The 144,179-nt window shown below is 37.5% G+C and overlaps 1 pseudogene; it reads left to right on the top strand.

Moving 5' to 3' along the window:
* Window positions 1–63,628: 63,628 nt before the first annotated feature.
* Window positions 63,629–137,114, top strand: LOC132231829 (small ribosomal subunit protein eS25-like; annotated as a pseudogene).
* Window positions 137,115–144,179: the final 7,065 nt, after the last annotated feature.

The raw sequence follows: 144,179 nt of genomic DNA, 5'->3' as shown, positions 1-144,179 counted from the left end.
CATCACTTGCTATATTCAAGCAATGCTGAATGGCTCTCCATCTGCGGATACAATAGCGTGTCTAAGGCTATATAGCATTCCCATGAACCACCAAGGGGACTTGAAATGCATTGTGATATCTGGGTCCTACCTGAACCTGAAATGCTGCTTTTCTAATAAGCTCCCAGATAACTAATGCTAATGCTGCTGAGTCAGGGATCACATCTTATAAGTACCGCGCTAACTGATTGCACCACTAGAGCTCCGAGGGATCACATCTTGCACCAAGGATCTAGTGAAATGAAACACATTCTTAGTTTTTCAAATGTTCAAATTCAATCACTTATTTTCAAGTTATAGATATAAATTACTTAAAGTTAGGGTTCAAAACAACCACTTAAATTTTAATTTTTTTATTTTACATAATTTTTATTTGATAGCTTACCACTAAATCTAATTTGAATTAATATCACCTTTACTTCTCCAAGTATTGCCAAAATATGTCCTCATTTGATAGTTTACCATAGTAAAATGAATTTAGGTGAAATAAATATTTTAGGTATTAAGTTAATATTTTAAAAGAACCACAAGATATTTTCACTTTTACCAAGCATACTATACAATTACTTTCATAATAGCACAGATAACAAAGATATATTGAGTGCCAAGTATGAGCTGGGCACTCTCCCACGAAGGTTTTTATATGGATCTCACTCCTGTATTTTACAGATACAGCCCAAGTGGCACAGAAAAGTTTACAAGGTCTTTAAGTCCTGGAGCCAAAATGTGTTTCAGAGCCTGACACTGCTGTAAACACTTTTCTCACTGATTCTTATGGCGAACATTCATAAGAGAAATGAAGCAATAGCACATAAATAAAAATTCTGTATGTGGGAGAAACGTCTGTGCGTTTCACTCTAATAACCTGGCTCATCTCTACACATGTCCCATTTGTGTCAACGCTAATAAAAATGCAAGACGCTGGCCTTCCCAGTTACAGTGGGTAACCTTTGATAAATGTCATGTAAAGTCTCTGATAAAAAGGCAGGAGAGGGAAAGAGAGAAGGGAAGAGGAAGGAGAGAGGGCAGCTCCAGGCCTTCGCTCCAGGTTACAGAGCAGAGGATGGGTGAGCAAGCTCAACCTCTGTCCCGCGGGCGCTGCGCTTGGTGAAGCCATTAGAGCGGCAGCCCCTGGCAAGGAGCTCTCCTGGCCTCCAGGCCACCGTAAAACAGCACAGCCTTTTTCCACAAGAAGAAAAGGCCAGTGTCTGTGGTGCAAGCACTTTACCACATGCTGCTTTTGGTAGAGAAAGCAGGGCAGGAGAGGGGAAAAAAAAAAAAAGCCAGAGTCATAGAGTTTTCCTGACTTCCTTCTAAAGCGAACACTTGCCCCACTTTGAATAGCCCCTAAGAAATTACAGATTGAAATGACATATGTATTTAGTTAACAGAAAAAAAGAACAATTGAAAAATTATAGGGACCCCCAAAGTGATGATAATAGTGACAGCTGACTAGCATGGAAACTGTTTTCATGAGAAATTTTCTAGCAGATGCTGAAAGAAACCATGATGAATAGAGGGAGTAACTGGACCAGAGAAAATTATATATATATAACATTTATCATTTATGATAATTTACTTGACTTTGTGCCTATGAATTTCTCGCACAAGCTCACTCAGGTGGGTATCAGTTTATTGGAAGATTATGTGTTTACTCCTAGGATTTGATGTGTTCCCTATTGCGGCCTGGAGCCGCAGCCAAACATAGTCCACAGGATAGGAGAGGGCAGCCTTCTGGGGCCAGAACGGCACTGCAGGGACCATATATTCCACACGCAGCTGCAACCTACCTACCTTTTGTAAACGAACTACCTTTAATCAAGAATGATCTAGAACAGAAACCTCTGGGGGTGTGATGAGTAGATGAAAGCTCAATTCACTCAAACTCTGAATACAATTGTTCAAAATATATTTAACCTTTAAATCTTATGGAATACAGTTTAGCTTTTCTTCAGTGATTCAACAGGGTTTCAAAACCATCTTTTTTAGCCTTACAAAGCTGGATTATTATTGTACATATTATAGAACAATCACGTCTATAATATGTTGAAAATCTAGATACATGGATGTTTACCTTTTGGTTTTGGGGGTCATTTCAAGAATATCATATCTTGGGAATATATATATAAATATATACACACATGCACATGCACACACACAAATATATGGTCAGTTATATTTGCAAATCCAAATATCACTGGGGTATGACATGGTGAGTTTTGCACAGAGTTCTGGAAATACTTTTTTTCTCTTTAGCAAGTTCACAAACGTCCTTGTATCCTCTTCACTCCGGGTTTATCCAGAGGTGACTGGAAGCAGATCAAGCGAGATTGCAGACCAAGCAGCAGCTGTCACCGCCAGCAGCCTTTGAGGAAGTGACTCTGATCAGAGCCGGGCTCAGCACTGGAAGCAGCCTGCACAAAGTCACTTCTCAAGGGTACCCCCTTCTGGTAGGGTAGTCACTACGCAGTACATATTTACTCCACTCTTGCTTGTGCAAGGAAGCAGGTATGTCCAACAAAATGGCAGCTTTCCGAAATGCAATCTGAGGATTTAGGAGACAGCTCCTGCCTGGGCTCGGGCTAATTTTAACCACTGGTCTTACCAGGTGAATGAGTGGGTTAAATTTTATGAGGTGTCAAGAAGTTTCTCCCTGAGCCCACAGTATTAGATGGAACCAAGTAAGATTGGTAATATCCAATCATTTTTGCCCTAGAAGTGGCCATTACATATAGTTTAACCTAACATAACTGTTTTAAACGTTGTATAATTTTTTCCCCCAAATTAAGTGGATTAAAGATTGATTTAGTAATTTTTGCTCCTTTTATTAATACAAATACCAGCTTGCCCAAAACCTTTCTCACTGGGGGTGGATTCATTTAATCAGAATCCTTTTCCCTCCTGTGCCAGTGGTTCCACTTTACTGAGAGAATAGGATTCGCTCATGCTTTTTCTTTCTGGAGAATGAAAACTTGAGGAATGGAAGCCTTTCCACGAGAGAATAATAGGGAATTTTGAGTAGACGAAGGGCAGATTCTGCATAGAAAGCTCCAGATGGGAGGGCAGACTGTATGAACGAAGCAGTAGAGCTCCTTATGACACACTTCCCAGGGAGGCTGCGGACTGCTGGGGATGAGCACAGATTCTGGGCCCAGATTTCCTGGGAGAGAGCATCAGCTCCACCATTTACCAATATAAGACCTTGAGTGAGCTTCCCAACACCTCTGTATCTCTCAGGCCTCCTGTATAAAACAGGGCAATCGTGAGGGATTAGCAAATTATTATCAGTGAAGCACCTAGACTAGAACCTGGCATGTAAGATGTGCTATCCAGCGGTTCTCAACCTGTGGGTCGCGACCCTTTCACAGGGGTCACCTAAGACCATCCTGCATATCAGATATTTACATTATGATTCATAACAGTAGCAACATTACAGTTATGAAGTAGCCACGAAAATAATTTTATGGTTGGGTCACAACATGAGGAACTGTATTTAAAGGGCCAGAAGGTTGAGAACCACTGTAGCTATACCAATGTTACCTACCACCATATCCCTGATCTCCATGCAATGACTCAACAGAATTGCCTATAACTCAGGCCACCATAAAAATCTCCATTCCACTGTGTAATATGTAGGTCCGTTCAAGAGCAGAAATACATTCCAGAACACTGAACATGAGAAATCAGTGGAGAAATTGTTTTTACCCCCCAGAGAAATGTGTCACTGACACCTCTAGGCTGCTAGGATGTCTTGAGGAGCAAATTGAACATGGAGATTTCTTAGAAAATCAGCCCCAGTTATGACTTCTAAGTATAGAAATAGATGAGTATTCTTTTTTAAGTACCTTTTCAATAGAAATGTGTTTTGCATCTATTGAGCAGGCTGTACTGTGTTCTACTAGCATATTACCCCCCAAAGGGGCATCTGTTATGCTTACAAATCTATCTGTCATATAGAACTAAAACATCCAAATCGTTGTTACCCATGTAAGCAATCAAAGGCCACATTTGAGTGCCTCAGTTCATCTCTTTTTGTACCTAATGAATGTAAAAAAAAAATAGTTTTGAAACAAAGCAAAACAAACACATGAATCAGCACAATGTTTCCCAGATTCTTGCGTTATTGCTTTGCCTACCTTCTGTTCTGACATTCTCTCAGCCCTTTCTTTGGGCATCCTGGCTACTGCTTTTGGCTGTCCCAGCTCTTCAAATACTGAAGCTTTGAATACTATATTGTATTTCTAGAAATTGTTATACATTACTGCCTGTCCATGGACAAGGAAAGGGACCCCCATTATTCCCACAGCTCTTATTAGTGCAGTAGTCTTATTCTCTTCTTTTTTAGGTTTCAGTTCACTGGACTTTGGAAATGTACTGAGACATCTAAGAAAATCTAGTACTCTAATTCGGTTGTCAATGTGTATCTACCACAAGTGAAATATAAACCCCAGTTTCATTTCAAGTGGATTCTATTTATAGAGAAAGGATTGTTAGGAGCAACAGATCTCTTCATACTGACTACCCTGAATCCTCTGTACACTGACAGATTAGATTGCAGGGAGAAAAATCACATGAGTTTCATCTCATGCAGAACAACAAGCCAAGTTCTAGGACAGAAGAAAACAAAACTAGACCTTAATCTTGCTTGATGAGTATCTTATTTTTTTAAAAAAAAAAACGAACACCTGGAACAAATTTATCTCTTGGAGTTGTCTGATAGAACTTCCCAAACAAATCAACTTAGTTCATCATTAAGAGGAAAAAATATGGCATTATTATTTGATGGTCAAAATAACTCTTCTGTAGTCTAATACTTCTATGTGTCAAAGCAGTGTTGTGTTTTTATGAGTTTGGTTTCTAGGCTTTTTGAAAGTACACATTCTAGGGCTTTGTAAACAGTCACATTTTCAGAAAGGGTAATCATTTTTGCTTTTTTGCTATATATCCAAACACATAAAATTATTATGTATTTCTGTGGTAAGAACACCTTAATGTTTGACCAAGGGACTCTTAAAAACCCTGGATTTTGTTTTAATAAATTGATTTTTACTCAACCTACTTTTCCTTGAGTCTTTGGCATGACAACATTCCTTTCGAATTACTTAGCCCAGCTGTGTGGTGGGTGAAGCAAAGGGCAGCGTTACCTAATAGGAAAAATCCATCGTACATACACTAAGGTGTTAGCCCTCTCAAAATTCCTAATTCAGGAAAATAAAGCGAATGAAAATAACTTGTCCAAAGGAAGAAAACTTGACTTACACTTGTGCCACAATGCAGCTTTCGAGAACCCTGTATGGGAGGTATCAGGGTGTGCTAGAAAGAGTTCTACATGCGGTGTTAGGAGCCCTGGGTTCTAATCTTGGCTGTTCAACTTTAGCCAAGTCATTTTGACCTTAATGGACCCCAGTTTCCCATCTATAAAATGAGGAGTGTAATATTTGTCTTTCTCACTTTACAGAGTTATTGTGAGGATAAAATGGAAAAACAGATGTGAAGGTTCCCCAGAGAAATATATAAAATAGTTCAGATATATTAATACTGATTCTCCTTGACCCTTATTAGGTTCAAAAGTTCTTCAGACCCCATCTTATTTTTCTTAAGAGGGAGAACTTATTTATTCAAAGATTATAAATCCTTTAAGTTAATTATTTGGTCTTAGGTATTACTAGTATACATAAAATGTAACACAATGTCTGAGATAACAGTAAAACCAAAACACTAGTTATATTTTAACACAATTTCAGACGAAATTTCTCACTTTCTCTTTCTCAGCTTCAAGCTTACTCACTGTTTTGAATCTTTGTAAGAGTATATACACTTGAATGTTTTATTGCACATAATTTTAGCCACACACCCAAATGCACACGTCGGTCTCCATCTCCACTCACTCTTTTTCCTCTTTAAATGCCTATATTTGTCATTTTTCCCCACTTTAATTTTTTCTCTTCCATAATTTCTGTAAGCTCTACCATCCATCCTAATCCTTTACTAAAATTGTTTGATGTTCTATCACTTGTTTAAATAATTGCTTGTTTGTCCATTTCACACACCAAAAAAAAAAAAGACTCATAAAATATACCTCCCTAAACTCCTGTATAAATTATGTAGATGGTTTTAAATTGGGGAAAAAAAACAGTATGTTAGTGGTTAGAATTATATACACATTATAATTTAATTAAAATATAACTCTCCAGACCTGGCCTGCATGGCTCAGTAGTTGAGGATCAACCTATGAACCAGGAAGTCACAGGTTGATTCCTGGTCAGGGCAAAGTTTGATTCCTGATCTATCCCCAGTATGGAGCATGCAGAAGGCAGCCAATCAATGATTCCCTCTCATCATTGATGTTTCTATCTCTTTCCCTCTCCCTTCCTCTCTGAAATCAATTAATATTAATTAATTAATATAAATTAATATGTATGTTAATGTCAATTAATATGTATACATTAATTAATGTCAATTAATTAATATATGTCTCCAATATTACTTGGTTAATTTGTCTGCGACATCCTGGCCTGATGTTTACACAAGCTTCAGAAAGAATTAAGTCAGCCAACAAGCTGCTATCTAAGACAGTTATCATCAGGCTGGTTAGCATCCAAAGGTCTGTATGGAGAATTTTACAGAGAATGGTATGATCTCAAAAGGGGTGGGGTGGTATCATTTGCTCTTCTATGGCTGTTTTCTATGCCACATGACATATATAAATACACACACCATATATATATATAAATATATATATATCACTTCAGAGTCCTCTAATTTTTCTTGCTAGAATAGAAATAATGTCAAGACTGCAACATACCTTAATTATACAAAAACATTATTTTATTCTAAATTCAGAAATTGTATAATGGTCTTGGCACTGAATATGATGTCGCTGTTTTACTAAGGGTATGTTGTAAATTTCCAATCACATCTGAAGTAAACACTTCAGAAAAATGATCCTGAAAAACTTCTCTAAACACATGCACACACACCTTTTAGGTGATTTCAATAAAAACATTTCATAAAATATATTTGAATATAGACTAGGATGTGGAAACATAAACAGCAACACAAAAGGAATCTGAGTTTATGCTGCTCACCGAACATCACTTCTCATTAAGAGGTGCAGTAGTTAGGGCTGTAAAAATGTTACAGTATATAAAAGAAAGGCAATATGTGCAAAAACATTTTAATATAAAGTGAAAGTTTTGATGTCCTATAAGCATTAAATAGAATGGGTTAAGTACTTAGAAACAACTTTTTTTTCCATGTCAGTGTGAGTTCCAGTTGTGTATTCAGTATTCCATATCCTAGTCCATATTCAAATATATTTTATGAAATGTTTTTGTTGTGAATATAATAAGAGTACCTACTTAGTAAGGTAGCTATAAGAATGTTATGGGATATTATACACTGTTTAGAAAAGTTCCAAGAATAAAATCAGTTCTCAATAAATGTTAGCTGACATTATTGATAATTTTACTTCCCATTGAACCTAGTACAATGCACATAGAAAACAATACATAAATAGTTCCTGAAAAACTCATTAATTATCAAATCTATGCTATGACTATTGCAGGAATAATCTATTTCTTAGAAAGTTTCTCAAAAGAATGGATTGCCTCAAAAATATAAAGGCATAGTTAGATGATAGATAGATAGTAGAAAGATAGATAATATACAGGTGATAGGTAAATAAATGATAGATGGTAGGTGATGATAGATGATAGATGGATGGATAGATAGATAGATAGATAGATAGATAGATAGATAGATGATAGATAGATGATAGATAGATGATAGATATAGATGATAGATGATAGATAGATAGATGATAGATAGATAGATAGATAGATAGATAGATAGATAGATAGATAGATAGATAGACAATGTGTGTGTGTTGTTCATGAGAAAAGATCTGGATTAGACTACTGATAAAAATATAATGGAAAAAGGTAGAAAGAAACATCTGAATCTTACAACTCAGGTAACATGCAGCCAGTCTTTTATGACATTGTATCTGATATAGTGTTTCTTATTAGTGTTTCTTGAGAACATCCTTATATGTTCTCAAGCATCCTGTCTTCCCTTTGGAGAGGTGTAGACGAATTTGCCAGACATCATCTATCAGCACTGAGTCCAGTTCTAATCTTTCTGTGCTCTTCTCAGGACCAGAGGGCCTTTGACACTGGAAACTGTATTTCCAAGACCCCCTTGCAAAATGGAAGTTGACTGGAGTTGGCCTGTGGGAGACACTCGCAATAAATTAGAAGTAGGACGAGGAAGGCATGACGATGCTTCCAGCTCGAGCAGGTGCAGCAGTTGGAACTGTGGGTGCCAGAATCATCAGAGGTTCCAGCAACAGCAGCTGGGCGGGCTCCTGCCCAGCAGCAATGGTGGTGTTACCAGCAGCTTCGGTAGCACTGGCTTTCACTCAGTGGTCAGGAGAGGTTAATGGCCTCTGTCCAGGGAGGGAAGCACCTTCCTTATCTCTGCAGAAAACTCCTTCTACCCTTCTCTCTTTCAGTCTTTCTAACACTTTTCTAAACAATTCCATACAAAAAATACCTTACCATTTCAACTCTCCAGAATGGTAGCAGTTAATCTAATCAGATGATGATTCCTTAATTATATAGCCAGCTGTAGGACAGTGTAGAGCTTGGCTTTCAGCTGTGTGTCTTTGGGAAAAAAAGGAATTAAAAAAAAACAACAACTTTTGAGTATGAATAGAGTTTTAAACCCTAGTGGAAAACTAATCAATTTACCTTTTCAAAGAAAAGCTTTTCATTTTCCTTTTAACTATATTTTATGTGGTATTAAGATAGAAATATTCAATGACAAGTTTTACTTTTATCAACTGAATACAGTACAATGTGATCAACATTTAAGTGTTTCCTTTAAAAAAACTTTCTTTTGTTAGTTTAAATGTCAACACCTTTTCTCTCCCTGGCCATCTCTAAAAGTGAGTAACCACATTTCCCTCTTCCATGGCCCCATTCAACTTATTGGTTTTCTTTTTCTTGTACATCATTCATCTTTTTTTCTTCTCTGATTTGCAAACTCTTTTCAATTTACTTCTAACCTGGAAATATACTTCATGAACCCACTTCCAGTCAAAATTCCAATGTTTCTCACTTCTTCAGTTACTGCCAAAATGCAAGAAAGGGAAAGCTACCCTCCTAACCTTACAATTGCATATCCTATTTCCTATTATTTCTTAATTCCTTCCACAATGTTTCTCAAAGAACAGGCTGCAGACGTCCTGCATGAACTCACTACTGGACCAGGATTGCTGAGAGTGGAGCCTCAAGGCCTCCACGTGGTGTTCATGATGACTGCATCAGGAAAAATGTTAACTATAGATTCTGCTCCAACCCTCTGACCCACATTGCCCTCCACAGACCATTACTCATCAAACCCTCTGGCAGATTCTCAGACTCCATCCTTATCTGCTCTGCGATGTATCATCCCAGCTCCCATCTCATCCCGCTAGATTTTTGACAATCATTTCTCCTTTTCAAATGATGCATTTGGTCATAAATATCTAGGAATTCTGCCCTTGATATTCCTGTTTCCACATATTCTTAATGATCCCTCTTGCTGTTACTTCAATGGCCATCCCATATCGAGGATTCTATATTGCGCTTGTGGGTGTCTAGTTGTGTCCATAGTTCTAACTTCAAATTTTATATTCCCAGCATTCTAGTTGATTGCCTACTGGAGGACACACAAGTTAGTTTTTCAACAAATATTAGTGGAACCTCTGCAACCTCAAACCCAAGAAGCCCTCAAGCAAATATGCCCCCTATCCCAACCAGAAAAGTCATGCTTCTTTTACTTCATTTACCTTTTTTCAATTCAAATTGTTTTTCTCTTGATTTACCTTTGTCAATTCCTAGAACTACTGATACTGTTGCAATTAACTCAGTTATGAATGACTGGAAAGGAACAAAAGGAAAGGCCAAATATTATAGCGTGCCCAGTAAGGTCAGGGTGACATAGCGAAGGTACTTGTCTGTCAGTCACAACTGGGAGCAGGTCATTGGCCAGAGTAGGCATGGCTACTGCAAGCCCAGGAAGGGTTGAGATACTTAAAAAACTCCTAAACAAAGAAGTTTGCTCTCTTGCTCTTTTGGAACTCTTGTTGCAAGGGGTGTACTCTCTCGGCTCCCCTATGGCCATGTGGACCCCACACATAATGGACTAATGGACAGCCACTAGCCTAATGCTACCTGACCCAGTTCCACCAGGGAAAAAAAAACGTTGGACATTGACTTTGCTTATAACTCTACTGAATCCCCAACTGCATATTTTCTAGGGCTGGATTAAAGGAAATGGTACTTTAGAAACCCAAGAATATAATTCCATGCAAATAAAAATGACTAATCCTCCCATGTGAGTCTCAGAAAGTTCTTTTTCTCTAGATATCATAAGGACTCAGTACATCCAGTGGGGGAAGGGATACCCCACTCCCACCAGCTACTAAGAAAGATCATCCACGCATTTCTCCAGTAACACTATCACCTTCCTAGTTGCTTAGTTTTGAAAACCAAGGATCATCCAGTAGTATGCTGGTAGACGTTTAACAACCATATCCCCATAAAGATGTCCTAATTTATAATGTGGTTATGTAGACCATGGTTAATTAAACCAACAATTTGATATTGCTAAATAGGAAGTTGGGGACAGATGTACAAAATCAGTTCATGAAAGTCAATACAAACTGTCCCCAGGATACCAGTGGAATCACCTCTTTTCTTCCCCTGTTTATATCCCATATTCAATCACCTCTTTTTCCCCTTATTTACAACCCATATTTAATCACTCACCAAAATCCATAAATTTTCCCTTTGGATTATGTCTAGAACTATAATACCATTTCTGTACTCATCATCATGGTTTCTATATAAACAGCATGATCTCTTTACCAGATTATACAGTAGTACTTTATACTGCCTTGGTTAGCTCTTATTGGCTCTCTGGATGTCATGATGTCTATGTTTTGCAAGAACAGATGTGATCACATCATACCATGTTTCAAAACTTTAATCACTTTAATTAGCAAACAAAATCAACTCAGCCTGGGGCAGCTCTAATTATATTGGATATAATAATGACATCAAAGAACAGACTGGACCCAGGATAAAAACAAGGATGTTTTCATTTAAAAAAAAATAAAGAACTTAATATCTTGTAATGTCTTATTTTCCTTTTAGAAATGTATTACGTTGGCAAGAAATTGTAGTTGGTTCTTTGTATCTTTTCACCTTCTCATATATCTATCTCACATTCTATTCTTATTGCTGCTAACAGTCAGTCTAAAATCACTGTGCTACCTTCTAACTTGCCTTTATCATCTTCTTCCCTTCAATTTACCTCTATCCTATGACCACAGATGCTGTAGATAATAGCCTCCAGGCCTTTTTAGTTTTGAGCAACTAGTACCTCTGTCATTGCATGAGTCACAGTTCATACAGGGAAGGGTTTTTTGTTGTTGTTTTGTTTTGTTTTGTTTTTTTACCCATTTCATAGAAGAGAGAAGAGAATTTGGGGAAGTGATTTGTGCAAGGTCACAAAAGTAGTAGGTGGAAAACCATTCCAATCCTTCCCCATCAAAAATACCTTCAGTAATAACCCACACCGTGTTCAGTCATCTAAAAAGTCTATCAAAAAGTTTTCAACATAAAGCCTCAGTATTCCCCTTCACATGTTTTAGATTCAACCCATGTAAACAGCTCACAATATGTCTTCATTCATGCACATCGTCAGCTCTGATTTCCTTCGTATGTCCACCTAGAGGAATTTCTGCACTTTTAAAATGAACACAGAACTGCCTTCTTTATGAAATGTCCCTGATTCCTTCAGTAAATACTCCTCGCTCCTTTTTCTGAATTCTTACTCATCTGTTTTAATCTCTGCCACAAAGCTTTGCCTGATTTCACTTTGTATTGTAATTCTTGTGTATAATATATCTCCTTGTCAAGGTTGTGGGTCCTTAAAGTAGAGTCTCATGTAGAGAGTATTAGTTTTCTATGCTGCATAACAAATTACCCCCAAACTTAGCAGCTTCAAACAATTCCCATTTACTATCTCACAGTTTCCATGGGTCAAGAATCCAAGCATGGCTTACTTGGGGTCTCTGCTCATGGTCTCACAGATTGCAGTCAAGTGTCAGTTGGGGTTGAGGTCTTATCTGAGGCTCTGTACATTCTTTGAAGCTTACATGGTCATTGGAAGAATTTATTTCTTGTGATTATAGGACTGAAAGCACCCAGCTTCTAGACATCTCCTATCATTCCCTACCATGGCCCAGTCCTCAATTCCTGCTTCTTAAAAAAATTATAGGAAAGAGTCTCTGACTTATCTTGTTTCTAAAAGCTGTATCTTCTTTTAATAGACTCAACTGATTATGTCTGGGCCACTAATAGTAATAACCCTTTTCCTAAACATGCAGTCAAATGATTAGGGACCTTAATTACACATGCAACATTGCTTCACCTTTGCCATATAATTTACATAATCACAAGAATTATATCTCATTATTTTAGTCTGATTCTAATGGTTAAAAGAAAATTAAAGGTCCTATCTATGTTCAACAAAAGGGGATTACACAAATGTGTGGGTCACTAAGGGTCATGTGAAAATTATATCTACCCACAAAAGCCTACTTTGCTTGACACCTTACTAACAAATGATTTTGAATTATTGAATAATAATAGTTAAATTTATAAAGTGACCTTTGTAATGATATTTCTCCTTTGCAACACATTAAGACATCTCATATGTGGCAAATAATACCTTTTATTAGTTGAATATATTTTTAAAATTAAGTAAACAATTATCTTTACGAGCTTAGATAGATTCTATCACTCAAGTACTATACTTTTAAATAAATGAAAGGACAACTAAAAATATTTTAAAGCAAAGCTAATGCTTAAGAAATGCTCTATCTGAGTCTGATGTGGGATCACTCTATTTCATCTTCCAGCTTGCATTGAACAGATGGGAGCAGTAAAACTGACCTCACCCTGTCCTTTTTTTTCTATTAAAGAAGCTAACATTTCCAAGAAATACTATTTCTAGTCAATTTTTTTGATCCATGTGGATCTCATTCAAAAATGACTTCTTCTAATTTTATGCTGTAAGGAAAATCACTTGACTTAGAGAAGTTGACATGTTTTCAAATGGTAGGCTTTGAGTCACAAGCACGCTAAGCCAACGGAGCAACCAAGAGCAGAGGTAGGTGCCTCTACAGGTAAAATGCTGACATTTAAAACATTGTGAAATATTTGAGATGAAGTCTACTTTGGCTTGGATTTTTTAAGAGACCCAAACTAGTCCACCTAATACTTTTGGTTGTTATTCCAATTAATTCTGTATAGGTTTGTGAAAGTTACGGCTGTCTAATGTAGACCCCTTCAGATCTTCTAATACTATAAATTGTGTCCTGGCATTTCATTTTTAACCAGATTTGGAGCTTTAAGTGGCTGAAAGTGACCAGAAGTGGCTTTATGTCAGATGGTATCCAAGTTAGACAAAGCACAGCAAATTTCCCAAAACTAAAAGTAAAAAAAGACTCTTAAATTTGTGAATCAATACAGAATAAACTTCTATAGCAGCATTATAGACTGAATTATGTAGAAGTAATAGTTTATACAAAGGTTTTCAGTCTGTATCTCTATTTTGAGGAATTAAAGGTATTGCTGTCAAGCGTAGGCTAAAGTTCAATAATTGTACTACATACATTTCTTGTAGAAGATCTAAGAAGACTTGGGCTCAGAGACTCATTTATTTATGAGGCTTTCAGGTCAGTCTGGCCACTGATGTTAATTGTGTGAGCAGACTGCTTGAATCTCCATATTCAGAAATCTGAGACATAGCAACACTTAAGACATGAGTAACTTCTGAAAATAACATGTGTTGACAAGTACTGGACCTCAAGTATTTAAAGAAAATGTTTACTAACCATTTCCCATATACTTGAAACATTTTTCTGAAATGTTCTTTTATCATTCTTCGGGAATGAAATAAAATAAATCATGGGAAATCTTTTTCATTTTATTTAACCACCCCCCCAAAAAATAAATCCAGCCAATGCCCCCCCCCAAAAAAAAATCCAGCCAGTGCCTTTAATGAAGATTATGTTGGACATAAATTTATAAATAGCTTGAGGGTAATGAGGATGCTCTATAACTCTGTAAACCTCTCATTTCCTAAGCACTGTTAGTCATTTGCACTCTACCCCAATTATATCCATCTCCCTGCATCTTGGCACATGGCTTTGCTGTGCCTAGGTGGAGACATGTGACTTGGTCTTGTCACTGAACTTTGAGCACAAGTGATGCTCAGCCATTCAGGATTTTAAAGTTACTTATTATGTCAGCATGACTCAAACCAACCTGGTTGGCAACTTAAAGATTATTGTTAATAATTCTAATAATGGTGGTGTCTTGAAGAAACATCAATATAAAGCATCCACTTTTTTAACAGATGAAAGAATAAGGAAAAATTAGAAAAAGTAACCCAATTGCAGAAAACATGAATTATAAAACTACTGAGAGTATTTAGGTTAGAGATGAGAACCTGAACTAAGGCAGAGAAAGTAAAAACTTTTGAATGTGCAAAATTTTTAAAAATTTATCTCTATTGTTGAGAGTATTACAGATGTTCCCTTTTAATCCCCATCGTCCCCCTCCATATGACTATAATTTTTTGTCATTATCTATCAATTCTCAGATGTATTTGCCAAAGATACTGACTATTTCATTGCCACTTTTATCTACAATAAATGTTTGACCTCTAATAATTAAATCTTAGTAGAGCTGAATAGATATGTTATAGCACTTAATACAAAGCAGAAAACCTGACAATAAAATGAAGGGAATAAAAAGAAATAAAAACTTGGAAAGTGATCTTGGAACACCCTTAAGTACACACTGAAATTGAGCGCAGCTCTGATAAAATGAACAGCTGCATTGGCCGTGAATTTTGACTACTGGAAGCTAAGACCAAGCATTCAACTCAACTTGGATGACCCACATCATCTATTTATGTAGACAATATTAAAATGTTTACAAATATTATTTCTTATATTTTAAACTGAGAAATATATTCTTTATAAAATTAAATTTATAGCATATATTTTCCCAAATCTACTGAGATAAAAATGTGAAAATAATAACTAAAAAATGTTCTGAAGAATGATTAGAAATCAGATCAGCAAAAAAATAAATAAGATATCCTATTTATGAATAAAAAAGACAATAAAAGTATCAAATATTTATTATGCACTTACAATGTCTTGTGCAGTATGTAATAACACTTGGGCCATAGAAATTAAATGAGACTGCAAGATTCACATTTTCAGAAGCAGCTTCATCATTTCATAATTTGACATTATTTAACATGGAACATATGCAGTTTTTGTAAATATTTGCAAACTTATGAGTTGCAAATATTTGCAAACTATATGAGTTACAAATTTAATCTCATTCAAAAACTATGTTTTTACCTGAAAGAATGCTCAAAAATATTCCTTACATTTAAAAACACTCCTGCTAAATGAAAAAAGGCATAATATTTTTTCATGTTCAAAATAAATCTATAGTTTTATAGATCATACTTGCAATAAATATACATGAAGTAAACATAGTCTTATCATTCACAGCTATTCTGTTTAAGTTGTATATTATTTTACAACTAGAGGCCCGATGCACAAAATTCGTGCAAGAATAGGCCTTCCTTCCCCCAGCTGCCGGCACCAGCTTCCCTCTTGCACGGGGGACCTGGGCTTCCTTCACAGCCCCGGCTTTGTCTGGAAGGACATCTGGTCTAATTAGCATATTATGCTTTTATTATTATAGATAGAAAGGCATTATTGCACACTCACTTTATAAATGTATGATTGTCTTGGTTATTCACTGGCAATTTTTTAAACAGGGAATATAAAGCCTAAGTAAAAGCTGGATTTTATCTACTCATCTTTATTGTTGAGGGTTTTACAGATGTCCCCTATTTTCCCCCATTGCCTTTCTCCACCCACTTTCCTCCCCACCCAGGCCTTCTGTGTAAAAGTAGGATTTAAAAAATATGAGAATACTACAAGATTATTTTATTTCAATATAACATTTGATCTGGAATTTTGGAGGTGAATCAACTCCCTCTAATGAAGTAATTTCTAAAAATATTTTTTAAGTCTGTATATTACACTTTTTTTTTCAACAGTTATTGAATTTTTTTTGTTGAAATTTTGTTGCCTTGGCATGAATGTAGAGATAGCTTGCACATAAGAACACAGGATATCTATACCTATGAAAAATATTTTAAAGTATATTTGCTAACCCAAAGTTAAAGAAGAGCATATTAATAATAGTGGAACATATATTACTGAAAATATAATTTTGGTTTGTTGTTTAAATTCATATTATGCTCAAGTATTTATTTAGTAGCAATACCACTAGTCTGAAATACTTTTACAGAAAAAGATAAGTAGTCTGATATGTGTAATATTTTAGACAATAGAAATATTTGTTAATGTTTGTCCATAGCTGAGTTTGTTGAATTCAATTTTATTTACTACCATTATCTACCCAGTGACAACTAATATTATAAATACAAAATAAAACATAACCAATTAATCCTATTATTTATAACACATTCCATTAATGACTATAATGTATTAAGACTTATGCTAACAGGTGGTAATACAGGCTGAATGAGACATAAGTTCTCCTCTGATGACATGTATTAGACATATAAAGAAATCTTTGTAGAAGTAAAGCCATGGTTGTAACATTATATTAGTGATGCAAATCCTCACAGTAGATCTCTATTAAAGCTACAAGAAGATGCCTGGCCAGTGTAGCTCAGTGTTTGAGCATCGACCCAGGAACCAAGAGGCTGCAGGATTTGATTCTAGGTCAGGGCATGTGCCCTGGTTGCAGGCTTGATCCTATAGGGAGGGGGGGGCATGTAGAATGCAGCTGATCAATCATGTTTCTCTCATTAATGTTTCTATCTCTCTTTCCTTCTCCTTTCCTCTCTCTCTAAAAAAATCTATAAAAGCTTTTTTTTAAGCTACAAGAAGACTAATGGTTTGATAACAGTGAACTTCCACTTTTCAAGCAAAGTTACTAGTGTTTCTATTTCTCTAGGCAAAACATTACAGGATGGCATAAAACTATATAATATTATTAACTTGGATTCCCTTGAACCTGTAGAGAAAGGATGTCAAACTCAAAGGCTAGCACGGGCCAAATAAACAAGGTTTAAGTTTTTATGTGGGCCACAAAAAAACAAAAGCTTCAATTTTCGTAGAAAAGTAGGTTTATTTGCTAGAGACATGCTGAATACAAAGGGCTAAAATAAATGAGTAATTGTTAACATAAAATAATAGAATATCTTAATAAAAATTAATATTTTTTCTTGAGCATTAACTTACCAGACACTGAATAACTGCACAAATTAATAAGCGTAACACAAATAAAACTATTATTCTTGTTCTCTGAAAGCCAAATATTTCCTGTTGAGCACACCAAACAAGTCAGTACAAGACTACTAACATGGCAATCAGCTGCTAAAATATTCACTGCCAGTATTAGTGGAGAGAAATGGTACGCCTGCACATAAGAAAAATGAATGCAACATGCTTATAGTAATCAGTCATTAGCGAATGTTGTAGTTTGTTATGAATAATTATGAATAACAGGATAGTGTAAAAATTAAGTTATGAAATTTTTATTAAAACATTTCTTACAGACCATTATATTGGCTGGGCCACAAAAATATTTGTTGTGGGCCACATGCGGCCCCGGGGCTAGGAGTTTGACATGCTTGCTGTAGAAGGAACATAGCAAGGGTGTCTTATTTAGGTATTCATAGACGTAGAAAGGATGGGAGAAAAGCCAATGAGGAGTGAATTACTGAGTTTGTAACTACTACTGGCATCAACCCTGGGATCAACCCTGGGATCCTCTGAGGAACTCTAGAACATAACAGCATTGTTCTTCTGAAGAATAGAAAGGATGGGCTTTTATTTCCTGACTTTTGGCCCCACGTTGAATTGTGTTCCTGGAGGCTCTAATTTTCTAGCACTTCCTGGCTGTGTGTGTATACAGACTACACAGCCTTTCTGAGTTTCCAAAGAAGCTTTAAGACAGAGAAGCTGGGAAAGTCTCCATGACAACCACCTGAGGTAAGAATTTGGAAAATTTCATGAAACAAACAACTTAGCTTTCCTGAAACTGGTGAGTGGGTCAAGCGAATGTGACCCCAGGTATCAGGAGAGGTCTGCTAGTATAATCTAGGTCAGTGATGGCGAACCTTTTGAGCTCGGCGTGTCAGCATTTTGAAAAACTCTGGTGCTGTGTCACATATAGAAATTTTTTGATATTTGCAACCATAGTAAAACAAAGACTTATATTTTTGATATTTATTTTATATATTTAAATGCCATTTAACAAAGAAAAATCAACCAAAAAAATGAGTTCGCGTATCACCTCTGACATGCGTGTCATAGGTTCGCCATCACTGAATTCTAGGTTAATGCTTGCATTCATGTGGTCATCCATAGTCATTATGCTTTGACTACAGACAAAAAAATGCATTGCTTTCTGAAATAAAGTTTTTTCTAAACTACTTATTTAAAAATAAACTAAGTTTTTTAACATTATCTACTTCATGTTGTATTTTTATCATGTATAACCCATATTGTATAGTGAAGCAAAAATTCACTTAATAAAGGATTATTATTCCAGTGATAAATAATTTTCTCAACTTGATAAAATTAAGCATACCTAACCTTGTGTTCTAGGAATGCATTACAGAGAATGAGGTAAGGGGAAATGTAATGTTAAAAATATATACCATTAAATATACATTAACATTTTTGGACATGTAAAAATGTGTCCCCATAAATAAAATAGCTGTTTTAAAATATAAGGAGGGAAACCTTACCTTATTAGAGTGGAGGAAAAGTCAGAGAAAGATGAATGCTCCCTGTGCTTAAGTCAGGTTTAAGGGAATTTTAAGTATTAAAGAAACTCAGAACAGAAATTTGAATTAATCCACTATTAGCTTGTGCCAATCTCCCCAGGAAAGTACTGACCTGCCTAGGAAGTGAGGAAGGAAGATTCCTAGAAATCAAGAACTTATGCCTTTATAGATACCATCCCTAAAATTAAACTAAATTCATTATAAAATCAGTCATATTAGCAATCAATTATCTCTTCAGTGTTTCCAATTTGATTTAAAACTTCTTGACAAATGTAAAATATCCACTATGTTATTAAATCCATGTGCTTGAATGGTGAAGACCACACTGAAATGTAAATGAGATACAAATAAAGTATAATTGGTTACCTAGATCCACCTTCTCCAGATGTGAAAAAGTAAAAAGAGCCTAAAGAATCTTAAAATACGATAAAAAAGAAAGATTCAGAAAGAAGAGGTTAAAATAAAACTTAACATTAAGTCTTCCATGTTTGAATAAGTTGACTCTAGAGCAGCCGTGGGCAAACTATGGCCCGCGGGCCGGATCCGGCCCATTTGAAATGAATAAAACTAAAAAAAAAAAAAAGACCTTACCCTTTTATGTAATGATGTTTACTTTGAATTTATATTAGTTCACACAAACATTCCATCCATGCTTTTGTTCCGGCCCTCCGGTCCAGTTTAAGAACCCATTGTGGCCCTCGAGTCAAAAAGTTTGCCCACCCCTGCTAGAGTCATTGATTATCTGGGGAGTCTTTCTTGAAGACAGAATAAGGCAACTTCTGATTCCATTTTGAAGGTAGTTTGAAAGATAATAAAGAGGACAAACATTGGAGAGAAGAGATTACCAAGATCTTACATTAGCATAGTTTAGACCAAAACCATTTTCCTCAACAGTATTCTGCCTTCAGTTTAACTAGTAATAATAGACATTTTTATAGGTGTATAGTTTTCCCATCCCTCCACCTCTCACTCCATATAACTACTAACTTCTCTATCAGTTAAATAAAACAATAGATTTATCTCTAATATTAATAATTTAATTTTTATACTACCTTCATTTCTTACATGGTTTTATATGGGGTTGATATACCTGTAAATTACTGTAAAGTTAGGATTCTTTTTCTCATTTTTTTGAATCATGTATAATGAGTGAGCAATAGAGAGGGGCTGGAGCCAAAATTTTATTAATCCTAAAACAGGTGTTTTTTTTATCCTTTTAATGCCACAATGATATAAGGTTCAATGGTGTTTTTTACTTTCCCCTGTCCTTTTCACCCCAAATACATTATTTGAAAGAACTATTTTTTCTTTTCTAATAAGGGGTTATTTACAATGTCAACACCTGTGTATTTATGCTAGAGGCTAAATCAGAACTCAGGGTTAACTTGGAGCACTTCCTGTCACCTCAGTGTTGGTGTGCCTTTCTTGAAGACAAAATAAGGCAACTTCTGATTCCAACTCCATATACCAGGTAGCAACTAGTAATTTATTTCTGTGTCCCAAGCCCCAGAGGGAGGTTGGAGAACAGTTGAGCTGTTGTTGCTGACATCAGTGGTTTGGGCAATTATAGTGTAAGAGAGAGAAATGGTCACAAGTTGAAAACACAAGCCAATTTACTCTTTTAAATACAGTCACGATAAAATAATTCACCTAATAATAATAAAAGTGGGCATAAATTTAAAATTGTTTTTATAGTTTGATCTTGATATTGGCATTTTATAAAGGAATATTTTCTACATAATCCACTAAAGTGTTTTCTTTTGAAACATACTGAAAGTATTTTGTTAGTTAAACTATATGTTTCTCCAACAAAGTAAATTGGCTTCTGCTTAAAAATGGAAATTGGTGACTACTTTGTATTGGTGAAGACATCGTTTCAGTGTATAAAATCTAATTTATAAGACTAAATTGAATAATTAGATAAAAATTTGACATTAAAAGAATAAATACAATTATTGAAAATTTGTTTTCTCATTAAGTTTAAAATAATATTTAAAAGTTAAAACCAAATATGGTTTTACTTAACTATATAAGCTTAATCTTACCCTAGAATCTGGTAAATTCTAATGAAATATAAAAGTCATGTCTTGTTCTGTTGAGTTAGCCTTGAGCTCACAGCAGTGCTTTGCATAAGTTGTTGGAAGTAGGCACTATTTTTTTCTAACTCTGAGGTTACTTTTTAGCCCAACTAACTAAATTTAGTGTACAAACCTGTATTTAACTTTTAATACCTAAATATACAGCAGAGTTTTCAGTTAACTAACACTAAATATTAACTTCTCAAACTGGCCTTAATATCATAGTTTGAAGCAAGAGAGAATAAAACAAGATTGACTTAAGATCTTTTAAACAGTATGAAATAATATTCTTAATTGAGCACCTGGATTTTTTTTTAATATATTTTTATTCATTTCAGAGCAGAAGGGAGACAGAGAGAGAGAATCATTGATCAGCTGCCTCCTGCACGCCCCATTCTGGGGACCAAGCCAGCAACCTGGGCATATGCCCTGACTAGGAATCAAACCAAGACCTCTTGGTTCATGGGTCAATGCTCAACCACTGATCCACGCTGGCCAGGCTGAGCACCTGGGTTTTGAAAGTTCCTTAATACTATGTTCTATATTTAACTGAAAAACTTTAGCCTGACTGACATGGCTCAGTTGTTGAGTGTCGATCTGTGAATAAGGAGGTCATGGTTCGGTTCCCTGTCTGGGCACAAGCCTGGGGTTGTGAGCTCCATCCCCAGTGTGGTGCATGCAGGAGGCAGACAATCAATGATTCTCTCTCATCATTGATGTTTCTATCTCTCTCCTTCTCTCTTCCTCTCTGAAATCATAAAAATATATTTTTTAAAAAACAACTTTATCTTAATTGATATAAATATGTAAAATTCAAATAAAACTAATGAATAAAATATTATAATTTAATGACTTAATTAATAGTTTAAAATAATTTTATTTAACTTAAATACTAGGTTTAGGAAAGTCTGCTCTAGAAACAAAGGAAAACATAAGATACTTTTTTATTTATTCCAATGGTACAATAAATTGAATAGATAATTTTCTATTTAACAATGGACTTATGGAAGGCCAACAGGGATCTGCTGGAGGCAAAGACCAACAGTAGTTAGCATAATTATGGGAGAAGTCAGCTGGAAGGCTAATGGACTTTGATGTTCAGCAGGGCTGAAAATCAGCATAATATTGCCCTGTTATTGGCAGAATGACTGAAGGCAATTCCCTAACCTGATAAACCTTTTATTATTTACCATACTTTACCATTGATATGCCTGTTTGCATTCCTAAAGGGCAAATGTATATTCAAGTAAATAAAAACTGATGGGTCTGGGGTTTCACAGAGCCTCTCCGATAGAGAGAAAGGCTTCCACCTGGCCCCCCATGCCTTCTAAATACATATTTCTTGTCAAGTGTATTCATTTGTGCACAGCCCCTTTTCCAGATCCTGAACCCTAGTGGCATTCACAGGGCTCCACTAAGTAAAGTTGACTTATTTCAAATAAACTAATCTTACATGGATATAATCTATACAGTCATGCTTTGTGAACTTTCATTATAAGCAAGGAGGATCCCTGGAAGGGGTCCTTCACACAGGTTTGTGTCTTTCTACAATGCCAGGTTTATTAAGGGAGACCTCCCCAATAAGTGAATAGAGTCACAGGCAGGTTAAGCACAGAGAGGTAGAGCTAGCGAGCATCCAGCACAAAGTTTTGGTCACTGGAGTGTCCACAGGTGGAGAGTGGGCATCGGTCTCAAGCCAGGCATGGGTCCCATGGAGTGGAAGTTGGCAGGGCTGCAAGCATGACCTCTGGTACAGCCATTCTCAAGGGTTGGATGGTTGGAGCTCTGAGTTTTTATAGCCCACCATGAGTGGAGGTCCCATTCCTATGGGTGTGCAGATGAAGTCCTTATCCAAGGGTCCAGTCTTGTGGACTGTAAAGGGTCCCATTACATTCCATTACCTCAGTCTTGACATAGCACTTGACATAACTGTCATGGCTGACAGTGATTCCATATTGGATTGTCAAAGGGGTCCAAAAAGTCCACCCTGCCCTTGCTCTATACTTTGTACTGATACTGGAATAAAATAGTACATTATAAACTACCTCTCCAATGAAAAAGCCTGAAGAACATGCCTGAAGCAATGACAGAAACCAGATTATCTCTGAACCATCTGAGATGGTAGCAAGTTCCAGATTGCTGCCTCTTGTGGTGTTGTGAGGTTAGGGTGTGGATAGGCTATTATATCTCATTATGGATAGTGAGACTTATTGCTTGGTCTGTACATTATAAAACACATCAGAATACAAATTAGAAGGTGAGAAGAACCATACTTTTAAGTGATATATGTGTCATTTGGTAAACTAAATTAAATGATGAATCAACTATTGAAGAAAAAAATTGCATGAAATATTTATATCTTGAAAACTTGGGATTCTACCTACTGATATATTTCTAAGATTTATCTGTCCAAACACTACATTTGTTGTGGCTACTGTATCTCCTTGTCTTTTCCCATTATTTTTTATCTTGTTTTTATCTGAGTCTTGGATTTTCAGAAGCTTTATTATTAACCTACTGATCATCATTTCTGCTCTCATAAAAACATCTGAGGTTTTCATGGGTAGTAACTGAATAAATACTTACTGAAAACTTACTGTATATCAAGCCCAGTTTAAAGGTGATTCACAATGGACAAAATAGACGAGTGAAGAATGAACAGGGGCCTTTGGTAACATAGAAGCTCCAGATTTCCCTGTGATGAGGGAAAACATTTCTTGAGAAATGACAGCCTTCCAAGAGGCATTAAGACTTTCTTTTTTGTACCCCCTTCTTCTTCTCTACCTATATTTTAAAATTAAAATAATGGCCAAGGGTAGCAGAGATTGAAACTTGGCTTCATAAAAATGTAGCATTTGAAGAGAAACTTTTATAGAGCCTTTATTAAAACGAAGTGGGTGAGCACGGCCTGAATAGTTCTCCTTAGAAATTAATAGACAGATATGCTTCTGTACCTTGGTAGCAGATGTCTCCACTTAAACTGATGTGACATGACTTGTACTTCCAGTTACTGCAGTGAGGGAGTCTCCATCTTTTAAAGAGACTTCTATATTGGCACCTTCATACTAACCTGGCATGGCTCCTCTAAATGTCCTTGGCTCAGAGATGTTTTACAATAAACTTCTAAGCCAACACAGGCAGAATCTTGGCTTTCATGGGACCTGCCTCTGCCCACTTCAGGATATGTGTTATAATAAGCAGACACACTGTTTGTTCTTTATTAATAATTTAACATACTTTTTCATGTTAACTAAACCTCAGGTTCTTAATTCAACTTTTTTGTGGAGTAAACACTAGCTTGTTTAAACATTTTTTAAAAATATCTGAGAAGTTGCCTTGTCTTTAAAAGCATAAGTGGCGGGGGGTGGGGGGGGAACGAGAGAAAAAAAGCTATGTAAAAATGACTAAAATTAAGGCATTGAAGCTAAGTAGCCTAGATTTTTGGTAATTCTCTGTCTGTAATTTTGGGAGGAAAATCTCCCTCTACTCACAGCCTATTATTAAATGATAATTTTTATTTATTTATTTTAGTGTTTAAGGTATTACAAATAGTAGTACATATGTCTCCTTTTTCCCCCCTATTGACCTCCCCCCTGGCCTCCCTGACCTGGTACTTGCCCTCACCCCCGCCCCAGTGTCTTGCATCCATTGGTTATGCTTATATGCATGCATACAAGTCCTTCAGTTGATCTCTTACCCCTGCCCCAAACTCTCCCCTGCCTTCTCACTGTAGTTTGACGGTCTGTTCAATGCTGCTCTGCCTCTGTATCTATTTTTGTTCATCAGTTTATAATGGTCTTTATTATCCACAAATCAGTGAGATCATGTGGTATTTATCTTTCACTGACTGGCTTATTTCACTTAGCATAATGCTCTCCAGGTCCATCCATGCTGTTTCAAATGGTCCATGCTGTTTCAAATGGTAAGAATTCCTTCTTTTTTATAGCAGCATAGTATTCCATTGTGTAGATGTACCACAGTATTTTTTAATCTACTCATCTGCTGATGGGCATTTAGGCTGTTTCCAAATCTTAGCTATGGTAAATTGTGCTGCAATGAACTTAGGGGTGCATAAATCCTTTCTGATTGGTGTTTCTGTTTTCTTGGGATATATTCCTAGAAGTGGGATCACTGGGTCAAATGGAAGTTCCATTTTTAATTTTTTGAGGAAACACCATACTGTTTTCCACAGTGGCTGCACCAGTCTGCATTCCCACCAGCAATGCACGAGGGTTCCTTTTTCTCTGCATCCTCTCCAGCACTTGTCGTTTGTTAATATGTTGATGATAGCCATTCTGACAGGTGTGAGATGGTATCTCATTGTTGTTTTGATTTGTATCTCTCAGATGATTAGTGACTTTGAGCATGTTTTCATATATCTCTTGACTTTCTGAATGTCCTCTTTTGAAAAGTGTCTATTTAGGGCCTTTGCCAATTTTTTGATTGGATTTTTTATCTTCCTTTTGCTAAGTTGTATGAGTTCCCTGTAAATGTTGGAGATTAGGCCTTTATCAGAGATAACATTGGCAAACATGTTCTCCCATGGAGTGGGCTTTCTTGTTGTTTTGTTGATGGTTTCTTTGCTGTGCAGAAGCTTTTTATTTTTATGTAGTCCCTTTGTTTATTTTCTCTTTAGTTTCCATTGCCCTAGGAGCTGTATTGGTAAAGATATTGCTACAACAAATGTCTGCTATTTTGCTGCCTATGGCTTCTTCTAAGAATTTTATGGTTTTCCATCTTACGTTTAAGTCCTTTATCCATTTTGAGTTTATTTTTGTGTATGGTATAAGTTTGTGATCTAGTTTCATTTTTTTGCAAGTAACCATCCAGGTTTCCCAACACGATTAAATGATAATTTTAGGTGGGGTATTCCTTGAGATTTTTCCTTAGTCATGGTAGCAGTCAAAATGTTAAAGGCTGCCCTAACTGGTTTGTCTCAGTGGATAGAGCATCGGCCTGTGGACTGAAGGGTCCCAGGTTTGATTCTGGTCAAGGGCATGTACCTTGGTTGTGGGCACATCCCCAGTAGGAGGCGTGTAGGAGGCAGCTGATCGATGTTTCTCTCTCATCAATGTTTCTAACTCTCTATTCCTCTCCCTTCCTCTCTGTAAATAAAATATATTTTTAAAATAAAAAAAATGTTAAATGCTAAGTGACTAAACATACAGCATTTCCTTGCCACTTTTTAATTTCTCTATACCTGCTTAATCTCATTTTACCTTTTATACCAACAAGAAAACATCAGCCGGATCAGACAATAAGTAATCACTCAGTTAACATAGCCAAGGTTCTACTTCAGCATTTTTCTAGGGTGGGCTCTATTATTATTGAAATAAGCCTTTAAAAATATCTCCAGTGTCCTACTTGTTAAATCCATTGACTTTTTTTCGCTTTTCTTAAACTGTTTCTTTTTATATTTTTTATTATAGGAGACATACAATATTATATTAGTAGACACACAATATTATATTAGTTTCAGGTTTACATAGTGATTAGAAATTAATATAACTTACAAAGTGATCACCTTAATAACTCTAGTACCTATCTGACACCATACATAGTTATTGCAATATTTTGACCATATTCCCTATGCTGTATTTTACATTCCCATGACTGTTTTTATAACTGGCAATTTGTACATCTTAATCCTTTCCCCTTTTTCTTTTTTTTTAAAATATATTTTATTGATTTTTTTACAGAGAGGAAGGGAGAGAGATAGAGAGTCAGAAACATCGATGAGAGAGAAACATCGATCAGCTGCCTTCTGCACATCTCCCACTGGGGATGTGCCCGCAACCCAGGTACATGCCCTTGACCGGAATCGAACCTGGCACCCTTCAGTCCGCAAGCCGACGTTCCATCCACCGAGCCAAACCGGTTTCGGCAACCTTTCCCCTTTTTCAATCATCCCCCCAAACCCACTTCCATCTGGCAACCATTCAAAATGTTTTCTGAATCTCTAAGTCTGCTTCTATCTTGAGCTGTTTTGTGGGATACAAGTACTCTTCCTTCCTAAAAATCTAGTTTTTTACCTCCTTAAATTTTTCAAACTTTATTCTGCACCAACTTCTTTACACTGCAGTAATTTCTACATGTGTCTCAATGCCCTCCTTCAGTTCCCTATATTTAATAGGAATATCGTTATCATAGCTACCATTAAGGAGCCAACTATTGAGGTAGACCGTTTAAATAAATTAAAATTGCTCTCTGACATTTTGCTGCTATATATATGCTGTTAAGCATTTCATTCTATTTCTTTAAAAAGAAATTGGTTTTATTCTGAGGTGCAGTTAGGGTATCACTCTATTTCTTTAAAAAAGAAATGGGTTACAAATCAACAAATGACAAGTGCTGGCAAGGATGTGGAGAAAAGGGAACCCTCGTGCACTGCTGGTGGGAATGCAGACTGGTGCAGCCACTGTGGAAGACAGTATGGAGTTTCCTCAAAAAACTAAAAATGGAACTGCCATTTGACCCAGGGATCCCACTTCTAGGAATATATCCCAAGAAATCAGAAACACCAAGCAGGAAGGATATATGCACCACTATTTTCATAGCATCACAATTTACAATAGCTATGATCTGGAAACAGCCCAAGTACCCACCAGTAGATAAGTGGATTAAAAAGCTGTGGTACATTTATGCCATGGAATACTACATAGCTGTAAAAAGAAGGCTCTCTTACCCTTTGAAACAGCATGGACAGACCTGGAGAGTACTATGTTAAGCAAAATAAGCCAGTCAGAGAAAGATAAGTGCTACATGATCTCACTCATATATGGAATCTAATGAACAAAATAAACTGATGAACAAAATAGATCCAGAGACATAGAAGTGTGGAAAAGACTAAGGAATCTCAGAGGGAAGATGGAGGTGGTAAGTGGGTGGGGAGAAATTAACTGGGGAATTTATATGCATATATGCATAGCCCATGGACACAGACAATAGAGTGGTGAAGGCCTGGGGAGGTGCGGGGAGGGGGGTGTCAATGGGAAAAAAATATAGGGGACATCTGTAATGTTTTCAATAATAAAATAAATAAATAAAAAAGAAATGGGTTTTGTTCTGAAATGAGGTTAAGGCACTTGGAGGGGGGGGGGCAGGTGTTGAATAATTGTGTGGCTTGCATGCAAGCTTGCTTATGGTGGGTTCAGAGCAGTCTTGACTCTAGAGCTAATTTGGCCCACTATGGAGGTGTGATTCATTTGAGAACTCCGCCTGATACTCAGTGTATTACATGTCTTTCCCTCTGGCTGAGGCCAGTGTGAACCCTTCCCAGGCGTGTATGAGCTCCAGGAATTCTTTTGGCCTGCTGCTTGCGGTGGTTGTTTTCCTCTCTCATGCAGTTTTTACTTCGTGTAGGCACAGAACAGTGTTCACCCAAAGACTCCAGGAACTCTCTCTGTGTACCTCCCCAGTTCTCTCTTTGTGGAGGCCCCTTCTCTGTTCATCTGTCCTATGAATTCTGGCTACCTCGGCCTCCCTAGACTTTGGTATCTAACTCTTACATTCAGCAAATCATGCTGCCTTCTTTTGGACTTCCCCTGCCTGTGCAGCAGGCTGGAAACTGCTTTAAGTGAGTAAGCTGGCACCTTGAACACACTTTGTTGATTCCCTTTTCTAATAGATCACAGCCTTTGGCTGCTTGTTGTTGAATGCATGAAAACAATTGGTTCATATGCTTTTTCTGAATTCCTGCATGTTTACAAAGGGAGGATAATTCTGGTAGTACCAGTACTTCATGGGCAACAGCAGAAGTCTCAGAGACTAGTTTTTTTCTGCCTATATGTTAATTGTGTTATTTCCTTATTCTTCAAATCTATTAACTGGATCAAGGCCAGTCTTGGTGTTGATCCTTATCTATATCTTTATCTTACCTTTTCTTATTTTGAGAATAGAATGCATACCAAAATCCTGGATGGGTTTATTTCTCATTGTTCCTCTTACAATAGAGCCAGGTATTAGCTAAAGGACACTCTGGTGTTGTCTAGCAATTTGTATCGCCCTTCATCTAGGTTTCTGCTGTGGAGTATTGTCTCACTAACGTTCCTCCTACCTAAGCACTGGGCAAAAGCCTCCCGTTAGCAGTCAGCTTTCCAAAGGTAGCAGTGTGACTTCAATGTTGTTTCCTGGTGCCACAGATCTCAGCATTATCACCAGGGTGTTAATGTTTTTTTTCTCTTCCTTTTACTCCTCTTCACTTCTGCTTGGAGGCCGGGATACACAAAATAAAAACGGAACATCAGCCTGAATTCTCCTTCAAATTCCTTCCATTTCATGGTTAGACAGCACTGAGTTACTCTACAGTAACTTTACCATGATCAAAACATCTTATAAGATCTTATCCTTTTAATAAAAAGTCATAAGCAAATGCAAAAAAAAATCAACTTGAAAAAGGGAAAGCAAAAAAAAAATTAGTAGACATAGACAAAATAGATGCTGAACATGTGTCTCATTCATATATTTTCCTATAAAGTATTTAGCACATGATATTTTTTATCACAAATTGTAAACACCTCAAGGGACATTTCTCAAGAAGTGAAATAATCTGCATCTGAGTGCATTTAACATGAAGATTCCCAGGTCATGTTCCATAGCAATTGAATCCGACTCTCAGATATACCTGAAAATCTGCTCTTTAAACAAAAAGATACAGGTGACATCTGCCCACTAAAATTTTTAAATGAGTCATTTAAATTGTGGGACACAATCTTTTTGGGAATCTTTATTTGCTATCATGTGCAATCTTTATAAAGATTCTAGATAAATGTTTAAAGATGGCAAAGTTGAGACCTTGACAAAAGATGTTTCCCAAATGAAGCTGTTGTGTTTGTTTTTGTTTGTTTGTTTATGAAATGGGAAGTGTAGTTGAGTCTACATATCAAGAGAATGAGGATCAAAACTCTTCTTAAATTTGTAAGGAAGGAAACTTTCTTAATCCATACTCTTTTTAACAAGGAATTGGCCGTGGTCTTCTTGTTAGTAATACTGTTAATAAGTTGATCAATGACTCAAAAAATCTTTGTTAAGAAATTACTATTATCTTAGCAACATAGAGGTAATACAAAAGGAGAGATGTTGTAAAAGTCATGAAACTTGACCCAGGAGATCATAAATAAGTTGAGAAAACAAGAGAAGAGCGGAAAGATTACCACAGAGTAGACGATACCTGCATAGTATTAATGTTAAATGATGCTGCCCTTCAGAAGCTATGGAATAAGGAAAATTTAGAGTAAAGTCAGGTTTCAAGAAGTCACTGGGCTAAGATCAGGACTTAAAAGTAGGGAAATATGATTTACAGATTTCAGAAAAAACACCAAAATAGTCTCTATACCACAACTTTGGGGAAAATATCAAATGTAAAATTATATCTGTGTCAGAAGAATCTATTTTGTTGTCATCTAACTCCTTCTAACATAACATGGGATTTTATAGAATACTATACTTCAATAGCACTTCATCAAAATTTCATTTTCAGTAAATCCAATTTTCTCATGCTTATAAAAGTTGCCCACAGTACTGAGAAAATGAGAAACTGGCTTCAAGATGATACTTGGTCTTCCTCCCACTTATTTTTAAAACTTGATCTCTTTTCAGAGAATAACTTTTACTGTCGTATTATGACAACAGCTTGTGGAGTATCATCAATTCGACCTTAGTTACATCCTTTTTTATTACAAGACAATGAATCTCACAATGTTGCTGAATTTTTAAGCTTAGTTTAAATTTGAGAGGCTTGCTATGTAAAATAAGTATGATAGTAATAGGACCTACAGAATTTGTCAATTAGAGGTTAATGCAGCTGATAGATTTAATTACAGCAGAGCATGACACAAAGCATGTGCGCAGTGGCCATCGCTAATGTTACTTTATTTTTCATGATGGGACAACAAATAGTTACATCGCATGCTTAATTTAAATAAGGAACATTAATATTAATAGAAATTGGGCAAATATCTTTATTGGAGAAGCCTATTAAGAATAAGTCTCAGTCTAATTGTTTCTTAACAACTTGAGGCACATGAATGTTCACATATTAAAGTATATTATTACAAAGTCAAGAAGAGAATGCTATCACAATACCTAGAACACTAGTAAAAATCAGTGATTAAATATATTCTACAGCCCTAACCGGTTTGGCTCAGTGGATAGAGCGTCGGCCTGTGGAATGAAGGGTCCCAGGTTCGATTCCAGTCAAGGGCATGTACCTTGGTTGCAGGCACATCCCCAGTAGGGGGTGTACAGGAGGCAGCCGATCAGTGTTTCTCTCTCATCGATGTTTCTAACTCTCTATTCCTCTTCCTTCCTCTCTGTAAAAAAGCAATAAAATATATATTTAAAAATAAATAAATAAATAAATAAATGTATTCTAAAAATTAACACATAATTTGCAATCAGGCTGTTTTACTGAATGCTTTATTATTGCTTAATTGCCAAAAAAAGGACAAATAAAGAAAACAACATACATCTATTGTAAAAAACAAAACAAAACAAAAAAACACTAGGGCTGTTCACCTATGTTTAGAAGCTTGCTCTACTGACTAGGATGTAGGATTAAAACCAGTAGCCTTCTGCTGCTATAATGTACTACTGGTTTTAATCCCTAAAGGCTGGTACCACTGGGCTACTCTACATGTTCCTGTAGAGAAACCCCTTAGGTGACAGTTCTATTTTACCCACTATGGAATTCTTACATATCAATTAATTTGCATCTGCCATGTGGATGGATTATGGAGACAAGGCAGAACCCAATGGTTAAGAGTGAGCCTTCAGTAGCCCAACCATCTGGGTTCATCTGGCGGCATCATTTACTGCCTGTGAGAGGTCAGGCCATTTATTTACCTTTCTGAGATTTCATGTGTAAGGGTCAGAAGGGTAAATTATAAACTCTCCATTATGATAGCTGGGCTTAATAATTATTAGTTTTTTTCCAATATTTTATCATCACCATCATTATCATTAATTACTCTAAGCACCCTTCCTGGACAAAGCAATATGAGCTATACTGACACTTGAATAATCTGACACTTGAATAATCAAAAGATTTTGCTTTTATCTCTCTTTGCCCATATTGTCTTTATTATTTAGTCCAATTTTTTCCCTTTAATCAGCGGTTTCGTTGCTGGATGGGGGCTCTGCTGGACTGGTCAAGGCTCATACCACAGGCAGTGGATTTTACCCAGATGGCTTCAGTTTTTTTTTTTTCCTTCTTCAAATAAATCACATTCATGGCTGAGGTTGATATGAGGGCTTCTGTCCATTGGCAAATGGCTTTGTAGCCACAGGCCTCTTATTAAAGCTTGAGTGAAAATGTTGATTGCTAGTGTCTGTGGCCAAATTTTGTTCATGCCTGCCCACTAGGTTTGTTTGGATACCAGGAAATTATGGACTGTATGATTTGAATTAGGATAAGATATTAAATCTTAGGAGCCATTCTTCAGCAAAGACTGTCTATAAAAGATTATTGGAAAGCACTCCCTTGACCAAGTCAGTGAAATTAGCTTAGTCATGAGAATTCCAAGTGAGTTTTCTGACCTTGAGATGTAGACACAGGGCCAAGAAATATCATCAGAGGATAGCTGCTGGTCTTTATTTTAATGAGAGGGTTTTAGTGCTAACTTAATCAGAAAACTCAACCCCATCATTTCAAGTCTTTAAGTATTCTAGATGCTGGTCTTAGAAAATGGAAAACGTTCCCTCAGTATTATTATCAGAAGCATGTTGTGTTATACAATTTTCCCAGTTCACATACTTAATACCTTTTCTTTCTTTCTTTTACTGTTTGTTTATTTGTTTGTTTGTTTGTTTTCAAAAACATGTTCTTTAGTTGGTTATAGCGGGTCATAGCACTGAATGGTGTTGGATGCCCAGAGTTCCATTTTGACATAGTTTTCACTGCAACGTGCATATGCTGGCTCTGTTCCATTCATCTGCACCTCCTCTCCTAGAGCCATGGTTTTCTCTGTGTCCATTCACACTGCTGACTTTTGCTATTGTTATCACCTAGCAAAGTAACCGCTGTCACCTTGGAAATTAATTGCAAGGTCAAAGTGCTTTAATACACAAAAGACACAGAATGTACTCCCATGTAGTTCCACGCATTAGAAAAAAAAAATGGGTGCCATCATCAATTACCCAGCTGTTAACATTGCAATGACAATGGGCAAGGTATCAAAGCAGGTGTGTGCTCTGGCACAGCAATAGCAGATGCTGAGACAGGGCCCAGTGTTCCTTTTCAGCCTGTATGCCCTTCACTTGCCTTCTAGGTCAACTGTCAGCCTTTCCTTAGCTAAAGAGTAATGTTTTATTCAGCCACTGAAAGAATTTTTCCCATGAGACTAAATACCTATCAACTGTTATCATCTCTTATCAGGAATTGTACTACAAAGAACTTCAGATTAACTTTGTTTGAGGCAATGGGGAGTCATAATTTAAATACTTATGGTTTTATTTATCTTGTGTGTTAAATTTTAGCAAGACCTAGATGACCATCTTCCTTCCTAGTTACGCCTTGCCAGTGTAAATTTTCTCTTTTTAAGTCTCGCCTACCAACTGCAATTATGTGTGACAGAGGATGGATTTTTATTATTATTATTATTGATTTCAGAGAGGAAGGAAGAGAGAGATAGAAGCATCAATAATGAGAGAATCATTGATCGGTTGCTTCTTGCACACTCCACACTGGGGATTGAGCCCGCAACCCAGGCATGTGCCCTGACTGGGAATCTAACTGTGACCTCCTGGTTCATAGGTCACTGAGCCATTTCGGCCTAGCAGAGGATGGATTGTTTTTGCATGTCTGGTTCCCAAATTGTGTCTCAACCTGGAACAAAATGGCTTTAGTAACATCCTCATTATCTCTCCTATATGAAGAACTGTATAGGTGTGTTCAAAGACAGGGCCTCCCAGATTGTGAGTGAACCATGCATGCTACTTGCCGGCAGACACATAAGAGAGATTCTCCTAGGTCAGTGATGGCGAACCTATGACACGCGTGTCAGAGGTGACACGCGAACTCATTTTTTTGGTTGATTTTTCTTTGTTAAATGGCATTTAAGTATATAAAATAAATATCAACAATATAAGTCTTTGTTTTACTATGGTTGCAAATATCAAAAAATTTCTATATGTGACACGGTACCAGAGTTAAGTTAGGGTTTTTCAAAATGCTGACACGCCGAGCTCAAAAGGTTTGCCATCACTGTCCTAGGTCCATCCCACCTATTAATGCTCCTTGTTTAGGATTAAACAACTAGCAACTATTTGCTCCTGATTTAACTGTCCTGTTTCTTTCCTGCTGGGATCCAGACTGAAAAAGAGCTTTCATTTATTGGTTTATTCCTGCTTAAGTGGGACATTATTGCACATTGGTCAACTATCTCTTTTTTTTCCCCCTTTATTTTTATTGAGATATAATTCACATACCTTGAAGTTCACATTTTGAAAGTATACAATTCAGTATTTTTAGTATATTCACAAGGTTGTGCAATCATCACCTCTTTCTAACTCCAGGATATTTTTATCACCCCCAAAAGAAACCCAGGACTCACTAGCAGTCACTTGCCATCCACCCTTCCCTCAGCCCCTAGAAATCACTAATCTACTTACTATAGATTTGCCTCTTCTGGACATTTCACATGATGGGGTGTGGCAATATGTAACCTTTGTGTCTGGTTTCTTTCACATGCCATAATGTTTTCATGGTTCATTCATGTCATACCATGTATTAGTACATTCCTTTTTATTACCAAACTAGAAGCCCAGTGCACAAAAGTCATGCGCAGGTACGGTCCCTAGGCCTGGCCTGTGATCAGGGCCATCTTCTCCGGCTGCCCACAGTCGCACTGCCCCCCGCCGCCACCCATCTTAAATGGCAGCAGGAATCTCATAGAGTACACATTCCAAGAGAGCAAGGAAGAAGCATGTCGCATTCTATTGTCCCAGTGCCAACCCTGATTCATTGTGGGTGAGGACTACACAGAAACGCGAACATCGGATAGCATCATTCATTTGGGGCCTCCATCAGATACTGGCTATCATAAGCCCATGCAATAATGATGAACACATGGGTCTAGAGCCAGGTTAGCATTTGACTTATCTAGAGTCTAGGTTTGTCCAACTTACTGGATGACTTTGGAAAAGTTACTTATCTTTTGGCCTTAGTTTTTATACCTTTTGAAAATCTTGCAATTGCTTCCTTTCAAGGTTGTGTCATTTTTGCCTAAGAAAACCAACAGCACTGAACTCTATAAATTTTAAAGGGTTATCTCATTTTTTATTAAGTTTGGCATAGGATATTAGCTTCCACTCTTTGAAAGCCAACCCTTTCTTCACTGATAGTTTCTTTATCCTCATAAAAAATAAATCATCCCATCCACCCCTTTACTCCATGATTATGTGCAAGCAAGAGACAACTATTCAATTCACACTTTTTAAAAAAAATATATTTTATTGATTTTTTACAGAGAGGAAGGGAGAGAGATAGAGAGTTAGAAACATCGATGAGAGAGAAACATCGACCAGCTGCCCCCTGCACATCTCCCACTGGGGATATGCCCGCAACCCAGGTACATGCCCTTGACCGGAATCGAACCTGGGATCCACTGAGCCAAACCGGTTTCGGCTATTCAATTCACACTTTTAAGTAGCCATCTCTGACTAACCATCCTCCTAGTCTCTATATCAATTATGTATCAAATCTATTCAAAAATAAGGGCCTACAAACATTGCATCATAGACTCACCACATTTATCTAAAATCATCTTCTCAGAATTTATTTGTTCAGCTTTTGGGCATATTAGTAGTGTTAAAAGTAAGGTTGAATCCCAGTAACCTGAGTAGGAGAATTTGTTAAGCAGCTAGCACAATCACAGGAGTTGGGTTTAACTCAATTATTTAGTTGTCATCACTGCTCACTGTCACTTAAGGAAAAATAAGAACCGGAGGGAATAGAAAATAGGACAGTATGGGATACATTTTTTTTGAGGAACAAAAGCAGAAAAATTGAGAATTGAAATGCATATATGGAAAGATATAATTTAAAGATAGTATTTCAATATAATAAAATTCCATATAAAAGGGACTTATATCCTGAACCAATCTTTATGGCCAAATTTAACCTTAGATTTTCTTTCACGCATTGCACTAAAAGATATTTGAATCATAGTTCTTCCTTGAAAACAAATACTGACAAGAATGATTGGTAGAGGGGTAAATCACAGGTAGGAACCCAAAGAGCATAATTTTCAGGGAAATGTTCTCTAGCAATAAAATGGGATGTAGCTTTGTCTTTGGTAAGAGAAGCACTGACAGACTAACCACTCTCAAAGGGAGAAAAAAATAGGATGTGGTTTTACATGTAGGCATGCTGATAAACTTGGTAGTAGGAGCATCTTGTGATTTATTTAATTTTCTCAATTAAATAAGAAGGCAGGCCATTCACTCACTAAGAGAGGAAAGGGAAGAAGTATTGGAGGTTGAAGAAGAGGGGAGAGTAGAACTGTAATGGATATATATGCCAAATAAAACCAGAAAATAAATGTTAGGGATTAGTATAGATGGTGGAAAAGAAAGGGTTTTGCTTTTCTCAGCTCTGGAATTACATGCTACCCTGGCCTAGAGCTGCTAACAGCCATCTTTCCAAACATGTGGAAAAGTGTGACTGAAAATACAGCCAGCACTGAAAAAAGCAGCCCAGATATGAAATAGGAGATATTAAATTCTCACGTAACCTTTTGAGGACATGGAAGCAGCCAGCCTTGAACACAGAACTCCCCTGAGATTTCCCATTATATGAGTGAACGAATTCCTTTTCTGATTAAGTTTGCTTGGGGTTTTCAGGGGATATTTGTTTGTTTGTTTGCTTGCTTGCCACTTCCAATCAAAAGAGTATTTAATACATCAGATAACTGACTAGTATATTAGGTTTTAAAGGATCAATTATTTTAATGACCAGAAAAGATGATCTGGCAACTTGGTTATCAGGATGGGTTTTGGAGCCAGAAAATGGAATTTGAATCCTGTCTGTTCCACTTATTGATATGTGTTACATTTGGATTTATTTAAACTCTCTGAACTTCACATCTTCATCTGAAAATTAAATGTAATGAGGATAAGATCTACTGTGTATTAAATCCCAAGCATTATACCAATGTTTCATACGTGTTGTCTTAACCAAGTCTACTTCTCCTAAGGCAGGTATTATTATCTTGGTTTTACACATGAGGAGGGTGAGACTTTGTGAGGTTAACAATCAGCCTGATGTTCCACAACTAGCTAGGTAGTATTGAACACCTGGTTGTATTACCTCAAACTTAGAGTGACCATACGTCTCAGTTCACTTGGGTCTATGTAGTCTGTGCATTCCAGCTGGTCAGCACACTCTTTCACCTGCAAAAAGTCTTAGTTTGGACAATAAGTGATATGGTCACTGTTGCAGGTTAGGTTTCTCCAGAAGCAGCGTCTGAAGTCAGAGGTTCATTTGCAGGAAGATTTGGGTGGAATGCTGTCTGGATCTCTACCAGAGGGAGAAGCAAAGGAATCAGGACTGGGCAGAGGAAGGAAGAAGAGCCTTAGCCAAACCCTCAGTGAGCTCTGAGCTGGGATGGCCCTTTGAAGTGTGAAATGACAACAAATTAAAATTTACAAAAAAAAAAAAAAATTTAGGAATTTGTTTAACTTGAGAAATTTCCAAGAGTAGCCCAGCATAGTGTCCTATTATGTAAATTGTCACAAAGAGCTGAAAGCTGATAGGGTCACATGAGCAAGAAGAATATAGGTATGGGTAAGCTAAGGGAACCATATTAAGAATGGTGATGGAGGGAGTATGGATGAATGGGAGAGATGAATGGCTATAAAATGTCCTTTAGAAATTCACTGATTCGTATCCTCAAAAGCTTTGACACCCTTAATCCCTTTAAAAACAAAGAGAGAACAATGATTTCCCCCTAACTCAACTTGTTTAAGAACCAAGTCCACAATTGGGGTAGACAGGGAGAAGATCTGTCTGGAAACATTGATCCTACCCTGTCTCCATTCTCTCTGTGATATTTGTGAACTCTATTCCTAAAATTGTGTGGGAATAGCCAGGACCTTGAACTGAGCATATTAGTAGTGAAAGGTAGAGTTCCTATCAAGTTAATTTCACACAATCACAAATGACTCCACCCCATCCCTCCAGAGATTGGGCCTTTAAAGCAATACATACCCAGAGCTGGGTATTTAAATTTCTCAAGCAAAATTTTATAAAACATACCTTAGTTAAATATATTAATTAGAAAATTAACTACATTGACAGAGTAGCATTTTAGGCTGTTTTGCTAACTGCCTTTATGGAGCAGCACCTTAGGCAATAAGCCAACTGTTAGTTGGCTCTCCCTTGCTCTAGGGTGGCTGGCTCCTTCAAACGTCTCTTGCACTTTTCTTATGCTGACCAAGATCATCAGATTCGTTTTTAGAATTTAGGTAACTCTTACAAGTTTGCAAGACTTCATTGAAGTTAATTCATATGCTATATGAGTAAGTTTGAGATAAATTTAATGTTCAATTAGCAAATAATTTGAATGATATTTCAATTTTTATTACTTTAATTCTTGCATTAGTTTAGTTTAATCCTTGACTCTCCAAATGTTTCAAGGGTTGCCTTGGATAAAAGGTATACTTTGTGAAACACAGATGAGTTTTCAAAAGGAAAGTAAAATAAAATATCCTTCCTTAAATAGAATTATATTAGCTCTGATTGATGTGAAAAAGATACGGTACTTTCAAAATTACCTAAAAAGTAAACAAAAGTGGATTTTCCTCTCAGGATACCTTTTCATGGTCTCAGTCCCCGGGAGAGGATGTAGCAGGTTATTATTAAACTCTGTGAACCCTTGACCCTGGTTCATATGGAGACAGTGAGTACAGATCCAGATTATTAAAGAAATATTGACATAGACATCATCTGTCTTTAATAGTGAGAAATAAAAAGGTTTTTCTTTACTCTGAGGAGATATTATTAGAGCTGAATGTTACCATGTTCTCTCGGCAAAAAGTTCTGTTTCACACTCCAAGGGAGTGTATGTTTCACTCTCTAATTTTTTCACATAAATGCATGATATGGAGGCGATTTGCAATGTTATAAAGAGCAATAAAAAACAAGCAAAATATGGACTGTTAAGTATTTTTCCTATAAAATGAAGAATGAGAAAAATTCCTATTAGACTAACTCCCAACAATTTATTTAATTATTATATGGAAGTGCCATTTATTGTTGTAAAGGGGAGAAATTTGTAAACTAGGTTATTTTTCTATTACAAGTTGTTCAATCATTTATCATACCTGCAAATAATTTATTTCACTACAAATCACATGGGCTGAAATACAGACTACATTTACTATCAATCTTTATTTGAGGAAGTTGAATTTTGTGCTGCTGTAAAATAATAGTAGCTAAATATTATTTAAGAATGTTTATTCCTTATTTACTGCTGTGCTGTTATGCCTAAATATATTTTAAATTTCATAAGAATTCATGAATGTGTTAATTTTGCTGTAATTCAGCTTAATAGTGAGAATAAAAAAATCATTCTTTCTGTCAAAGAGCAGTTTAGACAACTGCCATTTTGGACTGCGTTACTTGGCAGCCGCCACATTGGCCGCATGGCTTGTAGCGCCCCTGGGGTCACCATCTTGAAACGGCAAAGGCCAACCCCTCCCTTTGAATTAGCCAATCATGAAAGACTGTGTACCTGAGCTCCAATCAAGAGCAAAGGACAGGTCCTGTCATCAGGGATTATAAACCCGAGCAGACCACCTGCTTGAGGTGCGAACCCTTCTATGTGGAAGTAAAGACATTCGCCTTGCTGCCTGGCTCCGAGTATGTTTTGTGTTCTATCAGGACCCCTGACTTGGGGGGCTCGCCTTATTTCTAACAGAAGGGAAGGGGAGGGGAGGGGAGGGGAGGGGAGGGGAGGGGAGGGGAGGGAAGGGCTACTGAACAGAAAGAGTTTGTCCACCAGGTGCTAGCACAGCCAAACACTAAACACTGAAAATTGCGGTAGAGATATTTGGCTATATTTTGGAAATTTGGCTATAAATCAGCAATTTTCAACCATTGTTCCGTGTCACACTGGTGCACTGCCAGAAATTTTAAAAACATGCAATACCTGACTATTTAGTCAGGGCACTGACCTCTTTTCCCAGATTGCCAAATTAAAAAATGACAACAGCCAACACAACAATAGCCCTCCAGTGGGACTGAATCAAAATTATACCTTTTTTGGTCAGATCAGCAAAAAAATATAGCATATTTTTTGGCGTGCTACAGAATTTTAGTAATAATTTATGTGTGTCATGAGATAAGAAAAGGTTGAAAATCTCTGTTATAGATGAATGGCATCACCCGGGAGAACAGGATTAATGCTCAAAAGCCCAAACTTCCCAATGACATGTAGAATATAGATTACTTGGGACAAAATCACAAGAAACCATTCGTTAGGGTTGCAGGTTCCTGCTGTGAGCTGTTTGGTCAAAGGTGAGGTCATTTCTTCAGTTCTTAAGGACAATTTTGAGGTCTGTTCCATTGTTTCTCTGTCTGGTTTCTTGGAAAAGTGGTCATGGGGTCATTTCAGCTTAGGGCTCAGGAAATGAGACATAATTTAGGCCATGATGTTATCTTTAGCCTGCCAGATGATCCACCTTGTGATCATGAGTTGGCTCCAGGATACTGTCTTCTGCTGCCTCAGGGGTCACTAATTATGGGTGGAAAGACCAGGTCTCTGTGAGTATAGACCAGTGGTTCTCAACCTTCCTAATACCGCGACCCTTTAATACAGCTCCTCATGTTGTGGTGACCCCCAACCATAAAATTATTTTCCCTGCTACTTCATAACTGTAATTTTGCTACTGTTATGAATCGTAATGTAAATATCTGATATGCAGGATGTATTTTCATTGTTACAAATTGAACATAATTAAAGCATAGTGATTAATCACAAAAACAATATGTAATTATATATGTGTTTTCCGATGGTCTTAGGTGACCCCTGTGAAAGGGTCCTTTGATCCCCCAAAGGGGTCATGACCCACAGGTTGAGAACTGCTGGTATATATAGAGAGAAAGAGATGATTTCTAGCTAGGATTTAAAGCTAAATTGAATCAAAGTCATAAGGACCCTAGGTTTCAATACTAAACCTAGATTTAACACTTGACTTATTTGCTGTTTCAGCCTCTCTCAGAAAGTTATCAATCAGTTTGGAATTTTCTGGTCAACAGCAATGAGCTACTCTGTCATTTGGGCCTTCTGCATCCCACCCCCATAAAGACAAGAGGCAGTATCCTTGCTGTTGAATTTAGTTCTTTAAAAAAAAAAACAGTTAAGATATAAAAACCTTTTTAAACAATATGCAAACTGTTAAACAGTGTCATAGAAAAAAGTATGTCATTCCAAGTCTTTTTTTAGCCAAAAACAACCCAAATTGAGACTGTGCCATGCTAACCAATTGTTAGTTTCAAACATTTGCACCTGAAAAGATACTGCTTGCATAGAAAGATAAAAGGTAATGAAAATGTAGCTATGCAAATCACACTCTCAAGATAGAGTCTTTTTTGTTGTGGATTTGCCAGCGTATCCATTTCCTTTGCCAACAAACCTTCATTAGCATTAGGTAATCAAATTTACATTTGCCACAAAGGAGAGAAATGCTTTTGATTGCTTAACAGTACAAAGGTTCTGGTCTGTAATGGAACAGAATTCTAATTAGATTCCAATAAAGGGCATTATTAGAGTTTGTTCATAAAGGTTTTAAATGAAGAAAAAAAAAGAAATAGAGAATGAACTGCTATTGTGTCTTGCTTACATGGTAGTTATAGATTGTTTTTATAATTATGAATGTCTATTTCTCAGCACTTTATATAACTTATTTGACCATCTCTTAGGCTAAAATGACCATAAAAAAATATGAGCCCTCATTATTTTAATAGTTAGGTCTATATGTAAAAAAATAAGGCTAAAACTTTTATAATAATGTATTTTCTTGCTTATATTATATATTACAGTATATACTTCAATATAGATTTCTGGAGTCAAATATTTCTTAGAGAAAATAATTTTGTCCTAATTGTAAGGACAGAAATACTAATAAAAAAGACACTGTCATCTAATTGCTAGAAAATACTACAATCACACCTGCTGATAGGGATTGCTACCGGAGGAGAACACAAGTCAGATTCCTCCATTAGTCATGAGAGTGGGTTCTTGGGGACACTGCTGAGCTAATATGTTCAGAAGACCCCACGGGAGAATGAGAGGTGGTAGAAGACTTTATTGGCATGGAGTTACTTTCCTTAGTTTCCAATACCCCATTTCCCTTGAGCCAGTTCTGAAAGAAGGGCAGCTGTGGGCTCAGCAAAGCCAAAAGGAGGGCCAGTGTCAAGACTTTCCATCTCAAGTTGCAGCTGTGTCTAGTTCAGGTTCATTAAAGTCCATTAATCCATTGTGTGAGTCCATATGGCACAGGGGGAGTGTACCCCCTTAGTACAGGAGAGCCAGAAACCCGGCACACCACAAAGAGGAGGCAGGGGAGGCTCCTTTATTCAGAAGTTTAAATATTCAGGTTTTGCTCATCTGCAATGACTATGCCTTTTCTGGCCACTGACTCCTCCCAGGTGTGACTGACAGACAAGTAGGCACCTTCCCACAATACTCCGACCTTACTGGGCATGCATCTAAACTGCCTCTGTCCAGTCCCTTCCCCCACCGATCAGCAGGGAACAGAGCTGGAGAGTGTTAAATTAACGAAACTATGTAAATGGCAAGCCCTTATTATCTAGTCTTCCCTTGACTCCTTTCCTGTTAAATAATAACCAGATTATTACAATATTGGCTTTTTAATGAAACAAGATTCCTAATATACTGCATAGTTTTGTATTTTCATTAGTTCTTTTATTTGTATTACTCTTTAAATTAATTTTCTCTTTCTCCTAGGTATTCACCTGGTATCTAGTGAGTAATAAGAATAAATACAAACCTGAGGCAATAATGGAATCTGGGAAACTACATAAATGCTGGCATGACTTCATTTCATATAAAGGTTAATCACTTGATATGATTAAGTAAACCACCTCGAAGCAGAAAAACATTATTTATTGGAAAGTCAAATGTAAAATGTTATTACAAAACAGTAAATGTAATCCCAGTTAGTTTCAATGTACTAAGCTCTAAAAGATTTTCTTCTTTGAAAAACAAAACAAAACAAATCATTTTAGATATGTTACAGAAATCAAATCTCCAATCACTGGTGACTTCACAAGGTGAAGGTAAATAAAGAGTAGAGTTACTCCCTTTTCTATATATATGTTTCAATAACTAAATAATATTACCATTTTTATTTGGTGAGGGAGGTAAAAAAAAAGCATAAAATGCAAATTCAACAAAATACCGATAAATTAAACTTGCAAAAAAAATACAAAAGCATTATTGACTGATATTTGTTAAATAGTTTAATATAAAGTATTATTCTACTTGTCTTGTTTTATGATTTTCCAAGGAGATAAGTGATTATTTCTTTTTTTCCTAATTAAAAATCATTTTTATATCAGAACATTGGATAATTTTCTGCTTGTATGTCCCATAATTTTACTTACTTCAATTTTAATTTGATAGAGAGACTAAAATATGACCCTTACAGCAAACTGTTACCGATAACCCGATTTTTTTTAGTTCACCTGCCTGTGGGCACTGGTCCAAAGAAATGCATAAACAGGAGTTTGCAATATAGAAAGAAAAAATACTTTAATATTGAATTGGCCAATATGGAGATGGGAAGCTTATACCCTAAAGACTTGACTCCTTTATGGCTTGTAGACTACAGATTATATGGGACAAAACCACAAGACACCTCGGGGTAAAGGTTTAAGGTTGTTCTGGGAACTGACTGGTCAGAGGTGAGGTAAGGGTAATAAATCATTTTTTCAGGTCTTGAAATAGTTCTGAGGTCATTTCCCAGGTCCCTTTGTTGCCGATAGAAATGGGGTCCTTGTGGAGTTACAAGAAAAGCATTTCGGGGACCACACATGGGAAAATGAGGTATGGTAGTAAGGTTTATTGAAGCCGGAGCAAACACAAAAGACTGTCCTGGGATCAGCTCTGTTCTGCTATGCAAGCAGTCTAGCCGCGTCTTTATCAAACCCAAAAGTAGGGCCAGGGTCCAGTAATTCCATGGCATTGGTCTAGTCCTTTTTAAAACTTAGTCCAGTTTTGCTCCGTCTCTATTTTTAGTTTAATACCTGTCCCAGCTGTGCTGCCTTGCTGTATCCAGGCTCCAGCTTGGAATCTGCGCTTAGAGTTGCACTTGGGGCCCATGTTGCTGCTAGACCCACATGGCTGCTACACAGAGAGAACACACAAGCACATGGATGAACACAAGCACATGGGTGAGCACCTGTTATCAAGTGAGAGAGAGAGGGGGAGAGCTTGCCTTTGTTAACCTTGGATTATATTATCTGGGGTTTGGCAAGGACCAGGTGTCCTTTCAAACTAACCAATCAATTTCCAATCCTTCACAGGTTTGTGCTGGGCACTCCCTCTAACCAATATGTTTCCTAGATCTTCCGGGCTTCTCTGTCCCTGACCCAGATCAGTCCTTTTCCCAAGCTAGACACTCTCCTCTCATGGTCACCATCTTAGCTCCTCCTGCGCATGCCTCAAAGTAGAAGGATCTCGCCCTGCACTGTCTTGGCTTCTATTGTGCATGCACTCAGTAGAAGAATTTCCCCTTTATTGTTTCATCTTTCCCTTGGTAATTCTGGATTATGACCAGAAATGATCCTTCCCGCCCTCTTTGGGGGTTAGGTCCCAAGGTTGGAGAATGGAACAGTCCTCTGGAGAGCCTATGAATGCTGAAAGTTTCTAGTGAAGCAGGCTTATTGTTCCATTCAGCTCCCTCGTTTATCAGACTTCATAATGTCCAATTCCCTTTGCTCCCTTCCTTTATTAATATCTAGCTACCTGTGCTAATACCTTTATCTGGTCTCATGGGAAAGAAGCCAGTGGGTCTTTGCACCTTAGGGCTCTGAAGCTGAAACAACTTAGGTCAAAGATGTTATCTTTAGCCTGCTGGAGGTCTGGACCTTGTGACCATTAGTCAAGCCAGGTTGCTGATTATCCAGGGGAAAGGCTGAGCATTCCAGTCCCGACTCTTCCATCTTAATTGTTAATTGACATTCATGAAGAGACTTGCTTTCCTATCTGTGGCCTTGTATTCTTTCCAATTACCTTTTCCCTTCTAGAGTCATCTGTTAGAGTTTTCTGAATGCTCATCTGGAATGAAAACTTCAGTTAAGCTTGGTATCTCAGCTTTGATTTCTAAAAGGTCAGTGTCTATGCCTACAGTGGTTTCTGTTCTCCAGGATGTAGGGTCATTTCGATCTCCTGTTCATTCCATCTCTCCCTAGTTTCAGGACAGGTAATCAAACAAGTTTATAAGGAACAACGTAGGCACTGAGTCTGCTTTGTTTAAAGCTATTACCCCATTCCTATAAAAAGAAGAAAAAAAAGACCTCATTTGAGTGTAACTTGGTTTTTGGTACAGTCTTCACAGGAAGTTAATTCAATTGAGAAATCTGCATGCAAATGTGCTTTCTGGTTACTGTCTTGGCTACTCACACAGGTTTTTTTTTTTTTAATAACTTTCCATTTTTACAGGGCTGCGCAAGGGTTCAATAAATGGAAACCACAGCTTCTTTGTTAGTTGTAAAGGCTTTGGAAATCTTAGTGGAGGTTATAATTGACTCACTCATAAACAACACACTGAGAAAAAGGAAGTTGAGCAGTCATCTACAGCTGTAAAAGGAGCACAGACAGTCTCTGTTTTTTCAATCTTTGACCTGTTGGACAATTTTATCATGTTCATCATCAATTATCATCATTCTCAACAAAACCATAAGTTTATTTCATTTCACAAAATAAAACTGATAGCAATTGAATCCTTTGAACCCTTGATTTTAGATTACATTGATCTGACTCTGAAGCTTATACATAATAGCATGCATTAATATTGACATATGTTAATATTAATATGAAACAGGCTTCACAATTAACAGAACTAGGGCCCAGAATTGCATTTGCAAGAAACCAAGACAATCTTACTTGGTGACTTTACCTTATATAGTTATTGGCTTCAAATCTGAACCATTCCCATAAACGCTGCCTGGTTTTGTTTCTTCAAGATAAAACAAAACATTTGCTTTACAAACATAGTAATCAGGTTACAAAAAACTCCTCAAATCAAACATATACAATGTAATTGTACTGCAATAGCTGTTTGTACAGGCATTTTGACTGAAACCACCAAATAGAAAAAAAAGTATTATTGTATGAACTTTCTATATTAAATAATTTAATTACAACAACCATCTAGTTGGCTCCATAATCTGGCATAATAACTAAGGGAATAAATTGCTATTCAGACATTTCTTTTAGTGGCTTCAGTAACATAGATATGATGAGCATAAAGAAACTTAGATTGCTACTTCAAACTTAAAAAAAAATCGTCTAAACACCAAATCCTTCATTTGGCTGTTGCTTTGTTAGTAGGTTGCTTTTTAGTGTGGCAAATGATTAATGTTTTATCCCTAAATGAAGAATCCCAATTACAACAAAATATAAACTCCAGGTATGAACTCTGGGAAGCATCTTTTCAATGCCAATCTTGTTTATTTTTGGAAAGCCTTACAAATTCTTTACTATTTGTGATGGGAGAGGTTTAAGTGATTTGAGAATAGTGAACCACAGTAAATAAAATGCACTTCTGTAAATAGTGCACCTTTGCTTTTTGATGTTTCTGAAGTTTATAAAGAAAAATGTAAAACTAATATCTTTTCATCTACAGATATGCTCATAATTATGTGATGTTACATTAAATTAGCTTATGTTTATATAAATCACTTATATGCCAGGTACTTTACACATACCTGTTTCTTAGTTAGTTGATGTTTTATTCTTTTTATAAAAAATATATTTTATTGATTTTTTACAGAGAGGAAGGGAGAGGGATAGAGAGTTAGAAACATCGATCAGCTGCCTCCTGCACACTCCCTACTGGGTATGTGCCCGCAACCAAGATACATGCCCTTGACCGGAATCAAACCTGGGGCCTTTGAGTCTGCAGGCTGACGCTCTATCCACTGAGCCAAACCGGTTAGGTTGATGTTTTATTCTTAAGAATAATGACTAAAGCCCGACTGGCACGGATCAGTGGTTGAGATTCGACCTATGCACCAGGAGGTCACTGTTCAATTCCTGGTCAGAGCACATGCCCTGGTTGCAGGCTTGATCCCCAGTGTGGGGCATGCAGGAGGCAGACAATCAATGATTCTCTCTCATCATTGATGTTTCTATCTCTCTCTTCCTCTCTGAATCCATAAAAATATATTTAAAACAACTACAACAAAAATGACTAGGGTCCCTGTTTAACCCATGAGTAAGTTAAAGTTGAGGAATCTAAGGGAGTAGCCCCAAGTCAAAAAGTAGTAGAATCAGACATAAATGAGTCAGACTACAAAGCTCATGCCCTTTCTCCTAGACTAGGGTATGTATTAAGTATCTTTTAAAAGTCTAAATTGCTTAAATGTAGGCATAAGAGTCCAAGTATATAAAATTTTAGTTCCACATATTTGAAAACCAATTAGTGCATTTCCACAACTGAGAGCATAATGGTAAAAGTGAAACTTGATATTTTCAGTTTCCTTTATAAGTTCAAACCTGAACTGATTTTTTAAACATTCCAAATTTACCAGCATGTTGTACACTCGGCAATTATGTTTTGGTACAGTGCCTTTTACCTGCAATCTCTATTTTTCTGAGAGACATTTTTGTAAAAGGAAGCAGGTTTTAATGAGTAAGCTACACAGAAGTTTTTATCTCACACATAACAATGAATATCACTGTTCTTATAATTTGCACTTCTCAATCATAAGACATCCCTTTGTGGTTGTCATAATTGGTCTAATGAATTTCTAAAAATAAATGAAAGACTAATTTGATCTGGTGCCCATGAACAATCCCCTCATTCACATCGAAATCACTGACCTGATTTGAAGCCTAATCATGCCAAAATGAAGTCATGCTTTTCGGTTAAGTCTGTGGCCTCAGTGAATGCTTTTGAATGGCCTGTTCTTTGGGTTTGAAGTGGGGATTTCCAGTAACAAAGAAATGCGATTTGATCTCATAACCTTAGACACCACAGACTTACTTTAAATGATAGAAACTTCAGATAGGAAGGAAGTCTGAGTCATCATCCAGTAAGTGTTTTTCACCTAGAGGAAGAACTTACTACTCACCTTAGATTTGAACAGTTTGGGGATGTGGCAGGATACTCTACAAGTGGCAGAGTTCAGATTCAAATAATTTCTCCAGCTGGGCAAAGATCAACACATCTTAATATCTAACACACCTTATCACAGAATTATTCATTCAAATAATCCAGGGAAATGTTCCCTTCCATTGAAATTTTCTCTATTGAAAATTATTAAAGACATTCAAAAGAAGGACAATTATATTGTGTTACAACACTAATCTCTGGTTAAGTTGACTGTGTGTGTGCGTGTGTGTGTGTACTTGTGTGTATAAAGAATATGTATGTGCTTGTAATGCATAATAAAATAATAAAGTTATAAGAGAGTTTTACCCACAATCATTTGTATTTTCCTTTTTACCTCAGTGGCTGATGAAAGTAAAAAAAAAATGTCTTTAATACCACATTTTATCTTTGGGTATCAACATATTCACATTGGTTATCATATTGCTTATGAATACTAGTTGTCTAATGTAAAAGATGAGGATTCATTGAATATTTTCACTTAGAATAAAGCTTTCTTATACTAAACAGAATTGTGTCAATCATTTCCTCTAGTGACTTATCCTCATCAGAAATCTGTCAGCACTTCTCAAATCAGATTCCAAAACATGGCATTCTATATTGCAGTCACCCATCAAAAACTCTAAGAAGGGATAAAATGTTAAGGCTGGGAGAGAGAGAGGGCATAATAACAATAAAACGCTTAAACACATTTTTCTTGGCAGTTGTGGAAATAGGAAAATTCCACATGCTTATCTTTATTAATTAAAACATCTCTGATGACAGAATTATAAGAAAATACTATAAACAATTGAAAGCTAAAAATTAGATAACCTAGATCAGTGGTCAGCAACCTCACTAGTCAACAGAGCCAAATATCAACAGTACTTCTTCAAAATAGACTTGCCCAGGCCGAAAACTGACTTCTGCGCATGGGCCACGAAGTTTCAATCACACTGTACATGCGCCTGCACGTGGTATTTTGTGGAAGAGCCACACTCAAGGGGCCAAAGAGCCGCATGTGGCTCGCAAGCCGCAGTTTGCCGACCACAGACCTAGATGAAGTGAACAAATACTTAGCAACACATTGATTATCTAATGTAACTCAAAAAAAAGAAAGAAAGAAAGAAAGAAAGAAAGAAAGAAAGAAAGAAAGAAAGAAAGAAAGAAAGAAAGAAAGAAAATTTCAACCTACCTATAACAACTAAAGAGACAACTAATCATCAAAAACTTACAACAAAGAAAAGCCCAGGTTCAGATGGCCTCTCTGGAGAATTCTACCAAACATTTAAAAAGGAATGAACACCATTTCTTCTCAAATTCTTCTGAAAGAGAAGGAAAGTTACTATATGAGGTCAGTATTACCCTGATACTAAAGCTAAATAGCAACACCATAAGAAAAGTAAATTACAGACCAATATTCCTTGTGAATATAGATACAAAAAATGAAATTAATAAAGCAATTACATTTATAGCCCCATATAAAATAACAAAATATCAAGGAATAAATTTAGCCAAGGAGGTGAAAGAATTTTATACTAAAAACTACAAAACATTGCTGAAAGATGTTAAAGAAGACTTAAATAAATGACAAGGTTGGAAGTTTTAATAATGATATGATTCACTCAAAATGAATAAAATATAGATTCCAGAATTAACAATGGAATAATATGGATAGTCCATAAAAAGCCCTTATATATCTGTACAATAAATTTTCAACAAAGATTCCAAATATACTCAATGAGAAAAATTAGTCACTTCAACAAAATGGTGCTAGGACAACTGGATTTTCACATGCAAAAGAATGAAGCTGAATCCCTGACTCACAGCATATAAAAATAATTCAAAATGGGCCAATGACTTAAATATAAGATCAAAACCACAAAATATAAGGGTCAGTTTTCTTGATCTTTGATTTGGCATCAGATTATTTGATATGATGTCAAAAGCATGAAAAAAAAAAAGAAATAATACACAATTGGACTTCATCAACATTAAAATTTTAGTGCATTGAAGGATATTATCCAGAAAGTGAAAAACCAACTTAGAGAATAGGAGAAATATTTTCAAATAATAGATCTAATAGGGGTTTAATATTCAGAATCTATACAGGGTACCTACAAAGTAACAACAAAAAGACAAACCAATTTAAAAATTGGTAGGGTGTAGTTAGGTATGCATATGATAGATACCACATTTTTATAAATTTATCTACAGTTTTGATAGCAAATTAAACACAATCAGAGGATTAACAGCAAGATTTAAAACAAAATCTATTTTATGGCAAGGTAATACTTAACACTTAAAAATATTAGAAGAACACAAGAAGTTACAAAATAAAAATCAAAACTCTACCTTTCTCCCCTAGGCAACTAGGGATTCAACCAGCATAACCAGCTTTCTGTGTAGGTTTGCCTGTGTGTACACTTTTAGATACTTTTGTAGAACTCCTACACATGTAAAAGAATTTTTAGCCCTAGCCGATTTGGCTCAGCGAATAAGAGCGTTGGCCTGTGACTGAAGGGTACCTGGTTCTATTCTGGTTCATCAGTTGCAGGCTCCTCCCCTGCCTAGGCCCTGGACAGGGCTCCTGCAATAGGCAACCAATTGATGTGTTTCTCTCTCATCAATGTTTCTCTCTGTCTTTCTCTCTCTCTTCCTCTCTCTCTAAAATCAATGGAAAAATACCCTCAGGTCAGGATTTAAAAAAAATAATAAAATAAATAAATAAGTGAATTTTTAATACAAATACTTTCACTTAGCATACAATGCTCTGAAACTTGTTTCCTATCATCTACCTCCCATCAACTGAACACTGTATATTAGCAAAACTTACAACTGAACACTGTATATTAGCAATACTACATAATATTATAGTATTCTGCAATTTCATTATTATTTTATACTACATAAATTTTTTTAAAGGTATATTTTTTTAATATTTTATTGATTTTTTTTTTTTTTATAGAGAAGAAGGGAGAAGGATAGAGTTAGAAAAATCGATGAGAGAGATTGATCAGCTGCCTCCTGCACTCCCCCTACTGGGGATGTGCCCGCAACCAAAGTACATGCCCTCGACTGGAATCGAACCTGGGACCCTTCAGTCTGCAGACAGACAGATGCTCTATCCACTGAGCAAAACCGGTCCGGCTATATAAAATTTTGATTTTCATTGTATATAATAACATTTGTTAACAAAATATCCTATGGTGAATTTTTAGGTTTCCAAACAAGGCATTAATGTTTTTATCTTTTTAAAACATTAATCTTAGAAGATTTATCTCTTTATCTCGATTTACTTATAATAATGTTAGTAGAAAAAGTATGGGTATAATATATTAATAGTCTTCTCCAAATCTACTTCCCAAATACAGCAATACAGCATCATGCTACCTACTGCATTAAAAATGTCATTGGAATACCTTGATTCTGTATTTTGTGTTTTATTTATTTCTTTTGAAATTTTTATTGTAATTTGCTCTTTGTCTCTTTGCATAAATAAGTTTGATTTTCCAGACTATCCTTTCCATTTTACTTACTTTCACTGAAATATTTAAACACTCTCCAAAAAGTGTCTGGGAATTTTCATTTGCTACAATTATTTATTATGGCTATATTCTCCTGTTTTCTTTCTTTATTTATTTTGCAATCGCTGAACTCTCAATTAAACCTTTTCATTCCCTATAATTATACCTTTTTTCTCATTAAAACACATTCCTTAATTTTGATCAAAAATGTTATGCCTAAAGTGGCTTCTGTTGAAAATCAAAAGCCTCCAAGAGTAAAACAAATAAAAATAAGCACACTGTTCACCATTTATAGCTCTGATGGAAGGGAAAGGTCAGAGGAAATGGAAAACATGAAACCGGCACACTTCGAGGCTGAAATTTGTATAATGATTGTGTCAGGTTTCTCGTTCCATTTATAAGTGGAAAGTATGTTTTAGTCCCACACAATACTAAGTAGAAGCTGAAAACAAAGTACAGATGTGCCCAGGAACAAATACACACTTGTGTTTAATTTACTTGTATATACTCTCTAGTGTTCTTGGTTGCTCCATAGTCTTAAGCTCAGTTTAATATTTTATAACAGCAATTATGGATTTTCAAATGCACTGGCTGAGTTAATCCTAATGTGTTAACAGTAATTTCAAGGAAATCTCTTTGGATAACCAATCCAAAGTATTTACAATGTGTGAAAGACTAGTTAGGTAGGCTAGTTTTACTTTATTAGACTTGTGGTGTCTAAGTTATTCTACACAATGAATTATACTTACTGAATGCATGTATATTCATAATATTGGATGATTTGTTGGAAAGAAAGCTGAACATTTATTAAGCTTTTACTGTATGGTTAAAAGTTCTATATTCCTCAGTTGCAGCACAGTTTTTTCTTGTTGCCAAAGAAGAAAGAACCAGTTTAACAAAACGAATGCTTGCTTTTAAGTTGTTTTGCTTTTGTACTCAAATGCTAATTTTAAAGGTTTTTTTTGAATTAAAAAAAAAACGAGAATCTTGTGACATAAGATTTTCATACTATTTTCAGGTACTAGTACTTGACAGCATGCACCTTGATTGGGATTTTTCCTGATGATTTCCTCCTCATTAGATAGGAGTTGTGAGTTTCTGGGAGGAAGACTGCAAAGTAATGTGAAGGTGGCTCCATCCTTACCCAACCTGGCAACTCCTGCTTTCCTGCACTGCTCTAGTCCCTACCAAAGGGGGGCAGGAGGGAGTTAATATTTTTTAACTACTAAAGTGAATATTTACTTAGAATAATAAAAGAAGTCATACAAATGACACATTTAAGAAAACTGACAGGAGAGGAACCAAGATGGCGGCATAGGTAAACACCGGAGTTTGCTGCCGCACACAACCACTTCAAAAATACAACTAAAAGACGGAAAAGACATCACCCAGAACCACAAGAAGGCTGGCTGAGGGGAAATTCTTCAACTAGAAGGAAAGAGAACAGCATACCCGACTCAGAGGAGGCGCAGTGCAGAAAATACAGAGGTGCGGAGGTGCGCGCAGAGTGGGCTGGTGGCTGAGGGCGCGGTTGTCTGTTTCAATCGGGAGGGAGCCTCAGGCTCTGAGCTCCAGTTCTGGGTGAGTCTCTAGGGACCCAGACTCAAACGGGAGAAATGGGACTGTCTGGCATCGGTCGGAACTCCAGGGCAGCTTTCTCTCCGAGGTTTGCTGTGGTTGCTGGGACTCTGAGAGGCAGAGCCTCTGGGGACAGGACTGAGAGCATCCATAACTGCTTGCTCCACCCACCCTGTTGATCCTGTGTGACCCATCCCACACCACCCAAGCCCTGCACAGAGGCATTTGCTGGATAGCCTCAGGCAAAGGCTAGATTAGCACCTTCCCAGAGGACAGAAATTCTCTCACTGCAGACACAGCTGATTCTCACAGCCAATTGGCCTGGAGGCCAAATCCCCCCCAGTAATACCTACAACAATCAAGGCTTAACTACAACAAGACTGTGCACAAAGTCCACTAGGGGGTGCACCAAGAAAGCATAAAATATGCTGGGACAAAGAAACAGGACAGAAATGACAGAAATGGAGGATATAGAGCTCAAAACCACACTTTTAAGGTCTCTCAAGAACTGTCTAGAAGCCGCTGATAAACTTAATGAGATCCTCAAGAGATCTAATGAGACCCTCGGGGTTGTGATAAAGAACCAACTAGAAATTAAGCATACACGGACTGAAATAAAGAATATTATACAGAATCCCAACAGTAGACCAGAGGAGCACAAGAATCAAGTCAAAAATTTGAAATGCGAAAAAGCAAAAAACTCCCAACCGGAAAAGCAAAATGAAAAAAGAATCCGAAAATATGAAGATAGTGTAAGGAGCCTCTGGGACAGCTTCAAGCGTACCAACATCAGAATTATAGGGGTGCCAGAAGATGAGAGAGAGCAAGATATTGAAAACCTATTTGAAGAAATAATGACAGAAAACTTCCCCACCTGGTGAAAGAAATAGACTCACAGGTCCAAGAAACACAGAGAACCCCAAACAAAAGGAATCCAAAGAGGACCACACCAAGACACATCATAATTAAAATGCCAAGGGCAAAAGACAAAGAGAGAATCTTAAAAGCAGCAAGAGAAAGAAACTCAGTTACCTACAAGGGAATACCCATACGTCTGTCAGCTGATTTCTCAACAGAAACTTTGCAGGCCAGAAGGGAGTGGCAAGAAATATTCAAAGTGATGAATAGCAAGAGCCTACAACCAAGATTACTTTATCCAGCAAAGCTATCATTCAGAATTGAAGGTCAGATAAAGAGCTTCACAGATAAGGAAAAGCTAAAGGAGTTCATCACCACCAAACCAGTATTATATGAAATGCTGAAAGGTATCCTTTAAGAAGAGGAAGAAGAAGAAAAAGGTAAAGATACAAATTATGAACAACAAATATGCATCTATCAACAAGTGAATCTAAAAGTCAAGTGAATAAATAATCTGATGAATAGAATGAACTGGTGATTATAATCGAATCAGGGACATAGAAAGGGAATGGACTGACTATTCTTGCGGGGGAAAGGGGTGTGGGAATTGCGGGAAGAGACTGGACAAAGATCGTGCACCTATGGATGAGGACAGTGGGTGGGGAGTGAGGGCAGAGGGTGGGGCGGGAACTGGGAGGAGGGGAGTTATGGGGGGAAAAAAGAGGAACAAATGTAATAATCTGAACAATAAAGATTTATTAAAAAAAAAAAGTAATGTGCAATTCTCATCACTATAGTATCGAAAGTAGATGCTAGCTAGCCCTAGCTGGTTCCCAAGTAGGGGGCGTGCAGGAGGCAGCCGATAAATGATTCTCATCACTGATATTTCTATCTCTCTCTCCCTTTCCCTTCCTCTCTAACATCAATAAAAATATATTTTTAAAATAAAGTAGATGCTATAAATACAATTTATCACTGTTGATGTTAATCTTTATCAGGGAAGACAGTCTTTTCAGATTTCTCTGCTTTAAAATCATCCTTTCCCCTCTCTACCTGTACTCTTTGGAAAAAAGTTACTATTTGCAGGCTACACTTAAAAAATGAGCTCTACTACGTAGGCTCAGATTATCATAAGTGCTAACACTTATGCTCAATGTGCTCAATGTTTACTATAGCTATAGGTGACAGTTGTATCAAATTCCTCTAGAGTTCTTGTCTTTTCTTCCAACTGGATTCGAAACTTTCCTCGGTACTCATTGTCAGAGAGAGTCTGTGTCTTCCAGACATTTTACCTATAACCCACTCTATTACACTGGAGCTTTTTCATGTGGTGGTAAGGTATGGGGAAGGGAGAATAATCTTCCAATTAAATCTTAGACGTTTAGTGGACCTGCATCTCAGGACCATAACCTTCACAAGTTTCTGCCAGTGTTTCTTTCTTCCCTATCCTACTTTCTTTCTTGGCTTCAGTGTTCAGTGTACATTTCTTCAAATTCTAACCCCTGTTACCAATTTTTGTTCCCTTTAGTTGAGGGATTAGGCCTTAAGGGAACTGGAGTATGAGCTTTTGGCAGAACATTTATCTTTGGAGTATACTTTTTTTTTAAGGATCTAGGTCTATGTCAGAGTAATTAATCTTTCCCTATCTTTGCCATACGCTTGGAGCTTTTCTCAAATGTTCATGGGAAGAATTTTATAGGGCTCTTGAAGGTAAACCCATGAAAACAGGGGTGGCTCCCCTGAGAGTGGAGGTTCCCTTGAAAGTTTTTTACAATCATACTAAATGCACACTCAATTTTACCATTTAAATGTTCTTACCAGTTTATTGTTCTATCAGCTTCCTTTCCAGATAAAAACATGTTAGTGTGTTTCTCCAGATTTGGGGGTGGCAGTTTGCCCTGTGAACTCAGTTCTCTGATGTGTCTAAGATAAACTGTTAAATTTCAGATTTTCTAAAACTTATGTTTTGGTGAAAATGGGAGTAGTGTCTTTCAGCACTTTACATATCAGGTCTGAAATCAGAAGCCTTATTCATATTTATTTGTATAATCTATTATTTTTTCTGTCCATTCTAAAAAAATATTTAACTTTTATCAAGCTGCTAATTAAAGAATTATTAACCATGAAATGGTTATTAAAATAATTATTCTCAAGTATCCATGAGACATTCCTCTCTTAATTGTTTCCCCTTTAACTCAGAATAGTGAAGAATATAAATCAATTTCTATTTCTGAAGCAGTTGTCATTAGTTGGACAATTGCTATTTGCTGACTCACCAACATCAAACCTCACTCCCATGCTAACACTGGGATAATCTATCACTTTCTCCTACCCCACTTCAAATCTCAGTGCTCTATTTTTTTTTCAGCATATTGAATGAAAAGATCCACTTCAACTCTTATTCCTAAATTGGTTACAGTGATTCACAGCAAAGAAGCCATATCCTCACACATTTCCTGCCCACAATTTCTCCAACACAGCAGAGGTCTTTATAGTCCTTCTCTAAGCTTTCTTGTTTCCTTCCTCCAAGCATTTTAGCAAGATGACATTTCCATGTGCTTGCAACAGCCTTTAATAAATTTGTATTGTCAACAAAATCTGCCTATGAGAGACTTCTGCTATTTACTGTAGAAGAATTCCTTATTAAATACTCAACTATGTCTCTTGACATATATTGCAGTTGTTTCACTCTCCTTAATATGATTGCTCTTTGGTAGTATGTATGTCACTGAAATGCAACATAAAGAGTGAATACCTTTTTTTTTTGCAAATATATTGCATTAAAAACTATATACCAGATTCTCAGCTTGACATTTTATTTTTGGAGTAAGACCCAAGTAATAGCACCTCTTTCCCCTGCTTAAAAATTGAGAAATTAAGCAAAAAGGCTAGACCCATTTGGGCCCTGGATGTAGCCTTCATAATTGGTCAAGCTTATATTGCAGATGTTGCTGATGTCTCTGGGCAAGTGCTTTTCTAAAGTAAACCATGGCCTTGGACAAACATTCCCACCCAGCTGGCCTTTGAGGCTGAATGGCATGAGGAAGAAAAGGAAAGACTCTCTTCTCCTCAGGAGCCAGATTCAAGGAAAGGAGAAGGAAGAAGCTGTGAATGTTAGGCTCAATTTCTTGTCCAAACTCTTCCAGCAGTTTAGTCCACAAAAACAAGAGAACAGAGTTCCCCCATAATACCTATGTGGGAATAATTTAAACACCTATAGATTGAAATACACACTTTATTAGCGAAAACCCTTTTAAAAGTATGACTTTTATGATGATTAAACAATAAAAAATAACAAATATGACTTCCATTCTTACTATCCAGTAGGTATAAATAATATCACATTCATACAAAGGAAGTACTGATTCATGAGCCAACCTACATCACAGCAGACAGTAAGTTTCTGTGGAATCCAACTGCTAGGTATTCTCGAAGTCCTCTCGGTGCTGTTTGCCTGTGTTCATTCACAAGTTTATTCTGAATGAAAGCTTCCACTGTGTCACCAGTTGTTACAGTATATATATATATATATATATATATATATATATATATATATATATATATATATATTTTAATTATGCTGCTTTGTTGGCCTCTGCTGCTATCCCATCAAACAGTACGGTTTCCATTGAGGATTGGTGTCTGCTACATTTCCTTGTAGATGCTACAGATTTTGCGAAAGACCATCATCTGTGTGGGGTGTCACCGTCAATGCATGCTCATGCCTCCCAGAAACAACATTAGTTAGAATAGAGTCAGGCTAGGCTAGGCTACCCTGCAAAAACAAGCATCCTTAAATTCCAGTGGCTTAACACAAATGACATCTATTTCACATTCACTTTGCAGTCTGATACAGGACTTGGAATTCTAGCTCACTTCCATTTTAGGATGATGCCTACCTGCAAATGAGGCCTTTGTGGTATCCATGGACGGGGATGAGAGCATGGGTGGTCCTGTATAGGGTTTAATGATGACTAATTTTGGAGTCACAATTTTAGTGATGTGTAAATTTTGTGTATGTCTTCCCAACTCCAAGTTTACTGATGCCACAATGTATTTACAACAGGAAAGTTGGCAAACATTACAAACAAGGTATTTTTTCCCATCTTTCCATAAAGCTGGTCTACCAACATGCCCTAACATAATTTCTGCTGTCCAGAACACAATCACATGGTTCCATTTAATTACAAAGGAGGGTGAGAATTATAGTGTTTCTACATGTCCAGGATGAAGAAATGGCATTGGTGAATACTTGGTTAGTCTTAGGTATAGTGTGCCTAAACTGTTAGACCAACTGTTATGTTGAAATGAGGGAGGAATGTACTGCTATTGGTCTGTTTCAATTTGTTAGGATCAATGGTTGTCCATGGAGTTTACTCACATCACAGTGTGTTATAGAGTTTTGGGGGGGGGGGTGTAGTTGTTGCTTTTTTTATCGATTTTAGAGAGGAAAGGAAATGTATAGAGAGATAGAAACATCATTGATGAGAGAGAATCATTGACCAGCTGCCTCCTGCACACCCACTACTGGGGACCAAGCCCACAACCTGATCATGTGCCCTGCCCAGAGGAATTGAACCATGACCTCCTGTCATAGGTCAATGCTCAACCACTGAGCCACTCAGGCTGGGAAAGATTTTTTTTTAATGAAACATCTTTTTACATTTTGTCCTATGTCCTTGATTCATTGAGGGTTCCATGAAGAAAACAGACACCATTTAAGGTGTCTTAAGCAGAAAAGAATTCAATAAAAGTAAATAAACAATGAGTTCTGTCCTGGGAGTGAAGTGAAGAGCATGGCAAAATCTAACACCTTGTAGAGATTACATTCTACATTAAGTGTGATAGGAAAATGACACAGTCCTGAGAGATGATCGGGCCCTACTGCCTCACTTGGAAATGTGAAGTCCCCAGCTCTGCAAAGGTAAAAGGACTTGACCAAGTCAAGAGCTATATAGGAGCCCATCAGGACTGGAACTTAGGTCACCCAGATTCCTAGTGAACTGAAATGGTAAGACAGCACATATAAACTTGAACAGGTCATTATATTTGCTTTGATTAGTTTTTGTATGTTCATGTAGCTATTTTAAAATTAAACAAAATGCTTTAGGACCTATGGGTATTTTTAATACCTTGCAATGATTTAGTTAATGGAGATCCTTTAAAAACATAAGGCAGGTCACATAACTCTATTAAAAACCTTGCAATGGCTCACTGTTTCTCTCAGGCAACAGCCAAAGTTTCGGAAGTGCCTTATAGAGTCCTGCTTACTAGTAATCTGCCCTCTGGACTCCCTTTTATATCTTTGACTTCTTCTCATATTACTCTCCCCTTTGTAATTCTAATGGGGCCACGTTTTCCTCCTTGCTTTTCTCAAGCACACCAGTTACACTCCTACTTCAGGCCCTTTGCACTCCCTGACTGTTCCCTCACATGGAGAGTCCTTTTCTGAGACCTGTGCAGGGCCTGCTTCTTCATAGCCTAAGTGATTGCATTTTAAAGGGTAGTATAAATATTTATCTCATAGCCTCAATGTTACCTTTTGACCTGCAAAGTAGAAAATGTGCATTACCTGGTCCTTTAAGAAAAGTTTGCTGATGCTCCTGATTTACTACACTGAACTATAATTAATGATGTTTTCATGTTTTCCCTCTCACTGAGGCCAATCCTGAGGACCTGTGTAAAACTCCCATCTCCTCCCCCTCACAACTCCTTATCCTGCTTCCTCTGTATTAGTTCTTCTCTATACTAACTATAGCTACCTATACTATGGTGTAATTTCTTATTGATTATTTTACTATTTCTGTTTTCTATTGTGTTTCTTCCCCAACTAAAATATAAACTCCTCAAGGACAATGTTTTATTAGTTCTGTTCAGTGATATATTCCAAACACCTAGACAAGTATCTGGAATGCTGTAAACATTCAATTAACATGTGTCAAGTAAATGAGTGTTGATGTTATGCTTATTATATAGTGCAGAGTATATGCTAATATAAAGGAGATCTAAGGGATAGTGAATGTGGCTCTTCTCTCACTCATCCCACACAGACTGACTCATAAAACCTGTCACATAACACATACATACATACACATAAGCCTACGCACATCCAACTCTGAAGCTATTAATGGTTATATTAATAATTCTAAAAGTTTTAAGGAAAGATGGAAGAGGGGATTACTTTACACTAACACACTTTCTATGAACCCCCTTAAGTTTTTTTCTCTTTCCCAAGTGTTCATTTCTTATGACGGCTGTCATATCTATGAGTTCTCCAATATTTTTCAATCATCTTTTCAATCTTTTCTCTCATTCTGATTGTTGGGAGTCACTTTGCCACATCCTGTGATTAAGTCCTACAACCTGTTCCCAATTGTCTATCTATATTTCATCAAATTCAGTAAAACAGAGTTTTGCTAGGAATTCTCTCTCCTTAGCATGCCATTGGGGTTTTCATGGTAGAGAAGGCTATTATCTTGTTGGTTTATGTGACTATATCTTTCCAACAGAGTCTTCAGTAATTAAAGGGTATTATTTAGACTTCTTGGAAGCAAAAGAGAGCAAATATCTTATGAAATAAGCAGTTTTTGGTCCATATAAAAGGAATCTGACCAATATTTTTATCTTTCCACCAAAATACAAGAGATTTAAACCAGGATAATATAAGAAAAGCAAGTCAGATTTAATCTAACAGAATTGTAGAATTGGATTGCGTTCAAAGCCCTAAGAAAAAACTAATAAAGGGAGATATAAACCAAAAATCAAATAAGTAAAAGACACCAAAAAGTAAAAAATCCAGAAAGACTCAGATAAAATAAATCAGAAAGAAAATCACAGAATTTCTCTGTCAGCCAACAGAGAAAGAAATAATTAGTTGAATGTAAAAATAAAAATTCATTCAGCAGTAATCCATAGACATAAAGTAAAAGCATGCAAACTGCTTTTTATTCTAACAGTGTTTGGTTGTTACTTGGCAAACATTCAAACCTGCAGATTCTCTGTGCTTCTTGCAGTGTGAGTTCAGGTGTGTAGGTCATCAGAAGGGTACCTCATGCCCACAGCTAACCTTGTTAATTTCCTGCATTCCTGGGGACTTGACTACAGAAGCACATGAAGCAAAGAGAGAATAACTCTAAAATTACTTTGGAAGAAATAGTAGCTTGCAAGGAGGCCATCCTGCACCTACTTCAAAGTTCAGTGCATCAAACTTTGATATTCATATTGACTATTGAAAGGATTTGTACGACATATACATGTATAAATGCATTCTACACTTGTTTCTCTCATATTACTCCCAAGTATATAAAGTAAATTCTTTATAATATTCAGAGCTGTGGTATTAAAACTGTGGATAATGAAGAAACTAAGGGATAAAGTTTCCAAACTGTAGCTAATTCACCTTTTCTCTTTTATATGTGAAGTTCACAATGAGGTTCATTGAGAAACAAAAAGCTTTCGTTGTTTCAATGTATTTCCATCATTTCCCTCACTCTGTGTTAGCATCTCCAGAGAAACATTTAAAATCTAATGGTAAGTAGATTAGCATTTGTGACCATTTCTTTATGACTATTTCTTTACCTTCAGTTAATGAAAAGGCATTCTTTATATTCTTCAGGAACTATGACTATGGGCCATATGCTATTTTTTTTCTCATTTTATCTCTTCCTTTTTTCTCCTGTCATCAAAAGTTTGCAAATAATATAAATTACTTTTTGATACCAAGAAATATAAAACTAAAAGATGTGCTGTTGTTTTCATGGAGCTTGTATTCCGATAGAGAGGACAACTCTTACCCAATTAATTGCATAAAATCACATCTAGCTACAAAGTAAAACATAAGCTATGCAGAAAAAGAATGTGTCACTTTTGCCAAGAAAGCAAATAACTAAAAAAGTGAAGAGAGGTTCTCCTCTTGGGGAAGATTTCAATAAGAAATTGATAAATGACATGGAAGCTTTAGGATGTTTGGAAATTATGAAGGCAAAAAGTTAGGGTTTGCTAAAGAAGAAAGGTGCAGTGGTCCTGTCAGGATTAAATGTTCCTATCAATAGTGTAATGTGACTGCCCTTTTTCACTGCCTACAACTCTCTGCACTAAAATGTATAAATATTTGTTGGTTTTGGTGCACCCTCACAGGTTATTGCCCAGGAATATAGAAATCCTTACTCTTTACCTAATTCTGGGTAATAAATCTAGAAAGCCAGTGAGTTTAGAGAAGAAAAATTAGATGTGGTCTTGGGCAATACAAGACTGGAGAAGAAGGAAGGTGAGATAATGCGGGGTCTTATTTAGCATGAAAAAACTTTGGTTTTCATTCTAAGAACATTTAACAGTCAATCTATAAATATGTATTGCCTGCTTACTACATTCCTTGTTCTAAGCATTTGCAAATGTATATCAGCAAAGACGATAAATAACTAAATGATACTGTCTGTTTAAAGATGAAAAATAGCCAATGTAGATGAGGAAAAAGAGTGAGGAGTAGGTGGAGTGGGGGCAACGATGAGCAATGGCATCCTCTGCCTTGTTAGGGTACATGTCTTGTTCCAAGATGGAAAATGAACTAGACTGGAGGCTTTTGCAACAGTCCAGTCCAGAAGCAATGGCTTGGCCTATTAGTGGTGGGAGAGGCAATAATACATAAATACATTTGAGAGAAATATAGCAGGTAAAATTGGGCGGAATTCATGATGGTTTTTATATGAAGGATGACATAATAAGAGAAGAGTATCAGGAGTGTTTCCTTCCATGCAGAATAAATTAATGTCAATTTCATTTTTGGGAAAGGTAGTGATGCCAGTGGAATAATCTGGGTTTTATGTAACAGGACAGAGGTAAAGGGAAGACTAGATAACATAGGCATGCCATTTATACAGCTTTGCCAGGAAGCTGTAGTTAACATTCGCCAAGTCTGTACCATGAGGGAAAGGACTGGACAATAGACACATGTCTAGTAAGGTCCAGGTAGTGCGGGAAGGTGCTTGTCTGTCTGTCAGTCACACCTGAGAACAAATCAATGGCCAGAATAGGCATGGTCACACCAAGCACACAGAATCTAAATATTTAAATTCCTAGGCAAAGGGAGTTCAAGTTCTTGGCTCTTGACCCTGTAGCTTTCGTGGGACTCCTACTGCAGCGGGTACACTCCCCTGCATTGGCTCTCAGCCACATGGGACCCACACAATGGACTAATGGACTTTAATTAGCCTGATGCTGAACCGGACCAGGATGCAACATGGAATGGAAGCTCTGGACACGGGCCCTGCTTCTGGCTTTGCTGAATCCACAGCTACCCCTTTTCAGGACTGGTTAAAGGGTCACAGAGCTTTGGAACCTGAGGAATGTGACTCCACACAAATAAAGTCTTTTACCACATCTCATTCTCCCACAGGGGCCTCTGAAAATGCTTATTTCAGTGGCACCCGAGAACCCCACTGCCATGAGCTATCTCTTTGTATGTCTACATATCAGAGAGAGAGCTTCCAGGCCTTTGAGGCAATGTTGCAGGGTAGTAGGAGACTTACATCTCAAGGGGACAGAGAAAATATTGATAATTGCAAGTTTCAAAAGTAAATGTTCTAAGAAAGGTAGGTCAGTGGCATATAGTTAAGTTTTGACTGGAACAAACAGCAAATTCTTTGGCAGTGTTTTTCTTTTTCAAGCAGTTCATTTGAAGAGGACTGGACTCATCCTAGGAACGTGGTCTTGAACTGAAGAAGTCAGGCTAGCGTTTGGTCAAGTCTCAGTATGGGGGCTTACACAGAGTGGTTTGTGCCAAGAATTTTTTATTTTGTCTTAGGAAATTGCTATTCTTTATTTCCAGAATCTCTTTTATTTTGTCTTAGGAAATTGCTATTCTCTTCCCCCTCCATGCTGTCTCTCTTCCATTGGACCCATTCCTTTATTTCCAACTGACAGACCACTGTATTAGTATGTCAGAAGGAACCTCAGTTTTGAATAGGATTCACACCTCTCATTGATGTGAATAAATCTACTGATATTTTGGGAAGGACACCTTACCTGATTATACTCTTCATATAAGGTCGCCTGAACCTCAGCTTTAATTCAACCAACATTCCTGCCACTATTTATTTCTGTGCTTGTAGAACTCATATTCCAGTGCAAAATTAACATTTTTTTTAATATGGTGATTTTTGTGAATGGACTTTCAGGCATTTCTATTTCACCTTTTAATTAGTCTGAAAACCATAACACCTTGTAAAATTGACAGTGAAATCCAGTCCAGAGAGAGATCTTGTTGACACCTCAGCGATCTTTCAACTATGCTTTGGTTTCAGTGCTGAATTCTCTACGTATGCAATGGAGCTCTTTGTTAACTGCTTGAGCTTGTCAAGTTATACACTATGTCATGAGTAAGACAAATTACTACTATTATATTCATGTTCACATGTTTGAAACTTGATATAATCTCTTATTTAAGTGAATCTTGTTTAAATAGTTAATATTAAAAATTCTTTATTCAGGAAATTTTATTAGTGATGAAAATGTTAATTGACGACTAGACCCATATTCTGTAATAAGAAATGTACCCTTTCAAAATATAAAATATAAAATATTGTTATTGCTAGTAAGTTATACTTTTTAAAGTTTTTAAAATTTTTATTGATTTCCAAGAGTAAAGGAGAGGGCGAGAGGGATAGAAACATCAATGATGAGAATTATTGATTGGCTGCCTCCTGCATGTCCCATATTGGGGATCGAGACCACAACCCAGGCATATGACCTGACCAGAAATTGAACCATGACCTCCTGGTTCATAGGTTGATGCTCAACCACTGAGCCATGCCAGCCAGGCAATAAATGTAACCTTTTATTGACTATTTAAACTGAGTGTAAGTATATGTAAACAAACTTTGACTACTGTAGTGTGTTTTTGGTATTAAGTTCCATACCTTTCTCACATATGAAATGCTACTTCCTATGCTCTAGTGCTGAAAAAATATTGTTTTAGTCTTACAGAATGAAAATGAGTTAGTGTGAATTATTAAGAATAAACTCCTCAGTTTAGGCTTTTTTTTATCTCTATGACTTATGTACACATTTGATGTTTTTCAGTGTGCCCTTATAATAAGTCTTCAAATGATGTCATTTGCTTATAAATCCAACATGAAAAACCTAAAAGTTGACTCTCAGCATTTTCTTAGCTTTTTTCATTCTGTGGTTGATTCTGACCTACATAAATTCCCTGAAATGAGTCAGGTTCCTTCCAAATAGTTCAGGATTCCAAGCCCTTCCTATAGGCTGCACAATACTTGTTCTTTGCTCATTTCAACTGCCAATGGGCTTTGTTATAAAAACGAACCACATTTTTTTTGCCAGTAATAACATATTTGCTATAAAGGTTATATTGCAAATTTCACCAGGTTCCACACAGAAAGTGATATATTTTTATCATCACAATTACTGTTCCCCCAAAGAAATAGATGTAAGAAAACTGTAGAAGGGGGAACGTTTTTAAATACTAATTGTATGCGCTGATAGTTGTGAGTGCTATCCAGCAAAAGCTTGGAATAATTTCTCAGTTTCATTCACCTACTTAGTGTGTATTCCAGGGTCAGTCATAATGAGGGAAAAAAATCTCCCCCAAACACAACCACAGCTTCATTTTTCTTGTCTTCTCTGCAATGGAGGAGGCTCCAAGTTGACACAGATGGTAATAATAAGAAGGAAGGCAAGTCCTGAAAACTGCCAACTGCGTCATCCTGAACGCTTTCAACACACCTCATCTGAAACGATAACGATAATTCCTGTCCTGCGCTGCGCTCTGCTGCAGTGCCACACATCTTTTAAAAGTATTAGGGAAACAATTCAGAGAGCATTATTGGAAAATAAAAGAGGGCAAATATTCTGGACAACCAAATAATGAGTTTTAATACTTCCCAGAAGTTACCTAAAATCCCAGCTGAATTCAGACTTTAAGAGGTAAAGGGGAGAAAGGTCTTGATGGCAGGGGTGGGAAGGGCTGAGGGAAAGAACCGATACATTCCATCCCATGTATCCCCTGCCAATTTATCTGAAATATTTTAACATATATGAATTCACTTTAGCATCCATGGAAGACCCCAATATTAGGTGTGAAAATCTTTGAGCAGAAACATCCATGTAAAACTCTGATTAGGCAACAACATATGACACATCAGAGAATGCCTACTTGGACAAGTAAAATCCTATTTTACTTTATCTCATCTATAACATGATAAAAAATAGTAGGTAGTAGTAACACTTAAAAATGAAATCAGTCAATAAACATTAACTATCTGTTTGAGCAATAGAATACTTAAATAAAAATTTTGTCAAATGCACTATGTGCATAAAATATATTTTGCTATTTACTGTAAAAGCACTCATTTTTGTGCACTGGAACTGAGCCATGTTTGCACAACTCCAATGTTAAAACCTACAATGTAAAAACCTACAGCCTGTCACACAAAAAATTATGTAATCAATGTATTGTTAAAATAAAATATCAGAAAATAAAAAACAAAATGTCATTTATTATTTAGTCTCTCAGTCCTGCAGCAAACAGAATCCAACTCAAATAGTTACCACCCAAATAACTTGTATTCATATATGCCTTACCCATGTACACAGACAATAGGGGGGTGGAGGCCTGGGGTGGGGTGTGGGGGAGGGCTATAAGGGGTCAATGGGAGAGAAAAGGGGACATGTGTAATACTTTCAACAATAAAGATTTTTTTTTAAAGAAACTTTACCATGGTAAGAGCACAGACACTGGATGCTGAGGCACCCAGAGATCAGCAATTGTGGGAAATTGTTACCACCCCTTGCCAACAGAACAAAGGCACATAATAGAACAACAGTAGATGGAGCCTTAGCATAGGAGAGTCCATGATTAAAGCCACAGTCATGGGGGTACCAACACTAATAGAAAATGCTTCCAAAAGTGATAGGGAATGGAAAAAAAACATCCCAACCTACCCCCGTGGCCCTGTGATTACCCTGCCCATGGGAAAGCTGAGGTAACACAGTCCAAGGAGTCAGCCTCCCAGTGCAGAGAGATGAGCATGAAAAGACAAAGAGTAGATTGAGCTCAGAGGGCTGCTAGTCATTTTATTGATAAGTATCATGTTTATTTTCTTGTATATGTAATGCATATTAACTTTAAAGAATTCAAAAAATGTATAGTCACAAAAAATGATATAACAATCACTCCAAATCTTTTCACAATGAAATAAACATTATGAACTATAAGTGAATCTCATTCCACACATTTTTCTAAGAATATATGTAGATATAAAAATATATGGAAAACAGATATAAACTTGTTTTTAAAGAAAACAGGACTGTACCATGAAAGCATTATAGTAAAATTATTAAAGTTTAATTTTCAATAATAAAAACCTTAAAAATAAAACATAAATAGATTATTAGAATTCAAATAACTGTTTCCATACCGAAAAACTGAAAGTTAAGATAATATTTTACTCATTTGATTAAAGGACATGAGCAATAGTTTTAACCACAGGTTTTCATTTTTTAAAATCTATTAACTTGCTGCTATAAACAAAGAAAATGATAGTATGCCACATATTTCAATCATTCATCTGCCTATATTCTGATTGTAAAATATATTATTACACTATTCAGTTTTACATTTTTATGTTTTTCAAGGTTTCGTTTTATTTTTAAGGGAAATAGATTTTCATTAGTGGTGATTTATAAGGCTTTCTATACTTGAATATTTTACTCCATTTGAGTCCCATATACCACTATTTCTTTAGATTTTTCATGTTTTCAGTTGTCCCCATGATGTGTTTATACTTGAAAGATATCTTAGCTGGCTATAAAATTGTTGGGTTATACTCCTTTTCCTTTTGAACTTTTAGACATTACTCCATTGTCTTTAAGCACAACATACTTCTAGAGAGAACGTATGGAACTTTTCTGATTTTTCTTCATTTTTATTTTGTTTCTATTTCCTAGATGCCTGATGAATGATTTCTTTACCTTGAAATTTAACAGCCTAAATAGGTAATATTCTAATATTGAAGAAGCTGAATTAAATTTTTCTGGTACACTGCATGCAGGTTAATTTTTCTCCACTTCTTTCTTTTCTCATATAAAGTAAAAATATGTTCCAAAGAAATCATTCTGTCTACAGAAGCAGGCCTCATGTTTCTCAAAATTCAATTGAATGTTGCAAGATAGCGCATGACACTGTAAGCATCAAGAATGTTAAAAGGCTGAAATCAACAAATGACTTAACAAAAAAACAAACAAAAGAAAAACCCAATGTTGTAACGAAATAAAAACAGTTTAAAATTTTATTGATTTTTAGAGAAAGAGGAAGGGGGAGAGAGATTGAGAAACATCCATGTGAGAGCAAAATATCATTGGCTGCCTCCTGCATGCTCCCCAGGGATCTAGCCCACAACCCAGGCATGTGCCCTGACTGGGAATCGAACCAGCAACCTTTTTGTGCACAGGATGATGTCAAACTAACTGAGTCATATCATCTAGGGCTAAATGAAAACACTTTTGAGTTATATTTCAGGCTAAAAGGTGATGAGTTACTGTAGTTGCTTGGATTTGGTGATGAACTATTACCTGGTGATAGAATATAAACAGATGTGGCTTAAGCAGAAGTGGCTCAGTAAAAGGCGGGTTCAGAATGAGTAGAAACCAATAAGATTAAACTTGTTTTCTTTTAATGGGTTTTTAAGTTCAGAAAAATATAAAATATATCTTGTTTTGGAACTTTGATAAATTACTTTACAATGTCTTACATTTTGACCTTTAGGATGTAGAGTTCAAGCTTGATATTAATTAACTAAGGTATGTCTTCACTTTATCACAAATATTGCTTACCATATACAGTGGGTGCATGACTGTTAGACACTATAAAACTACATCTTCTGTGGTCAAAGTCAGGTGATCTGGCTTGCTCTGCTTTGTCCTTTCACACTTTTATTGACAATCTAAGTTCTTGTAGGGACATAGTTTGAACATTAGTGCTGAATGTTTGCTTTTTCAATATTTTACAAAAAAATAATAATTTTGTGGTGATAATTTTATCTCATTACTTTCTCTGAAAATTCAATTATTTTTATATTGGATCTTCTGGATTGATAGATCTTTGAACATTTTAATTTTTCCCTTTTGATAGTCAAATCCTTCAAGTTGATGTGAGATTTCTTCAACTTTATTCTGCAATGTTTCTATTGAGGGTTTCATTCCTACCATACAAATTCTTTGAGCTCTCTTGTTTTCTGGTGGTTTTAGCATTCAAAACTCTGCCATTTGGGATATTGATTTTAAGCTGGTTATTTTTTTAAATAAGGTTTGCTCAGAAAGAATATTTTCCCCTCCTTTCCCCTCTCCTGCCTAAGAGATGCAGATGGAAAGGTCTGCTCCAGGAGGCGAATCTTAACTATTCCTCTCAGTATGTTATAGAAAGGCTCCAATCAGGGGCCTGTTAACTAGACAGCCCCATCCCTCCTATCTCACTGTTTCTGGGTTGCCTAGCAAGAATTTGCCTGCCATGTGTGTTCCACTCTTCCTTCATGACCTATAAGTTGCCTGTATCCTCTGAAATCTTACCTCCTTTCCCTCCTTTCTCTTCGGTCCATAATAGCATATAAATCTCAACTCTCCAATGCATGTAGTGCCATATCTTATGACACTTCTGGCATTTCATTTGTAATAAACGTTATACATTTTCTCCTGTTACCCTGTTTTTGTTAACATATTATTAGCCCAACTAGAAGAACTTAAAAGGTGGAGAAAAATTATTTTTTTAGCCCCCACATTAAAAATAGCTGAAGTACCATATCCTTTGAGAAGCCTTGTACAACTTTCTCAAGCAGATTAGTTGTTTTGTTTGCTAAATTTCCAAAGATGTGTGATTATCTCTCTCTATTGTGTTTATGTTCTATAATAGTTCATCCATTATTTAAGGTTAACACCTACAGTTTCCCAAGCTAAAAAATCTTAGCAGTATTTGCATCATATTTATATTAATGTTCTTCATTAAAATCTAAAAGTTAAAAGTCATAAGTTATCTTTAAAAAATTTAATAAGACATGAAAAATTAATACCTAATGTATGCTTACTTTTACCTTTATATTTTTATCCTTAGAATTCAGCAAAGTGCATGTCATTCTGTGTATGGTCACAATATATCTTACAAATAAAGATATTGGTGGGACTTGAAAGGGATTTTTTTCTTATAAAACATTTTGGTTGCCCTAAATTTTCAAGAATATGTTGTGTAAATGGGGAGTAATTCACCTACCTATTTGGTAACAACATTTCTTGCCCATTTAATCATCAAATTACATGTACCTTATCACAAGTACATGTAAATCTGAGTTAAAGAAATAAACAATTCCTGAGGACCAAGAGTCTGTTAGTCTCTTGTAAATAAACTTATTAGCTCTCATGGCATATGTTTATTGTTGGACATTGTTTTTCTCTGTAGACCCAGAGTCTTGAGTAGCCAATAAGCGGATGTAGACAAAGTAAAAAGGTAATACAATAAAAGAAATACAATAAAAACATCCCCTCATCATGTTTTAAACTGTGGATTATACAAATTACTTCTTTCCTAAATACTGTTTGTTACCCATTTTTCTTGACAAATAACATTTACACAGATTATGTAACTCATTGCTAGGAAAATTAATGTTAGCTCTGTGTATAATAGAACATCAGGAATTAATACATTCCTGATGTTCTATTATAATGATAGCCTCAAACCAAAGTATTTTCCTCCAGTAATCCCATGTCCTCATCAAATCTACTTTTTCTTTTCTTTTTAGATATTAATACTTTAATATATTTTTATTGATTTCAGAGAGGAATGGAAAGATAAAAACATCAATGATGAGAGAGAATCATTGATTGCTGCCTCCCACTGAGGACTGAGCTCGCAACCTGGTTCATAGGTTGACATTCATAGGTTGACTGAGCTATGGCACTCAGACTCTACTTTTTCTTTTAGAAACAGTTATATTAGGGAGAATAATGACCCCCCCCCAAAAGATATTCACACCTTAAACACTGGATATACTACTTTATATGGAAAACAGAACTTTGCTGATGTAATTAAATCCTTGATACGGGAAGATTATTCCAAATGACCTGGGTGGGCACAATATCATTATATTGTAGGGAAGAAAATAATTATTTTTTCTCTACCCTTCTAAATTCTCAGCTGGGAGCCCTGCAACCAAAGACAGGTTAAGGTAAAAACAACTTTTGTACAAGTTGTGAACAAAAGTGGGAACATACTAAACTGACAGGCTCAGGTGAGCCCACATGGAAGGCCTTATAAGCTCAGAGACCAAAAGTAAAGACAGGATGATCTGAACATAACAGTTCTCAACTAAAAGTGGGTCATAGTGAGTTGTCATGTCCTAGGCCTATAGCTTCCTTGACAAAAGTCAGTCTTTACATTATGGGAGCCGTGTCCACTGTTCTTCTGCATCTAGGATAAAATACCTTTGAAATGTCCGAGTCATTTTCTTTTCCAGGCCCCTCAAGTCACAACCACTGACACCAGAGCACAAGATCATAGAACCCCTCATTGTTATCTTGTTCCGGGGATATCATCTCTATGTGCTGTAAGTTTAAATTATTAACTATCTTGTATTTACCAATGTAAAAGAAGCATGTGTCTTTTCATTTTGCTTTTTATCCAGTTCCTGAGATATCCCTGCTTTGCTTTCCTCCACCCCCTTAATCTACCACCCATGGAGTTCATGGAATCCTCCTTGTGACTTCTCCTTTGATTCTACTGTATAAAGTAAGTTGCAAAACTGCCATTCATTGAAGCATTTTCTCAATCTGTTGAGATTTTGCTTCCTGACAATTGTCATCAAATACACTCTCGTAAAACTTTTCTTAGACTTGACTTTCTTTAGTCAACAAAGTTTGTTAACTGGTATACCTCATGTATACATGGGAGCTACCCAGTAATACTCAGAGGTGGCTTAGAATTCAGGCTTACACCAAAGATAAAGGAGAGAAGTGTGTAGGGTCAGTCATGAAGAGATGTCCAAGAAAACTACCTTAGCCCTGATCCATGTGGCTCAGTTGGTTAGTGCTTCATCAGTGCACTGAAGGGTCTCAGGTTCAATTCCTGAGACCCTTCAGGGCACATACCCAGATTGCGGGTTTGATCCCCAATCAGGAGACCAGGAGGCAACCAATCAATGTTTCTCTCTCACTCTCTCTCTCTCTCTCTCTCCCACACACATACACTCTCTACCACCCCCCAGCCCCTGCTCTCCTCTGGTATCAATGAAAAGCATATGCTCAGGTGAGAATTAAAAAAAAATGTACCATAAACTAAAGTGAGATTTGTTTGGCAGATTAAACCTTCTTTATTGATAAAAGTTCCTTGTGATCTTTGTGACCTAGTCCTCCTTCTCTTCTTGGTACTCTTAACAAATGGAGATTTCCCTTATAAATGTAAATTTTCCTTACAAAAGGGTAACTTCTAATCTGTTTTCAGAGTTTTTCCTGTGTGTGATGTTTCTCAAAGTAGTCAACTAAAATAATATTTATGCTAAAGAGTCATAGTTTGAGGCGGCATATTCTTATAAGCGGGGAAGCTTTCTTGGCTGGGTCAGAGAGAGATGAGAGAAGAAGAAGAAAAGATTTTTAAGAGTCAGAGTGACAAGATATGAGGTCGCTGGTTTTGTTATCAGTGGAAGTGGAGTTCTTGGGGTTCCATGAGGAAAAAAATTTCCTGAGGCCCCCACAGGAAAATGTTTTCTTTTTATTCAAAAACGTTATTGATGATGTAAAATTAAGGGGGTTCCCCTTCAATGTCCCATCTCCACCTTCCTGCCATGGAACAAGACCAACCCTATCTTCAGCAGAGCCAGAATTAAGGCCACTGACCAGAATTTCTGGTTTGTATTAAAGTACAATCTAGTCCAGCATCTGACTAGCTTAGCTTGCATTCCCAGCTGCAACCCATTGCATGTGGGGTCCACATGGCCATGGGTCATGTAGCTACTTAAGGCCACATGGCTATGGAGAAGAAACAGGTGAGCACAAGGGCAAGTGCACATCATGAAGCAAGAGAGAGCAAGCGCCCACAAGAGTGAACAAGTGAGAGGGAACTGTTTGTCAGGGGATTTTAATTAGGAGCTTCTTCAAATGAACCACTTAACCCTCCAAGATTTCACGCACTTCTGATGGCATCCACCTGCTAGCCAATACACTGCTCCCCAGGCTAGACTGATAAGCATCTCTCCTGCATCACCCTAACTTCACTGCACATACGCCCATCTGCCTTTTTGTTCTATCCCTTCTCCCAGTGATCTGCAGGGAATAGATCAGTGGTTTCCTACAGATGTGAAGTTGTAGCTTCCTGGTGAAGCTGCCCAGGTGACCGTGCTTATAGTATTTAACTTCCCTTTGCTTTCTTTCCTTTACAAATAGTAATAAACTAGCTAATTACAATAACAGTTTGAAAATGGAAGATGGTGAACAGAAGTGGGGGAATAGGGTGGCCTCTGAAAGCCAGAAATGGCCCTCATCTGAGAGCAAATCAGGAAATAAAAACCTCTGTCTTACACATTTATTAAGACATTGAATGTTGACAATAACTTGAATGAGGAAACAGATGAAGAAAATAGATCTTATTCCAGAGCCTTCAGGGAGGAACACAGCCTGCCAACACCTTGACTTGAGTCTGATAAAAACAGTGTCAGGCTTGTCATAACTAATTTGTATTGTTTAAGTCATTAAGTTTATTGTAATTTGTTAGGGCAGCAATAGAAAACTAATACAACACCACAATTTATCTAAGTTCATTTGAACTTGCTGAGCTTCCTAATATTTTTATTAGTGAGAAATTTTATGCAACATTATAAGAAGAATGTGTGTCTTTTTAAAAATATGTTTTTGTTGATTTTAGGGAGAGAAGAAGGGAGAAGGATAGAGAGAAACATTGATTGGCTGCCTGCTCACCTCTAATGGAGATCTAGCCCAAAACTCAAGCATGTGCCCTGACCGGGAATCGAACCAGTGACCTCTTGATGCATGGGTCAATGCTCAAACACTGAGCCACACTGGGTGCCTCTTGATGCATGGGTCAATGCTCAAACACTGAGCCACACTGGGTGGGTAAGAATGTGTAAATGTCTTTTTTTTTTTAATGTTACAAGATTTTGGTATTCCACTTAATTTGGATCTATTTGTCCAAGTATTAAACTATTTGGTGTTAAATGACTACACCAAAGAATTAGATATCCACTATTTAACTCAGAAATTTTGTAAAAGGAGGAAAATGGTGGGAATTTATACACATATAAATTATTTTTATGCTTTTCTTAAAAAAACAGAAAAAATATAAAAATAAAAGAAGTATCAACTTTAAATAAATGTAATGTTATATTCCATTTCTCGAGTAATAAGTGAAAGAATACAAAAAAGTTACACTTAAGCCAAGACAATTTTCTTTCAAACCACTCTTCTAAATTTTGAATTTAATCAAAATTTCTTCTTTCTCTCTTTTTTTCTCTTTTCATTTATCCTGAATACAGAAGAAGCTACAAAATCAATAGCTTGAATCATTTGTTGAGAGCATATATATTTCTTCCCTTCAGCTTTAGTTACAAAATTTTCTGTGATTGAAACTCTGCTCCAAGCACTACTAAACAAAAACGATTCAAGATACCACCAAGCAATGTAAGCATCTTATGAAATACCAAATTCTAAAATTCTCGATTTGTATCTGTTGAGCCCATTATTTTTAAAAGCCTGACCCCAGAGCTCTGGTACTTGAACTCATTTTAGTATTTGTGAAGGCATGAATGTGGCCTTTCCCATCAGAGTAGGAAGTAGAAAACAGTTCTACTCACTCATGTCTATTAAACAACTGGTGAGATTGTGTTGACTTCATACTCACCTTTAAATTGAACATTAAACTAAACATATCAATTGTATTTATTAAATATATTATTTTATTGATTTTTTTACAGAGAGGAAGAGAGAAGGATAGAGAGTTAGAAACATCAATGAGAGAGAAACATCGATCAGCTGCCTCCTGCACACCCCCCACTGGGGATATGCCCGCAACCAAGGTACATGCCCTTGACTGGAATTGAACCTGGGACCCTTCAGTCTGCAGGCCGATGCTCTATCCACTGAGCCAAACCTGTTAGGGCTTTCAATTGTATTTTTTAAAGTCATATATTTTATCCACCAAATATCCAGTTTGGAAATCATTGTTTGCTTCATAAGAAATATGACTTATGCTGTGATATATGGGGCTTTACTGAGGATCAGTTAGAAATGTATTTATATTGCAATGAACATATTTGCTTTGGGCCATTCTTATTTTAGTCCAAACTTTCACAATAACCCCAACCCCAAATGTCCTCCTTTATGCTCTCTTTTTCAATTCTCTAACTTCTACTTTGTACCCCGAATCTCGGGTTAAAGGAAAAGCAGCTGACAGTTTTAGGACTTAAGTTGAGTAGATTTTTATCACCACTCTGACAAAAAATAGAAAGAAAAGAAAACATCATAAAAATAATTAATTTTGGAAAAAATAGTCTGCTGTTTCAGATACAGTAAGAACTCAGGGCCGAAACCGGTTTGGCTCAGTGGATAGAGCGTCGGCCTGCAGACTGAAAGGTCCCAGGTTCGATTCCGGTCAAGGGCATGTACCTGGGTTGCGGGCACATCCCCAGTAGGAGATGTGCAGGAGGCAGCTGATTGATGTTTCTCTCTCATTGATGTTTCTAACTCTCTATCTCTCTCCCTTCCTCTCTGTAAAAAATCAATAAAATATATTTAAAAAAGAAAAAAAAGAACTCAGGGACACAGAAAACAGTGTGGTGATTGGTGGCGGGGAAGAGGATGAAGAGGGGTGGAGTGGAAGAGGGGATAGAGGGAAAATGGTGATGGAAAAAAATAAAACTAAAATTTTTAAGAAAGTGTATCCTCAGGTGAGGATTAAAAAATAAATAAATAAATAAATAAATAAATAAATAAATAAATAAATAAATAAAAGCAGACATATTGTAAACTTGAAAGAAGGTCGTTTTACTAGCACATCCCATTAAGTGGCTGAGTTTTTAGTGGCAAAGGGATGTTTTGATGAGATGTACACAATCCAACACCCAGCAAGCAAACTGTTGCACACAAGAAAAGTATGTGCCTTTGCACACGTGTGCACATATATGTTTCCACATGAAACCACTCGTTTGGACCTTTGAGAATATCCTGACTGGACTTGGTGTTATTAAAACCTCATTTTCAAAATGTACTTTCAGAAACAGGGAACGCTGTGACTCTCCTGGCGGGAAGATCCCTTGCCTTTGGGGTGTCATGGTTGCTGAGCCAGCCTTTCAAAGGGCCACAGTCATTTTACTTCCAGACAACAACATCAGGTCAACAAGTTACATGTTAGTAGTCCCTTTGTTTGCTCAGACCGCCACTTCCTTTGACCTTGGGTGAGCCCAAACTAATTTGGAGTAAATAAAAACAGTTCTTTTCCCCTACTTCTGATCAGTAATGCCCCTGACCGTTTTAATTAGAAGTGAAAGCACAGTTCTACATCAACTCTAGGCAGAGGATGGGCAGTCCTGCCATGGCAGGGGGAGGTGGAGCTAGGGGTGGAAAGCAAGACAATGTGAAATGGCATTTGGCCCTGTTTTCTTAAGAAAAAAGGAGCAAGACTTTGCTTCACTCTTGTTTAAGTTACAACACACCCTTCCCTCTTTATTTTTTGTTACTGTTCTTAGGACTCCAGTGACTCGTCCAACTCTGCCTCTGTGTCCCCAGTGGTCCTTTAAGCCCCTGGCATTTTTCCAACGGGGGGTTTTGATTAGAATCCTTCACTCAACTTGCTGAGCCGAGCATTTGACTTTATCAAAAACTATGTAAAAGCTGAGTGGCAAAAATGGATACCTTCTATTATTTAACTGGAATCAAGATATACACAACTTGTGCGCCGTTCTTCATGAAGCCAGTACGTTTGATTTCCCTTATCATTCTCATGCGCTAGCATTGCTATAAATTAGAGGCAGCAACTATTATTTTTGTTAGACAGCATGTCTCTAAAGCAATTTACTCAAAATATAAGATTTCACACACTAACTAGATCGGTGGTTTCAAAGTGGCGAATGCTGATTTCCAAATTTTGCATAGTATTGAATAAACATTCATTGATTTATAAATGTGTAGAGGTGCATTTTTGTTCATATCGTTTCCAAATTCTTTTTTAGTGTATCTCCCCCACTTTCTTATGAATTGTACATAAGTAACAATTCAAACCTCTTTTTTGTACAATGATCCTATTTTGTTGGACAAAAAGTATTAAAATTCAGATTCCAATATTAGCCAGTGGTAGAGGATACATAGGTTGGAAAGTTTGCACACCCATTCATTAGACACTGGGCAAAGTGGAACAGGGAAAGATGCTTCGCCATGTTTCAGTTTCGTTTTGATCATTTCCCCTACTATGCCTAAAGAATTAGTTTCAACTAGTATCTCTTGCTCTTGGGAATATCTTGACATTATTCTAGCATAGAGTCAGTATGGAACTATTAGCCTATGAATCAGAATACCTGGGTTGTAGTCCTTACACTGTCCCTCACCTTTTGTGTAAGCTCTGTAGCTTAATTTTTTAATCTATATTATAACAATGTTGAAATAATTCCTAAAATTTAAAAAATGTACAATATTATATAATTTTGACTCTCAATGTATTCAACAGATGGTGGAATTTCTCCCCTTTTGTTGCAATATTTTAAAATTTAAAATATTTTCTTCTTCCCAGTTTCTCCAACTCACTACCATTGGCATCAGCATGTTTAAGCTATGCATTGATTGTGCACATGCCAGGAAATTCAGTAAGAAGATATTATATAAATGAGTCAAATGTATAACTTAATAAAGGACAAGGAACCCAATTTTTTAAAAAAAAAACAGTCAAAAATTCATTAGTAACAAGTATTTTTGTGCTAGTGTATAGTTATGGGGTGATCAGTTTTTATGCTTCTCCTCTTTATTTTTCCTCTAGCCACTGAGATATTTTTCTGTAGTGCTGTGACCCTTTATTAAACGTTTAGCTGTCTAAGCTCTTGTGTTATTTTTTTTACTCTTCTCAGCATTTTTTCACTTCTTTCATTTTTCAGCATAGCTAGCTAGCTTTGGATTAGAATCTTTTTATAAGGTTGCTATAAAATTGCCACCAGAAACCAAAGCTCAGCCAGGTGGCATAGTACCAAAAGTGGTATAATTAGTACAAAATGCCCTCACATGTTTGTATGACCTTGCATTAACAAAAAAAGTAGGATCCTCTCTTCCTTTCTCTTTCAAACAAAGGAATTAGTTCAGTTAAGCAAGTGGATAAGGATAAAAACATTGAGAGGGAAGAAAAAATAAAAAGAATAGTAGATCTCTTTCAAAAAACTAAACCGAATACTAGTATATTTGGATTTTTTTATCCCATTTTAACAATCTCTGGATTTTAATTGATTTGTTTAGGTTACTCACAGTCAGTGTGATTATTTGATATTTGGAATTATTCCTACCACTTTATTATTTCTTTGCTCTCTTTTCACTTCGGTTTTCATTCTTCTATTTCCCTTTTCCTGACTTCTTCTGCGTGAACTGAACATTTCCTAGTTGAAGAGTGTTTGGGTTTTGCTGTTGCTGTTTCACCTACAGTACCACAGTCTTCATAGACTATTAGCAGGCCTGTTGCCTTGTGCTCAAAGTGTGGCTAGAGTATCAGAGAGTTTTTATTTTGTGTGTTTTGTCTTTTTCTCAATATTTGTAATACACCCTTAACTTTCATCATCTCTGCAGACCTGCACTGTGGAGGGGATCTCACTCCATGCTCTTATCCTCCCCCAGCGATCGAGTGCTTTAGCCTGTTGCTTGATTCTGGTCTGGTGGTGGCAGCTGGCAAAGGTTTAATGTTATACGCATATCTATGGGCCCAGCCTCATGGGGAAGAAAGCAGAGGGATTTCTCAGCATTCCTTTTCCCAGGTCAGCTAAATTATGCCCATGTAGCTGCGCCAGTCTTCGCTGAGTACTCCATGGGAAGCAAACCTTAATTGGTCATAGATGCAGGATTCTGGGTCCACAGTGGTCTTCTTCCCCTCGACCTACAATAGAAAGATTTTTCTTCTGCTCTTTCCCCACTGACAATGGGTCTTTCCTCTGTCCTTAAGGGAAAGGGCTTCTGTTCCCTCTCCTGGAGCTTCAGGTTTTTGTTTCATAGGCGAGAAATGTCTAAGGGAAGCAAGTAGCATAGCATTCCCCTCCTGCAGCTAAAGATCATTTCCTACATGCTTGTACCAAAAGAGGAGCTCTTCTTGGTCTCTAGCCTGCCTCCAGATTTTCTCTCAAATTATTCGTATTTACTTTTATAGCAGCTTCTAAGCAGCCTCTTCTTCCCTCGAAGCTTTGACCCGGGTGAACTAGTTCTTGTGTCCTAGGTCCTGTTGTAGGGGCATGTTAGTCTTTGGAATTCAAATAATTTAGTTGAATTGCAACCTCAGCTTTCTGATGGGCTCAGGAAAAGCTATGACTTTGTACTTTATTTGACTTTATTTCATTATTAAAATGAGAGCAATGTTCCTTCTGGCTTTCTACATCCTAGCCAGAAGCAGAAATCTCTTGCCTTTGGTCTGGCTCCAGCTTCATGATCTAAAGATTAATGAATTAATGTGGAGCTACAATGAACTAGAAAAATGAACTAACACTTGCTAGATTTCTGCTGATAAAACCTCAATTTAAAGAAGTTAAATAATCTTGGAGAGGACAAACACTGGGGATGATCTGATTTCTAATCTGAATATTTAGCAAAATCAGATAATTAGGTACCTACTCAAAGTATAAGAACATAATTGTAAAGCATAAGCCAATCCTATCCTATATAATTAAAGCTTAATATGCTAAGTGTCTGGTCAACCGGTCAGCCATTCAACCAATCAAAGGGTAATATGCTAATGATATGCTAAGGCCGCTCAACTGCTTGCTATGACATGCACTGACCACCAGGGGGCAGACACTCCAATCCATAGATTAGATTGCTGCTGGGGTCAGCATATCGGGACTGAGCTAGATGGGCTGGAAACACCCTGGAGCCCTCCCATGGTCCTTCCCCGGCTGGCCAACCTCCCCCATCCCTACCTGGCCCCAATCATGCATTGGTGGGATCCCTCGGTCTGGCCTGCACCCTCTTGCAATCTGGAAACCGTTGGGGGATGTTGGAGAGCCAGTTTTGGCCCGATCCCACAGACCAGCCGAGGGACCTCACTGGTGCACGAATTTGTTCACCCAGTCTCTAATAAATAAAGAAAAGCCAGAAAAGACCAAATGCCTTTGTCTCCCAGTTGAAAGCATTGGTAGAATATATATTTTATCATAATGAGGCATAGAAAGAAAGCACTTCCCCTTCCCACATACACACTTTTAATTTTTTTACTTTGAAATTGATCACATGTACAGTTTTTCTTAATATCCCATGAATGTGTAGTACTTTCTCCCTGAAATTTTTCAACAAGCTTGCTTTTAAGGGTAATAGATAACAATAAAACTAGAATGACTACAATATTAAAACACAAATAAACAGGACATTGATAAAGACAATTTTATTTCAGGAATGGTCAATCAGCAACCCATCAGTTGGTGTCAATACAAGCTTAGTCCATTTTTTCAAACATTACAGATACTGTATAAATAATATTATCAAATTGCAAATCATTACATGGAGGGTTATTTATCATTGACTGGACTGTATTTAGGCAAGAAATAGGACACTGCCCCAAGAGGTTTTAGAAACCATTTTGACAATGTAAACAAAATAAAATAGTTTTATCTATTAATGCTCAGTTCAACAGAAATTAAATTACACTAACTAGAAGATACTGTTCCCAGAGAAATTCAGTCAGTAGTGGTTTGACAATAAGAATACTTTAAAAATATTTATAAGGATTTCTTCTGAGAAGGTCACTGAATTTTCATCATTGTAACCTAAGTTAGTCCTCCAAGATGCCTATGAAGTAGAGAAATGTTTTATCATTACCGTTTCACAAATAAAGGATATGAGCAGCTAAGTATCATCACAGGGCACTTTGGTAGAACACTAAGCATAATCCCTATGTGTTCATAGACATTTACATTTGGATTAATTTATAAATGTATATAATAAACAATTTAAGTCATTTTAATAATTTTTTGAAAGTCCCACGAATGTAGAATGCATTTATACTGTCATTGCTGGAGATTAAGTAACTATAAAGATAAGGAACAATCAATAAAAGAAATATTGCATAAGAAACACTAGTGTGTAATTGTGCACACTTATCTAAGAGTAATTCTTCTCTTAATGTTTAATAAACTTTATCTTAGTAGAGCACATCAAATATCTAGTCTTCATACTTCCTTTAAGGGTATTCTTAATTTTAATCTCAGATATAATATGATTTTATGAACAAACACTTGATTCTTTGTCCATGAGACTATCCTGCTCTTACTTAATCCCATCGAAATTTTTTTTTATTAAATTTATTTTTATTGATTTCAGAGAGGGAGGGAGAGGGAGAGAGAGAAACATCAATGATGAGAAAGAACCATTAATCAGCTGCCTTCTGCATGCCCCACACTGCTGATAGAGTTAGCAACACCGGCATGTGCCCTTATGGGGACTTGAACCATGACCCCCTAGTTCATAGGTTGACATTCAACCCCTGAGCCACGTAGGCCAGGCCCCATCTAAATTCTTTACAAAATACTGAACAGCTGTCTTTGTCTGTTTGTGTTTGCTTTTAAACAGAACAGCGTAAGACCTTTTGGAAGCTACAGTGCTTACTCAGAAGTAGTACTAGATGAGAAGTAATCCTTTCTAATGTTTTACTGAAGCCTCTTTCTTACTGGGAACTGCATGATGTTGTGCAATGCCAAGGACTGCTTTAATTCTCTACCTTTCTTTCTGCAAAGGACAGAGTGATTTGTTTTTATTGACATAAGTAGAAAGCATTTCTTTCTGTGTTTCCTACAACCTACTCCTTGAGTTAATGTATATTCTGTGCTTTCTAATACATCTCTCACTGGTTCATTTTGATATCATTGTGCCTGAAGCATAAGGCTCTCCTCCTTTGTTGAACTCTGGGGGATAATGGTGAAGAAAGCAAAGGAATTTTAAATAGTCAATGAAAAAACAAACATGTTACTTTACTCTGTTATAGATCACAATCACACAGAGGCCCTTAGAGCTAGAAAGATTTCTAGTACAGAGAAAGAGTAAGAAAAGTTTCTTATTCTTTGCTGATACACTTCTAGTGATAGGCATCTCACTGACAATTTCATTTATAGACAGAATTAAATAATTTAGTCAATATCTGACTTCCTATAATTGCCCATATTAAGTCCTATGGATCCACATAGGCCAATTTTAATTCTCTTTTGTCATGAGAAGTGTTTAAGGACAAGGCTCATAACCTATCTATAATAATAAAAGGGTTATAGGCTAATTAGACCGAACAAACGACCTTTTGGATGACCTTCTGGAAGAAACCGGTGCTGCAAGTGCCATGCCCCTTGCATGAATTTTATGCATCGGGCCTCTAGTAGTGAATATATTGTTCTCTGCCCACATCCCCTCTTGAGCTTTCTTTGCTCCCTTTACGCCTTGTAGCCTTGATGAGACCATCTTGGTGGCATGTGGTTGGGTGACCAGAGGAATACATTGTCCCCAATACAACTATGATTCCAGGGGCTGACACATGAACAAAGTGGGACTCTCTTTGGTCTTTAAAAATTAAGGTTGAGTCAAGATCTCCCTTTTTTTGCTTAAAATAATATGAGTGATATTTCTATTCCTTCATTAATTATGAATGACCTGTTAATGTACTTTGTCTATATCATACTTTTCCTTTTCTTTCCCCTCAGTTATAACTCTTTCCATTCTTAGTGTCAAGTCCATTCTGAACTCTTTACCATATAGGTATTCTTTCTTTCAAATCATGCACCTTTTTTTTTCCAATGATTTTTTTTTCTGAAAGTGAATTTCTTAGAAATGAGCAAAAATGTGCTACATGACCAATAAAGAACAGTGTGCACCACCACTCTCCTTGTTCTGAATGCTACCTTTCTAGCAATGAAACCTCAATGGGCATTGCTTTGCTGGCACTTCATCACCAATTTGCTTTTATCAAGTTGGTGTTTAGTGCCTGGGGCATCCTCACTGACTCTCAGAGGGATGAATTCGAGTGAAGTTAGGGTATTAAACCCCATGGATGCCTTCCTGTGGACTCGCCTCTAAGAAGAGGTCATTACTCCTCTTACAGCAACTTGTTCTCTATAATTCTTCTCCCCTCAGGTTCTGATAACCTGTCCTAGCCTTTGAGGCAAACTTCTTTGGGGTTTTCCTATACTTTGTCTATACCCTTGTTTACTATTGTTGTCAAAAAAACCTTTCTTACAATGATCCTATTTTGATCGTGTCATTTGTTTCCTATCTCAGGCATGGTGAATAAGTTAAAAACGGAAAGGAGTCCTTCACTTAACCATTAGACATGTCTTTACAGGGTGACATGGATCCTTCCCTCTAAAGATAAAAAAATAAAATAATGTATTGAATCTTAAGCCAAGTACTTTACTAAAGAGCCTTATAGCTACCTTCTGATTCAGTAGAGAGAACTTGGACTTTTATAATCAGGTAGAATTTGGTTAAGGTTCTGATTTTACTACATTAAGTTTGCTTCTTGGATCTATGATTCTCAGTATTCTCATTTGTTCCACAGGGACAGTAGTGTATCATTCTAAAGGTGGCAGTAGGAAGTAAATAGGTTACATTTAAAGAGCCTTGTAGAGAACCTGAAGCTCAGTAGATCTTTCACAGTTTATTCCTCTTTTACTTTTATATATTTTACAACAGATTCTACCATTAGATTCATGGCGCATCCTGGACATAAAAACAGAATGTGCTTGTGAATTTTGAGATTACATGGCCCCACATCTAGTTTAAGTACCTCTCAGAGTTTAGCATATTAAGTCTTATACATTTAGAAAAAATGTCCTGGACTAGAGTTGTGGATTCCTGGGTTCTACTCTCTTCTCTGATATTAGTTATATGACTATCTTTTCTTATTTATAAAAATAAAGAATAAATACCATTGGTGGCATTTTCTAGAGCTAACATTCTTATATAGAATATGTTACTTACCTATATGATATATATTGAAGTGGAACTCACTAAATACCTTTTAGCTTGAATATCAGGAGTTGAAAACTAGGAAAATATTTATATTCTTGTGATTACCAAAAATGAAATGCTTACTATACAAATCATTTTTTTTGCAATTTGATTTTCATAAAAGTTTGCTTCCTAAGCCAATTTACCTCAAAATTTGTCACCATCAAACTGATTTTGTTACCAACTATCAAAATTCCCAGGTACTAGGTCCTTATCCTTTATCAGAAGCTTTGAATACAAACTAAATATTTACATTTTAATCAAGTTGGAAACTAGTGAAAGTAATATAAACTGATTGGTTAACTTTATAAAATACCATAATAAAATACTATTTAATAAAATAATATTTTATTATTATCAATATAATGGAATGGTAATATATGATAGTATCTCACATAGTAATGTGTTAAAATACTCAAATAAAATAATGTTTTATTACAAATATAATAAAATAGTACATAATAATGTTTAATGTAGTAGTTAATAACTTAGTATAGAGGTAAGTTGTATATTATAAATAAAAGATATGAATGAAATATTTTCATAGTTTTATTTCATCAGCAGTGTACAATTGTGTTGATAGCTATATGCTCTTTTCTTAATATCTAATAATACCAAAGCAAGTGTAGTTGAAGATGAAAGGTAGGAAATAATTGTACATGCCTATAAATAGAAATGACTGTGAGCATCTGCTCACAATGAATGTAATCCTACTACTCCTTTGTTTTATTGATTCATATCAACACTGAATATTTGTATTGAATGGGAAGGAAGAAATGATCTAAGTTAAACAAGGTTGAGAGGTCTGACCCAAAGACTTAGGTTCAATTACACTTCTTAAAACCACTTCTCCATTTGAAAAGGAAGTGCTCTAGATTATTTTGTTAGAAGGTACTTGTCTTATTTTAGGAGTTGTGCGTATGTGTGTGTGTGTGTGTGTGTGTGTGCACGAGCGCACATAATGTGAAAAAAAATTTTGATATGCTACCAATAGTGAAAATACTAATGGTAAAAAAAAAATCTCATTGGCTAGATACATTGATTAGCAAGCTAATTAAGTAACAAACTTGAAAGGATGAGTTTGACATTTTAAAAAATCACTCATAATCTACCATTCAGAGATAAGTATTATTATTTACTTTTAATATTTTTCTTCTGAAAGTATTTTTCTTCTTGTTGATAGCATTTTTAGAGTTGAGAATTACAGAATAAAGTGGTATAAATATTTTAAGTTTCTAAATATGTATTTCTAAATTCTATATTCCTAAAGCTTTTTGATAAGATTATATCAATTTATGTTTCAATCAGCAGTACAGGGAGTGCTGCTGTCACACTATGCTCACTCACATCATTGAATCACTCTCTAATTGCAAACCTCTTGGCAGGTACAAAGGCAAAATCCTTGGAGGATGGACAGATTACTTAAAGGCAAGTACCCTGCTTTGTTTAGAAACACCTTACATTTATAATGTTTACCAAGTTAACTTTAATCCAGACCTCACCATCTAAATTTATTAACTCATACAACTTGAGAATCAACATCAAGAACTAATGTTGATTACCTTAAATGGGCCCCTAATATGGCAGGAAGAGGTTTCATATATTTAATTCAGATTTTTAAAATACATTTTTATTTATTTCAGAAAGGAAGGGACACGGAGGAGGAGAGAGAGGAAAACATCAATGATGAGAGAGAATCATTGGTTAGCTGTCTCTTGCACCCCCCAACACTGGGGATTGAGCCGACAATCCTGGCATGTGCTGACCAGGAATCGAACTGTGACCTCCTGGTTCATAGTTTGACAACCGACGCTCAACCACACCAGCTGGGCTACAGATTTTTTTTTAACAAGCTGAAGGGGAGTCATGCATATTTAGAGACAGATGAAAGAGAGGATTAAGATGTTTGTACATTTCAAGTGAGTCAATTCTAGCTGGGGCCCATTTGTCTCAGGATTACTTGTGACAAAGAAGAGAATCTTGCCTCTAGGACATTATTTCATGTGTATTCGAAATTTCATGCAAAAGTAGTCATCCACAGATGGTTTCTCTGTAGCTTGGTCGATTTGAACAAATCGTCCCAGAACTGTTCTGAGCAGTGGCTAAATGCCCACTTCACAAATCCCTCATTGTCAGTCTTCAGGGAGTGGACAGGGATGGAATGCAGATGAGAGAATCTAAACTCGTCCTCAACCCTTGGAGGAGGCCTCTCTCCGGGGCAACATTCAAGTACATCGGCCTTGCTGCAAGGCAAGGTCTCTACTTTATGGGAGATCAACCCAAAAAGATTAAAAAACCCTGCCTGGTACGTTTAAGACCACATTTTACTGACACACACACACAAAAATTATGGTTTTGACCTTTAACCGTGCTTTTTAAATCCTCTATGTTAGTTGTTTTAATTTGTTAAGACCAACTTCAGGTCATCGGGTCCATGACTACCCAGACCCACAGGGAACTCATTTCTGGTATTAATTATCTCTATTGTCATTTATTGCTTCCTATTTCTTTGTTGTTGCCTTTGCTGCTGTAAACATGTCTTGAACTCTAAGAAAATTACAATTATATCAAGGTCAGGGCTGGATATTTTATTTCAGTCTATTTCCTTTGGTGCCTTGGTTCCATCATTATGGACTGAATACTTGCTAACAATTCTCAACATATGGAACATACCAAATGTTTAGCTTGTTGGGACAGTAATTTAACACAATCATGTTGAATGTTTATGGTCTGGTCAGGGAGTGATATTTCCTCCCATTAATTCCCATATGTAGACTACTAAAGCCAGAAATAGTTTTTATTGGACAAAAAGAAAAAGGGAAACCGCATTGAATCTTACTACTAGTCATCATGGGCTTTAATGTTCATGATTCCAGACAGGGAAAATGAAGTTTAATGAATAAACCATAAGCAAACATTACATATGCCTTTAAAACACATTTTGAACCTTTTAAAAGAAGAATATTTGTTAGATAGAGACAATTAAGTGAATTGGGGAGAAAATTGCTCAGGTTTTTAATAATGGGAGATAATTGGCAGTCTTTGGAGTATTTATACGTGCCTCTATAAAAAGACTTTATGAATAGGACATCCATACAGGGTGGGGCAAAAGTAGGTATACAATTGTGAGTATGCGAAACACAGTTTATTCTTATATTATTTATTAATTATTGTATTATTTTACAATACAAACAACTGTAAATCTACTTTTCTCCCATCCTATATATCACAGTGTGGTCAATATAGTTCTGGCTTTTGTCTGATGTTCTGAAAAATTATGAATAGCCTTCTTTTATCCCTTCTCAGGCCCATTATGTCACAAATGGAATAATACATTTTATCAATACACAACTGATGTCTTAGTCAAGATCCTTGCTTTCAAAGCATGGAAAAACACAAACCAACTCAATAAAAAGTATTCCGAGATCAGATAGCTACATAATTATAAGTTTTGAAACACATATCACATAGTAGTCTGTTTAAAATTTATTGTCAGCTTTATTATAGTAAAAGTAGAATATATACATATTTCTAGTCAGGTCCTAAACTAGTTCAATGTGTGCAGACTTTCAAAATAGAACTTGAGGATGTCTGTTATTTGTACTTTGTTGATGCAAAGTAAATTACAATGTGGTATATTGTAAAGCATTTTTTAAAGAATCTTTCACTTCTTTCCCTTGAATTGGAAAAAAAAAAAAGATGCTTTAGAGGGAACATTGTGATCTGATTAAAGCTATTCAAATTGAGAAGAAATAAATGACTTCATCACAGAATGATGGGATATGTGCAGAGTGACATGAAGTCCCAAGACGTGATGAACTTGTGTGTTTGTTTTTTTAACTGTGTTATTCACAAGCAAGTGGCTTTTGGGTCAAGAGCCTGGTTTCCAAAAGGTAAGTCAAACCTCATCACATATTTTCAAAAGCATGCCCATTTAAGAAATTGAATATCATAATGCAAGTTCATGTCAGTCAATCTCTAGTTTCTAGACACCAAAGATATCACATGATCTCACTCATTTGTTGGATATAATGAACAACATAAACTGATAAACAAAAATAGATAAATAGATACAGAGACAGAAGCATCGAATAGCCTGTCAAACTTCAGAGGGAAGGCGGGGGAAGGGGGGGCGGTGCGGGGAGGGGGAGGGTAAGAGATCAACCAAAGAACTTGTATGCATGCGTATAAGCATAACCAATGGACATAGACACTAGGGGGGTGAGGGCAGGTGTGGGGGTGGGGTGGCTGGGGGGAGGTCAACGGGGGAAAAAGGAAACATATGTAATACTATATGCAATACTTTAAACAATAAAAAATGAATAATTTAGTCCTTCGACCTGCAAGTTCCAGTTGAAGAAGGAATCAGTTGTAGAAATAAACAGAAACCAACACAAATAGCATGATGCTCTGGAGCAACTCGCTCCTTCAAAATGCAATCTGTTTTTTCTGCTTCGTTGAAGAGAAAGCAGTTGATGGTTTACACCTAAATTGTTTTCAAATGTTTATCATAAAATGTGAAAATAACAAAAGTGTCTATGAAAAACAGAAGCATCTATTCTGAGTCCTGGGAGGTCGGTGAGTCATATCCCAGGAAGTGAGCAGGAGTAAATTGCAGTTGCTTTGGTTGTCATTTGCCACTGATATTTGTTGTCAGTACATTAATGGCCCAGCAGTCTGGAGATAGAAAGAACTCCTTCAGATGGGCAAGAGATGTGGAATGAGAGTTGAGGGAATGAGAGGGTGGAGACTCATGTATGTTATTGTGAACAAGCAATAGACATGTGACAAAATGTCAGTCATTTCTATGGTTCTGGAAGATGAGTCGTAGGTTTTCCTACTATTAGTAGCAATCCCTAGGCTCAGTTCTCACATTTTCATCATTAACTGTGTCCATTGGCTGAAAACTCATTATCACTTCCTATTTTTTTAAAATATATTTTTATTGTTTTCAGAGAGGAAGGAAGAGGCAGAAAGAGATAGAAACCTCAGTGATGAGAATCATGGATCGGCTGCCTCCTGCATATCCCCTACTGGGGATCAAGCCCACAACTCGGGCATTTGCCCTTGACCAGAATCGAACCCAGGACCCTTCAGTCTGTAGGCTAATGCTCTATCCTCTGAGCCAAATCAGCTATGGCCAGAGACAATGATTTTAAATCTTTTAAAAATAGATGATATTCCCTCTCCTCCTTGCCTTTTGGATTTTTCACATAAGGCTCTGTGATGAATGTGTGTGCATAATCATTTTATACAATGTTTTTTAATGCACTTTCTGAATCACAACCATGAGAATATTAGAGCCAGAATAATAGGATCAAAAACCAGTGAGTCGTAATCCACATTGTCTAAATTTCTTAGAAGAAAAGGACTCACTAGTGCTCCATATTAATTATGTATTTAAAATGTATGTTGGTTTTGAAATATTGAAAATTCCAATCAAAAAGAGAAAGTGGAATACAATTTGTTTATTATTTTGACTTCTTAAAATATTTATTAAAACTGAAAAAGAAAAATCCAGAAGCTAAAATATTTTAATTGCAGCAGAGTACTTCCTTGGGACGTTGAAAGACCTGTAATATCTATTGGAATTCAAAAAGCTCTTGCAGAAGAACATTTTGATAAGTTTAAATGCAAGTAAATGAAAAGCTTAAGTATCGAATTTTCTTTGATACACATAAGAATTTTGAGAAAAAAATGTTTGGAACATATGCTCTGAACTCAGCAAATCAGTAACTATAGGCAAAATGTCCAATGTGAGTTCATGAAACTCATAAATTTCACAAGGAAAAGGTTTCCCAATAAAAAGGGCAGAAAATAATCCTATATAATAAAAGCCAAATATGATAAGTGCCCGGTCGGCTGGTCATCTGATCATCCATTTAACCAATCAAAGCGTAATATGCTAAGGTCCTCAACCACTCGCTATGACATGCACTGACCACCAGGGGGCAGATGTTCCGGCCGGTAGGTTAGCTTGCTGCTAGGGTCCGGCCAATTGGGACATGCCCTGGGGCCCTCCTGCAATCCCTCCCTCAGCTGGCCAACCTCCCGCATCCCTCCCTGGCCCCAATCATGCACCGATGGAGTCCCTCCACATGGCCTGCACCCTCTCACAATCCAGGACTCCTCAGGGGATGTCAGAGAGCTGGTTTCAGCCCCATCCCACAGGCCAGGCTGAGGAACCCGACTGGTACACAAATTCATGCACTGGGCCTCTAGTATCATCATAATATTATTAAATCTTTACAACTTTCTTTTGAAATGAGAGAATCATACACATTGAATCTCATTAAATCAGCTGTATGCAGTAGTTTAATTAAATAGTGATACACATTTTTGCCTTTAAAATGTTTGGACTCTCATCTAAAATCAGATAATAAATTGGTAGCAATCTTTGTAAATATTTACACACACACACACACACACACACACACACACACACACAAAGGGAGGGCCAGAGTGTTGTTCAAAAGTCTTCCTATTGCAATCAGAACTATTCTTTGGCAAGTCACTACCCATGTGCACATATGTTTAAGATAAATTTATATATATCTGATAGGACAGTCACACATACTGTGACATGTATTGTACAGATCCAGATGCTGTAGGGACAATATCAGGACTACAATTGTTCAAATTTTAAAAAGGTATAAAAGATTTAATACCAAACACGAACTTAGTTGTGATTAAATAAATAGACTTAACTCCAAAAGTGCATTCCAATTCCCTTATTTCCTAATACGAGATGGAAGAGGCAGATGGATACTCTCACATTAGGGCAATTTCAACCAGAATGGGCTTAACTGGGCAGCTAATGATCATAAATAAAATTCAACTTAAAAACCAAATGGAACTAAATGTCCTGCCAAAAGCAGCAAAAATATATTTCTGAGTAATAAACGATAATGTCTTTAGAAAACTTCCAGGGAAATAGACATCTTAGTTCTCTCAGCAGGTGATTCTATACTACAGCATAAGATTTCTTTTTAACATGAAAGTCATACTCTGTAACTGCTCAGGAGTTGAGTTTTTGTGTGCCAGGTACATCCAGTAAATGTGGAGGTGTTTTTGTTGTGCTGTCCTTGTCTTATGAAAGTATCACTGAAGAAAAAAAAAAATGAAGAATGGATGCTTATTGTCAAGTCCAGTTCACTTCAAGGTAGCAAGATGGATTCGGGATTTTAGTCAAAATCAAGAATCTATTTTGTATTATTGCTAACCTTTCAAAAGAAGGGCCATTAATCTGCTCTGTAAAGACTATTCAGAGACTAGATTTAACACATATTATAGAGCACTGATGACTAAATACTAGTACTGCCCTCACAAATCCAGATTTCTGAGGTCCAGTATGGGATATACTGTGTTGGGGTTCAGGAAGCTTTAATTCATAGAGCCAAGTAACAACTGAGAGAAGAATGAGACCTTCAAACTTGGTCACACAACATGAAAGTGGAGATACAAATTCAGCTCATTCTTTTGAAAGTATTTAAGAGTCAGAACCCTCTTGGTATCTTTTATACTTTACTCCCCACAATATGAATGCACGGGTAAACTATAATAGAACCTCATTTCTTAGATATAGTGGGGGAGACAGATATGTCTCTTCCAGTAAATTTAGAAATCTGAAATTGTGATCACTAGTTTGAGGGATTATTATCACAACCTAATTTTCATCTGATGTTGCTCAATTTTTAGGAAGTGTATTGTTCTTGTTTTATGAAATTTGTGATTCCATTGTCAAGAATGTATCACATAGGTTAAGTTATTAAAATGCTAGGTCTAAATTTAGTATCCTATATGTGTTGTTATCATATGGCTTATTTCAAGAAAGCAAAGTGCATCATCTATTGAAGAAAATCTAGAACACAAGTAAATTTGTAAAGAAAATTAAAGATATCAAAGTAGTTAAATCTATGAAACTAGCTGCTGCCTTTATTGTCTTCTTTTCTAAATGTATTTTTTATATATTTCACAGAAATTATTCAGAAGTAGAAGCCAATCTTGCATGCAAATATATAACCAGGTAGAGGGCAAGATGACTATACCTGTAGTCAGCCATTGGCAACTGTCTCTAACAGTAACTATAATCAAGGCATTTTTTAAAATACATTTTTATTGATTTCAGAGAGGAAGGGAGAGGGAGGGAGAGATAGAAACATCAACGATGAGAGAGAATCATTGATCGGCTGCCTCCTGCACACCCCAAACTGGGGATCAAGCCCACAACTCAGGCGTGTGCCCTTGACTGGAATCGAACCTGGGAGCATTCAGTCTGCAGGCTGATGCTCTATCCACTGAGCCAAACCAGCTAGGGCAAGGCATTTTTTATAAAAGAAAAGTGTTTCTCTCCATATTGGCTCTCTGCTTTTGTCATTCATTCATTAAAAAATGTTTGTTTTGTACTTACCTTGCGCTGAAAATTTAAAATTGAACAAGTGGTTTCTGAATTATTTGGAATAAGATTAGAGATCAGCTTTACAGCTATAGACTCATTCAGCGAGCACCTTGAAGAAAACATGGCCCCTTTCTGTAGGTTCTGTCTCACCTAAACCAGTGCTTGGCGTGCACTCATGGTTCTCCTAACACTTGCTGAATGAATAGGCAATTGCAGGGACTTTTCTTGGAATGGTGGGATTTTTGTATGCATCCTCTACATTTCTATACATTCCACAAGTCTTCACCAATTCCCAGGTAAATGGTGTTACTTTCCCCTTTTGAATGAGTTTGATGAGGTGTCACTGAAAAATATTCTTGAAGGCAGATTATAATGCTCTTTCTTTTACAATATGAAAATCATACACCACACACACACACACACACACACACACACACACACGCGCGCACACACACACACTGAGAAGTGCTGGACCTCTTCAGATGATCACAGGCAGCAGACCTTGAAAAATACCTGAACATTGTGCTTTCCCCAAGGGAGGTGAGCACATCATAAGATGGCAGATGTGTTCTTAGTTGTTGCTTTGGTTTTATACATGTGCACAAAATACATATGTACTAAATAAAACAAACATAAATGTGCTCTTTATTTTGAAGACACCTGGCTTTGTGGGAAGTTAGATGGGTGTGTGATGTCTTAGAAAATACCTAAAAGGAACTGTAACTCAACATTAAATTCAATACTAGGAACTCTTGATCTTGAACTCTAACTTAAGTTACTATTTCAGTTAACATGCAAGTAATAATCATATGCCTAAGTTTTCTCAAGACCCATAAGCCTGGAAAGAGCCAGTCTCATGACCTGCAAGTATCTACGTGAGCAGTTTTGCTTCACAGAAGACAGGGTCAAAAGGGGAACAGAGTTAACATCTATTGAGCACCTTGTGTATTCCAGGCACCATGCAAGTTGCTTTATTTAGGTCATTGGCTTCCCTCTCAATATGAGACTACAAATGATAAGAGGAGAACTAATAATAGTATAGATTTTAACAAACTATACATTATTCTTTATGATTACCTGTCCCTGTAAGGGTGTTTTTGGATGAGATTAATATTTAAATTAGTGGACTTGCAGTAAAACAGATTGCTCTTCATTAAGTGGGTGGGCCTTATCCAATCAGTTGAAGACCTGAATAGCACAAAATGACCAGCCCCCGCTGAACAACAGAGCACATTCTAATATGCTCTGGAGAATATATCCCTGGACTTATAAGGTGGTTTTTACTTTTCCAGAAATTTTATGAGATATAAAGAAATGTCATATTCTGCCTCATTTCAATTCCACCAATCCTTTAATCTTATCATTACCCATTGGTCAAAGCAATATGAACTAATCTCAGGAGAAATTATACTGAAAATTCAAATGAAATAGGGTTTTCTTGGGATAGATCTAAGAAATATATTCTTGCTCTACATGGTTTGGCTCATGTGGATAGAGCATCAGCCTGCAGACCAAAAGGTCCCAAGTTCAATTCTAGTAAAGGGCTTGTATTTTAGTTGCAGGCTCCTCCCCGACCTGGGGCCTGGTCAGGGCTGGTGCAGGAGGCAACCAATCAATGTGTTTCTCTCACATGGATGTTTCTCTCTGTCTTTCTCTCCCTCTTCCACTCTCCTTAAAAACCGATGGAAAAATGTCCTCAGGTGAGAAATAACAAAACAAAACAGACAAAACAGAAATATATTCTCTGTTCATACATATCTGATTATTTACAATAAGATCAGTAATGGCAAATTGAGTGATATAATAACTTCATACAGAATTCATATTTGAAAAATTCATTTTAATTGAAAACGATTTACTTAATTGTGGAATTAGAAACACTGGTACAATATATAAAGAGTTTATACTTGCTCTGTTTACTTATTGTGATTATTACCACAGCTTTTCTTTTTTCTTTTTTTTTTTTTTTGGCCTGAATCCCTATGATGACAGAGATGCCATGAGAATTAAAAGAGGTAATCCACTTAAAGCTTTTAGAAAAACACCTGACCTGTAGTAGATAAGAAACTGTCATTATGCATTAGTTGTGATTATTATTGTTACCTTTTTTCTTCCTCTCACCATGCTCTCTGAGAAGCCACTAAGTATTTATGACTCCTCCCTGCTGCTGGTCCACTAATGCTAACAATTTATTACTGTCACTGTATGTCAGGCCCATTCTGTACATCACTCTTACCTACCCCAACATTCTGCTCTGGCCTTTCACGCTATTGCAGTTACCACCTGACTTTTCGCTATGCCATGAGTTGCTTCTTCTCCATGATAGCACACATACCACTGTCACATTTTATCTTTCAAAAATGGCTTTGGATATTTGACCCTTCTAAAAAAACCTTCCACTTCTTCCAATTTCTGAATTAAGATCACACTGTAAATTGGCATTCATGACATTCTACTATCTGGAATAAACTGTCAGTTTTACCATACATGTTGCCTCCAGATGAACTGGATTATTGTTGCCTTTTTAAATACATATTATTATCTTTTTAAGTAATTGAATAGTAACTCTCAGGATTAGGGAAGTGATCACATTTTCTCAGAAATCTCTCCTTTAGATCCAATGACACATCATTTTCAAGAACTTCCTGAATCTCACAGGGGAACTGTCTGAATCTATGTGCTTTGTTTAACATGTATCTTATGATTCTTTGTACTGAGGATGCTTGCATATCTCCTTATATCAATGTGATAATCATTCTAAAAGTCATAGGGCCTTTAAAAATGTATATGGATATAACTAATAAATGAATAAAAAGTACATTTAACGCTTACAAAGCAATTCCACAATGAAATATTCCTTGTTTTTTAATACTGTCAAAGTAATTGGATAAGAAAAGTAGAAACAGTAATTACATACATGTTTTATATGCATAATACAAATAAAATAATATTTTAAAATAAAGGCATATTTGATATCACATATACATAAATTAAGCCATGACAAATTTAAGAAAATTCTATCTCAAGTTTTTAAATTAGATATCAATTATTGTCAATCTTTATCAATTTATCTGAAAAAAATGCACATGAAGCACAGAAAGCTCCTCTCCGTATTACAGGGGAAGCAAAGAAGAAATAAATTTTGTTCTTGTGAAAGACTTAATGAGGGAAAAAACAGATGGAAAACCCGAATCTGATTTTCAAACAAAAAAGTTCTTTGAAAATAATGCAGTGAGTGATTTCCTTCCCTCTCTCGGCAATGCCATTTCAATCTCTAAGAATTTCCTATTTACTCCTTGACCTTTCAAATGAGGTCATCACTAAAGGAAATGTCTTCTTTTAAGAGTAACTTCTTACTTTAGAGATCTTAGAGAGTTTCAGAGTATAGACCTTGTTAGATCCTGTTCTTATGAAGAGGAAGAGTAAGCAAGAGCTATTTGTCAATGAAAGCACTTGCCAATGAATGTCAGAGCACATGGGTGTTTCCTGAATGTACAACTGTGCTATATGGAACCAGACTCTATGTAATGCTAACATTTTAAAATACTTCCTGATAGTTTGTCTCTAAGTGACATTTTAGAGATTGAGGTTTTTTCCATTTAGAAACTAAGGTTATAAGAGCAAAATAAAAGTTGAGCTGAAAATACAATTGTCAAAAAATATGGCGATACTATTCATTTTATTTATGGTTCTAGATGAGTACTTGAAATATTGGGGGACTCACTTTGTAAATTTTATGATTGTCTAACCACTATGCACACCCGAAGCTAATATAAAATTATATTGAATATCAACTGTAATTTTAAAAAAAATAAAAAGAAACACTACTCACTACATGGCTTCATCAAATTCAAATAAGACACTGATTTCCTAGCAATCTATTTTTGTGTGTGAAATTACTTGAAAACTTTAGAAAAGATGTATATGTGTTTTAAGATAACTTATAGTGATCCTAATAAAATAGATATAATGTTAAAAGTCCATTATGTTATCTTTACCTTGTTTATTATATGCATTTGATTTATGGTGCCTAAAGCTTAATTAAAACAAGGACTTAGTATAATACATTTCCTAAAACATAGCTAAATGTATAAGTAAATAATGACAAAAAATACTCTTTTCATGAAAATATTAGTTTCAAAGATTTTAAATCAGGAAATTCAGTTGAGGACATAACTATGTTTTAATTGCATCAGCTTTTTCTTTCCTGATAAGTCAGATCTAAATAAACATTATTGTTACATGATTGGTTAACATTTAATTGAATGTGCTCATAAATAATTTTGAAGCCATCTTAGGTCAAGTTCTCTCAGAGGACCTTGAGAGTTACATGTATTCAAATGAGCTGAGCACTCGACAATTGACTTAATAAGGAAATTCTTCCAGGAGAAACCTGTAAAGAAGTGTAGGAAACAGGGTAGGAAAAGGGAAGAAGTCAAGCAAGGCTATGATTTCAGGGGAAGTACAGACTCAGCCTGATCCCCTAGGAACTCTGTAGAAGAAATTGCACAGTTTGCCCCATCTGGAGTCAGGGGAGCTGAGTTGTTCATTACCTACGGGCCATCTCTTTGAACCTAAGCTATCCGTATGGTCAACTCAGTGATAAGACAAGTGCATACCTCTGAAGCTTGCCATTGCCAGTCTTTAGCAGCAAAGCGCATAGAAGTTAAGGAATGAGCACACACAGTTCCCAGAAAGGAGATCCAGGGATTTTGGGATGAGGCTCCAACACTGTCCATTCTAGGAAGTATGTTAAATCTTAATCTGCAACACTAAGAAATTCTAATAATATTGTTGCAGACTGCCAGCCATGCACCCCAAATTCATTCACTCCCCCCGTCACCACTTCTAGTTCTCTGATACCTTGCTGAAAAATCTGATGTGATTAAAGTCTTCCCTTACACTATTCAATTCCAAAACTCACGGGTTAAATCAGGATTGTGTGGGGCCAACCTTATAAATGGCATTTTCTTTGACAGTGATTGGTTTAGACATTGGCAAGACACTTAATCCTGTCTAATGAGATTTCAGGGAAAAGACGTTCAGATGTTCAGATGTTCACCCTAATGAGAAAAGCTGCACAAAAGGAAATGTCCCTCGTCACCAAATGTCACTGAGGCTGCATGCCATGCGGGAAATGCTAAGGCCTCTTGCCATCTTGAGTGGCAACAAAAGGTACAGGAGGGGGGTGAGAAAAAGGATGGAAAGCCATTGAAGTTTGTATGGGATTTCTGGGCCACTGTAACCTCTCCATATCCAGATTTCTAAATGTGTAAGATAATAAAATTAAAAGAATTATCATTTGCGATTTCTGTTATTTGAGACAAACACATTTTAATTACTATAATAGCTAGCTATCAAGCTACTTGCTTTGACAGATAGATAGCATGTAAAGCTTGTAATGGGCCAGATACATTTCTAAGAACTTTACATATGTTAATTCATTTAGTAATGTTGCTACTGATGGGAGAAGACACATCCCACAGCTGCTAATAAATATCATGATTGCCAGACAGAATCAATGTCCTTCCATCTTGTTGAAAAGGTTCACACCACATTGTGTTGCTCACTGAAATTACTATAGTTTCCATCACTAACACCACCAAAACCACAGTGAAGGAACACTAGATTTTGTTCTTGGTTTTTATTTAAGAAACGTAAACAAGCATCTTTGCAAAACCATGAAAAATACTTCTTCATGATTTTCTTAACAATAGTTCTTTTAAAAATGGTTTGTAATTTATAAGTATGCTAAATTAACTCTTGCTAACATTGGATATGCCATTTTCCATTCGCTGTGTTATCCCAGGAAATATTAGCTGAACGCCACCCAGAAAGTTTTCTAAGCCATGTGAAATGCAATCAAGATGTTTGCGAAAACAAAGCACACACACGTATACACACATACTGTCAATAGATGATAGATAGATAGATAGATAGATAGATAGATAGATAGATAGATAGATAGATAGACAGACAGATAGATACTTGTTCTGTATAGTTCTCTCTTTTTTATTATGTTCACCATTACATAAGATATATCAGATAATAAACTATAATATTTTACTTAAGAAGGGCATCCTCTTCAAAATATGATTGAGAATAGTTAAACTTGGTTCAGCTCACCTGAGCAATTAATTAAATGGAAATCTTTGATGAGTCCTTGTTGCTAGATTTCAATGAATAAACTATTCAACATCCTATATTTGCCTGCTATCACACTTCCATATTTATCTTTATTAACGTCCTAGGGTTATGAAGACTACAGATTAGATATGAGTTCTGGGAAAGACTTCGTGTGTAGCCATGTAACCACCTCTCTGTGCATCTTATATGTTACCTAACCCTGATAATGCAGAGGAGCAATCCGAGCGTGTGTAGTTTCATCAGAGATAGAGGAAGAGTAGGAGAATAAGGTTAACTCCAAGAGTTTACATTCTAATGCCCTTTAGTCATATGACCTTGACAAAATGAGTTAATCCTTCTGAGGTTTAAAGCCAGTACACTTTGATGGAGAACTGATATTTCTTCAGATATTTGTATCAACTTGATAAAGAGTTCAAGGATGATTATGAATGAATATGATTTCTGGACACTTGTGGTACAAATTCTTAATAAATATTTGTTCCCTTTTTTTGCCTTTATGATTCAGATTAAGAAACCATATTAGGTGATGTTAAGTTCTCTAAAGGAGACCATTTCTGCTTAAAGGTATGAACTTCAGCATCTTGCAGTAGCTAAAATTTTTATTTATGCTTAAGGTGTTTTTTTGTTTTGTTTTTTTTAAAAATATATTTTATTGATTTTTTACAGAGAGGAAGGGAGAGGGATAGAGAGTCAGAAACATCGATGAGAGAGAAACATCGATCTGCTGCCTCCTGCACTCCCCCTACTGGGGATGTGCCCGCAACCAAGGTACATGCCCTTGACTGAATCGAACCTGGAACCCTTCAGTCCTCAGGCCAATGCTCTATCCACTGAGCAAAACCGGTCAGGGCTATGCTTAAGTTTTAAAACATGGGGTTGATGTATTTTATCCTGCAAGTGTATTTGAATTTTAAAAAGAAGTTATTAATATGAATGTTAATTCAAGATACTCAAGGGCTGACTAGAAATATTCCAAGAGAAAGATGCCCCCCCCCCAAAGTAATGAGGCATAACCTTCTATGCTGAGAATTTTTGTATAACTAAGTCATAATTTGTGAACAGGATATGAGGCAAGTCAAACAAAGATTAGGGTTTGAGACTGAGGGCCAAATATTCAAAAATCTTCTACAAAATAAAATAAAATAATAATAATAATGATTAACATATATAAATTTCCATACTTTTAAAATAGTAAAAACAGGGTGCCCTTTTGTAGAATATCAGTTTTAGTCTAGGATTTGGGGGATAAGTGTATGGAAGTAGGAAATTCATAATATACATCCTATCTAATAAAAGAGAAAAATGGTAATTGGCGTACGACGATACTCTTTTCATTGGCTAATCAGGGCTATATGCAAATTAACTGCCAACTATGATTGGCAGTTAACTGCCAACTAAGATTGGCAGTTAACTGCCAACAAGATGGCGGTTAATTTGCATATGTAGGCACAATGCAGGGAGGTGAAAGGGAAAGCAGGAAGAAGCCCCCTGCCACTGACAATGATTGGAAACCCAGGGGGGAGCTAAAAGCTGGGGGGCAGGGCAAAGGCGGCCCTGGGGCTGCCTTTGCCCTGCCCCCCAGCCATGATCTGAGAATCAGGCGCCTTTGCCGCCCTGGCCAGTGATAGCAGGAAGTAGGGGTGGAGCCAGCGATGGGAGCTGGGCACGGTCGAAGTTGGCAGTCCTGGGAGCTAGGGGTCCCTTGCCTGGGCCTAAAGCGGAGCCCACGATCGCGGGGCCGCTGCAGCTGCGGGTCCCCGCTGCCCGGGCCAGACGCCTCAGCCAGAGGCGTTAGGCCTGGGCAGGGGCAGAGCCTGCAACCGCGGGGAGCTGGGGGGTCCCCTGCCCAGGCCTGACACCTCTTCCAGAGGCCTCAGGCCTGGTCAAGGGGCCGATCCGGTGATTGGTGATCAGAGGGTGATGAGAGTCAACTCCTCTGGCCGAGGCATCAGGCCTGGGTGGGGGGCGGAGCTGGGGATTGGGGGGATATGATGGTCCCCTTGCCCAGGCCTGAAGCCTGGGTCAGAGGCGTCAGGCTTGGGTGGGGGGTGGAGCAAGCGATCAGAGGGAGATGGGGGTCCCCTGCCCAGGCATGATTCCTGGGCCAGAGGCCTCAGGCCTGGGCAGGGGCCATAGCCAGTGATCAGGGGGAGATGGGGGTCTCCTGTCCAATCCTGACACCTCTGGCGGAGGCGTCAGGCATGGGCAAGGGGCCGATCAGGCGATCGGAGGGTGATGGGGGTCAACGTCTGAGGGCTCCCAGTATGTGAGAGGGGGCAGGCTGGGCTGAGGGACACTCCCCTCCCCACACACACCCAGTGCACGAATTTCGTGCACCGGGCCCCTAGTATGAAAATAAACAGATATATATTGAGGAGTAGGAATGAGAAATTAACTTGAAAAGGATAAGACTTCAGATTTTTGTATCAAGCTGCTAAACTTTTAACCTCCCAGTCTCTGGGAATAACCAACTATTCTCTCATTTTGTATTTTGATGGAAAACTTGAAGAAACATTTGTCTATGCCAAGCTTATTATTTAATCCAATTACCACAATAATTATAGAAGGTACAAATGAAGAATCTAAGACTTAGATGGTGAAATAGTTTTACCAAGATTATGTAACCTACAATTTACAAAGTGGGGACTCTACTAACTAGAATTAAACTTGGTTTTCCCCAAATGCTTTACTTCCTTAAGTAAATAAAATTTTAGACAAAAGTGACAATTCATTTAAGCATTTAAAATAGTGAAAGGCCACAATTACACACACACACACACACACACACACACACACAACAATATGATGAAAGAAGGAGGAGCCATTCAGATATTTGAAATCATTCTGCTAAGAAATGATCGGGGTCAGGAAAATTATAAAATTATATCTCTTTACTATCCCAGGCTATATTAATCTTGGAAGTATCACTTTTTTAAATAATGAAGTGAATACCTCAGTGTGTAATTGTTGTCCTTCACTATTAATAAGGACTTGTAAGATATATGTGAATAAGTCACATGTTTACTTCCAAAGATAACTCATGATAGTGACAAGATGTGGGGAGACAAATAAGCCAATATTTTTTTGCTTTCATATATTTTAAATGTATGAAGCATTCAATTTATTTTGATATAATCATTGGTGAAAGTAATGCCATCAAGCGTGAGTGGAGACTTTTAACTAGAATCATGTGCCATGTAAAGCTGTTGGATAGAGTTAAAAGGATCAGAACGTTGGGGGATATTAAAAAAAAAAAGGCAAGTGCTCAGTTGCTTTTGTAAAGATTTTTAAATTAAAGCAGCAAATTCTTTAAAGCATCACACAATGGGTAGAATAAAAAAGAAAACTAATTAAACTATTTTATAGTGGTGCAGCCTTGTAATAATCTTCCATGGAGTTCATGACCACAGGATTACTAGACCTTGAGAAGTATTTGGAAAAGAGGTCAAGGTGAGAGCAAAAGCAGCCATGTGAAACTCAGCTGGCCTGCTGGGGCATGTCTGAACCAGACATCCACTCCTGAACCACATGTAGAAATAGATAGAAAATAAAGTGCTGTGTGCACATATCTATGTTAAAAATATGTGTTCTTATGAATATATTCATGTAATGGGTATGTTATAAGTATATGAAATAATATGTACTAATCACAGTAGAGGATAGTTTGACAGCACATTTCAAAAGCCTTAAATATTCACACTACCAATTTATATTAAAGAAAGACATCATCAGAAAGAAATGTGCATATTTAATAATATACTATTTATTGCAATATTATTTATAACAGCAAAATACTTCAATAATCCAACAGTCTCATGTTTTTTTTTATTTAAAAGAATGTATCATCAACATATTATATTAGTTATAGGTATACAAAAGTATAAATGTATACTAGAGGCCTGGTGCACAAAATTCGTGCATGGGGGGTGTCCCTCAGCCCAGCCTGAACCCTCTTCTATCTGAGACCCCTCAGGGAATGTCCCACTGCCACAGGTTTTGGGCCTAAACAGGCAGTCAGACATCCCTCTTGCAATCTGGGGCCACTGACTCCTAATGACTAACCTGCCTGCCTGCCTGATGCTCCTAACTTCTCCCCTGCCTGCCTGATCGTCCCTAACTGCCTCTGCCACAGCCCTGCCACCGTGGCTTTGTCCAGAAGGACGACCAGATGGTAATCTGTAAGATGTCCAGTCTAATTAGCATATTACCCTTTTATTAGTATAGATTCATATAAACTGCAAAATAATTACCACTAGAAGTCTAGTTAACATCAGTCCCCATGTATAGTTATAAATCTTTTCCTTGTTATGAGAACTTTTAAGACCTACTCTCTTAGCAACTTTCCAATGTACAATACAATATCAATAACTGTGGTCATCATGCTGTACATGATATCTCCATGACTTACTTATTTTATAGCTAACTGCAAGTTTGTACCTTTTGAACCCCTTCGCCCATTTTGGCCACTCCATTTTTTGTCTGTGGAAGTAACTTATCTGTTCTCTGTATATATGAGTTATTTTTTTGTCAGTAATCTTAATTTTCAATAGTAGAAAAATGATAAAATAAATAAAGCAATATTCATAAAATAGAATGTGTGCAGAAATGCATTAAGTGAGTATTTAATGACATAGGTTTAGAATAACAACACAATAATTAGAAATAATTGCATGTACCAACAGATAATATATATGCTCAAATAATTATATGAATATTATATATGCATATATAGAAAGGCTAGTAAGAAATACACCAAAATATTTAGTTTATATTAAATAAAATAATACCAGAGTTGTATGTATGTTCTTTGTTTATGCTATCAGAAGGTTGCCATTTTTTATTAAATAAAACCCTTTATGTATTATACTAAAAAAACATTGTTTCTAAATATCAATTTGAGAAAAACAAAGTCATGTTAGAAATGGGTTTAAAGAAGTATTATCAACATAGAAGAATACAATTTAATGAAGAATACATTTTAATGCAGCCTAAAACTAAGCTCATAAAGTTCATTAACTGAGGGAAATCAGCAAGCTCATTACATTTCCTTAAGCTGCAAAGTATGTAAGTCTGAGTCTTTTTTCCTACTGTGCTTTTATTAAAATATTCCCTTTGATGTTCTTTAATATATCAATTTTCTTTTAATAAAATTGTGTATGCACCAACACATTTTTATATATTGGCACATGATTCTTCTTATTCTAAGGCTGAAATAAACTCAGAGACCGAGTTCTGCCCAAGCAGGTAATTTGAGTCCCACATGGTGACTCCAACCTCCCATTCCTGAGAATCTTCTGGAATGCTTCCTTTCTGCAAGGTAAGTTAGGGCACAGTTTACTATATAACCCTCCCAACACCAGAAATTATCTTTGGTAATATTTTTTTAATTATAAAATATACTTATTGAAGTTATTTTGAGAAATATAAAGATACATATTCTATCATTGAGAGAGAAATCCTGATATTATTTTGTGATAGAAAAGCACTACAGGGGAAAAATTCAAAATGGTAACAACTTTGTATTTAATTTAAGAGTGTGTGGAGGAGAAAGGGAAGGAGAGAGAAAGTTGGAGAGATAGAGGTAGATAAAGGAGAGAGAGAGAGAGAGAGAGAGAGAGAGAGAGAGAGAGAGAGAGACTGAGAGAGAGAGATGGAGTGAATAAATGGAGAAAAGGAGAATGAGACATTAAGCATAGAGGAGAAAGACCTTGTTGGTTGGTTGATAATTCAATTAGCAAACTATCCTAGAGGTATAAGATATACTCAGTGACATGGAGCATCACACTCATTGAAAAATATCCAATGGAACATAATATCTAACACACTCTGACCCCATTTATCTGCCCGATAAGTCCTAGGAGAGAGAACATGAAGGGAAGGGGAAACCCCTCCTCCTGACTGGTTTCCAGGGATTTATGAATAAAGGCAGTGGAGCAAGTACCAAAGTCACACTGGGTCTTTCTTTGTTTTCCATGTTCCAAGCATTTGTGTGAGAACCAGGTGCACCAGAAGGGCATACTTTGGAAATGGCAATGTTGGTCTTATCCTTTCTCCTTTAAAACTTTTTATTGGAAGAAATGGCTTCCTTCGATTTATCCTTATACCAGTTATATTTGAAAAAACATAAATTATTGGTTCCCCCGGCCAGCATGGCTCAGAGGCTGAGCATCAACCTATGAACCAGGAGGTCATGGTTTGATTCCCAGTCAAGGCACATGCCCAGGCTGGGGGCTCCATCCCCAGTGTGAGGCATGCAAGAGGCAGCCAATCATTGATTCTCTCTCATTAATGATGTTTCTCTCTCTCTCTACCTCTCCCTTCCTCTCTGACGTCAATTAAAATACATTTTTAAAAATTATTGGTTCAACTTATTAATGTAAATGTAATTAATGTAAAAAAAATACAAAGTTGTTTACTCATGTAGTTTATAGTGTAGGGATGCTACAATGAGAGATAATATTTATTTTAATGTATTGAATTGAGTTTGGGTTAGGACTATAAATTGAGAGGGGTCACAGGACCTTAATGAATACAGACAGAATTTATAAGTAAAGCAATATGTTTATTGATTACTTAATAGTATTATTCATATATGTAATTTATAACATTTATACATATATCAATACCTATTAGTGATACTTGCATCTTGCTAGAAATATGAAGTAAAAGTCAAGGTGATTTTTCAATTAAAATCAATGAGATAAAAGTTGATAAAATGGTAATGGGCTTTGAACCAACTTAAACTAAAACTTCACTCAGGCTTGGTCCAAGATCATATACTGGACAAGAAAATAAAATTGCCATTTTGACATGTTTTTTGATCATTTGAATTTGACTCTTAAAAGTGATGTTTTTGGAGATTAAACACACACGTACACACAAGAGCAAAGGTTGAAATGTAAATAACTACCATTCTGAGAAACAAAATTAATATGCCAAACTTTTCTTATACTTTATTTAAATCTAAATAGTTTGAACTTTTTATTCATCTGTTTAGTAGGAAATATATTGTTACAGAAATTATAAAAACTACCAAAATACTGATGTAGTATATACAAGATTCGTATTTTATTATTTATATAAAATGATGTTAAAATAACCTTCTTGAATACAGCATCATCAATTTAATGATTAAAGACAAATATATTTTACATTATTCAGAACATCCTATCTAATAAAAGAGAAAAATGGTAATTGGCGTACGACGATACCCTTTTCATTGGCTAATCAGGGCTATATGCAAATTAACTGCCAACTATGATTGGCAGTTAACTGCCAACTATGATTGGCAGTTAACTGCCAACTATGATTGGCAGTTAACTGCCAACTATGATTGGCAGTTAACTGCCAACTATGATTGGCAGTTAACTGCCAACTATGATTGACAGTTAACTGCCAACTAAGATTGGCAGTTAACTGCCAACAAGATGGCGGCTAATTTGCATATGTAGGCACAATGCAGGGAGGTGAAAGGGAAAGCAGAAAGAAGCCACCTGCCACTGACAGTGATCGGAAACCCAGGGGGGAGCTAAGAGCTGGGGGGCAGGGCAAAGGCGGCCCTGGGGCCGCCTTTGCCCTGCCCCCCAGCCATGATCAGAGAATCAGGCGCCTTTTCCGCCCTGGCCAGTGATAGCAGGAAGTAGGGGTGGAGCCAGTGATGGGAGCTGGACACGGTCGAAGCTGGCAGTCCCGGGAGCTAGGGGTCCCTTGCCTGGGCCTAAAGCGGAGCCCACGATCGCGGGGCCGCTGCAGCTGCGGGTCCCCGCTGCCCGGGCCGGACACCTAGGCCAGAGGCCTCAGTCCTGGTCAAGGGGCCGATCCAGTGATTGGTGATTGGGGGGTGATGAGGGTCAACTCCTCTGGCCGAGGCATCAGGCCTGGGCGGGGGCGGAGCCGGGGATTGGGGGGATATGATGGTCCCCTTGCCCAGGCCTGAAGCCTGGGTCAGAGGCGTCAGGCTTGGGCGGGGGGTGGAGCAAGTGATCAGAGGGAGATGGGGGTCCCCTGCCCAGGCATGATTCCTGGGCCAGAGGCCTCAGGCCTGGGCGGGGGCCAGAGCCAGTGATCAGGGGGATATGGGGGTCCCCTGTCCAAGCCTGACACCTCTGTCAGAGGCGTCAGGCCTGGGCAAGGGGCCGATCAGGCGATCGGAGGGTGATGGGGGTCTACGCCTCTGGCCGAGGCATCAGGCCTGGGCAAGGGGCCGATCCTGCGATTGGAGGGTGATGGGGGTCAACGCCTGAGGGCTCCCAGTATGTGAGAGGGGGCAGGCTGGACTGAGGGACACTCCCCCCCACACACACCCAGTGCACGAATTTCGTGCACCGGGCCCCTAGTCCATATATATAAAAGGCTAATATGCAAAGTGTCCCCTCGGGAGTTTGATCAGGAGACGGGGAGTTCGATTGCTTGCTATGACATGTGCTGACCACCAGGGGACAGCATGGAATGAAGGAAGGCCCCAACTGGTGGCCTGCAGCCCTGATCACCAGCCAGGTTTAGGGACCCTACCCATGGATGGGTTTTGTGCACCGGACCTCTAGTTGATAATAAAATGTGAAGTTTTATAGTGGTTGATATAATATCATAAGTAAAATATTATCTGCTCTCTTTGCCTTTTGCTTGCTTATTCCACACCATCATCATAAATATTATGGTACCTACTAGTAGCTATGCCTCACCAAAGCAAGTAAATACCATAATGTGGAGGTGGCAAATTTATCATTTAAATCAGACAAGTTCCAAATGTTGGACTGACAAGACTATGAATCTTTGGGAAGCAATTAAGATAACATTAATATCAAATTTTAATCTTTAAAGAAACAAATTAGTATATCTATGTATCTTTAGAATGTTTTTTAAAAAAGACTAATTTCTGAGTGTTTTCTACAGATTTGCACCACTTAAAAATAACATTTAGAGACTTTGCTTAGCCCCACTCTGTTTCAAATGACTACTTCTGTAGGGTTCCTAAATATACCATGTTCTCTAGTTCAGTGGCCTTCAAACTGGATATAGGTGGAATACCCCTCTCTGTGAGGGCATCACTGGTGTGGATGATGTTAAAAGGATCAATGTCCAGATCCCAACTTTAACATGACTTCTTTCCAGAGGCACCTGTTCTGTAGCTGCATGTTCTCCTTTCCCAACTGCCCTTTCCGGTCTTCCTTCTCTCTTTTATGAGAGCAAGACATTCATCCCTCCCATTCTGCCTCTAACTGTTGTCCTGGAGTGTACAGACTCTGCCTGGATTGTCCAAAGGACAATGTGCAAGATTGGTGAATGGCTCAGAGGATCAAGAAACATTTTTTGTTTTTTTGCCTCAAGCTCAAGGAGCTTCCAATATTTGTGGGGGGAAAATGAAAAATATATCTATATTATAGGTAATTGGGAATTTGGGCATACATATTTTAAGATTAAAAAATTACATATCCTTACTATAATACACTACTATTCCCAATAATTTATTTATATGAATAATGCTAATTATTTATAACTATTAAAAATAAGAATCAAATATTTTTATATGGATGATGGTAGGGATCAAATTGCCATGGTATTTTTTTTTATTCCATAAAATATAAAAACTTGTAATAATTTTATTTCAAAGTACCATATTTACAATATGCCAAAATTATATACTGTTTACACCTTTTATGATAAAAAAATTAAATGTCAACCTAAAAAAATCAGTCTATTTGACTGAAGTATAGAGAAGAGATTGGAGAAAAATGTTAGTGAGAGGCCAATCAATAGGCTGTCACATCAGTACAGATGAGAAAATTATTACTTGCACTAGGATAGTGGCTATAGAGCGGGAGATAAATAGATTCAAGAGGAATTGACAGGTAAAAGTGTCAGAATTTATTGGTGAGTGCAAATGAGAGTGATGTGCAAACACCCAGATCTCTGTTCTCAATGGTTACCTGGGTGACTTGCTATAAAACAAGAGAGGCAACCCTGGGAGAGACTCAGGAGAACTAGGTTTGACACTGAACATCATGATTATGGTTTCAGACAGGTTGAACGGAGCCAGACTTTGGAACATGGAAGTAAATGTGGGATAGCAACGAGCTATGTCAGTCTGGGGCTGAGACAAGACGTTCTTATGTTATACAATAGTCCCCCTTATCCATGTGGATATGTTCCAAGACCCCCAGTGATATTTTAAAGCACAGATTTATGATAAAGTTTAATTTATATATTAGGCACAGTAGGAGATTAACAATAATAACTAGTATAAAATAGAATAATTATACAATACACTGTGATAAAAGTTATATGAATGCTCTCTCTCTCTCTCTCTCTCTCTCTCTCTCTCTCTCTCTCTCTTTCTCTTTCTTTCTCCCTCTCAAAATACCTTAACAGTTATTGTACTGTACTCATCCTTCTTGTAATAATGATGAAATGCCTCACTAAGTAGGGAACTTTCATATTTTCCCTTAAAGGAAGAACTTTACAGCTTCTCTTTGGCATATGCAAATTGCTAGTGTTACTACTCTTGGGCTTTGTGGCCATTATTAAGTAAAATATAGGTTACATGAACTTGAAAGCAAACCCCATGAATCTAACAGTCAATCTAATAACTGGAGGCTATATGTATACAGCAAGGATATTCTGGGCAATGGGATGATTCATGTCCCAGGTGGATGGAACAAGATGGCACAAGATTTCATCATGCTTCTCAGAATGGCATGCAATTTAATTCTTATGAATTGTTTATTCTGGAATTCTCCATTTACTATTTCTGGACCACAACTGACTATGCGTAGCTAAAACCATGGAAAGTCAATGGATAAGAAAGGACTACATTGTCCGCTAATGGAAAAGTCATATTCATAGGATGCTCTGATGGTTTTTACTGAAGCCATTTGCATGGTGAGGGTAAAGGGAGAGAACCTGAGGTGGAGAATGGGTAAGTTTGGAAACAGTTATTGTGGGAGGACATATTACCCAGGGTAACAGAATAATTGGCAACCCTCGACCTTTATTCAGAGGATACTATAAACAAAAATATTTTAATGTTGTTTCCCATTCCTAGCGAGCTCACATTAATAATTACTGTTGTATTTTTGAGACTCTAGGAGGCCTCCTTGAACAGTTAAAACAAGCAAAAATCTCATTGTTAGCTAAAGCTTGGTAATAGAAGATATGGATTTATACTTGAATACTCTCAATATAGGTTTATAAATGAATGGTACTTCCCTATTCCCCCCTCCAAAAAAAAACACACACACACACAATAAAATAAACTTTGTGTTCGTGAGTGAAAGTGAAGCATAAATTAAAGGGAACCAGGAATTAAAACAAACAGAAAATATAATATCTTCTAGGAAATTAAAAATATCATAAGCTGATGTGTGTATATATGGGAAGTAAAAGGAATTGGAAGTAAGAGAGCGGTGTCAACAGTCTGGATCAAGGGGCTTGCAATCATAGCAGTTGGAGGAAAGATTGGACCGGAGCTTTGGAGTTCTATTTCTGTCTCTTGACTTGGAGAGGATCAATGTTGCCATGAGAGGGTAATTGCCCTCCCACATTATGGAAATGTCAGCAGGAGGCCAAGCTGCCCGGTCTTACTGAGTAAAATCAGAACAGCAGAAGTTACCCTGCCATTGAAAGGAGCTGGTAGAAACCATACTCGACTGATTGGCTTCCCTTCCATGATTTCCTATGGGTCCCTTCATTCTTTGCATCTCGAGGATAATGGATCAAAGGAAAGGAGACTTCCTCCTTTCCCAGGGCAGGCCCAGGAAGCGGATTGGGGACTTGGAAATCTGTGTGGGAAATGCTCTCTGAAACGCCATCTAGAAAAGAGCCAGGGAAACAGAATTCTGTAGAAAAATAGAATGAACTGCATTTGTAATGCTACAGCAAGGTCAGCCAGTCCTACAGAAAATTCTAGAGCTGGGTGGGAGATATCTCTAATCGAGACCTGGGAGCCAGGCCTTTGAACTCTGCAGTGACACCTATCACTAGGGATGGGGGAAGAAGTGGGGCAGATCCCTTAGGATGAGGGTAATTTCTGGAAAGGGATGCAGGCTGCATGGCTAGCTATGAGAATATGTGCTGCAAAACTGAGGGGAAGAGGAGCAGCATCCCATAGCAACTACTGCACTTCCCTCAGTGCCACTCCTTTCAAAGAAACTCAAATGCAAGGTAAATATTTGACCCAAATAGTTGCCTGGTTGATGAGGCAACAAAAGAACTGTTCTCAAGGAATGAACTTCCACCCAGGTGCTACTTAGTTCCTGTCTCTTCTCTCTCTCTCTCTCTCTCTCTCTCTCTCTCTCTCTCTCTCTCTCCCCCTCTTCCTCCCCCCTCTCTCTAAATTAATCCTTAGGAATGCAAATGACAGCTAGGCTTCCAATCTTTCCAAATACACATTTAAAGAGAGACTAACAATACCCCCAGGAGTTATGAACTCAAGGTGATTTTGACCGAATGGATGGTCAGCAAACTCTTTCTTAAGGGGCAGATAATATTTTACACCTGGCAAGTCACACAGGCTCTGTCCCCAATTACTCAACTCTGCTGATGTGCCCAAAATCAGCCACCAACAATGCATAAACAAATAGATGTTTCTGTGTTCCACTAAAACTTTATTTAAAAATACAGGTGGAGGCCTGATTTTGGCCTGTGAGCCATCATTTGCCAACTCCTGAACTAGACACCTAAAATATATAATTACTACAAAACAAAGAAAACAAAGTCAATCATAAGTCATTCACCATCTAAAGAAAAACTATTGGAATAGACTTACAACAAGTAAAAGTTGACATATTAGATATGATTTAAATAAGAGTTTAAGTGGAGTTTGGCAAAGGGGGGGACGGAAGAAACACCTGTATTAATGTCAACATTAAAATGTTTTAATAATAATAATAATAAAGAATACACAGGAGTAAAAAGACTCAATAGATGGAATAAGTAGAAAGATGAACACAAAATACTAGTGCACTGAAATGTCAGACAGTGAAATTTTCCCCCCAAAAGAGAAAAAAACATAGAAAGAAATTATACAAAGAACACCTAAACGATGTTTCAGATGGTAGTTAGGCCTGTGATATCTTGGGTGACAGAGTACCAGAAAACAATGGGGAAAACAAAGTCACTGAAAAAAAAAAAAAAGAATTTTTGGAAAAAATAATACCACATTTCCTAGATTTAAAGGAAAAAGAAAGATTCCAGGTTGCAAGTCATCATAGATTGCCAAGGAGTTAGCTAGGAAAGCCCATACTAGACGCATAAAGAAAGTTAAGAACATAAATTAAAAGGAAGAAAGTCCACAGCTTCCAAAAAAAAAACGCAAAACACCAATAAAGGTATGAGAAAAAAATAGCCACCACAATTCTTAAAAGAAGCTAAAATGTACAAAACCGATAATGTAATATTTCTCACATCAGAGGAGAAGATTATAAAATATAAGTTTTCGGTGGAGCCAAATTGTCACTTAGATGTCAGTGAGCTAAACATTCAAACTAAAAAAATAAAGTTAAAAAAGCAAAGAAAGGCAAGAGGTTTTTGTTAGGTCTAATCAAGTAATTGAATGGATACCCCCTCCCCTGGTATCTGACCTTTAGGCCACTTACAACTGACATTCCCTTTCCCTTCGACCACATTCCACTTGCTGAGACCATTATCCTTCCCCTGGGGGCCTTCTGAGGACTCAGACCCCCCCAAAGAATTCTCCGCCCAGAAAAAGCCCACCTAGAGTCCTGTAAAACCTCTGACTCCCGGTCCCTGGGTGCTGGCGCCATCGGTATTCAGATGACCTAATAAATTCATAATCCCTCACTACTTCGGCCTCATGCATTCCTCCTTCAGCGACCCTAACAGTTTTAAAAGCAAGAAAGAAAATAATAAGGAATGAAACAAAAATAATACATTAAAAATTGACAAAATTGATACCCCAAACATTTAAAGAAATTAGTAAGATAGAGTCTGGAAACCCAATTTTAAAAATAGAAGAGAAGATGCAAATACAAATATAGGATAAAAGAAATGACTAACTAAGCAACAGAAATTTCAAAAAAATAATAAAAGGGCAGTGTGCTGAACAACTCACTAATGTATTTGAATGCCCAGAAAAAAATAATGTTTCTAGATTATAAAATAAGAAAATGGCACCCAAAAAAAGAAAATGTGAAAGAGCAAACTGAATTAAGTAGTTTTAAATGGTAACTAAACAACAAATTTCCCTCCCCAGTGCCCCAAGGTTAGATGTTTTTACTCCCGAGTTCTGACAAAGTTTAAATAATAATTAATTCTTATATAAATCATAAATTATGTTCAGCTTTTTATTTTTGTTGATGACAGTATAACTGTTCCCACAACTAGGAAATGAGATATAAGATAAAATTCAGTTAAAAATGTAAATGTGAAATCCCTAATGGAACATTAGGTAATTGACTCTGATGGCATATGTTTAAAAAATCAGGTTACAGTACAAATAATGATTGACATTATGAAATTCTACCAATGTAATATGCCAATTGGTAGACTTAGAGCAAGCATTCTATGTAATAGAGAAAATTTAGTAATATGAAAAACAAACAAATAGCATTGCCCAATCACCAACCACTCTTGAGCAAAAAATACAACATGGTCAACGCAACAAAGAAAGCAAGTGGGAGACAAATGTTATGTGAGTCTCATAAAAAATGTCACTTTGGCCGAATGTAGCGACAGACCATTTAAAACAAATAAGAGACTTCAACAAAGTGGTTTAATTCAAGATAAGTTTACAAGAATAAAGGCATTGTTTTTCCACTAAAAAAAAAAAATTCCAAAATATAAAAAAATGACTGAATTTTATTATTGTTGTTCATGTAAAACTTCCTTTGGAAGGTTATCTTACCTGGGGTCCATGGTTTTCAAATTAAAAAGTTGTTTTTTTAATTAAAAAAAAGGTCAATGTGTTTTTTTCATTTCCAAAGAATTACATTACAGCTTATGAAAATGCATATTGCTTTAACATGTATCCAAATTGTCATTTTCAAGCTTTTGGAATTACCAGGAAACACACCAGCTAAAGGTCAAAATGGACATCACCCAGAACCACAGGAAGGCTGGCTGAGTGGAAATTCTACAACTAGAAGGAAAGAGAAGAGCACACTGAGACTCAGATGTGCGGAAGTAAAGTGCAGAGGTACGGAGGCGCACAAGGAAAGGGCTGGAAAATGAGGATGCGGTTGTCTTTTTCAATCGGGAAGGAGTCACAAGCTCCTGACTGCTCTGAACTCCAGTTCCAGGCGAGTCTCTGGGGACCCAGATTCATACGGGGAGAAACTGGACTGTCTGGCATTGGGCCGAAGTTGAGGGTGACTTTCTCTCAGAGGTGCTTACAGTGATTACCATGGTACACTGAGACCCGGGGCCTCTTAGGGCAAAGCTGAGGATCAGCCATAGCTCTTTGCTCCGCCCTGCTGATCCTCTGAGACCCAACCCCACCCTAGCTGTGCGCAAAGGCTTTTGCATATGAATAGCCTGGCCCTTTGCAATCTAAAATTACCTAACAAACTGCAGCTGGGTCAGAGAGACCTAGAACATCCAAAAGAAGGCCCAAGGCCCCACAGCAGCTTGCATTGCTTCACAGCTGGGCCTCATCTGGGCACCTCCAAACCCCAAACAAAGAAGAGGAATCTGCAGATCTCTCCATAGCTCCTGCTGGGTAGCCTCAGGCAGAGGCTAAATTAGCACCTCCTTAGAGATCCAAGAGCCAGTGTACCCAGTGGTCAGAGTGGGACCGTCCAGATTACAACTCTTCACATTCATAAGGGACACACTCAGGTGGCAGACTCAGTGAGCACCAAAGCCCCACTGAAGCAAGTCTTGCCCAATAAGGGTGTCTCCAGCACAGAAGTTCTCCCACCATAGACAAAGCTGATTCTCACAGCCAATTGGCCTGGAGGTCAATTCCTCCCAGTGATACCTACAACAATCAAGGCTTAACTACAACAAGACTACAACAAGACTGTTCACAAAGCCCACAAAGGGGTACACCAAGAGTGTCCACCTCAGGTAATTGGGGAGGCTGAGCCACTGGGCCCTATAGAACACCTAGCAAAAAAAGCCACTCTATCAACACAGGGAAGCAGCCAAAATGCAGAGACACAGAAACAGGTCACAAATGACAGAAATGGAGGAAAGCGAACTACTCAATATAGAGTTCAAAACCATGGTTATAAGGTTTTTCAAGAATTTTCTAGTCACCGCCGACAAATTTAGTAAGACCCCCGATAAATCTAGTGAGACCCTCAAGGATATGAAAAAGGACCAACTAGAAATTAAGCATACAGTGACTGAAATAAAGAATATTATACAGAGATCCAACAGCAGACTAGAGGATCTCAAGAATCAAGTCAAAGATTTGAAATACGAAGAAGCAAAAAACACCCAACCAGAAAAGCAAAAAGAAAAAAGAATCCAAAAATATGAAGATAGTGTAAGGAGCCTCTGGGACAACTTCAAGCATACCAACATCCAAATTATGGGGGTGCCAGAAGAAGAGAGAGAGCAAGATATTGAAAACCTATTTGAAGAAATAATGACAGAAAACTTCCCCTACCTGGTGAAAGAAGTAGACTTACAAGTCCAGGAAGCACAGAGAACCCCAAACAAAAGGAATCCAAAGAGGACCACACCAAGACACATCATAATTAAAATGCCAAGAGCAAAAGACAAAGAGAGAATCTTAAAAGCAGCAAGAGAAAAACAATCAGTTACCTACAAGGGAGTACCCATAAGATTGTCAGCTGATTTCTCAACAGAAACTATGCAGGCCAGAAGGGAGTGGCAAGAAATATTCAAAGTGATGAATGCCAAGAACCTACAACCAAGATTACTTTATCCAGCAAAGCTATCATTCAGGATTGAAGATCAGATAAAGAGCTTCACAGATAAGAAAAAGCTAAAGGAGTTCATCACCACCAAACCAGTATTATATGAAATGCTGAAAGGTATCCTTTAAGAAGAGGAAGAAGAAGAAAAAGGTAAAGATAAAAATTATGAACAACAAACACATATCTATCAACAAGTGAGTCTAAAAGTCAAGTGAATAAATAATCTGATGAACAGAATAGACTGGTGAATATAATAGAATCACCAGCATAGAAAGGGAGTGGACTGACAATTCTTGGGGGGAAAGGGGTTTGGGGGGGTGCTGGAAGAGACTGGACAAAAATCGTAGACCTATGGATGAGGACAGTGGGAAGGGTGAGGTAAGGTCAGAGGGTGGAGTGGGAACCGGGTGGAGGGGTGCTCTGGGGGGGAAAAAGAGGAACAACTGTAATTATCTGTACAATAAAGATTTAATTTAAAAAATAGGTTTTCTGTTAGGTCTTTCTCCATTATTTTCACTGAAGTATAAATGACAAAGTTGTGGCAAAAGCAAGAAAAAGATACTCTCAACCAGGGTAAACACAGAGTGAGCAAGTGAATACATTAAAACTCACTGCAATCTACTATGTACCTCTTCTGTATTTTTAACCTCATCATCCAAACAAATAGTGCAAATAACTAAGCCCAGAGCCATGTTTGTTACAATTTCAATGCCATTGTTCACTAGGGAACGTGCAGGCCTCTGAAGAGCCTTGAGTACACTTCAGCAAATCTGCATAATGGGGGCGGTGGTGAATTTAAAATTAGAACTTGGCACATTGATTTCCTTTGAAAGAAAAGCAAGAGAAAGAAAAATGTGAAATTTAAAAAAAATGAATTCTATCAAAATTCTTAATATTTGAAAGAGTATGCTCCGTTGTTATTGTAGGCAAATACCAATACAATGATTCTAAGCAGTTGACTGGCAACAAGCAGGAAGAATAGAAGGACTATTATTCAGCTTCAAATTTAATTTTTTTTTTCTTTTCAGACAATCATATTATAGTCACCCCTCCCAAAGGATTTCCCACTTTAAGACCCAATATTCCATATGAGAAGTATACGGATGTAAGAGCATGTAAAGTTAAAAATAAGAAGTACAGAATCTGCTACAGCTGGGGATAATTAGTAAAAAAACAAGTTTTCGCCAGAAATAAAAGGAAGTTGGGTAGACAGATTTTTCTGTAGCCAGGGTTTGGGAGATCCATGGAAAGAGAACATATTTACAACCCCTATCCCTTCTCTTTCATCTCATAGAATTTGGCAAAAGAAAATCCGTTGTATAGAGTGTAAAAAACCACCACATATTCATTATTTAATTGGGTTTCTCTTAATGAAACAGGCATGATCCTGAAGCATTTGAGAAATCAATAACTTCTGAGGCTCTCAGGATCTTTTCATGCCAATTCTGAAGCATACACATGACATTTGAAATTCCTGGGCAGTCACTCCAAATAACCAGATCCTTTTAAAGCTTTTCTTTTCTGTACCTGAACACTCGGGACTGATAGCGTAGTATTACTCTCCTACCCGTACTAACTACTTCCTTTAGTTTCTATAGAAGCAAATATTTCCCCAGGTTATGAATTTAATGTGACAATGGTGGTTTCATGAAACTGACTTTAGCATGATTTTACCCAAGTCAATAAGTAGTGATTAGCCTTTGCTCAGAGTCATGCAGGTGGATTTCCAGGGATGTAGATCTTGCTAAGACTCGATTCCTAGCCCCAGTTCCCTTGCAGTTTAGCTAACAAGAGGCAGGCTGTCCTTCTTAATAATTAAAATGTTCCATGGGTTGGAAATGCTGTGCATTAGATGTAGTCTGGACTTTATATCTATCATCCAAGGATATTTCCCAATGGTGAACTGAGAATATTTCTAATTGTATATTTCCTTCCCATTGCCATTGAAACAATGTACAAACACTGAAGGAATTAATAATGAGGATAACTGATCGAACATATTGTATACATATAAACCAGAATATTTTTATAGATTTAAATGAGTCAAAAGGAGTTATGCCCAGTCTTTCCATGGACCAGAGAAAACTTAATTTGTTCTTCTGAAGCCAACTGAGATTTATGCAGGCTTGTATGTATTTTTCATTCAATCCATTTGCTACTCATTAAATTGCCAAAGTATATTAACTTAAAAGGTTGAAACTACATTAATTTATGATGTCTGCATAAAGAGTTTGGTCTTTGGCTTTTCTTGATAGCTGGAACTATTAATCTAGATATTCAAACTTCAAAATTTACCAAAGGACATTCTCACAGGTTGAGTAAAGGTTAATGAATAGCTAATAAGTCAGCACCTAAATGTGAGGTAAAGAAATGTACATCTTTTGTAAAATTTCTGTTTTGAATTTTACTCTTTATTTTTTCCTTGACATTCTACCCTTCCTGTACTAGCATACTGTTATCTCCCTTAGTTATAAGTACTTCCTCTTCCCATTGGATACATTCTTCCAGCTAATTTTTAATGTTGACATTAAGCCTAGACCTGAGGCATGTCCTTGTTTAATCTTCAAGAATCAGGAAAAGAATAAACAAAGGTTAATATAATGTTGATTTAGTGAACTGCTTAGATATGACCTCAGGGCAGTTAAACTTTGTATGCATTTCAATAATTTAACACAAGAACTGAAAGAATATTCTAATTCTGAATCTATAATGTTCCTGAATAGTTAAAGAAAGAAGTCTTACATCCAACATCATTTTTAGAAATTTCTAAACTATGTGGCGGGGGGCAGTATAGAACATCTTTGGGTATAGTTTTAATAAACTTATCTTAGAAATTTTTTAAAACATCATTTTTTCTCATGTATCAGTGATACTGGAAAGAGACTCCATTACATTCTAGTTTCTTGAAAATATTAGAAAAGGATGTATACATCTCATTTATATGCTCTTTGAATAGAATTACAGACATACTCAAAACTATACAAAGCCTAGTATTTCTCTCCTACAAATATTTAGGAAGTGTCTAATTTGTGGACATAAACTTGGAAGTTTTCAAACCCAGATGTTGAAGTCTAAATATGCTTTTTTTCATAAATTAAAATTGTGATTTTAAAAATATTTAGTCCTGCCCTAGCTGTTTTGGCTCAGTGGGTAGAGCGTCGACCTGTAGACTGAAAGGTTCCAGATTTGATTCCAGTCAAGGGCATGTACCTTGGTTGCAGGTACATCCCCAGTAGGAGGTGTTCAGGAGGCAGCTGATTGATGTTTCTCTCTCATCAATGTTTCTTTCTAACTCTCTATCCCTCTCCCTTCCTCTCTGTAAAAAATCAATTATATATATATATATATATATATATATATATATATATATATATATATACATATATATATATTAGGGGCCCTGTGAACGAGATTCATGCACTGGGTGTGTGTGTGGGGGGGAGTGTCCCTCAGCCCAGCCTGCCCCCTCTCACATACTGGGAGCCCTCAGGCGTTGACCCCCATCACCCTCCAATCGCAGGATCGGCCCCCTGCCCAGGCCTGACGCCTCTGTCAGAGGCGTCAGGCCTGGGCTGCCGGGAGCCGGTCCATCCTTGCTGTTTCAAGGGACCTGACATATATGGCATACGGTTCTTAATATGTTTGCTCACCTTCTTGGCGCTGTGTTTTAACCAAGGTCACCTCTCCGAGAAAGGTTGAATCCCCAGGTAGGGATTTTCCCCTGAAGTTAGGGAGGGAATAAAACCCCTCAACTAAGTGCCAGGCGGGTAATTAATCCCTTTAACTACGAACAATCATGCTTAAACTACATAATCTTTACTCCCTGGAATGGAGATAAGAAACGCCCTAACCTTTGGAATAGAGATTGATAGGATTGGAATCAACTGGTATAAATACAGATGCAACAAGACAACAACTGACAGAATTCAGAAGACAGCAAGACACAGAACTTATAAGACAGAATTTAGAACACAGAACTCAGGAGACAGAACTTCAGAGACAGAACTTATAAGACAGAATTTAGAACACAGAACTCAGGAGACAGGGTTTGGAAGACAGGACCAAGAGAGACAGAGCCTAGGCACAGAACCTACACAGAACGTCCTCTAGAGACAGAAGAACTTCGCTGGCGAGAGCATGCCGGAGGATCCTGGACAGAAACTGGCCTCAGAACCTAGAGACAGAACCTAGCGAGAGAACATGACAAAAGATCCTGGACTGAACCTGACTACAGAAATTGGCAAGAGAACCTGACTAGAACCTGGTGACTGAACCTGGCTGGAGATCTGAAGCAGAACCTCTCTGGAGATCCAGACCAGAACTTGGTTGGAGATCCTGGCTAGAGATCCTGGCTAGGCTGCTGATCAACTGAACACTGTCTCCGTGTCCTTCCTTCTTCGCGGACTCCGTCTACGCCTTTGGGAACCCCTGGACCTGCTGGGGTTGGACCCTGGCACTGGGCAAGGGACCCTCATTTCCCCCCATCACTAGTTCTGCCCCCAGCCCAGGCCTGATGCCTCGGCCAGAGGCATTGACCCCCATCACCCTCCGATCACCTGATCGGCCCCTTGCCCAGGCCTGACGCCTCCGCCAGAGGCGTCAGGCTTGGACAGGGGACCCCCATCTCCCCCTGATCACTAGCTCTGGCCCCCTCCCAGGCCTGAGGCCTCTGGCCTCTGGCCCAGGAATCATGTCTGGGCAGGGGACCCCCATCTCCCTCTGATCGCTTGCTCCACCCCCCGCCCAAGCCTGACACCTCTGACCCAGGCTTCAGGCCTGGGCAAGGGGACCATCATATCCCCCCAATCCCCGGCCCCAATCCCCGGCTCCGCCCCCCACCCAGGCCTGATGCCTCTGCCAGAGGAGTTGACCTTCATCACCCTCCGATCACCAATCACCGGATCGGCCCCTTGACCAGGCCTGAGGCCTCCGGCAGAGGTGTCAGGCCTGGGCAGGGGACCCCCAGCTCCCCACGGTTGCAGGCTCCGCCCCTGCCCAGGCCTAACGCCTCTGGCCTAGGCGTCCGGCCCGGGCAGCGGGGACCCGCAACTGCAGCGGCCCCGAGATCGCGGGCTCCGCTTTAGGCCCAGGCAAGGGACCCCTAGCTCCCGGGACTGCCAGCTTCGACCATGTCCAGCTCCCATCGCTGGCTCCACCCCTACTTCCTGCTATCACTGGCCAGGGCGGCAAAGGCGCCTGATTCTCTGATCATGGCTGGGGGGCAGGGCAAAGGCGGCCCCAGGGCCACCTTTGCCCTGCCCCCCAGCTCTTAGCTCCCCCCTGGGTTTCCGATCACTGTCAGTGGCAGGGGGCTTCTTCCTGCTTTCCCTTTCACCTCCCTGCATTGTGCCTACATATGCAAATTAACCGCCATCTTATTGGCAGTTAACTGCCAATCTTAGTTGGCAGTTAATTTGCATATAGCCCTGATTAGCCAATGAAAAGGGTATCGTCGTACACCAATTACCATTTTTCTCTTTTATTAGATAGGATATTCCTCAATATGGTTTGATTATAGCAAAAGTCTAGAACAAAAAATCAAGTATCTCTCATTCTAATTCCCAACAGGATCACAACTGACAATTGACATTTATTCCAGTTAAAATCCACTAGTAGAACATTCCAAGATCAAATACTGCTTACTGTTGGGGAAATTCCTTTCTTTCTAACACAGCAAGCATTCAGCCCTGACACATGCATGGCAAGGACATCCAGGTTGCACAATGATCCAAACCCAGCCAGTCCTTGGCCCCGGACTCCTGAAAACTTTACGTGCTCCCATGGAACTTGGCCCCGGCCATGGTCTTTAAAACAAAATAGTCCTGACTAACTGAATTCCATCTCTAAAGAACAACTCTGACTCCAGGCAATCACTCGTCATCCAGGTCTTGTCCTTATCACCACCATTTGTCCAAAACAGAGACCCCTGTGTCCTTCTGGTTCCTCATTTCATCAGGGACAAGTTCCAGACTTCAACCTTTTTACATTTCCTCCTCCCATCTTGGATACCTGTCTCTATTAGTTATGGTTAAAGTAACTAACAGAATGTTTCAATTTCTTGCAATGTAAGTGACAGTTTACCTATAGCAATCTTTAATAGGCACATTTCCTTATATTCTTTCACTTTTAACAGAAAAGAGTTGGTCATTGTTTATAAAGAAATCTTGCTGTTACCTTAGGAAAATCAGTCTAGGTCAACTTTGACCCATTCTATATAATAAAGAGGTAATATGCAAACTGTCAGACCCTTGCACAAGATGGCCTCCATGTGGTCACAAGATGGCCAGCAGGGGAGGGCAGTTGTGGGTGATCAGGCCAGCAGGGAAGGGCAGTGAGGGGCAACCAGACCCACAGGGGAGGGCAGTTGGGGGTGACTGGGCCTGCAGGGGAGGGAAGTTGGGGGTGATTGGGCCAGCAGGGGAGGGCAGTTGAGGGCAATTGGGCGGGCAGGCAGACAGGCGAGCGGTTGGGAGCCAGTGGTCCCGGATTGAAGAGGGTGCAGGCTGGGCTGAGGGACACCCCCCCCCCCAATGCATGAATTTCATGCACTGGGCCTCTAGTAATTTAAAATAAATAAATGGAATTGTAGAGAGTTGCATTGTGATAGATCTGATTATTTCCCAAAGACAGCATTAGTAAACAATTCTCCTTTTTGGGGAAGAGTTAAAATATATAAACTTCAAGTGTTCTACCTTACTGAAATGTTGGCCAGAAATATTTCTCTCCCCTTCATTTTGAAAGGTAGAGTCTAATTCCCCTCCTGAATGACCTGTTTGACCAATAGAATGCAGAAGTGACATTCTTAAACCTCTGAGGCTACTCAGAAGAAGCCTGAAAGGTTCCACTAGATTTCTTAGAACGTGGGTCTCAGATGTTTGAGATGCCATGTAAAAAGTTGGACTATCCTGAGATCCGCAGCTGGAAAAACCACATGGGGTATCCTGAAACTAGGTGAAGAATTAAACAGAGTTGTGCAAACAGCCTTGTTGGTCCAGCCCTTAGAATTTTGAGTCTTCCCAAAGATTGGGGCCAGATATTAGTCATCTTTACTGAACCCTACATAAAGTGCAGATTCAAAAGCAAAATCAACAAGTGTTGTTATTTCGAGCCATAAAGGATTTATTTCTGGGACAGAGAATGTTACACAGTAATCAGTAACTGAAACATTTTCTATTATCACCCACTAGTGGCCCAATGCATGAAATTAATGCACATTAAAAGGGAATTGATTAGAGGAAATATTTTAATATTGCTAGTTGCCCTTTCTCTATAATAGAAGTGTTAGAGATGAAAGAAAATTAGTAAAACGTATATGAAAATCTTCCTCCATTCAGAATCTGGGATGTGCCGCGGGACCCAGAGTCAATTTCCACCCACTTGTGCAAGCCTCAAAATCACATGATACCCAGACCCAGCCAGTCCCACCCCCATCAAGCCCCGCTGGGTGGAGGGTGCAGCCTCAGGCCCCCTGGCCCAGTGCAGGCAGGGGGTGCAGCCTCAAGTCCCCCGTCAAGCCCTGCCAGGTGGGGGGTGCAGCCTCAGGAACCCCATAGCCCCACCAGGTAAGGGGCACAGCCTCAAGTCCCTGCTGATCACTTGTTACAAGAACCCTGCCTCCACTGTGGGTGCAGTCATCTTGTGACGGTGTGATGGAGTGAGGGTCAAATTGCATATTACCTCTTTCTTATATAGGATTGGTTACATGAGGTTGAAATCGTGAAAGTTGTTGAGAGTTTCTTTATCCCATCTTCTTCATGTCATCACATAATTGGAGCCACCATGAAACCAAATTGTGAGGCAGGTAGAGCTATTATAACTTTAATGTCTCCTGACTCAAACACCCATTCATTTATACATTGATGGCAGTTCCTACTACTCTGCAATTTACAGGGACCTAATGTTCCCCATAGACTGCTCCAATCTGACTTTAACAAATAAATCCGACACTCAGGAAATGTAATCTTAAATTTATCTATTTTTATCAATTTGTAGTTGTGATTGGTAATTCCTACTTGGTTATTTCTTCTAGAATTGATTCCTCCAGTCTACAAATGTCATTTTCTTTTCTTATCATCTTTATATCAGGTCTGAACTAGATTATTTCCAGATTACTTTTGTTTACCCTGCCCTGCCCCATATATTCTCTATACCGCAGCCAGGAGTCTTTCTGAAATGTAAATCCTATCACTAACCTCTTATCCCACCCCCCTTTCCCATACCTCATATACCTCACCACACACACACACAAACATACACAGTCTCAACTCCTTAAAATATTCGATGTGGCCCTAGCTGGTTTGGCTCAGTGGATAGAGTGTCAGCCTGCTGACTGAAGGGTCCCAGGTTTGATTCTGGTTAAGGGCATATGCTGGGGTTGCAGGCTCGATCCCCAGTAGGGAGGGAGCATGCAGGAGGCAGCCAATCAATGATTCTCTCTCATCATCTATGTTTCTATCTCTCTCCCTTCCTCTCCCTTCCTCTCTGAAACTATGAAATATTCATAACTCTTCAAATTTAATGTGTGCACTCTCTTCTCTAGGTCTCTGCAAAGAGTTTCTTCTATCTTTAGAACTCGCTGATTCTCTTTACCTTTCCTTATACTTTTACACCTTTCAATTTTCCCCTATACCTCGGTAAAAACAACTCTTGCAAAAAGACTTCCTGGACTCCTCCCTCAATATTGATTATTTAATCTTTCTATCAAGACATGTAAACATAATCAAGGCATAAAATAAACTTTTGTATTACTCCTGAGACACCCCCTGTGGCAACTAAGATATTGATCACATGGTAAACCTTAAATATTTGTGATATGAATAACAGTTATTAGTTGCAATTTTGTGTCAATTACTCATCAATGGATAGCATACCCACTTTCATTAATACTGGTAGCCTAGTAATAGGTAGTTCAAACTAAATGTGTCTAAAACTGATTTCATTTTTTAATGCATAATATTATCCTCCTGCAGCCATTTCTACTTTAAGCATCAACAACTGTATCCTTTCAATTCCTCTACCTTCAAAATACATATTTCTGGATTTAATCCCTTTTCACCGTCTCCAATGTTACCACCTCGGTCCAATACTCAGTCATCTCTTATTTAGATTGTTGCTTTGGCCTCTTGGTTGGCTTTTGTTTCCACCCTATGTCACCTACTCTTGGCATAGCCATCCAGAGTGATCTTCAAAAAATCCAAGTCAGATTATGCCATAGTTGCTGTATAATGGTCTTCAATGCCCTAAATGGTTTAATATTGATGGCATTATCAAATGAAGTTAAGATGAGAGAAATGAAAAGAGGCAGATGCTCTGTAACTCAAGTTCTCTCAATATAATTAGAATTTGATTAAAATACAAGAAAATTATGCTTTGTTAACTTGGATTTCCTTTCTCTTTATGCTTAGTCTACCTCCTACTACTCCCCCCAGTGCTCACTCCTCTGAAAACACACTGGCTTGTGCAACATGCCTTCATCATACCAGTCAATTTCCAACCCAGGCCCTTGAACTTGCTGTTTTCTTTTGCCTGAAACAGCCTCCTCATAATCATCCACACCCTCATTCCCTCATTTCTTTTAGGACTTGACTCAATTTTACCTTTTTTGAGAGGGCTTCTTTGACTTAACTATTAGGTTAACTACCCATTGCTAGCATTCCTTATCCTCCTTTATTACTAATTTATTGTTTTTTCTATCATACTTATCACCATTTATCATTATATATATATATATATATATATATATATATATATATATATATATATATATCAACCCCACAGAAAATAAACTACAGACATATTTGTTGATTTTGTTAAAAAAAAGAAAACTATTCTCACCAGAACCTAAAACAATGCCTGACACATAAGAAATACTCAGTGAATGTTTGTTGGATGAGTAAATGAACATCAGGAAAGTCTAAAATTGTTATTGCTCATTCTATTGCTGCACTTAAGGCAATAGCAATTCTTTGGTTCACCCAAGAAGCTTTAGCAAGGCTGATACCTCTTGCCAGAGAAGCACTCAAAGACTGACTAACAACATCCTTTTCTTAGCATCTCCTCCTGCCTCACCTCATCACTCTTTCTCCTTTACCCTCCTCCTCCCTATCTTTCCTCCTAATGAAATGACTTGCTTAAACTCTGAATACAAGACCCACAAAAATAAGTCAAACAAAGTGTTTCCGGTACCCAGCGTCTTCTACTATTCTGGAACTTCACTTGTGCTATAGTAGATTCCTTCCACACTACATTTTAATGAAATATTAACCAGAATATCCAAAAAGTCATCTTTGGTATTTTCTTCTTTGAAAAACATATGAATAGCTAATCTCTAGACTAGAGACTTTGGCTTTGGTTTGTTTTGTTCTAATGAAAGAAGAAACAAACACATTGAACAATCAGGGTCTGTGTTAAGCACTTTGCGGGCATGATTTCATTTAATCTACACAATGTCATGAGGGGGAGGCTTATGATTATCCTCTTGGTACTAAATAGAAAAGGGAGCAGTTAAATATCTTGACCATGGCAACAAAGCTAATTAATAAGCAGTGGAACTTGGCACTATAACTCCAAATTCTGTTCTTAACTCTTAAAATACACAATGTGAGTGTTTTTAGCCTTTTTATTTGAAATATTTCTGGTTTTTATGTGTTTCCCCATGGTGCTGAGCTGTAAAACTTTACAATGCTCAGAGACTAGGTCGTTTTTCTAAGGGGCAACCAGGGAGTGGGGATTAGGGCTAACTGCTTCCACTCCACAGTCTAATTGCAGAGAGAGGTCACAGGTGAAAGATCTTCCAGCTGAGAAGAGTATAAAAGAAGAGGAAAAGTGGGTAATAATCCTAATTTTAAGGGAACAAAAGGAAAAAAAAGACAAAGTTTGCCTAGGCCTAAAGACTTTCCCCAGCAAATACAAGAAATTTGAAAATAAAATAATAATAAAAATTCTCCCCTTGTTTTTTATTCTTTTTCTTGAAATGCCGAACATATTATATTGCTAATATTATTTATTACTTGCACTGGAAAATGCTGTTTAAATTAAGACCATGATAGTAATTCAATCCTTTACATATAGCCATGTTCCAATTTCCTTTATTGTCACCAAATCAAAATGCACACATATACACACACTTACTTAAATTTAGTGAAAAGAAAAATATGATCTGTTGCAGTTCAAACATTTACCATTTTTCTCATGACCTCAAATAATTTGTGAGCTTATATTGTAACAGTATTTGATTACAATCCAATAAATATTTTTGGGGAAAAAAAGGTGTATTAGCATTTATAAATATTTTGGAATGATTAAATTAGGCTAAATTTAATCACTGGGTATGTTGTGGACCTAATTATTTTCTATTAAACTACAGGTGAGCTATTTTGCCCTGCATACTAGCTAATAGATGGTGTTTGTATGCAAGTCTTGGGACTCCCTTTACTGTAAAAATTACCTCACAAGTGGGATTTTTGAGCACAAAAGTAATTTTCTCAAAAGGGAAACTTTCTTATATTCTCTTTAGTAATGAACTGCTAATTTGAAGATACAACCTATAATAAAGGTACTTTAAGTACACTTTTCCTAATGAAAACACACAAAAATTTGTGCTGACATAATTTTGATTTTACATTTATGAATTATAACATGAAGGAATAAATTTGTAGTCTTCCTGTTACACTTTTGTCTTTTTTTCAATCTAGAATTATAGAGGAGTTGCAAGGCAATTAAGAGTGTTGTGTGGAGCATTCAGGTGCAGCACTGGAATTTTAAAACACTTTAAAGGCACTTTGAATAATAATGTACAGTAATACACCTTTTAAACTCTACATCGGCTTTAAAATTTTTCATGGAAAATTCCCAAGTTACCACGATAAGGTAAAGCTCTGTTTTCTTTGGGGAATATTTTTGGGAAAAATAACTTAGTTTTATTTTTATGGAAAAAATATCTAAATAGTAGTATTGCTGTTTAAATTTTGCCACATTTCTTTTTGTGGGCGTTTTGAAGGATTATGAAAACATTGTGTTTTGGCTTCCGCTGAATGTGAGAAAGAGGCAGTGTGTAAGTCCTGACGTACGTGGGCTTTATGTAAAGAGATTTTGCCATTTTCCAAGCCAGATATAGCTTTTGTATCAACAAATGAGACACAAATCCCCAATTTAGACTTGGAGAGAAATAATCCTATAATATTTACATAAATTATTTGTATTATAAGTTTGTTGATGAGACCACTGTATGTAACTAATGCTACCAAAAATTTAAATTTTACTATGTATTTAAGTTAATAAAATAAGTAACATTTACCTGTAGTAATCATGGAAGACAGAATTGTTACTATGAGGGATCTTCTGATACAGATATCTATAAATAAAAGTGAAGGTAAATATCTGAACATGTATATGCTAAGTAAACCAAGGTCTGAGAATGATTTCCATTCAGAATGTTGAGTGCTATTAGATATAGACAGCAACTCAATCGTGAAAAATATTTAATGGAGCTTCTTATGTTTTAGTTATAAATTCTTTCATCAAAGATATGATTTTACTTTCATAGTAGGCTTCCACTCAAATATACTACTAATCTCTTCTCAACTTTCTGTGCAATTCTCTGGTCTTTCAATACTTTATCTTGGGTCATGTTAGTCTTTCATTTCTATTTACTACGACACGATTGGTTGCCTTCCAGGCACACCAGGAACCCTTCTACAGACTCGAAATATATTCCTCACTGCTTTCAGAGTTGATTATCTTGAGGTGGCCAGGTAAGAAAGGGCCACTGTCAGTATACAGGTCATTCCCAGGGTGAGCTGCTAGCATGATTCGGTTTGAGAGTCCCTTTTTGTGCATTCACACTCAGACTTGTAAGCAATGATGTCAGCATTACCCCAGAGATTTAAAAGAAGTAAAGGGCATGTGGAAAACCCAGGTAGGGTTAAATTCCACGAGGTATTTAGACATTCTTAAAATAGGACAGTTTTGTTTGGAGAAGCCAACAAAATGGAACTCGTAAATCCATCTCACAGCAGTCCAACAAAGGGTCTTCAGTCTAAACACTATTTACGATGGAATGAAATTCCCCAAATCGTGTGAAACAACCATTATAAGGAAATGCAGGTAGCTAGAAAATAAGAAAAATGTAATGGCTCTCTGCAAGGTAGACCAGATGTCTGCTTCTGCATGCCTCTTTCTTTTTATCTCTCGGGTAATGCTGAAGTCGTTGCTTACACGTTTGAGTGTGAATGAGAATGACCATTTCACACCAAATATTTCCAACCAGTCTGTCATCTGGCAAATAGCTGAGAATGCTTCTTGACATCTTGTTTTGCGGGGCGGCAATAATCTCTCACCACCCGTCAGTTCCACAGCGTCTCGTCACCTGTCACTGGTGATTCTGGCCGTCAACAGCCAGTGCCTCTGTGATATCACTTCTGTCTGTTGGGAGTGCAACACCTCAAGCTGTCCTGTTGCTTAGATAGGAAATATGTTGACTGAAATAAAATTCTAGAGGTACTGTTTACACACTGTCAACAGAGATAAAAACCCAAACTACACAGACTGGAAATAAAGGGGGCAATGGGCATAATAAGGATCATCTTTACTCCAAAATTATGTATATGCTCCATTGACATATGCTCCTTTATATGAAAAGAAAACATTTAGCTTGTACAGAATATTAATGGCATTGTTGGTTTAGATAAAGAACAGCAAAGAAAACAGAGAAATTTCAAATGATGCATTTTGAACTTAGCAAAGTGTATTTTATTACTAAGGAATAGCAAGTGAAAATCAAACTGCTCAACAATGTTTTACCCCGAGAAAGGAAAGATCAATAAATAAATGAGTTTTTAATACCATCACACATTGGTTAATGAGGAAAACATGTCTTGACTTTAGGTCTTGACATACATTTTCCCCCACCTCATTCTTGGAATTATTTCTACTTATGATTCATGTATCGGCCACCTCTGAATGAATAGTTTCATAATGGGGAGGATATTGCCTGTATATATTTTGAAGCTCTTCACTTTCTTTGAACTTCCCTAAGTACTCATGTCCATTATCCAGCTAGCTCTAAAATTCACATCTCAATTGTTCATTCAGTTTAGTGAAAGATGATTGAAGAAGTATCCTCATACCCTTTATTTTAAAAAAATCTAATAACCTTCATGAGAGAATAAACCCACTAAAATTATATTTGAGTAATATAAAAATTATGTTTCTTATAGTAAGAAATATTTCAAATCAAATAACATATAGCATAAATGAGGGGCTTGTGTAAATCTAATAATTATCATGAAAGTACAAATGCCAAGCAGCAAAAGCTAATTACAAGTCAACTTTCTCATTATATTTGGAAAAAACCTTTGATGATTTACACAGCCAAAGGATTTGTTCCGATTTTTTAAAAAAGTGAGACAATTTGAAAATTCTCATTAAATTTTGAATTTAGTTATTTATAGGTAAATATTAACTATAAATATCAATAAATGACCATAAAAATAGGATATTTTTATTGTATGAAAATTTGTTGTATACATGTTATAGCACAAACCTATTCCCTCTGAAGTATATGTGTTTAGAGCACAAACAAATGTAGACATGGCTGGCTTATGTATAAGCAAATAATATGTATGTGTCATAATACCATCCTATACTAATAAAAGAGAAAAATGGTAATTGGCGTACAACCGATACCTTTTTCATTGGCTAATCAGCGAGATATGCAAATTAACTGTCAGCCAAGATGGCGGCTGGCAGCCAGGCAGCTGAGAATAGGAGGCTTGGTTGCCCCAGCGATGGAGAAAGTCAAGGATCCCCGCAGCTGCGGGGCTCTGAGCTCCTGAAGCCACAACTCCAAAAGATACAATGTTTCAATTATAGAAGCTAAAAGATGGCGGTTAATTTGCATACTCAGGCTCCAAGCAGAGCGAAGCCAAACAGCCCTAAAGCAGCAGGGCAGAGAGGCCTCAGGGCCTGGGATCAGCGGAGCCGAGAGGCCTCCCGCCCCGGTGATCAGCGGAGCCGAGAGGCCTCCCGGCCCCGGTGATCAGCGGAGCCGAGAGGCCTCCCGGCCCCGGTGATCAGCGGAGCCGAGAGGCCTCCCGGCACCGGTGATCAGCGGAGCCGAGAGGCCTCCCGGCCCCTGTGATCAGCGGAGTCCAGAGGCCTCCCGGCCCGGTGATCAGCTGAGTCCATAGGCCTCCCAGCCCCGGTGATCAGCGGAGTCCATAGGCCTCCCAGCCCCGGTGATCAGCGGAGTCCAGAGGCCTCCCGGCCCGGTGATCAGCGGAGTCCATAGGCCTCCCAGCCCCGGTGATCAGCGGAGTCCAGAGGCATCCTGGTCCGGTGACCAGCCGAGAGGCCTCCCGGCCCCGGTGATCAGCCGAGAGGCCTCCCGGCCCCGTGATCAGCGGAGTCGGAGGCCCCGCGATCAGCGGAGCCGAGAGGCCTCCGGGCCAGGGATCAGGGGAGCCGAGAGGCGTCCTGGCCCTGGGATCAGCGGAGCAGCGAGGCTTCCCAGCACCGGGATCAGTGTGACAGGGTGCGGAGCCCCAACCCTCTGATCGGCCCTGCTCTGTGCATGACAGGAGTGGCGCTGCAACCTCCCTATGGACCCTGCCTTGAGTGTGACAGGGGGTGGTGCCCCAACCCCCCAATCGGCCCTACCCTGAGCATGACTGAGGGTGGCATGGCAACCTCCCAATCCGCCCTGCTCTGTGCATGACAGGAGGCGGGGCCCCAACTCCCCAATGGGCCCTGCTCTGAGCCCGACCAGGGGTTACACCTAGGATTAGGCCTGCCCTCTGCCACCCGGGAGCAGGCCTAAACCAGCAGGTCCTTATCTCCTGATGGGTCCCAGACTGTGAGAGGGCACAGGCCAGGCTGAGGGACCTCCTCTCCCAACCCCGAGTGCACAAATTTTTGTGCACCGGGCCTCTAGTATATAATAAAAGCCTAATATGCTAAGTGTCCAGTTGTCAGTTCAACCAATCAAAGCGTAATATGCTAATGATATGCTAAGGCCACTCAACCACTCGCTATGACACGCACTGACCACAAGGAGGCAGACAGTCAACCAGTCAACCAGTCGCTATGATGTTCACTGACCACCGGAGGCAGATGCTCCGACCAGTAGGTTAGCTTGCTGCTGGGGTCCGGCTGATCTGGGGACTGAGGGAGACAGGCCGGACACGCCCTGGAGCCCTCCCGTGGTCCCTCCTGGTTATCCAACCTCCTGCGTTCCTCCCTGACCCTGATCATGTACTGGTGGGGTCCCTTTGCCTGGCCTGCGCCCTCACAATCTGGGACCCCTCGGGGGATGTCTGAGAGTTGGTTTCAGCCAAATCCCGCAGTCCAGGCCAAGGGACCCCACTGGTGCATGAATTCATGCACCAGGCCTCTAGTAAATTATAAGGCTGGAAATGTTTTCTCAAATTGCAGTTATCCAAGGTCAAACTTCACATCTGAACTTTAATCTCATCCACTTCAAAGAGCCTGTCACATGCACTGACACCCCTGGAGTTGCTTGGTCCTACCCAGCAGCCTCTTTGAGTTGGGTTCACAAGGAAAGCTCTCCCCTGACTACTTCCACACATTCCCCAGTCTATGCCGGGCCCAAAGTAAAAGTCCAGGGGGTACCTGAACAAGCAGGCACTAATTTTTTATTTCCTGGACCACAGAGACCCACAGTCAATTCTCCAAAGCATTCTCTCACATAGTTTTCTTACCAAACTTGGATTAAAGAGTAAGAAGCATCCACACCTTTCCCTCCCCCCCTCCACTTTCTGTTAGGCAGACAATTTTCCTCAAAGAAAGCAGTACTTGAACACTCTTGGAAAATCCAGCATAGATTATTCAGGTATGTGTGTATAGAACATATGCATACCTATCAGCAACATCAGCTATGTTTCAGTTTGCTTGAGAGTGGAGATAATGGGTAAAGTCCACTTTAATAACCCATTAGATAGAAAAAGATGATAGATGATAGATGATAGATGATAGATAGATGTCAGAGTGCACACACACATGCACACACATGCACATACTAAGTTTAAACACTATGTTAACTAAAGACATTTTTATACTAATAATGAACATTACATATTATGTCACACAATAAATACTTATTTCAAAAACTGGGTAGATTTCTTTACATTTTACATTCTTTATTCATTTTTTAAAAACACAGAAAATAAGCTAAAACTTTAAAATTACAGCCTCATTTTCCCTTTTGCCCTTACCACCCTCCAACCATACATATCCTATATAATAAAAGCCTAATATGCAAAGTGTCTGGTCGTCTGATTGACCGTTCAACCAATCAAAGCGTAATATGCTGATGATATGCTAAGACCACTCAGCCACTCGCTATGACATGCACTGATCACCAGCGGGCAGACAGTCCACCATTCGACCAGTTGTATGATGTGCGCTGACCACTAGGGGGCAGATGCGCTGACCCATAGGTTAGCTTGCTGCTGGGGTCCGGTTGATTGAGACTGAGTGAGACAGGCTGGACATGCCCTGGAGCCCTCCAGCAGTCCCTCCTCAGCTGGCCAACTTCCTGCGTCCCTCCCTGGCCCCAATTGTGCACCAGTGGGGTCCTTTGAACTGGCCTGAGTCCCTCACAATCCAGAACCTCTCGGGGAATATCAGAGAGCTGGTTTCAGCCCAATCCCACAGGCCAGTCCAAAGGACCTCTGGTGCACGAATTCATGCACCGGGCCTCTAGTAAATTTAAAAAATTAGAAAGATAAATGACTTAGGAAAGAGGAGTTATGTGGAAAAGAGACAGGTTCTTCCTGGAAAAGACTGAAGCCATTTTTAGTTAACTAAACATGAGCTATTCCTAAAGCAAAGAAGACATATTTTTCAGCACTATACTACAGTTACTTGTTTCTTCATCAGTGGCTAAAATAGTTAGGCCTATCAGAATACAGAGACACTTGGAAAAAGAATCTCAGGACAGTGGCTCCAAAGAAGCTATCACCTTCCCTGGAAGCTTCCAGTGAGCTGAGATAACTCTCCTGCAGCAGTGGGGGGCACCCAGACCCACGCTATCATTCCTTCTGTTTGTCTTTCCATTCTCCTCTTCCAGGCTGTTTCATACAGCAACTATTCAAATGTTTTTTGGATACTTTCATCAGCTATGGCTTCCAAAAGTTTGGTTAAAATAGTAAGTTAGCTGAGCAAGCAGCATTGTGGCCTTTTCCTTTTATTGGGCACACCAGTCAATTGCCGCCCCTCCCCCATTCTATTCTCCTAGCACCAGGACAGAGCCTTCCCTGGATGGGTGTTCTGCAGCCTGGCCAGGGGCCATTTCCTTGCAAGCCACACATCTGTGCCCTTGGAATCTGAATCGTTGCCTTCATTTCAGGGCATCAGGGATATTTCTGCCAAACTCTGAGCTGTTTCTTTCCTTTTTGTTCTTTAATTCCTCCTTGGGTTTTTTCTTTTTTTCTTTTTTCAATTCCTGAGAGCAGTCTGTGCTACTCACATAGCTGACACAGCTGACACCACTAGAAAATACAAGAGTGATTTGGAGGGTTTTAATTCATCTCCTCGCTGCCTCAACTGGCTGACTTTTTTATTTTGGAGAAGTTATTTAAATTCTTTCAGTTCCTTGTAAATTTATCTGCAAAATGAGGTTTGTTATAGGACTGTGTGAGGAGCAAATAGCTGGTATTAGTCTTACTCTTAGGTCAGAGGGCCCCTCATCCATGACTGACCAAAATGCAGGGGGTTGAGCTGAAAGGCTTCCTTTTACCTAAATTGTTCCCTTCTCTTCTTAAATTTGGTGTTTTCACAATGGGATTTTTAAAGGCCAAATAAAAACAATGATGCCTTGTGAAGGCTCCAGATCCATTAAAACGGCAACAACAAAATTATGAAATGCATAACAGTGCTCAGCTAATATTTTAATCTATAAAGCAACATTTCAGAACCCTTCGCTCTGTAAGAGATAGCCATTGTACATATTTATCTTTGCAAACTTAGAATTTAATGGCTTCTAATCTATGCTCACAACCTGGAGAATGTTATCATACTTGAGGCCCACATGGAAAAGTACTTTTAAGACATACCAGTTACAGTTTATATACAAAAGTCAGTTCCTTTTCAAATGTCATTTCCATTAGTATCTTATATCAGAATTACAAGTGAAATGAACACACTGTAACCTAGTATTTTAAAAGGTTATGTTGAAGGAGGAGAGAGGCTTAAATTAATTTTCCCCGTTCTTATCCAGTAGGTCTTTACCTCAATAGGATTTCCTATAATTCTATCTTAATCCATGTCTCTACGGATGAACCAAACAGACCACAACATAGAAGAGCCTGCCAAACTGGCTCCCTGCCAGCAGCCCTTTCTACCCTTTAAGAGAGACTTCAGCTTAATGATTGTACAGTTATCCAAATCAATCAAGAAAGCAAAGAGCAGACGTGTATCTTATGCTCTGCAAAGATCTATTTGTTTAGTCATGTGCAAACACTGCCCTAAAATGGTCAGAAGGATAGCACGTTAATCATTTACTATGTCTATTCAATTTTCAAAATTAATGCTAAGAATAAATCATTTCAAGGAATTTTTCTATATAAGCAATATTAATTTGATATTTGAGAGGACTTGCACTGCTGGTTTTATTGCTGGAGACTTGAAGTAGAAAATTATTTGTAAGGTCTAATGGAATCCATAATTATATTTTGGGGACTATGAATTAGCCAAAGATAATAAAAGTATCTTCTAGCAAAACCAGTGAAATGGAAGGATAAAATTTATATGTAGGCTAAAAGCTCACACTATACCACCTTGCCCTAAGCGTTGCTCTATACTATTGGAAACACATTATAGAGGTTTGATATGTATTCCCTAATGAACAGTTTTACTGGAACTATTTGTTCCACAATCTTTCTTTTCTCTGCATTTTGATTACTGTTAAGAGACTGGAAAAATATGTTATTTATTTTAAGGCTAATATATGATCATACTGCGTAAAATGTAGATAGTTGGATATCTATCACAGTAAATATTCAACATTTATATCCCTTAGAAATTTGAAGTCTAACTTTCAGCTTGATGGAATTCAGTATCACTGAATTTACAATTTTTTTCATTAGAAAATTATCTTGGTTATAAATCCTAGATAAAAATACCCAGATGAGAACAGATTTTTTTTTTTATCAAATAATGAACAAAAGGATTGATTCAAAAAAAGTTGTCTTCTTTACACAGGACATAGAAAATGCAAAATGCAAAATGTCTTATCTAAATTTGAAAGTTGGTATTTAAATTTCTCCATATGAACTTTTGTCAGGGTTTGAATGGATAAAACAAATGAAAAGTGTTTACTTCTTATCTAAAACTTATTACTAAGCCAAGAATGAGTCCTCTGTTAAATAGACTCTTAAGAATCTATACAATAACTGCACTCAATCACTTGAATATTTACCAAGAAAAAAAATAAAAATTTTGCACTCTGTGTATTGTGAGAGACTTTTAAAGTATGAGATATACCATATTATATTTTATTTAAGAAAATAAAACTAAAGTGCAGAAAATAAATTAATTAATTCTGTTATAGTGTCCTCAGTGAAATGCCTTCTCCTTCAGTCTAGGAACTGCAGGTCCCCTAAGGAGAACTTGCTCAACTTCTCAAGAATTCACCTACAAATAAAAATATTTCTAGGGTGGAGACTTGCGCTTCCTCTTGGTCTGATATCTGCGAGGCAGTGGCTAAGCCCTACTCTGAGTCTCCCAGTGCTGCCCAAGGACCAACAACAAGGAGAAAGATGCTGGAAAGTCAGGCAAGACAGACGAAGACCCTGTGAACAAAGTCCAGGGACAAGGCCAAAAAGAAGTGGTCCAAAGGCAAAGTTCCGGACAAAGCAACGTATGACAAACTCTGTAAGGAAGTTCCCAACTATAAGCTTCTAACGCCAACTGTTGTCTCATAGAGACTGAAGATGTGTGGCTCCTTGGCCAGGGCAGCCCTTCAGGAGCTCCTTAGTAAAGGACTTATTAAACTAGTTCCAAGGCACAGAGCTCAAGTAATTTACACCAGACACACCAAAGGTGGGGATGCCCCAGCTGCTGGAGAAGACACATGAACAACAGGTCTCACAGGCCACACATTTTGAAAAATAATACTATATCTATATATATAAAAGGCTAATATGCAAAGTGTCCCCTCGGGAGTTCAACCAGGACACGGGAGTTCGATCGCTCGCTATGATGTGCCCTGACCACAGCGGGGCAGCACGGAACGAAGAAAGGCCCTGACTGGCAGCCAGGGGAGGAAGGCCCTGATTGGCCCTGATCACTGGTCAGGCCTAGGGATCCTACCCATGCATGAATTTCATGCACCAGGCCTCGTGTGTGTGTGTGTGTGTGTGTGTGTGTGTGTATACACATATAGTATGTATATATTTCTAGGTGCATATTTACCTTGCTCCTATTACCTAGAGCAGAAGATAGTCTCTGGAAATATTCCTTTGAATTTAATTTCTGGGCCAAGCCTCAATCCTTACCCTGTTCTTGAAAAATCAACAGGTGACATTCTAATATAATTAGAATAACAGAAGTTATCCAAAGTAATTTCCTTATAATCTCTCCTGAAGCCATTTAAATTCCTGTATCTTTATACATAATGTTCTTTCTATATCTAGCATTCTGCCTATCCATTTACCTACCCATTTTTTCATCTATTTAATATTTATACATCTGATTTTGCTTTCATCTATGTATTTATACATTTATCATAGATATCACTTTACATATTTATCAATCTATGTTCAATGGTCTAATATCAACTATCACTTTCAATCTTTAATTTTCTGTTTCTATTTTATTTTTATCCTTGAGTATATTTATTCAAAGGCTTTTAAAATGCTGCATTCAGTTCCTATATTTCCTATTCTTGAACTATTATACTCCGAGTGTTAATTCTAAAATCCCTGCCAGTTTAAATGCAACACATATTCTAAAAACCCATTGAAATTGACATTTTCTCTCCTTGCTTGATATTGTAACTTATTTAGAAATCTTTGCATATACATTATACAATTGTATGCATTCCCTTTTTTTAGCTATTTGTATTATTCTATTAATAAATGGAACCCTTCTTGCTCTTCTTGAAGGTTAGGTCTCTTGCTATATTCTTTGGCTTTGTACATCATATAATGTCAAACACAGACTTCTGTAAATAATGAGAATTTAATACATGTTGACTGGACAATATAATTGATGTGCAAAAATTAATTGGGGTGGGGGTGGAGATTACAAGTTAGATTGTGTTGCTGGGCAACCTAGATTCAAGCAAAATCACCAAAGATCTCTGATAGCAATCCAGGAACACATTGCTGTAGAGTTGGCTGAATAATGGAGATGTGTACATTGAAAAGATGTGAATATACAATATTTCCAAAAATAGGGTGGGATTACATGACAATAGATCTGCAGAATGAAAGAAAGTAAAATATCTAAGATGGGTTTTTTTTAATTTATCCAACCTGGAAACTGGTTAAGCAGTACCACAATGGGTAAATCTATTTGGGGCAGGTAAACCATATACCATTGCAATAACTGGGTTCAGTGAAGGGTAGAGTGTGGACTGAAAGGAGACAAAGTGGGAAGGCATATGAGGAGAAGCAAAAGACCCAGGAGGGAAGCCGGCAGAGGAGTTAAATTACTGTTTAAGGAAAGCTGGGAAAGGGACATGTTTTCAGAAGAAGTGAGTGATCAATAAGAAAGAAGCCAGACTGAAAGAGTAATTTTAAAAATGTGAATAACTTGATATTAGCAAGAAGGTGATCACTGCCAAGCTCATTAAGGTATTTTTATTGAACAGTAGCATTGTTTTATCCTGTTATTAAATATAATTATATTTAAGAAAACATGATAATGGATCTTCATTGTGTAGATCCATTCTGTCATGTAATTCCGTCCTATTTTTGCAAATAACTTATATATATATAAAATATCTCCCTTGGCCCTTTTTTAATGTATGACTTTTCACATGAAATATTCTTCTCTGGAGAGCCAAATAATAAAGTAGTCTTATATATTAAACTGGATTATATATGGAATAATATATAAAATAAAACTGGTTATATATTACAAAATTCAATATGTTTTATTCTTCCATTTATGCTCTGAAAAATTTTATATCAAGCAATATGGTCCTGCTTGTAATCTCATCTCTGAATTCTTTCTTGATTCAGAGTATCATTACATATAATGTTTAGGTATTCAATTTACCTACTAAGGTTTAAAATAACTGACTTAAAAAAAACACTAAAAAAAATGACTATGACTTTTGATAATTTGCTTTATTTGCTTGTTTTTTGGGTTTTGTTTGTTTGTCTGTTTATTAATTCCCCAAGAGACTCACTTGAGTAAAATAGAAAATCTATGTGTTTTTTCTTTTCTCATCCTCAGTCTATTACCTGGGTAGTACAATCACAAGAGGCCCTCTTCTTCCTGCTTCGTATATATCTAACATTTTCTAGCTACTTAGTGATAATTAAATCTATCCTGTTGCACTATATCTTGAATCAATGTGACTTACACTGAGATGATAATGAGTACCAAGGAATTAAAGCATCACTCTCCAGTAAAATATAAAAATTGAATGCATGGAAGAATGGAAGAAATTATACCTACTGGGTGGTGATAACTTTGGCTAGAAGAGTTATTTAGAACAATTTATATTTATAAAACAGCTAAACTTGTTACCTGGGGTTCTCCAAAGGAAAAGAACCAATAGGCTGTGTACATATACAGTTGAGCCATGAAACAATTCAGTGAAGTAGGGCAATTGCCTAAAGGATGCAGAGTCACAACACCAAGTCAAGAATTCAGGCACCGAGGAACCAGTGGGGACTTTTCTTGAAAATAAGCCATAGGAGTTAAACTGGTCTTAGACCAGGCAGAAGCTAAATCACTAAAATGGAAGCATAAGGGCAAATATTTACTATTAGCAGAATTGATTTCATTAATCATTATATCTTCTGAAAAAAAAGACACATCCCTAAAGATGGCAGCTAAGCCTGAACATCAAAATAAAAAAAAACTCAGAAAATGGGAGACATGAAGCAAGGTGGCAGGAAATGAGGACCTAGGACTTGAGTTAGGTGTGGAACAGCGAAGGTTCAGTCTAGTCAGTCAGTGATTGTACTTTGACTTCAACATGCTGTTTAAAATTTATTGTTTTTAACTATAAAATAACAATACCTTAAATAATTTATAGAGGTAGATATTGTTTGCCATCCGCAGACATATTTGCCTTTTATTTATTTTTTTTATTCTTTTAAGTAACAACCCTTCAAAGGATTTTTGTTACCTTGGACAGGAGTATTCTGATTAGTGCAATATATTTTGTGGAAAATCGCAAAACAGTGAGTACTTCCTCATTCCTAAGATAGAAAATATTACACCTATAAAGGAACTTACATATCTACCATATCTAAATCTACTTAATGATAGCATAATTTGACACTATGGATGCTATATAACATATACAGTCATAAACATACTCCCATGTACGTTGTTTTTTAGTTATACCTTTCTGTACTGGCTATCCCCTTAAAAAACTTTTAGTAATGTATACCTCACCGCCACAATTTTCCTATAATTTCAATTTCTATTAAAGATTAAATATATCACAATTTATAAAATTACCCAGACTATCAAAACCTATAATAATGTAGGTTTTGGACATTCTGAAAAGATTCAGAGAACTTAATATAATCCAAAATTCACAGAGCGTATAATTTTCTCCATAAAATAAGGACTAGACAAAATAGAGCACCACAAAATCAAGTCAAGATGTAGAACCTGGCAGTTCCTTTGCATACTTTTGAGCTAATTCCTACAACTTCTTACAAGAATATCACAGTTTCTCATTCAAATTAGTGCCTTGGAAAAATTCAAATAAAACCCTAGGGTCTTCAATGACTAATTAAATGGCAAACTAAAAATGTTCTTAATCTGCTCTGCAGATTTCTAAAGGCATTTTTAATTTCTCACAATCCTTTCCTTATTCATGCTATCACTTTTTAAAAGTAATGCCCATTGCTTCATCCAAAAAGTTCTTTTCTCCAATATATTAAAATATATATTAGGTGTATAATTTAATCTTAACATATGGTAAATGGAATTTTCATTGGTAGTTACCATTACCATAATTTTTACTTACAGGTAATATTACTTTTTCACCATCTTTTGAAACAATTCATATCTGAAGAAACTAAGATGATAAAAAATCAAAGGAAGATAAATGAAGTTAATTTTATTAAAATTAAAAAAATACATGTTAAATTTGTACTAGTATGTATATTTTCATTATTAGGAAGGAAAAAAATATCAGATACCACACAAATATGAGTTTAAGATTTGTTCTTAGCTGTCAGTGTAGATCTATCATCTTATCTCTTTTTCCTAGTTTATGTTACAGTTTGATGAGAACCTCAAAAATTTCTTCATAACAAATGAGTTTTTAACCAACTGCTAATAATTATAGTGTTTGCATTTCTCAACATCCTCAAAATTATTTACCTAATATTTAAGAAAATGCTAGTATTTTCTCCTTAGACTAAAAGTTAAAAAATTAAATGCATATAATTCCTCAATCTTTTTTTTCTTTTAAAATAGGTTTACATGACGTTATTTTTAATTGTATTTTTTATTGATTTCAGAGAGGAAAGGAGAGGGAAAGAGAGATAGAAACATCAATGATGAGAAAGAATCGTTGAACGGCTGCTTCCTGCATGCCCCCCACTGGGGAATGAGCCCAGAATCCAGGCAAATGCCCTTGACCAGAATCGAACCTCGGACCCTTCAGTCCACAGGCCAGTGCTCTATCCACTGAACAAAACAAGGTAGGGCTAATTCCCAAATATTAAATTTCTCTTCAGGTAGAGAAACCACCTTCATTTGATATATTATTACTAGATGCCTGGTCAACAAAATTCATGCACAGGAGTGGGGATCCCTCAGCCCATTCTGTACCCTCTCCAATCCAGGAACCCTTGGGGATGTCCAACTGCCTCTCACAATCTGGGACCACTGGCTCCTAACCACTCACTTGCCTGTCTGCCTGCCAGATCACCCATAACCCCTCTGCCTGCATGCCTGATCGCTCCTAACTGCTCCCCTCTGATTGTCCCAACCGCCTCTGCCTCACCCCGCACCGGGACCCAGGATTCCCTCCTCTGGCCAATCACAGGCACCCGGGACCAGGGTTTCCCTCCCTCTGGCCGGCAACAGGCACCCAGGACCTAGACTGGCTTTGCCCAGTCTGGCCACAGCTGCAGGGGACCCTGGGAGGGCAGGCCACAGCCACAGGCACCCAGGATCATGGGGCAGGCAGCTTGTCCCTCTCCCAGGCCACAGCCTGGCTGGTCCCCATTCCTCTCTCGCAAGCTCATTTGTGCCTTGCTGGTCCCCATTCCTCTCTCTCCAGTGTTGAGTGTCTGAGCTGTTACGGCGTGAGGGCATGAGGGTGTGATGACCATTTGCATATTAGCTCTTTATTATATAGGATTTTTCTAAGTAGATAGAAACATAATTTAATATTATTAATATACAATTGAGAATACATATGATCAATTTGAAGGTGATCTTTAATTTGAAATTTAGAATGATTTGTGTCCTCATAAGATCTGCCAGTGTGACTCCAAATTAGGTAATTTACCCCTGAATGGAAAATGAGGCAAGAGTAGACACGACCAATGGAATTATCTCTGTATTCCTGAGGGAAGAAAATCCTTCTTTAGTTACCTCAGCTGCCTTCTGACAAAGATGAGGTTTAAATCTTCCACATTTACCTCTTGCCTAGAATGTAGCTAATGACCCGGGATTGGCACTAGACTTTTCTTTTGTCCCTTTCCCAAATATGAACACACACACAGAAATAATAATAATAATAATAATAATAATAATAATAATAATAAACGATTCCTGGCTTTAGTCTTTCCTTTGCACTCTTTTTGGGATCTGTGACATACTTTCAAACATTCTTAGATCAACTCCAGTAATCAATCCACATTCGTGTAACCCCTGCAAATGGAAGGACCATCAAACACCTACAAGATTCACTTCTCACTTAAAGCACAAGGAAACAAAAGCCCAACCTGTCAGCTGTAGAATCCAATAAAGACCCAAACCCCCTGTCTTCGAATTCAGTACTCTTTCCAAGTCACTGTAAAAGTTCTATACATCCCTGACCTTAGGACCTATGTATTTATTGCTTACATGTTCGACTAAGTTTGGGAGTTGGCCAACCTGAATAAAGAAAATGAAGAGCCTACTGAAGACTATTAGATATGGTTCAGATGAAGGGTGAGCAAATCTGACCCACTTGCACTCAGAGGTTCAAAATATAAATCTAACTCAGTTGCAATCAAGAACATGACAATAGCCCAGCCAGCATGGCTCAGTGGTTGAGTGTCGACCTATGAACCAGAGGTCACACTTCGACTCCCGATCAGGGCAATGTACAGGAGGCAGCAAACCAATGATTCTCTCTCATTATCGATGTTTCTATTTCTCTCTCTCCCTCTCCCTTCCTCTCTGAAATCAATAAACATACTTAAAAAAAGAACATGAAATTAAATGTCAACATACCAAAAAGAGAGAGAGAGAGAGAGAGAGAGAGAGAGAGAGAGAGAGAGAGAGAGAGAGAGAGAAGGCAAATATATGCAAGAAAACTAACATGCTACTTACCTTAAAACACTAAATGTAGAGCAAATCTCATCATGTTTCTTACTAATTTATAACTTCCATACACGGGTCAAGATAAAAAGCCACATGTATGAAAGATGAGATCTGTATTTTATCCAAAAACTCTTTCTGGCAAAAAGTTGTTGCTTTCAATAACCCTGCTACCTGAAACCATAGAAGGAAGCAGGTACTTCCTTTCTTGTTTTATTTTTCAAAACTATCCACTAATCTTTTAATTAAAAGTGAATGATAGAGAGATGGCAAGTGAGCAGAAGAAGATGAAGAACACAGCTCCCTTATGTATTTGCACAACCCTAATCAGTCTGCACATCTCTCAGAGAGTTCTGTATTCATTACATGGAATCTAATCCATCCTCCTAAAGCTGATGCAGTCAACTGCCATGGTTGGCCCTCATTCATCATACTTGTGGACAACAGCTGGTAAAATATATAACCTAGA

Source organism: Myotis daubentonii, chromosome 3 (genome assembly GCF_963259705.1).
Source record: "Myotis daubentonii chromosome 3, mMyoDau2.1, whole genome shotgun sequence".
NCBI classification, from domain to species: Eukaryota; Metazoa; Chordata; class Mammalia; order Chiroptera; family Vespertilionidae; genus Myotis; species Myotis daubentonii.
This window is presented reverse-complemented; position numbering and strand designations above follow the sequence as displayed.